Source organism: Trachypithecus francoisi, unplaced genomic scaffold (assembly GCF_009764315.1).
Source record: "Trachypithecus francoisi isolate TF-2019V2 unplaced genomic scaffold, Tfra_2.0 Lachesis_group5, whole genome shotgun sequence".
Taxonomy (NCBI): domain Eukaryota; kingdom Metazoa; phylum Chordata; class Mammalia; order Primates; family Cercopithecidae; genus Trachypithecus; species Trachypithecus francoisi.
Genome location: NW_022681470.1, coordinates 23,596,820 through 23,708,399, shown reverse-complemented (window position 1 = coordinate 23,708,399; position 111,580 = coordinate 23,596,820). Strand labels below are relative to the sequence as shown.

The 111,580-nt window shown below is 42.1% G+C and overlaps 1 protein-coding gene across 4 annotated transcripts; it reads left to right on the top strand.

Moving 5' to 3' along the window:
• The first annotated feature begins 13,520 nt into the window (after positions 1–13,520).
• On the top strand, positions 13,521–76,110 carry ILDR2 (immunoglobulin like domain containing receptor 2). 4 transcript variants are annotated; one of them, XM_033196908.1, is made up of 10 exons: positions 13,521–13,861; positions 30,839–31,171; positions 32,079–32,198; positions 48,799–48,855; positions 51,921–52,067; positions 53,178–53,354; positions 61,854–61,967; positions 66,143–66,359; positions 67,574–68,246; positions 69,889–76,110. In XM_033196908.1, exons 1-10 carry the CDS (start codon positions 13,816–13,818, stop codon positions 69,922–69,924), a joined length of 1,920 nt encoding a protein of 639 aa, XP_033052799.1. In that variant the 5' UTR covers positions 13,521–13,815; the 3' UTR covers positions 69,925–76,110. The 4 variants fall into 4 exon arrangements, with proteins under 4 accessions (XP_033052799.1, XP_033052798.1, XP_033052800.1 ...); XM_033196907.1 differs by lacking the exon at positions 69,889–76,110 and having other exon boundaries at positions 67,574–69,126; XM_033196909.1 differs by lacking the exons at positions 48,799–48,855; positions 69,889–76,110 and having other exon boundaries at positions 67,574–69,126.
• The last annotated feature ends 35,470 nt before the right edge of the window (positions 76,111–111,580 follow it).

Sequence of the window (111,580 nt, the reverse complement as noted above, 5' to 3'; positions counted from 1 at the left end):
GTGTTAGAAGGAAACACAGAGGAAGAGGTTGAGATTTAAAATATCCTTAAAGTTTTATAGATTTCCTCATAAAACTTTCTTTTTTGTCGGTTTTATTCCTAAGTAACAATATTTTGAGTTTTTGTGAAAAATTTCTTTTAAAAAATTATATTTCTTATTGGTTACTGCTGATGTCTAGAGAAGGTATTGATTTTAGTGTTGGTCCTGTGTATTTAGTCACACTACTGATCTCTTATATTAGTTTAAATCGTGCTAGTTGGTTCTCTTGGTTTTCTAATTCTGTTTCCCAGAGAAAATTCCTTTCTCGGGTCAGCTTTCTAAGTGTGTGTATATATGGGGTATGTATATGTTTTAAAATCAAGAATGGCAGTGGAAAATTTGCTAAATTTCTGGATCTTTTCAGGTAATCACACGGTTTTATCTCTTTTTTTTTTTTTGTAGACAGGGTCTCAGCCTGTCACCCAGGCTAGTGTGCAGTGGCATGATCTCAGCTCACTGCAGCCTAGACCTCCCGGGCTCAAACAGGACCTCCCATCTCAGCCTCCCGAGTAGTTGGGGCTACAGGTGCACACCACCAGGCCCTGGTAATTTTTCTGATTTTTGTGGAGATGAGATCTCCCTATGTTGCCCAGACTGGTCTTAAACTTCCAGGCTTAAGCGATCTGCCTGTCTAGGCCTCCCAGAGTGCTGGGATTACAGGCGTAAACCACTGAACCCGGCCTAATTTGTTAACATAAAGAATATTGCTAGACTTTTCTAATGTTGATGCATCCTACCATTCTTAGTATAAACTATTGTTGATCATGAGGCTTTGCTTATTTTTTAAAAAACATAATATAGAATTTTGGCTTCTTTGATTATAGTAATATTAAACTGTATAGATTTTGTGGTATTTTCTTTACCAAATATTGTTATCAGGGTTGTGTTCAGATTGAATAAGAGATGGGAATTATCTATTCCTTGACAGGTTGGTAGAGCTTATTAGTAAAACTGTCTGGTCTTTCATATCTTTGGAGGGTGAGTCAATCTTTAACTACCATTTCAATATCTTTTGTATGGTTATTAGTCTTCTCAGTTTTCTTAGTTTTCTTCACCTAATTTTTGTAATTATATTTTCCTAGAAAAAGTGTCTATCTCATTTAGATTTTTCTAGTGTATTGGTATAAAATATAGCAAGGATCTGAAGCAGCTGGAACTTTCATACATTATTGTTGGGACAACTACTTGACAGTTTCTTATACTTATCATAGGACCCAGCAATTCCATTCTTCTAGGAAAATGAAAATACATATGCACAAAGCCTTGTAGATGAATTTTGACAGTAGCACTATTCATAAGAGCTCCAAGCTGGGCAACCCAAATGTTCATCAACAGGTGAACTGATAAACTGTGGCACATTCATATAGTAGACTACTACTCAAGAATGACAAGGAATGAACTATTGATATTCGACATGGATGAATTTCAAAATTTTGTTGAGTGAAGGCATACATAAAAGTATACAGAGGATGTGATTCAATGTATACAAAACTTGAGAAAATGTAAAACTGTAGTTATAAAAATCAGATCAGCAGTTACCTGGAGCCAGGAGGTGGGGAGAGGAGATTGAGAACTGACACAGGGAACCTTCTGGGTTGTCAGAAATGTTCTCTACCTTCATTGTGGTGTTGGTGGCTATTAGTAGTATCTATTTGTCAAAATTCATCAAACTATGGACTTAAAATATGTGCATTTCATTTTAAAGTCAGTAAAGTTGACTTTAAAAAACATTGGCATAAAAACAAATGTAACAGTTGATTGTAATTTTAAACACACACACACACGTCCCCTTCCTTTTCATTCCTAATATTATTTATGCCTTTTGGGTTTTTTTCCTTAGTACTTATCAAATTTTGTTTATTTTGTTGATCTTTTAAAAAACACTTTTGGTTTTATTGATCCACTTTACAGTTTTTCTTTCCCTTTTCACACATTTCTGCCTTAAGTTTATTAATTCCTTCTTTCTACTTCAGGCTGTTTTATGTTTCTTTTTTTAGTTTCTTGAATAAAAAGCTTTGTTCAATTCATTTTCTTGCCTGTTTATTATATTTCTAATTTTTCCCTTCTCTGTGTTAGCTGGATTGATAAGTATTTTTTACTGTACTTTCTCTTCCACTGGTTTTAAAGTTATACATTCTATCTTTCTTCATTCTGTTGTTACCCATAAATTTTAGTGCACTTGTTTTAAAACTTACATTTTTATCACAACTTTTACAGCTAATAGGTATTCACATTCCCTCTTCCCAAATAGACAAAAAGCTTAGAAAATTATTACTTCTTCCCACTCCATGCATCACCATCCCAATTCTGTTTCCCACGTTGGTATCATCTGGGATTTTAATTTCACGTTGCTTTTCTTTATAACAACATTTAGATATGATTGAAGTATAATAAACACAATATATCTAAAGTGTACAATTTATTGAGTTTAAACTTATGTGTACACCTGTGAAACCATCACTGCCATCAAGGTAATGAACATATCTATCCCCTAAAGTTTCCTCACTACTCCTTTATGCTGCTTGAAGTTGCCCACGGTTTACTCATGTTCTGTTCATTTTTTCCTTCAGACTTTTTACTCTGTTTCATTTTGCAGTGTCCACTGGTGTCTTTGTGTTTACTAATACTTTCTTCTGTAATATCTAATCTGCATTAATCCCATCCAGTGTATTTTTCATATCAGATTATTTCTTTTCTTTTTTTTTTTTTTGAGACGGAGTCTCGCTCTCGCCCGGGCTGGAGTGCAGTGGCCGGATCTCAGCTCACTGCAAGCTCTGCCTCCCGGGTTTACGCCATTCTCCTGCCTCAGCCTCCGGAGTAGCTGGGACTACAGGCGCCCGCCACCTCGCCCGGCTAGTTTTTTTGTATTTTTTAGTAGAGACGGGGTTTCACCGTGTTAGCCAGGATGGTCTCGATCTCCTGACCTCGTGATCCGCCCGTCTCGGCCTCCCAAAGTGCTGGGATTACAGGCTTGAGCCACCGCGCCCGGCCCAGATTATTTATTTTCATCTCTAGAAGTTGATTGGGTCTTTTTAAAAATCTAAAAATCTTTAAGCATATCTCTACTTAATATAGTCTATCCTTCCTCTACGTTGTTTAACATGGAATACAGTTGCAACATGTAATATAATTATAATAACCATTAATTCTCATCTACTCATTGTATTATCTGTTTCATTTCTGGGTCTGTTTCTACTGATTCATTTTTCTTCTTATGGGTTATGTTGTCCTGCTTCTTTTGTATGCTTGGTAATATTTGATTGGATGCTGGTCATTGTAAATTTTACCCTGTTTAATGCTGCATATTTCTATATTCTTATAAACATTATTGGGCTTTGTTCTGGGACACAGTTCTGTTACTTGGAAACAGTTGAGGCTGTTTTTCACTCTTTTTAGGCTTGCTTTTCTGCCTTGTTATTTGAGATTAGAGCAATCTTTAAGGCTAATTTTCTCCTCTACTGATATAACATCTTTCTGAGTACTGTACTTGATATTCCATAAAATTTGGAGCGAAACTCCACCTTGGCTGATGGGAATACAAACTATTTCTAGTCCTATGTGAATTCCAAGGATGGTTACTTGTAATCCTTTCAGGTTGTTCTTTCTTTGGCTTTGTGTAGTTTCTTCCCACACATGCACTGATCAGTATTCAGCTCAGGCTTCAAGTGAGATCCTTACCACATCTCCAGAGCCTTTTTTTTTTTTTTGGTCATTTTGCTGTTCCCTTGTTTCTGGTAGTCTGCCCTGCAAACTCTACCCACTGCAAACTCTGGCGCACCTGGATACCCAACTCCATCTCCTCAACTCAAGGAGACTCCACTGGGCTCTGCCTAGGTAACCCATTTTGATACTGCATTCCGATACTCTCTCCAGGCAGCTACCTGTGACAATCACAGAGCTCACCTTGTTTGCTGCTGTTCTTTCAGGGGTTACTCATCTCTACTCCCCAATGTCTAGTGTTTGGAAACATTGTTTCATATATTTTGACCAGTTTTTTTATTAAGTTGGTGCAAAAGTAATTGCAGTTTTGTTTCAAGCTACTGGATACATTCATTTCTTGTTACTCCACCTTGGGCAAGATGGCTTTTTCATATTTTAACATTTTTAAAACCATATTTAGATTTAACTACCCAATTTTTAGATGGGTGATCAGGACAAACCTCTATGAGGAGCAGGTGACTTTTATGAGAAAGGATGGAAGGAATAGAGCTAGTCATGTGAAGAATTGAAAGAAGACAGTTCTAGACAGAGGGAACAGTATGTGTAAAAGCCTCAGGTGATAAAGAATTGGGTGTGTCTTCAGAACAGATGGAAGACTAGTTAGTGTTGCTGTACTGTATCTAGTCAGGTGAAGAATGGTGCCTGCTGAGGTTGGAGTGATCAACAGGGATTTGGGCTTGACCATGACCATTGTAAGGGGTTCAAATATTGCTCTAAGTACAATTGGTGTTCATTTAGGGGGGCTATTTTCTATTTATTTATTTATTTTTAATTGACAGATACAAATAGTATATATTGTGTGCAACATATTTTGAAATATGTATATGTTGTGGAATGGCTAAATTGAATGAATTAACATATGCAATACTTCACATACTTATACTGTTTTGTGGTGAGAACACTTGAGATCTACTCTATCTAAGGGTTTTTAAAAAACACGTCATGTTTTCTATTTGGAGAAGGGGTTCAAAGTGTTAAGAATGGGCATGGTGAGACCAGTTAGGAGGCTCCTTCAGGAGTCCATGTGAGCGATGATGGCAACCTCAACAGAAAAGAAAGACTGGGCTCAAATTGTATTTTGGGAAAAATAGAACTAGCTAATGGATTGGTTGTAGGAGTAAGAAAAAAGGAGGAGTCCTAGGATTTTGGCTTGAGTATCCTACTGGCACTTAGTGCTTTTACTAAGATAGAGAGGACTTTGGGGCAGAGGGAGACGGTGCTAATGCCAAGAAGGGTCCAAGGTCCAAAGCTCCCAATAATTTCTATTATCTGCTCCTCTCCTCACAGGTCCTTTTTTTTTTTTTTTTTGAGACAGGATCTCATTCTGTCAACCAGGTTCGAGTGCAGTGGCGCAATCACAGCTAACTGCAGCCTAAGTCCCATGGGCTCAAGTGATCCTCCCACCTCAGCCTCCTGAGTAGCTGGGACTACAGGTGTGTGCCACCATGCCCAGCTAATTTTTGTATTTTGTGTAGAGATGGGGTTTCGCCACGTTGCCCAGACTGTCCTCAAACTTCTGGGTTCAAGTGATCTGCCTGCCTCAGCCTCCCAAAGTGCTGGGATTACAGGTGTGAGCCACTGCTCCTCTCCTTCTTTGATAAAATTTATTTTTTTCTATTTTACTTAAGTCCTACATAAACAGAACAGCTTTCCGCACTTTCCAACCAGATTGATTTTTTTCTATTCAGAAATTCTAAAGGGTGGCAGGTTTGGGTTGAAATATGTGGAGGGGGTAGATCAAGAGTTCTATTATGGACATGTTCATTTTGAGATGCCTACTATATAAGTGGAGATGTCAAATAGGCAATTGACCTTGTAAGTCTGGAGTTCTGGGCTTGAGAAGGAATTCAGAAGTAAGCCACATAAAGATGGTATTTAAATTCATGAACTAGATGAGATCATCTAGAGTGAGTGAAGAGAGAGAAAAAAAGGATCCAGGATGGAGTCCTAAGGAAAACTAGCATTTAGAAGCCAGAGAAAGAAGACCCAGTAAAGATGACTGAGAAGAACATGTGAAAAAGTAGGAAGAAAGGCAGGAAAACCAAGAGAGGGGAGTGATTCCAGTAGCAAGTGGTTCATTTATTCAATAGGTATTTATTCAGAATCCACTGAATACCAGCCTCTATTTTAAGCACAAGAATAGGTTGAATAGAACAAAGCTTATAGTGAAAAAAAAAACAGGTAATAAAGAAATAAACTATTACCTATATAACAAGATGTCAGAACATCTTTTTGGACAATAAGTCCAATGAAGAAAAATAATGTAAGATATGGGAATAGCAACAGATAGAGGGTACAATTTTAGGGTAGTTAGTAAAGGCCCTATATGAAGAAATGAAATCTGAGCAAAGACTAGAAGGAAGAGAGCAAGTAAACCATGAAGATATCTGTAGAAGAGCATTCCAGGTAGAAAGAATAGCAAGTGCGAAGGCTCTGAGGTGGGAGCACATCAGGTATGTTTGAGGAACAGCAAAGTAAGTCACATGGCTGGAGTAAAGTGAGTGAGGGGGAAAGGAGAGAGAATATTAGACAGGGAGCTAGAGCCATATCATATAGGATTTATAGGGCCACCATAAGGACTTTAGATTTTGTCTAAATTGGGGGAAACCATTGGAGATTTGGATGACTATTACTTTTTTTAAAAATTAAGTATGAGGTGTGATTTTCAACCAAGTACATGTTATGCAAACCACTGAAGAGCACCACAAGTGTTCTTGAAAAATGTGGCTGAGTTTTTTCCTGATGGTAGTTTAGGTGAAGGCCCAACATCATTCAGTGTGCATCTTCCCTCCTGTGCTAATAATAGTAATAGTAGTAATAATAGGTGACATTCATTGCAAGCTACATCCGGCTTTCTGCTAAACACTCCACAAGGGTATCTTATCTCCCCTTCACAACAACCCTGTGAAATAGATTCCATGATTATCCCCATATTGCAGAAAAGGAAATTGAGACTTAGAGTGGTAAGGTGACTTCCGCATGCCACACAGCCTTTGAGTGACTCTGACATCTATGAGATCCCAGCTTAACACTCATTCCAATCTGTTTATCTTAGATATTCAAGGTTGTTTACCACCTGATGCTTTGCCAAAGTTAAGAGAGAAATTTCTGAGTACCATCTAGACATTGTTTGAATGTGCTCTCAGATTCTTTAGTAACTCAACGTGATGTCCGGTTGACTCCTCCTGCTTGCAATATACATGTGAATTCTACCTCTTGTGACTCCTTGCAATGTCTTTCTCAATTGGTGTTAGCATTCTCTTCGTGCTGCACCTTTTTAGGTGCTTGTTACTTCTTGAGCTCTTGTAATGAGCTCTCCCATGGAAGAGACCTCAATCTGTTGTCTCTGTCTCCATCAATTCATCCTACACCCTGTGGCCAGAATAACTTTGCTGAGAAACAGGTCTGATCTTGTTCTACTTAGAAATTCTCATGGATGGTATATTGCCTGTGGAATTACATCCAGATCTGGTAGCCTGGTTTCCCTTGGTTCAACCTCAGCCTACCTTTCCAGCCTTATTGCTGACTCTGCCCTTTGTAAACCCATGCTCTGGGCAGCAGTTCCTGTTCTCACTTCTGCCTGTTGCTTGTGCATCTGTACTACCTCCTGCTCCCTTTCTGCCCCTAGAAATTCTGTCCAGATGATGTTTAAAGCTTAGCTCAGGGGTCACCTTTTCATGAAGATATCTCTGATCAGGACTACTGATAAATAATTGACCCTCCCCCACTTAATTTTCCTACCATATTTGGTACATGTCCTAATACAGGCCCTGTCACACCATCATACTTAAAGACCACATATTTGCCTCCCTTCCTCCCTCTCTACACACATGGAGACAACTCAAATGTAAGCTCTTTGACATAGGGGGCTGTGATTCATTCATCTTTGAATTTGTAGTTTTTAATTTCTAGATAGCATAGTGTCTAGAATATAGTAAGTATTCAATAAATGTGTGTGGAATAAACGAATGAATTCAGGGAAAAGAAAAGGAGAGATGAGGAAAAGGGAAGATGAATACACTGGGGGCAGTTTGTAATTAATTAGACAAGTACACATTGATCATCTATCTCTATGTAAAAGGCACCTACTCAGAATTGGGGAAGGAGTACAGAATGAACACTTCTATGAGAGATCCTCACCCCACTACTTCAACACGAAGGTCAAGGCTGCTGTTTTCTAACCCTGGTCTTTAAAGCCCACATGCTACTTCTCTTGCTTGAGCAGTTTCTTTTCATGGTGCTCGATGTTCTGACCTTCTCATTCTAGCTCTCTTCCCTGCCCATTTTCTGGGGGTGAGGTCATCGGAAGACATATTTATTCTGGCTCATTTCCCTCTCTCAGATTCTGTCTTTGACCTGTGCCAGGAAGAAGGCCTTTAGGAGAATGCATAGGGCTGGGCTCCGAGAAACAGTCTTCTGGCTAAATCACCAAGACCCAGAGCCAAAGGCAGCTTCATCTTGTAAACTATAGGCAGCCAGTTACCCTTTCTTCCTATAACCTTTGGGCTGTAGGAAGCTGCTTGACCACTAGTATAAGAATTGCTCTGCTGTTCATCTGGGGGGCTGTCAATGCTGTTCTGGTCTCCAAAGGATGCTAATAATGAAATAAAAACAGAAACAAAAGCAAACACTGGAGACAGGGCTCCTAAAAGAGCAGTAACCTTCATCTCTGGCCCTGTAACTCACAAAGAAATTATAGGTTGCACTGTCAGTAAAAGCTCCCAGGGCTCAACTGCTCATAATTAACTTGATTAACTGCTCACGACTGAGACATAATGAGAACAGGTGTACATCTGGGAGCTTTGTATCTGGCTGAAGATACAGGCCTGACAAAACACCTGTCACTCCTTCTTCTTTTCTCCTTTCTGCAGGGATGTCCTAGAGACTGGAGGACAAATTTACAATAAGTAAATGTTGGCATGGGCACAGCTTTTGTCCAGCACCTTTTCCTATATTATAGAAATATTAGAGGGTATAGAAAGTTGTAGGCTGGGCACAGTGGCTCAAACTTGTAATCCCAGCACTTTGGGAGGCTGAGGTGGGAGGACTGCTTGAGCCCAGGAGTTTGAGACCAGACTGGGCAACATAGCAAGATGCAGTCTCTAAAAAAAAAAAAAAAAAATTAAAAATTAGCTGGGCATGGTGGCATGCACTTGCAGTCCCAGCTACTTGGGAAGCTGAGGCTGGAGGACAGCATTGAGCCTAGTAGTTTAAGGTTGCAGTGAGCTATGATAGCACCATTGCAGTCCAGTCTGGGTGACACAGAGTCTAAAAGAAAGAAAGAAAGAAAATTATAAAGAAAAAATATAAATGAATGATGATCTTCCCAGAGGTAACCATTATTACTCATTTGTTTCCTTTGTCCCTTTTAAATGTATGTTTTCATATTTGGTAGCAAGCTCTAAATATACTTTTATGTTTTTTTTCCTGCACATTATCCTTGGATGGACCTTTCTAGAGAACGCATTGGTAGAGAGCTAATTCAGGCAAGGGCTGCCCCCACTGTTCAGCAGGATCTAGCCTTTGGATGAGGCACACAAAGCATCACCTAATTCAGCACCCAGCACCACTGCAGTTGGATATGAAGCCTGAGACTGCAGGTTCTTGGATTAAATCTGCTGGAAGTACATGGAATTTTCAACACATTCTCCCAACCTTTTACCTTTTTAAATTTCTAGATAGCATAGTGTCTAGTGTCCACTGTTCTTGCCAGTTCAGATTTTTTTTCTTTTTTTTTTGGCATAATGCATTTGTATATTTGCATTTCCTTTCTTTAAAGCATTTTCTTAATGAAACAATTTATTCCTCAACATGAAAGGACTTCAAGATTGAAAATGTCTTTGGTTTTCAGTATAGGGTGCCTAGAGTCTCCAGTTTTTTTAGTTCCTTGGTTTTTTTAGTTCCAGTTTTTTTAGTTCCTTGGTTTAATTTAGTTTTTTAAACTTATAATTCATTGAGGGTGGTTTTGAAGGTATGGAGGATGGGAAAGATAACAAACCCAAAAGGTAGCAGGAGAAAAAAAAGATGGACCAAACTTACATGAGAAAAATGGTATCTGTTTCAGAGTCATACTTCATATATCCCTCTGGAATGCAGGATCAGAGAGGAGAAGTAGAAATAGGATTTTATCTGTGTGCTTTAAACAGACTCACGTTAAGCAGTATTCATGTGCATGCATGCCTGTGTGTCTGCAATGAAATCATGTTTTAAAGAGGATTCAGCTACATTATATTTATAACTATGTGGTTGCTACCAGCTACCAGCATGTCTCCTTGCGGTGGTTCACTTCTCTTTTCTCTGTGTCCTAATTCTGTTCTATAGTGTAGAGCTTTGCTGAAGCAGCCTGTTAGTCCCCCCACCACATACAATCCCAGCTGTGGCTTCCTGGGAATCTTATTCTGGTCCCATACAGTCCTTGTTCTGCTATGTTTGTCTCATTGCAGTAGAAAGTTTGAAGTATTGCAGCCTTCCTTGGCTGTGATGAATCAGTCTCTCTATTTGGGGTCCTGTCCTATTAGTTCAGAATGAATGGACAACTGGAGCTTAACTAGATCCAAGGTGCATTAGAAAACATCAGTTCAACAACTTCCCAGGAGAACAAGAAGATAGGTATTGCTTCTTAAACATTAATGTGCATTGGAAGCACCTGGGGAAAGTGGTTAAACCGCAGATTTATGGGCTCCACTTGGAGTTTCTGAGCTCATTATTTTTAGTAGAGCCTGGGAATCTGTGTTTAAACAAACACAGTAATATGATCCTGATACTGGAAGTTCAGAAACCACATTGAGACTCTGGGTGCCATATCCCATCACCCACCACCAATATGGAAAAATAACACCATTTTCCCATCCCCTTTTCACCTCCATCCCTTAGGCTACATGTTTTGAATCATTACATATACTTCAACATTTATATTAACCCTTCATCACCTTGGTAATAACATGTGCAAGGTGATGGAGGGGCACACACTGTGATTCACTCCAGTTTAGCATCCCCTTCAGGATGGCCTGGGCCCCACTCACTCAGGAAGATTCAGGATATACCATGTGTAACTCTGGCTATAAAGTAGACATGCAGGGCACTACATGGAAAACACATTTCTGGACAAGGCAACTGCATTCTATGATTCATTGTGGCACAAGTGTTTCTTCAAGTCTCCTGATTTCTTGTTCAACTACACATAGATACCTCCTCTGAGCAGACGTGAGTTCATTTCTGTGGGCATTCACGTTCCACTTCATGTACACATCCAGGCTCCCTTCACTCAGTCCATCTCCCATTTTTCACATGTAGAAACTTGCTCACATGTCCAAGTTTTGCATAAAATGCCATTATTTTTTGAGACAAGGTCTCACTCTTTCACCCAGGCTGGAGTCCAGTAGCATGGTCACAGCTCACTGCAGCCTCACCCTCGCAGATTCAAGTGGTCCTCCCACCTCAGTCTCCAGAGTAGCTGGGACTATAGGTATGCACAACCACGCCTGGCTAATTTTTGTATTTTTTGTAGAGATGGGGTTTCACCATGTTACTCAGGCTGGTCAAACTCCTGAGCTCAAGTGAGCCGCCCACCTCGGCTTCCCCAAGTGCTGAGATTACAGGTGTGAGCCACTGCACATGGCCAAAATGCCACTGTTATGTGCGCTTAGATAATAAACACTATTCTAGCTCTTTTGTGCACTGTGTGGCACACACACATACATGCAGTAAATGGCAGAGCATAATACAAACATTATAAGGTATTATTATGAGGTATAAATACACCTCAACCTTCTGGTGTAGATGTTCTTTTTATGGGGCAAACAGTATATGCTTTAGAGTCAGATTCAAATCTTAGCTCTGCCACTTACTAGTAACCTGATCTTAGAGGTTAGTTAAATGCTCTGGGCCTAAGTTCCCTCTTTAGGGTTAAATGAGAAGGCTTGTAAAACATGTAGAACTCTGCCTAGAACCTAATAGGAAACTCACAAATGTTAGGTACCTCCTATATTTTTATTTTTCTGTCTATGAAAGGAAATAGTCCTCAAATTTCTCTCATGCAGTACATAGCATGAAAAATCATCCTGGCCAAAATAAGCAAAGAAAGAGTTTATGAAAGGATATTGGGTGGCTCAAAGAATTGCCGGGGAAGTGAAGAGCCAAGTGTAGAAGAGAGGCTAGACCCCAGAGAGCCTGCAAGACCACAGCCAAAAATCACACCTTGGAGCATCCTGGTGGCTTGACCTCTGCCACAGCTGATCGTGTACACTGGATGCTGCTGCTGCTGCTGCTGCCTCAGTGACAAAATCAATTCTCCACTGTTCTTGTTCCTTATATCCACCACTTGCTCCAGAATCAAAAAGCTCTGAGAGAGAGGTCAACCTGGCTATGCCAGGGGCCCGGGCCTGCACTCCAGCTGGGATGGTCAGGAAGGTGGCTCTAGACTTTCTGGCTTCTGCAGTTGGAATTCCTCAGAATAAGAAGGGAATTGAGATGTCAGGCAGCCATAAAAGACAGCTGTCCAGGGTCTACTCTTACCATTTCTCATATGTTCACATACATATCCTCCCTGTCTGCATACACATTCACTCTCAGGTGCGGAGTCTGTCTGCTCCAGGAACTCCCCTCCAGCTTGGCACCACTCTGTTTTCAGATGCTACCTGAGACCTTTCTGCTTTGTCTCTTTTCTCTACCCAGAATGCCCTCGCCTGCCCCCTTTCCACCAAGGATCCTTGAATGGCTCAAATCTTGTGCTTTCTGCAAATGCCAACTCAGATATTACCTCTCCTTTATCGCGGTGCCCCCACCCTACCCACGACTTCCTCCTTCCTCTGTGTTCCCAAGGCACTTTCTCTATGTCACCATTATTGCACTTGCCCCGTTTTACTACGGATAAGTATCATGTCTTTAATGGTCTGACCTTCCTCCCTTTCCTGGACCCAAGATGAGGCTCCTAAGGGCAGGAAGTCTATCTCATTCCACTTTGTAACCTTAGTTCTTAGCACCTAGTAGAGGCTTCATATATATATTTCTTAAGAAAATCATACATTTCTCAGTTCTCTGTCAACACATAACATTTTGAGACACAAGACAAATCCGTCTGACAAATAGGAATAATTCATGTGAATGCGTGCTGGAATCTATAAAGTGTTGGATGGATTTAAGCCGTTATAATCATTTGTCTCATTCTGGTTTTACATATTTTCTGTTAAAGGGCCGGATGCCCTTATTCTACCTCATATTTTAACAGGACAAAGTAATGACGCGAGATTCCCGCCTACCTTTTTCAATTCTGCGGAGCCTCCTGCCTGGTTTCTTGCACTGTCAAAAAGGAAACCAGACGGAGGGGCGGCGGTACCGCAGAAACGAACATTCTAGCCTAGAGGACTTGCTAGTTAAGTCCCGCAAGAAGTTACGCCAAGTCCCCGCCGTCCCTCACCCTCGCCGCTATCGCTCTCTCCCTGTTCAGGTTGGCTGTGGCAGCCCGCAGCCACAGGCTCCCCCTGCTCGAGTCCCCAGCCCGCGTTCTCGCCGGGGTTCCCGAGCGCGGGCGTCCCTGGGAGAAGCCGCGATGGTCGCTCCCCGCTCGGCGCGGCCCGCGGGGCGGCCTCCCCCGCGCCTCTCGCTGCCTGCAGCCCAGCGGCCCCTTCTCCCTGCGTGGCCTCAATCACTCCACGCTGACCTCTGGGCCGCCGGGGGCCAGCACGTGACAGAGAAACTTTGGCAGTCGGGGCAGCGGGCGGCGGGGCGGAGGCGCGGGAGGCGGTGCGGCGGCCGAGCTCCCCCGCGCGGCGGGCTCTGCGGCGGGGAGACGCTAGCCCTGCGCCGCGCTGCCTGGGTGTGCGGATGCGCCGCCGAGCGCCGCGCGGACCCCGGAAGCCTGCGGCAGCGCGCGCTCCGCCGGCGGCGCGATCCAGCCCCCGGCCCCGCCTGCGCGGCCGGCCCGGCGGGCGCTGCGCCCGCGGACGCTTGGTGTCCGCCGCTCCGCCGCCGCCCGCTGCCGAGGGGTGACAGCAATCCTTCTGTTCCAGCCGTTTCCCACTTTCCTCACTCCGTAATTCGGATGGGAAGTTGGGGAAGATGGACAGGGTCTTGCTGAGGTGGATTTCTCTCTTCTGGCTAACAGGTAAGAGTCCTTTTCTGCAGAAACGAATAACTTTGTATATTCCTGTAGTGGTTCTGTTCTCACCGCGTCCCCACCCCCCATTTTCCTCCTTACCATGTTTAAAGCTGCTTAGCGGTCTGGTGGAAAGTGGGGGAGGGGGCAGCGTGTGTGTGTGTGTGTGTGTGTGTGTGTGTGTGTGAGAGAGAGAGAGAGAGAGAGAGAGAATGATGGGGGCGGCGGGGGAGAAGCCCAATGACAAGTGAGACGCATCTAGATGCAGGTGTTTGACTCATTGGCGCTGAGGTTGTTCTTTCGTATGTGCATTTCCCCTCCATAAAACGGTTCTCCTTCGGTCTTATCCTGAGTTTGTAATGCTGTGAGTCCTGGGAAAAGCCTGGCTGGAATCAAGGAAGCTCAGAGGGAGCTGATTAATTAAATGAACTGGTTTTCTGGAGGTGGGGGCTGGAGGACTGCCTCCTTAATTTTTTCCCTAGAGAAGGAGGGGGACCCAGGGCATTCTCTCTGTGGCTCTCTGGAGGGTGCAAGGAACTGGAGGTTGGGAAGGAGATGGGGATGGAACCTTCACTGGTTGTAGAGGTTGGGGCCTGTCTCTCTCTCACTTGGTATCATTGGGGAGTGGTCCCAAATGATAATTAGAAAGCAGAAGAGCCTTTCTAATAGGTGCACTTCCCACTCCCTAAAAGATAATTTGCAGAGAGATTTAGAGACATTGGGCTTCTCCCCAGCACCAGAATCACTGGTCTAGCTGGGTCCTCTGTGTCCTCCCCTTCTTTCTGATGAACTTTCTCCCCATTCTCTTGGGGTCAGGAGATGCTCTTATTCTTAACCCATTTCCCCACATGAGGATTCCAGTTCCCTTAGGGATACGGAACCTTGGGGGTGGCCATCCGTGAGAGATTCACAAAGCAGCCCTGCTGAAGGGAGTGGGATGGAGGTGAGGAAGGTCTGGATAGCTTGGACTGGGTCAGAGGCAACCATTCAAATCAAGGTGGAGGCAAAGTGATGGAAGAAACAGAACAAGGGGTCAGAAAGGTGAGGACAGGATGGGTATGGAAGGCAGAAGAGAAAAGGGAAAATAGCACCACATGAGAAGTTTTGTGCCCTCTAGGATCACCATCAAAATCAAGGCACTAGGCAAAGGGGAACAAGCTTAAGATAGCTAAAACAAGTCATGGAAAGAGGGTAAAATACATTTAGCAAGAAAAGGCAAATACCCCATTTCCCTTAGCTTCAGAATAAGATTCTTCGTTGCCTAAATATTTTTCCCATTTCAAATGAAATGCCCCTAACATTGCCCTTGCCCCACTGCTGGGTTTAGGCTGGGGGAGGCACCCTTAGCAGAGTTAGCCTCTTCTTTTGGCTGCTTTGAGTTCATCCCTCCCACGTTATTCAAATATGAATCATCTCTAATTTCAGGGTTTGGCTGATCCATGCCTCCCTGCTCCCCTAGCCTCCCGGTGCCTTCCACTCCCACCCTCACTGATTCTTCACATCCTTAATCTGCCTCTACTCTCAGTTGTCAATATTCTCAGGGCACTTAGTCCTTGAGCCTGTATCACAACAGCCCTGAAGTCAGCCAGGCATCTGGGGAGGGGTCCCTGAGTCAGAGATGCTCTTACAGACACACTGGGGTCTGCCTAAAAGAAGTACTCTGGGGGTTTGCAGGGAGTGACAGAAGGGAAACATAGAGCTCTCTTTAGATGGCTCACAGCTTTTTATGAAATGGAATCATGTCACTGGAGGGGACTACAGGAACTGTAGTTCAGCCCTCTCAGTTTATACAGATGGAGTCCTATAGAGGCAGTATGCACATAGCACGTTCATGATTGATTAGGGACTAGATCCCAGTTCTCCCGAACCCCAGACCAGTCCCATTTGCCCTTTCCTAAGCTGCCTCTCTGGGCTTTTTGCTGGAGGGCTTTTTGTTTTATTTTTGTTTTGAGGGAAGTGATGCTTTGTCTGTGCCTTCTGCCACCTGCACCTGGAGAGGCTGTTCTGCTTGGAATCAGGCAACAGGTTAGTTATCAGGACCAGCTCAGCTGTCAGATGGCTGGGGATTCTTTGCTCTGAAAATGAGACTGACTCCGGGGATCCCATTGATCATCCTCTGCTCCCTGCTCTTGCTTTCCCCTCATCCCATCACTGCTGTCAGAGGTGTGGACAGACAAGCTACCTCTCAGCCTCAGCAAAGTAAAGGAGCAAACAATGGCGGCTGGGGAGGGGAGGGAGGAGACAGAAGCAGACAAGGAGGAGATGAATTCAGACTCATTCTTCGCAGAGAACCATGAGAAGAAAGGTGAGAAATTTTAGTCCAGCCCAATCAATGAATTCTCTTTTGAGGGGGTGGTAGAAAGGAAGGGAGACAGGGAAGGACAGATTAAAAATGAGACAGAGAGCCAGGAAAAAAAACCACATTCATTCTTCCTCTCCCTCCCTTTCTCTCCCCATCATCTCTCTCCCACTCCCTCTCTATTTCTCCTCCGCTCCCCTCTCCTCCTGTTTCTCTTTTTTAATGCAGGCTGAGCAATTTCTAATCAACACTTCAGTTTTTTCCTCGAGGCTCTAGCAGCTCCTTCCTTGTCTTTCATTACTAAAATTCTGTGTTTCTTCCTGTTATATATTTAGCCTCATGATTCCTTATTGTCATTGTGATGTTACTTCCTGTAATATATTGGTTTTGTTATTGCTGCTGTTGTTGTTGTTATTTTGAACAAAACAAAATGCTTACCAGCTGCTATTTTAGCAACAGGTGCCATCTAGCAATAAGACTTGAAGGAGGGTTCACTGTCTTTGTTCCTGAATATGGGTGGCGTTTCATCCTTTCCTGGCAGCAGAGGCTGTGAGAAACGCTGGAGCTGTGTCGACACTCTGGGAACACACTCCTGGAGCAAGCGGTGTGTTTTCCTGGAGGCTTCTTTGGCTATCTCTATAATGAAGATTGCTTGGTGGATTAGCATTTCTTTTTCTTTTCTTTTTTTTTTTTTCCTTCTTTCTTTCTTTCTTTTTTTTTTTTTTGAGACTCAAGAGTCTCACTCTGTCACCCAGGCCATAGTGCTTTGGCACCATCTCGGCTCACTGCAACCTCCACCTCCTGGGTTTAAGCAATTCTCGAGCCTCAGCCTCCCAAGTTGCTGGGATTACAGGCACGTGCCACCACATCTGGCTAATTTTTGTGTTTTTAGTAGAGACAGAGTTTCACCATGTTGGCCACGTGGGCCTCAAACTCCCCACCCCAGGTAATATGCCTGTCTTGCCCTTCCAAAGTGCTGGGATTACAGATGTGAGCCACATGCCTGGCCCTGGCTTAGCATTTCTTTTGGTTTCACTTGTTTGTCTATTATATAAGCACATATTAAATTTGTGTGATTTCTAAGGATTATAATAAGTACTGAAAATGAGGCACTAAAAGACTTAGTCCTTGCCCTCAAAGAGTTGTCAGTCTAGTCAGTGATTCGACTAGGTTTTCATCCGGGTGCAGTTGTTCATGCCTATAATCGCAGCACTTTGGGAAGCTGAGGCAGGCGGATGGATCTCTTTGAGCCCAGGAGTTTGAGACCAGCCTGGACAACATGGTGAAACCTCATTTCTACAAAAAATACAAAAAAAATTAGCCGATTACAGGCTTGCACCTGTAGTCCCAGCTACCCAGGGGGCTGAGTGGGAGGATTGCTTGAGCCTGTGAAGTAGAGGCCACAGTGAGCTGAGATTGTGCCACTCTACTCCAGCCTGGGTAACAGAGTGAGACCTTATCTCAAAACAAAAACCAAAAACCAAGTTTTCCAGTCATTTTGTTATGGTCGTTAAAGGTCCTTTGGTGAGAGCCATACCCCTGCTGTGAGAGCATGGAGGAAGCACACTCAACCCAAACCAGGAGTGGTGCAGCAGCTCTGAAACAAATTCCCAGAAAACGTGATAGCTGAGTTAAGATATTTGTTCATGAATAGTCAGTGAGTGAGTTACTCCTATGTCCCAGAAATTATGCTGGGGTTAATAAGATGAATAAGTCATAGCCCTTGCCTTTGAGGTACTCAGTCTGGTGATGGAGACACCAGTTATGGAGTAGCATTGTGCGAAAGCTGGTGACTGAAGGATAGGCTTGGGTGTAGAGAGTTAAAATGTTGTTATTAGCCCTGGAGAAAGAAGAATCACTTTTAGAGACTGCTGACACCTCAACTTCCATTATCTCTTTTCCTGTCCTGTATACCTTCCAATTTCTCTTCCTCCTCTGTTCTACTTTTCTCCATGGAACTTACCTCGTTCATCTTCTTTCATCACTTTAGCACAGCTCTGCCAACTCGGCATCATCCCCCAGCCTGGATGCTTCTCTCTGGACTAGGAGAGGGAAGTTGTTTCAATATCCTCATCACTCTTTACATTTTAGACATAGGAATATTCTGGGTGGCTAGTTTATATAAACTTGAGTATCAGTGTGAGTAGTCCTGCACTACTCGCACCACAGTGCAAGTACCTAGTGCTTAGTTCAGTGTTAGTAGTGTTAGTATCAGGACACGGACAGTGGAAAGAGCCCTGACCCGGGAGCTGAGGATTAGGTTCTAGTCCCATCTCCTCCATAAATCACTGTATAACCGTGGGTTTGGATCTTGGTCTTAAATATTGAGCAAGTTGATTTTTAAAGTTAACTTCAGCTCTAAGATTCTAGGGTTCTGAAATTTTCCCCATTAAAATTTGATGAGTTATAAATGAGAGCTAAAGAGTAACAGGTACATAGTTCCTTTTATAATTTACCCAGGAAGAGCCATTAAGGGAGTCCCAGTTTTCTTTTTTTTCTTTTCAGACTTTCCCAGACCATTAATGATTGGAATGAAAAACACCAGGTAGAAAGGAAGAGCTCTTGCTCGAATTTTCAGAACAAATGGAGCTCTTGCTGTACAGGACAGGTTCTACTCTGAACAATTAAATGTGGTCATATTGGGAACTGGTAAAGTGAGGCAAGTACTTTGGACCAGATGGGATGAATCTTACTCCAGCCAACCTGGTCCTAGAATGTCCCTTCTAGTTCAAAATTTTTGTTCTAGGACTCACCTGTTCACCCCTTCCAACTATTTTAACTCTTATGCCTTCTTTTTCCCAATGTTGTTTTCACTTATTTACATGCTATGATGCTTTTCTATGTGTTAAATGGCTTTTATAGACATTATCCCATTTGATCTTGCTAAGTAAGTAAGGCTGTTGTTGCCTACCTATACTTATGAAGACCAAGGCTCAGAGGAAATAAATGACTTGTCCAAGTCCATGATACCTTACTGGTTAAAATGATAAGAAATAATGTAACTGCCTTAATATGACTTGGTTATTTGAAGAGCCTGAATTCAGGGAATACATTCTTTTCTGGTTAAGGTAGATCAAACTATAACTCCTGATTTAGGAGAACATACATGGTGTCTATTATGGGGCATTGGATATTGAGGTACAGAGTTCATAGAACTCAGGGAAATAGTGCAAGAAAAGTGAGAAACAATGGCAGTTAGTTTTTCGTAATGAAATCCTGAGATCTAGTGGGAAAGGAGCGAATGAAGAGGACTCCAGCAAGGCACATGAGAGCAGAGGATGTGCCCCAGTGACAGAGTAGAAACTGATGGCACATCAGAGCCCATCTGGGACTAGGGGCTGCTGCTGTGCTCTCAGGAGCCACACAGGATGTAGCTATAGCATATGCATGCTTAAAGTCTCAGTCTTCAAGATAGTTTTTGGCTCTCTGAAAGTGAAATAAGGTGTTTTGGATGACTAGAATTCTTTACAGGCCAAGGAACAAGGAAGAACTCAGAAGAATATGCTGCTTCCTCTGTTCTCCCTCAGCATGTGGAACCCTACAGAAGGTGGTGCTGAATTAGGAGTAGGGCCCTTGCATTCAGCTGAGGCCCTGTATCCTCACTCCTTCCATGCCCTTGGCTCACCAGGAGGCAGTGTGTAGCAGGGGTGGCAAGGCTCAAACTGACCTGGATTTGAATGCCAGCTAGGGTTTTATTTTTTATTTTTTTATTTTTATTTTTTGGCTTTAAAATGGAAAGCTAACCTACCTTATAGGATTGTTGTGATAATTAAAATGAAATTATATAAAACTTCTAGCACAATATTTGGCACTCAGTAGGCCCTCAATGCTTATTATGAACCCAAACTAGATGTATTTGTCAGTATTTTGATGCAGAAACAAGCAGCGCCCAAATCTCAATAGCTCACAATATATACTTAGTTCTTGCTCGTATTATATGAGACCTGCAGTCAGCTGTGGGTAGCTATGGATTGGCTAGATTTGGTGGACTTGGCTCAATTCCAATTCTCTTCTTACTCCAAGACCCAGGATGAAGGAGCAACCACTATCTGAGCATTTTGTTCTCACAGTGGAGAGCAAATGCTCAAGGGGGTCAGGGCAAGGGCAGAGCCAAACCATACAAATGCCTTTAAAGCTTCTGCTTGGCCATATCTATGGCACATCTGCTCACAACCCATTGACCCAACATGTCATGTGGCCAAGCTTATAGTCTACGGGGTGGTAAGTATACTCTGCCCACAGGGACCAACGCAAGGATGGGGAGGAAACAAATCACTGGGAATAAATACAACTGGGTTAAATTATTCAACACATGTATGGAGTACTTACCATGTATCAGTCTTTAGAAGTCTGCAGAGGGAGCTTGTTATTAGTCGGGGGGATAGATGGCTAAATAAGAAATTCTCAGGGAAAGTGATGTGATTCTTTGGGGTACTGTGACTGCTGTAAGAACAAGAAGAAGCTTGTAGAGGCAGTGATAGCTGAGCAAGTCCTGAAGGATAAGTAGGAGTTGGCTAGAGAAGAGTGGCATGGGGGAGGGGGAATCTGCAGAGGGAACAACGTGTGCAAAGGCCAAGAATCAAGGGACGGCATGATGTTTTCTGAAAACTCAAATGCTTTAGTATGGTTAGAATATTTAGTACTATAGGAAGAATGGAAGGTAGTGGCCCCATCTCAGAGGAGTTTTTGTGCTCCTGAAGGCTAGAGGGAATCTTTTAAGAATCAGAGCAAGAGAGTGGCACAATCAGATGTGCATTTTAGAAATATCATGTGGACCTCAGTGTGGAGAGTAGATTAGATGTGGACAAGGCTTGTAGCAGAAATCAACTAGGGGACACTTGCAGAAAGCATGGCAAGACACGATGAGATCCTCAACTCACATGGTACAGTGAGGATGAGAGAAGTGGACAGAGTGACCAGAGGTGGAGGACATAGGACTGGCTTGGATGGATGTGGTGGTTGAAGGGGAGAGAGTGTCAAAGTGCCTCCAAGTTTCTGGCTGGGGACTACTGGAGATGCCATTCATCAACATGAACTAACACAAGAGGAGAAATTTGTTTTGTTTTGAGACAGAGTCCCACTCTATTGCCCAGGCTGGAGTGCAGTGGCACCATCTCAGCTCACTGCAGCCTCTGCCTCCCAGGTCAAGCAGTCCTTGTACCTCATCCTCCCAAGAAGCTGGGACTATAGGCACACATCACCATGCCCGGCTAATTTTTGTATTTTTCGTAGAGACAGGGTTTCACCATGTTGGCCAGGCTGGTATTGAACTCCTGGCCTGAAATAATCTGCCTACCTCGGCCTCCCTAAGTGCTGGGATTTTAGGCACGAGCCACCGCATCCTGCCAGGAGAAATATGTTAAGGAAGGAAGATGAACGTTCTCCTCCCTCCCTTCCCCCTCTCTTTCTACCTTCCTACCTTCCTTCCTTCCCATTTAAAGTATAGCCTAAGCTGTTATAACTAAGAGATCCTAAAATATTGTAACCCACACAAAAGAGTGTATTTCTCCCTCCTGTAAGAGTCCAAATCTGTGGGGATAAGTCTACCATTTCCAACATGCAGCTTCCAAGACTGCTCATAGCCATTCCTCAGCAGGAAGGGGCAAGAAAAGCAGAGTTCCAGGGCAAGCCACTTGTTTTGAGAGAGGTGGCCCAGACGTTACACACATCACTTCTCCTAACATACCTTTGTCCTGAACCTAGTCACATGGCCACACTTAGCTAAAAGAGAGGCTAGGAAATATATACTACTTGGCTGGCCAAATTAAACCTGGGAATTTCTATTACTGAAAGGAAGAAGGAGATGGTTGGTGTCTCCATCTACAGATGGATGAGTTTGAGGTGCTTGCATAACATCCTGATGGACAGTGAAGTTGTATATTTGATTCTGGAGCTTAGGAAAGAGATCTACACAGGAGATATGGATAACAAGTTGGTAAAGGCTGATAAGAGCTTTGTTAGAGGAGTTTTTTCCTGTCTAAATGGCTGTTCCATCCCAGAAGTCTGACCCACTTGGAAACCAAGACAGTTTTCAAAGTACCTCCACATTGCAGGGTAAAGACTGACCTCTTTTAGCACTGCTTTGTCCCATTGGAACAGCATGTAAGCCAGCTAGACATCACCCATGAATTCATTTCAGATCTGTGGAAGATGAGGCAAATGAGACAGAAAGAAAATGTTTCTAGCTTTTACCTACACAGTGGTGGCAGAGAACAAGAAAGGATGGCACACTTGGAGAAAATATGCTTGATGAATAGCATGATTTGTGTAAACAGATGCCAGAGTTATTGGCAGCAAATAATAACTATGCTATGAGCAAAAATCCACCTGGGCAGTGGCAGCACTGGTATTTACCATGGCCCTTTGGAAAAGAGTGATCCATTGCTGCTTTTGAGACTCTTTGGGGGAAAACATATGACAACACTATCATGTTTTTAAAAATTTCAAGACGGTACATCTGGTTACCCTAATCCTAAAGTGGATTGGGCAATCAGGTATACCATGGTAACAAACGAGAAACTGATTCTGGCCAAATTAAGCAGGAAAGGACTTTATTGGAAAGAAGTTGATTAACTCACAGAATCAATGGGAAAGCTGGAGAATGAGACTCAGAAAATAGGCAGATTCCAAGGCAGTGTCTACTATTCTTGGTAAAGCCTTTTTATTTTAGTTTTTTAGGATTTTTTTAACACAAGTTTATCAAGGCGATGAATAGTTCCTATTTCGAGAAGAAAAAAAGATTCAAGCTGCATTTTCTTTGTCTTTATACTTTTAGCCTTGTCTTTAAATATTTCCCAAAATGTTTTATTCTCATCCTGACAGTGCTACTAAAGGCTGAACAAGCTTTCTTTCCTTGTCTGAATTATGACCAAACCCAGAGGAGGTGTTTACTCATCCCCCTATTCATCTCCTACACTTAAAAAAACCTGCCCATTAGTTGTTCCTAAAAAGTATTTTAGGAAATTGGGACAACGTGTTAAAACTGTAAAACAAAAGAGAAATTTCTTAAAGAATACCTAACTTGACCAGCTTGACCAACATGGTGAAACCCTGCCTCTACTAAAAAAACCAAAAAAACAAAAACATTATCTGGGTATGGTGGCACGTGCCTGTAATCCCAGCCACTCAGGAGGCTGAGGCAGGAGAATTGCTTGAACCCAGGAGACGGAGGTTGCAATGAGCCACAATGGTGCCACTGCGCTCCAGCCCGGGTGACAGAGAGAGACCCTGTCAAAAAAAAAAAAAAAAAAGAATACCTAACTTGAAGGCAGGCAAAGAAAGATTTGTACAGGTTGGGCATTGCTAATCTGAAAATTTGAAATCCAAAATGCTCCAAAATCTGAAACTTTATGAGTGCCTATGTAATGCCAAAAGTGGAAAATTCTATACCTGATACATTTGCTTTCTGGTTGTTCAATGTACACAAACTTTGTTTCATATACAAAATTATTAAAAATATTGTATAAAATTACCCTCAGGTTATGTGTATAAACTATATATGAAACATAATTGAATTTTGTGTTTAGATTTGGGTCCCATCCCCGAGATATCGCTTCATGTATATGCAAATATTGCAAAATCCAAAAAAACCTGAAATCTGAAACACTACTGGTCCCAAGCATTTCAGATAAGGGATACTCAAACTATATTGTCATACTGAACGAAGAAAGAATCTGAAGGCCAAGATACACTGAGGAATAGGCAATTCTGAGGTCAAATCCTGCTTTTGGTACTCAAAAGAGTTAAGGGGTGGTGAGCATTATACAGTATTTCTAAAGATGCCTGTCTCTAGTGATGATATTTTTCCATGACCTTTAGCAGCAATCTTTGTTTCTCTAAAATGGGGCTGTGCTTATAGGGCTGCATCCCAAAGATGCTGGCAGGAATAGCTTACAACTAGTGGGGGAAAGGAACTTACTTTGAAAAAACTGAAAGTGCTAAAAATAAGAATAGCATTGCCTTAGAGTCTGTGTTTGTTATTCTTGCAAGAACACAGTTCATCATATATAGAATCTTTTTCTTTACGTGAGAATTGGAGCAGGACCTTTTTTTGCACATGCAGCGAGACATTGTCTGCACTTGAAGCTGATCTTCCCTAGCCTGGTGACGAGGTACCTACACCTGGAGATTAGCTGAGATGGGGGCTGCTGCTCTGAGCTGTCACTCTTCACTCTACCTTTAGGCAACTTTTCTAATTATTGGCCAGAATCCATTCTCTGAGCTGGGGACCACCTGCTAAGAAAGGCCCCTCAGACTCACAGGTTTGGTTTTCATTTATTCATTGATGCATTCCACATTTTTTAGCTTCACCTATATTCTTTGCCTTTGCTGTATGCTAGGGATACAAAGTCAACCAAATCCTGGCCCCTGCCCTCAGAGACCTTATAGTTGGAAATGAACTTTACATTGAATTTCTCAAGATGAGGGACTGGTCTTTTAAATCTGTTTTACCAGAACTTAGAGTAGTGTTTCAAAATATGTTTTTGGTTGAATTAAAATTAGATAGTCAAGGGTGGTTTTCCTGGAGGTCAGGGCACCAAAACAGTTAAAAGAATAGTCTGGTGGTCTAAAAATGATGACTCCCTCCTCTGCAAAGCAGAAAACCACCCATGGTCTTCAATTCTAGTCCTTCTTTCAGTGAGGAATTCTTAATTTTTTTTTTTTTTTTTTTAGATTTAGAAGGTCTAATTTTTATAGATGTACTCTCTACAGTATAATTCTTTGCCTTGCTTCACTTCTTTTCCTCTCTTTTGCTGTCTCCCCTAAGGTGCCTCTCTCTAGTTTTCCACAATACCTGCTTTAGTTTATAGGATGAAGCACAGGTTCTTTCTGCACCTCTGTAAATTTCTTTATAGGAGTTTGAAACTCAAGTCCCATATGGTGTTACCAGTGCCTGGACTTGGAGGCCCAGCCTTCCCGTTGTGCCAGCGTGTGCTTGTTTATGTGTGGGCAAGACCCTTTTTCAGTGCTTCTCTGTGTCTGCCTCCCAGGAACTCCTTCAGTTACATGGCCTGATATTTGCCCAGGAGGATGGGATAACATACTTATGGTCAAAGGATGGAAAATATTTCAGTATGACTGGAGCATACTGGGGGCCATGTCAAGGAGAAAACCTTATATGCCATGTCAGGGTATTTCAATTTTGTCCTGGAGGGAATGGGGAATCGATGGAGGCCTTAAAGCAGGAACTGACATGATTGATGTGTGTTTTAAAAACAGTATTCTAGAAAAATATGGAGAGTGGATTGGGTTGAAAGTAGGAAGACCATTTAGTTGGCTATTGTCAAACCCAGGTGGTGGTGAGGACCTATGTAAAAGGATGGTGAAGATCTTTGGAGCCAGTCAGTCTAGGTTCAAACCCGAACTGCTGTCACCTGCTAACCTTGAGATGTTAGGCAAGATACATACATACAAGCATTCTCTGAGCATCACTCTCTTCATCTATAAAACAGTTGTAATAACAATGCCTACTTTATAGGATTTTGAGAGAATTCATTAGGATACTACATGAAAAGTGCTTAGCACAATCCCTGACACACAGTAAACATTTTACATCTATTATCTAGCAGCAGAAATAGAAACTTGATTTAAGGGAGTGACAGTGGGAAGAGAAAAGGATCAAATTTGAGAGATATTTAGACTTAGCGACCAACTGAATGTGGTCAGGGACAGAGAGGAAATTATCAAAACTAAGATTTCTATCTAGGGCAATAGGTTAAGTGGTATTTTGGCAAAAGAGCGAGGGATAGAGAAAGGATGAGTTTATAAAAAAGAGCTAGGGTGGGAAAAGAGGAGATGATGAATGAGGTTTAGACATGTTTAATTTAAAGTGTTTGTTAAATATGCAGATGAGGCTTAAGGGAGTTGGGGGTGTAAGACATAACTGGTAGTTGGAACCTTGGGAGCAAATGAGATTTCTTAGATCAAATGCACAGCTTATCACTACAAAGAGGCTGAAAATGTTTAATTTATCTGTAATTCAAACTTATAGTTACATATTCTTATTAGCCTGTATAGACTGCAGCATAAGAAGTACTTGTTCTTGGTACCTGGTTTTTGGCATCTGACAAGTAGGAAAATTGAAAAACAAAAACAAAAACTCTAAGAGATAGAACCCCAGCTCAGGATACTCCCCTACTCCAGGGCAGACCTCTTGGGAATGGGAGCCAGAGAGAGGGTATCTCCAGGTCAAATTTCAGTGTCCACAGGGGACTGGCAATCCTAGTCCCCACCCAAATTAGCTACCAGCTCTGAGAGGCCTGATCTGTGGGGGTCCCATGAGAGGTATTTTTTGAAGTTAGATGGATAGCAGCATCACAGTTTCAGATTTGGATCAGCCATGCATGAAGAGTATAGGAAACAATACCCGACCCTCAGGAGAAGGGGCTGGTATTAGGGTCCCAGGCAGGCAGGCCAGAGTTCAGGGCAAGGGTTCAGACCCAGTGGAGCAACTGGATTGCAAATCAGGATACCAAGGTGGGAAAACAGTCTCCAAATAAGGTAAACACAAGTTGAGAGAAAGAGATGCTGCCCAGTGGTTATAGGAAACCTAGGCACTCACCAGGGATCCAGGGTTAGGGCCAGAAGAGCATTTCTAGACCCTACCCTCCAGTGGAAATGGGGGTCCTGATAAACTTGGTCAGGGCAGTTTGGGGACTGGATGGCATTCATCTTACAGTTTGAAACCTGTGGTGCGGAAGGAGGAATTGGCATTTTTACTTTTATCTCCAGCACTTCACTCTGTGGTTCTCAAAGATCCAATAAACTGACATTTACTTGGAATTCTAGTCCTGTCTTCTCCAGATCTACCTTTAGCTTAGAGTCCCATTGTGCCTGTGCGTATACACATGTGTATATATGTGTGCACACACACACAGGGTTACTCTCTACTTCTGAGTTCCAGGAGGTGCATAAGTGATGTGCAGTGAGGAGCATACCCAGGCAACAGTTCACTGTTGAACCCTTGATGACATATTCCAGCATTCTTGTGCAGGTTTTGCCCTATATACACTCGACATCTCACACCTTGATCTCTGTGCTTGCGTAGCTCTAGGTTTGTAACTTCACGGAAGTCAGCAGACTGCTCTTGATAGCCTCAGCAACATTAGCAGCTACATTTATTGGATGCTCACTATATACCAGGTATTATTCTAAATACTTAGGACACAATCTCACTTAACCCTCAAACAACTCCATAAGGTAGTTACTATTATTCTGGTTTTGCCAGCAAGGAAACTGAAACTCATCAGAGTTGAGTAATTTGCTTGAGGTCATGTAGAGCCTGAATTCTTACTTAGGACTGGCTAGAAAATCCATGCCTTTAAGTATCATGCTATAAAAAGGCAGATGTTTCTGAGAATGTATTTTTTATTTTTGTTTGTTTGGAGCATGAGTTTATGTTTATGTAATAGAAGCTGAGAATTGACCAACCTCTATTAATAATTGATTAAGAGAGGCCAGTGGCTTGCTCAAATGGCTAATCTCGTTAACAGAGAACAGAGCTTGGAAAGTTATTCTTAGTAATTATCTAATGAACAAAACCCCAAACTTTCTCTCTAAAAAAATAAATAAATCTCACCACACTTTTGTACAGCACCCACATGGGTGACGAAATGGTCTGTACACCAAACCCCTGCAACACACAATTTACCCATGTAATGGACCTGCACATGTACTCCTTGAACCTAAAACAAAAGTCAGAAAGGAGAAAAAAGGAAAGGCTAGGAAATGTGATTTCCCAAGCAGTGCCAGAGTAGCAGTGGAGCAGAAAAGAAGTGTGGTCAAGCACACAGCTTTGTATGGGAATGGTGCCTGTGAGTGGTTATCCAGCCTCAACCACTGCTAATTGAAGTCATTTCACCTCACTTCTTCCCATTTTTATTACCTGAAAAATTGGGGTGTAACTAAGGATTTGAAGAATAATTACAAGGTTAAAAAATGCACTAGAATTTAAGGAGAAACTCTAAAGAAATTGATTTTCCTAATCTAGCTATGTAAGTGAGGGAGAAAGGAATTAGCCACATCAACATTTAGTGGTGGTGAAAGGAAGCATGGGAACTAGGGTCTTCAGTGGGCTTCCAGATGGAATCGTTTGCCTTTTGATGGGGCTGATCTACATAATCTGGATGTAATCAAGCCTGGTGGTGATGGATGGTTATCAAGATTCAGGATGGGAGGTGAGGGGAAAGGTTGGCAAGGTGAGGGAGAATTAGCATTTGAGACCTACTCTTTACCGGTCACAGTGCTCTTCTACTGAATCTACTCTCCAAAGGTGCCCAATGAAAGAACGTTTGTTAACAACTCAGAGAGTAAGTATTATGATGCTCGTTCTATAGGTGAGGAAAATGAGTCTCCGATTGCTTAAGAAACAATCACTAGTATATGATCAGATGAGATTCAAAGCCATTCCTATTTGATGCAACACTATTTTACTACACTTCTGACTCATTTAACTAATTTCCTCTGCAAAGTCCTAGAAATTCCCGTATTAATAGCCATTCACTTGCTCATACATTTCTTCATTTATTCTGTAGGTAGCTATTGAGCACAGGGTAGGTCCAAATGCTTTGAGATTTGATAAATCTCAAATACTCTGTTGTATTCACTTCCAAATGTTACAGAATGCAGAAACCCTTTTTCCCAACAGGAATCAGGACCTACTTTTTCATCGTTCCTTTCACTGAATAGAGACATTGGTCTGGATGTCAGAAGATATGAGTACAAATATGTATCTTTCCCTTGTCAAGAGTCCTTCAGTAAAGAGGCATATTCATAAATAAGTTTATGCTTTAGCTGTGGGAGTGAGTTGGCTTTGCAGGATGTCATTGTGAACACTGGCACTAATAAAGGACAGGACCCCATGGAAAGTAGTCCTTTATTGCATGTCTCTGCCCCAAGCTACTTGAAGCTGACTTAGCAGTCTCCTGGATTCAATTTGGAACTTCTTTATCATATCTTCATATTCGTTTTTTCTGCCTCTCATCATAATTCTATTTCTGCTTCTAACCTCACATCAAGCTAGAAACTCTTGACTCTCCCATTCAACTGAGAAAGTTATTTCTCAGTTGCTTGGAATTTCTGGATCTTATCATTGAGTTCATGTGGGACCTTTGCTTCTCAAACACTCCCCTGGTCTCTCATTCACTGAAATTTCTCATTCTTTCCTGGTCACCAAGCCTCAGGTTGGATCTTTTTACCACTTAAACTTCTCATCTGCTTTTTAGCCCCCTCCTTTTTCCTTCTTTTGATTACCCTTCAAAGCTTTTGAACTTAGTCTACTGCATTTGATCTGAAATCCTCCATTTCTCTCAAAGACTTATTTTCCTCTTCATCTATGTCCCCTTTGCTGGGTCACCAGCTGGAAGGGAAGTCACTTCCTCCTGAAGTGATACTTCCTGACTTCATTGTCATTATTTATCAAATATTTGTTGAGTACCTATGGACTTCACAAGCCAGGGCAGCAAGATAAGTCTGACAGGCCTGACAGGCATGAAAAGAAATACCTGGAAGACTGTGAGAGTAAATGTCTAGAAGAAAATGCTGGGTGTACTGATAGCACAAAGGAGGAAGTGATAAACTTATTGGTCAGAGAAGGCTTTACAAGAAGCCCTTGAACTGGGTTTTAAAAGATGCAAAAAAGTTGCCCAAGCAACTTTGTGAGGGAAAAGCATCCCAGAAACAGGAGACATCATGTGCAAAGACCTGGAGGCATGAAACAGGATATCCCACTGGGGAAGCTATTAGTTGTTTGATACTCTTGGAGCTTGGTGCTCAAAGAGAGGTGTTTCAAGAGGCAAGAGGTAAGGGTGAGGAGGTAAGAGGAACTAGATGATGGAGTACCTTGCCAAGGACTTTGGGTTTTATCCTGAGGGCTATGGAGGATGAGTGAAAGGTCTTAAGAAAGAGAGCCATAACAATCAGTTTAGAAAGATCATCTGAACTGTAGCAAGAAGAGTGTACTGGATGTTGACAGATTGAAGGCAGGGAAACCAAAAGATTATTGTAATATTACAAGGAGGAAATGAAGAGAGTCTAAGCAAAGGTAATAGTAATGGGGTTAAAGAGGAGGGATGAAATATTAAAGATGTTAAGAGATTAAGTTGATATGTCTTAATGCCTGACTGGATATAGGGAGTGAGGTTGTATTGGTCCACTCTCACACTGCTATAAAGAACTGTCTGAGGCTGGGTAATTTGTGAAGAAAGGATGTTTAATTGACTCACAGTTCCACAGGTTTAACAGGAACCATGACTGAGAAGACTCAGGAAACTTACAATCATGGTGGAAGGCAAAGGGGAAGCAAGCACCTTCTTCACATGGCAGCAGGAGAGAAAGAGAGTGAAGGTGGAAGTGCCACACACTTTTAAACCATCAGATCTCATGAGAACTCACTCACTATCATGAGAACAGCACAGGGGAAACCTGCCCTCCATAATCCAGTCACCTCCCACCAGGCCCCTTCTTCCAATTTGACATGAGATTTGGGCAGGGACACAAATCCAAACTATATTAGAGGGTGTATTTCTGCACAAGGCAACCAGATAGATATTAATGCCATTAATTGTAATTGTGAAAATGAGGTTGAGGGGACACAAGTTAGGGAAGTGAAGTGGAAAGGTATGACTGTGCGGTGGAAGGTGAGGTCCAGGATATGGACACTGTTTGGACATGTTTATTCTGTTTTGCAGCCATGGTCGAAGGCCTTCAGGTCACGGTGCCTGACAAGAAGAAGGTGGCCATGCTCTTCCAGCCCACTGTGCTTCGCTGCCACTTCTCAACATCCTCCCATCAGCCTGCAGTTGTGCAGTGGAAGTTCAAGTCCTACTGCCAGGATCGCATGGGAGAATCCTTGGGCATGTCCTCTACCCGGGCCCAATCTCTCAGCAAGAGAAACCTGGAATGGGACCCCTATTTGGATTGTTTAGACAGCAGGAGGACTGTTCGAGTAGTAGCTTCAAAACAGGGCTCGACTGTCACCCTGGGAGATTTCTACAGGGGCAGAGAGATCACAATTGTTCATGGTAATAATGCCCCTATTTTGAATCTAGGAATGGGAGGGAGGTTAGTTTCATTCTTCCCTTCCCTTATGTCAGTAAGGTGATATCCTAGCCTCTCACCCTTTCAGACCCTCAAGACTTTTATTGGAAATGAGAGCATCAAGAGACCTATCATTGCTTCAGCGGGATGGTGAGGGGGAAAAGGGTGAATCGTGTAAAATCTCTCGAAGACATACAGCTGAACTTTGGAAAGAGTCTTTCCAGAGCCCAGCATCAAGCCTCAGGAGCTTGTATTTAGAGCTGAATTCAAACGGGTTTTAGGGGAAAAACTTCTTCAGTCAAACATCCTATACCTTGACATTAGCCTTTAGGGTCCTTTCCCAAATGTGGAAAGCAGACTTTTCGCAGGGAAAAGGGATGTACGCATACAAATAACAGAGCCAGGTAGATGCTTGACCCAAGCCCCAGGTGGCTTTGCACCAATTCCACCCTTTCTCTTGCTCTCTAAAGCTCTGGACATCAAAAGGTCCCAAGAGTCTGATATGACCTATTTGACTATTTGAATTTTGAAGAACTCCTGTGATTTTAGCTGATTTCCAGGAGTTCAGAATAATTCTGGCATTTTCCTGGCTCTTAGGGGCCTCTGCAGGCCTGGTTCAAAGCCATCTCCTACTCCTGAAACTGGACTAGAACTAGATGGGTTTCTGGCAGGCTCTAACTGTCCTTCCTTAGAGGTGCTAGTTTTTGTTATGGTTCTGTTGGTCTTGTTTGTTTGTTTTAAGCAAAGCACACATCTTTCAACCACCATCCCGATAAAGAAAAAGGACTGCAGATACCTTAGAAGGGTTCTCCCCTCCCAACCCCCATTGTTCAATGTTTTTCTTTCAGAGGACAGAGTTTTAGGACTGAGTCCTTCTTTTTGTGATAACAGATGCAGATCTTCAAATTGGAAAGCTTATGTGGGGAGACAGTGGACTCTATTACTGTATTATCACCACCCCAGATGATCTGGAGGGGAAAAATGAGGACTCAGTGGAACTGCTGGTGTTGGGTAAGTGAAAACCACAGGTGACATTTTCATCTTAGACCGCTTGCACTTGCACCGTATCCTATCCCTCTTCTCACTTCTACCCCTGTGTGCACTAGCAGGTTGCATACACAGTTTTATCTTTCATGCACACTTCCTTTTAGAATATGCTGTTTATGAGCAGTAGCTGTACTTATTAGGTCTTACTTCTTGAAAGCTATGACCCGCCCCCCGCCCCCACCTTTTATCATTGTCCCGAATATTTCTTCTGCTTTCTTCGTTTTTTTTTTTTTTCCCTTTCCACTTTCACCTTTAACCTTGATTTCTCTGTCTTGTTATATGCCAATTTTGAAGAAAATGCTAGAGGCCTTTGAAGCAAGGTAGAGATTACACAGAGATAAGAATTCACTGATGTGTCAGAACCTTTGGAGACATCAGGAATCTTTTCCCACTGGGTTATCTCCACTTAAAACAATCATAAGAAAAGATAGCTGTAAACTGGAGAGTTCAGTAATAAAAGATGCCCAATAACAAGAGCTGCTTGGGAGATGTACTAGTGTTTAATTGGAAGCCAGATATCTTGAAACCTAAAAGTGTCCAAGTTATTCTCAAAGCAAATACATCTAATCCTTATTAATATTAATCTCCTCATAAATGAAAACTCATTACTTTTGGCTACTTTCCTTTTTTTGTGAATTGGAGGAATGTCAGTGGGAGCTGACCTCTTTGTATGAAACTGAAAATTGAGCACATATTTTGTGCTCTATTAATGTTGTTTGAACAAGAAAATTAGAACATACAGAAATAAGAAAGGAAACTGCATAGTTATAGGGAAAAAGGTAGTTCAGGAGATACACTTAAAGCCATTTTTCAAAAGAAATTCCATTTTTGTAGCTTCCAAGAAACCAGGTGATAGCAATTTGGAGGAATTTGTAAGGGTGCCTCCTATTAAAAGTAAATGAGGTTGAAGGTTGATTGGTACCCTATGCAAAAATTGTAGAGAAACTCAATCCCTAGGGAGAAAGTGGCAGTTGTTATTTAGGATTTTTAGTTTTAGTCTTTATCATGATTGTGTGACTTTGGCAAAATAACTATTCTGATGCCTTAACATGTTTTTTATTGTTTTACTTTACAAAATTATTTTATTTGATTTTATTTTTGAGACAGAGTCTCACTCTGTTGCCCAGGCTGAAGTGCAGTGGCTCAATCTCAGCTCATTGCAACCTCTGCCTCTCAGGTTCAAGTGATTCTCATGCCTCTGAGTAGCTGGGACTATAGGCGTGTGCCACCATGCCCTGCTAATTTTTTGTAGTTTTTAGTAGAGACAGGGTTTTGCTATGTTGGCCAGGCTGGTCTCAAACTCCTGTCCTCAAGTGATCTGCCCACCCTGGCCTCCCAAAAGTGCTAGGATTATAGGTGTGAGCCACCTCGGCCACCCAGCCTCATTATATTTTGTAAATTGGATTAAGGTAATAATGATCTGCCTTATTAGAAGGTTGACTTAATTCAAACAAAGTCTTCGGGTCCAATATATAAAGTGTAACTTGTGACTTGTAAAAGAATGGAAATATGACTGATATTCAGCAGGAAATGAAAAAGTAAAAGGCTTATATTGACATTGTAAAAGAACATAGGGAGATCAGATCTGGGATCTACTGTGACTGTAAATCAGAAAGGAATAAAAAGACACATTTTTGCTTAATCACAACTCTAATAGCCAAGTTTGAAGGAACAAGTGGCTCACTGAGCCCACAATTAGCTAATTGCAAACATAGTTATTTGGCCAGGGCAGCCATTTGCAGAGAAGTAATTGCCTGTGTAGGAAGACGAGGCCAGGTAAAAACCACTTTAAATAATTTGGTCCCAGTTGTTCTGCAAACATGGGGAAATGAATAGAGTGAAAGCTTTGTCATCTGAGGATGTGTTAAAGTGTATGAAGGGCAGTCCTCTGGATCAAAACATGCAAAGCAACTTGGGCAAATATGCTATTCTCAAGGAAAAAAAGGGCCAGCAGCGGAGAGGTGAGTAAAACAGAAGTTCAGATGACAGTGGTTGCCAATTATGGGAGGAAAGATGAAGAAAAAATATCAGTATTAACTCTAAAGGAATCATAAAGGAAAACTTACTGAGGCTGCAAATCCGAACTCGTTGCAGTAGAAGCAGCCTGTCCATGAAATAGAGACATGCTAGGGCTCTTGGTGGGAAAGAAACACATCATTCTGTTTTGTTTAACATTAGAGATGTTCAAAGCATGATAAATTTGTCATGGAAACTTTTTAGGGCAACACTAGCTGTGTACTTATTTAAAGGGGTTAGTTTGAAATCTACAAAAAAATTTTTGAGTCCATAAAGCACTGTATTTACTTTCCAAATACAAAATTCTGAGTCTTTTTTGTCTTCACACCTCTTTATACAGTATTTCAAAATGCTGTCACAGTTGTACAATTTCTTATTTTGGGATTATTTCATCCTGCTGGCCTAAGTATTCTTTTTATGTGAGACCAGAAGAGCAAGCTGATTTCTGAGTTCATTCCTAAGGAGATGAAGACCTCTGTGGGAAGATAACTGGGACCCACAGTTTGCTAATTATAATGTTCATGAACCTGGTTCAGTCATTGAATTTTATATGAGGGATGATTGGAGGATTTGGTCTAGCAAAAGTGGACTTGGAACAGTGAGCATGAGAAGTGTCTCCAAATATCTGAAGTGAAATTATATAGAAGACAGAATGGAAACATACTCTGTCTAGCTAGATAAAATGGAATCAGGAGTGGAAGTTGCAAAGGGAGGGAGTCTATCTCAGTGTAAAAGAAGAGCTGGAGACTTCTAACATTAACAACTGGAGACATCTAAAGATGGAATAAGTGTTCTCAGAAGTGAGTTCTCTGTCCCTGGAGGTACTTATGCACAGGAAAAGGTATTCAGTTAAGTTACTTTTGAGCTTTATTTCTATTCTAAAGTTCTTGGTTTAAAAAGCAGATGAACATGATTGATGTGACTCCCTTGATGAATAAGAAAATGATCTCCCAGGAAATCAATCCTCATGACAGAGATAAATGGAGAAACAGGTTGGTTATAAGAACATACAGGGTGATTGATGTTCATTCACAAGGAACCCGGAGGAATAAACTGTGGTCTTTTGCAGTAGGTCAGGGCTAAGAAGACTAATCTCTCAAGAGTGAAGAAAGAAACTATTGATGGTGGCTTGAAAGAGTCAACTGCTGTAGCTTTTCTTGGAGATGATCACAAAATGGGGAGCAGAAAATAGGTTGGAATTACAGAAGATTAATTAGTAAAGAAAGATGGGTTAAAGATATAAATTAGAGGCAAAGTTAAGAAGAATTTGGTTTCTTCATTATACTCAGAAATGTGAGGATGGAAAAGTTGACGGAGCAAGATTGTGAAGTATCTTATATGCAAGACTAAGAAGTTTGGACTAGATTCTGAAGACTTAGGGGAACCAGTGAAGAAATCTTAAGAGAGGAATCGGATTAGATCTTAGGGTCAGAACATTTATTAGCAAGCAGGGTAGGTGAAGTTTCTGTTGACCCAGTTTGGTCAGTTGTCCCTTGCTTAGCCTTTTGAGGCTGGGGCTCTTCGTGGTTACTTTATCAAGAAATAGAGAATAATTAATTCACCGAAGTGAATTAAGACACTGTTACGTAAAAGAAGAATAGATGTGGCATGCCAAAACAACAATGTGTGTCTACCAGAGGATGCCATTACTACATCTAGCACTAATACTAATGTACACTGAAAATAAGTTGTAGCTTATAAAATTGTTCTGTAATAATCTTGTAAGGTAGGAGGGCAAGTATTATTTTCCAAATGAAAAAATTGATGTCTGTGTTTTATGACTAATATCCCAGTTAAAAAAGTGTCATCGATCAAACTCAAGTGTTTTGATTCCTAGCCTTATCTCCTTCCGCAATACCACATGACCTGTCTGTATGAAGAAGCTATAGAATAAGCTATGTTAAAAAAAAATGTTACTGCTTGAGGCCATGGGTAATGATTGTTACTTGCTCCAGGTTTGCTTCAGTATTTCACTTTATTTCTTAGTCAAACTGCCCATAACCATTGACTGAAGCTCTGACTTCAAAGGCATAGTTGTTATTGTCTAGATTGCATTCCTTCCCACTGAGCATGACTCACCCCTCCTTCCACTCTATACATCTGAACCATCCACAAATCACTATGGATGGCTCTTTCAGTGGTTTCAGAAATATCCGAAAACATGTGATTCACAGAAATGGGAGGACAACCACTGATTCAACATTAAACACAAAAACTATACTGAACACCCTTTAATATCTTTTTAATGATTCAGAAGGTAAAGTCATTGCAAAGTTGGAAATGCATATAGTGTTTTGGTGCTTTAAGATGACAGTGACAGGTACCTTAGAAATATTTAGACAGTCATTTGGGATCATAGGGCCATACCAGCAGTCACAGAAGATGGGAGTGTCCAGAAATCTGTCATCCAAGATTAGAAATTTGTCTAGGATCAATGGTAAGGACAGGCTGTTTATAATCTGGAACCATGCCACTGTTTGGATAGGAATAAAGTTCCCTGGGGCATCTCCAGCTGGCAGGCAAAGGACTTCACCATTTCAGGAAGGCTCAAACAGGGAAGTTATTTTAAAATCTAAAAGCAGCTTTCCTTGTTCTTATGTCTTTCGATGTACAATCTGAGGGCTTGACCCCTTCTTTCTGATGTCCTATGTGGTAACTTGTTTTTTAAAGGCCTTTAATTAGAAAAAGGGGAAAAAGGCCTGGGAGGAAATGTGACTGGATGAACACCCCTGCCTGTGGGCCAAGAATAGAATAAGAGGATATGAGGGAAGGGGTATTTAGATTCACCCTAAGGAAGACGTTTGTAATGGGAAATAACAGTTTTTGGAAACTATGGATGGTTGAGGGAAATTATAAGAAACCCCTTCTCTGATGAACTTTTAATATGGAACAGGTTATCTTGTTGGTGATATGATAAACAAGATGGTTTTTCAGAATACTTTCTGTGATTTTGACTTTATTTAAAAGATCCACAGATGGCAGAATTAATTCTCTATTGAGGGTGATACCTCAAATACTGCTGTTTTGTGTTATTTTAATATTGTTTCTGTTTTAGAAAAAAAGATACATGCTTATTGTAAAAATTTTCAAACAAAACAGAAAAGTATAAAAGAAAGTATCTCCTAAAGATCTCACTATCCAAAGCTAACTGTTGTATTTTTCAGAACTCTTTTATTGTAAGGGATAGAGGCTCAAACTGGCTTAGGGGAACTCTGGTAACAGATAATTTGATTTAGGTAACAGATAAATCCAGGGGTATTCCTAGCTTCAAGCATGGCTGAGTCCTGAGTTTCAGATTATGTGTTAAAGAATCTCTGTCTCCTTATCTCCATCTCCTGGCTCTGCACTGTCTATGTTAGCATCATTTTCAGGCAGGATCTTTCTGCATCGGGCAGAGATGACGGCCCCCAGCAGATCCACCCTTCCATGGTCTTTAGCACCTTCTATCTCAAGAGGATAAAGTGCTTCTTTCCCCATAGTTTCAGTAAAAGTCCCGTTGTTGGGGGTGGCCTTTGTGTGAGAGGACTGTACTATACCACCAACCCCAACTGAACTCTATGAACTGAAGGGAAAAAGGAAAAAGAGTAACTTCCTAAAGAAAACTCTGGCAGTTTGTTTCCAAATGAAGAAAAGAATGTCAGGCAGGCAGATAACAAACATTAACATTTTGGGAAATTCATCCATTTGTGCTTCTTTATGGTCCAAATGCAATGCTAATCCAGGAGGCCAGAAATAGGTATGCTCCCAGCAGGTCCTTGTGAGTAGGCGCTCATTTGGGATTGATTCTTCCCCATGAATGTAAGGCCACAGAATTGCCTTTGTTTTCTTGTCACGCTCCTGTTTTTTCTTCTATCCCTTCCTGTGATTTAACCAGAAGTACAGTTATATTACGTAGACAAGTGGTAAAGGAATGGGCAGGTGTGTGTGTGTGTATATATATATGTATATATATATGATCAAATTACAGTACTGTGCCTGAAATTGTTATTCTGCTTTAAAATAAACTTCTCCGTCAACTAGTATTAAAAAGCCATTAATAACCTAATATAAAATCAGTCAATTCTTGGGAGGGGACGTCTCAGAATTCGCGATTGACTTTAGGGATGTTTGATGGGAGTGTGTGTCTTAAGGCTATGCAGAAATGTCCCCACACCCGCCCCTGTGTTACTGCTGCCTCAGTTTGAATCCTGTCCACCCCCACCCCTCTGACTTTAGTTCAGTCTCTTCAGAAAGGCTACTTGTTGCCAATGCTTCCCCTCCCTCCGTCTCCTCCTCTTTGCCAGCCCCAGCCTGGTGCTGCTAACCAAGGAGATTTGAAGATTAAAAGGGCCTCAGCTCCCAGAGTTCCCATGGCAACAGCCTCCTTGGAGGTCTTTGTTGCCTGCTAAAACTTTGATCTCTGAGAGTGGCTGCTGCTGTTTCTTTCTAAGATTTACAAACAGAGGAAGAGGGAAAAAGAATTGGGGGAGAAGGAAGAAAAAGTTTACTCCTGGCAGAAGGGAGAAAAGGAATTAATTACAGAGCCACACTTTCGCCATAAATTTGGAGGCTACTTCTTTGGAACATCTTTTGACTTGAGCTGTGCCTATATTTTCATTTGTAAACTCAATTATGCATCAGATATGCTTCAGATTATGCATCAGTAGGGTTGATTACCCCAAAGAAAGCAGAATCATCCTTTCTATCATCAGCAGACACCTGTGCCTTCAGGTGTCCAGAGCAGCTGAAATAACTCCATAGTTCCCCATGAGAGACAGAAAACAAATGAGTAGTGGTTTTTCAGGCCTCAGCCCCACTGCCTTTTCTCCCAGCATTCTCTCCTAGCTTTGGCCTGCTCTGCCCTGAGCTTACCTAGATGCCCCTGCTGGTCTTGTTTTTAAAAAGAACCAGAAAAAAAAAATGCATTGAAGGGATGGAGGAGAGGGAAGAGCCAGAAAAGTTAGCCAAATGTCAACTAGAATCTGATTCTGGTTAATGACTACCAATAACCTTGGTTCTATTGAATGAAGAGTGGCGTAGGGCTTGTGGTTCCTTCAAAGATGTGAGATCATGCCTTTCATTTTTTGCAAGAAGCTTCCTTTGGCCTTCAGATCTTTCTACTCCATAATCTCAACTTTGCTCTTTGATAGGCACCATGGAGTGGAGTCAGTTTTGCTTCAGTTATGATTTGTATTTAAATTATGATTTTTAAAAATGATTATTTTTTGCATATTATATCCCTAGCACAGTGAGGATACAAAATAAAGAAATGACAGTGTCTTGTCTCTATAAAAATTACTGTCTTCTGGTGAAGATAAAAGGTATATTTTTCAAGCAGTTAGAAAACAATACAAGAAAATATTAAAGCTGTATTTGGATATTAAATATGTGGGCCATTGATTCTCAAGAAGGGGCAATTTTGCCTTTCCAGGAGATGTTTGACAATGTTTGGAGACGATTTTTGGTTGTCACACCTTATGGGATGCTGTGGCATCTAGTGGGTGGAGACTAGGGAGGCTGCTAAGCATTCTACAAAATGCAGGACAGCTTTCCCATTCCCCAAAGGAATTATCTGGCTCCACATAGAAATAGTGCTGAGGCTGTGAAGATGATCTTGACCAAAGGTCTCTCTGGATGTTGGATAAAGTCCACTGTGAACAGCAGAAGGTTCGGGGACAGGCAGCCCTGGACTCAGTGCAGTAATATGAACTTGGACAAGTCAGTGTCTATGAGCATGGGTTTCCTTAGCGGAATAAATGGGGAGGGGTAATAAAATTTACACGAAAGACCTACTGTGAAGATTAAATGCACAAAGAACTTAGTAAATGTTAGCTCCCTTCTCCCACCCCTTACCACTCCCCACACCACATCACCAGCGTGTCATCCCTAATCTGAGGGAACCCTCTTTAGGGAATTCTACATTTGGGGACTCCTGCTAAAGAGCTGATTTTCCCTTAGCGCATTCCACGGGCAGAGGCTTTAATGGCTATCTGTGAATTGGCAATCCTGTTGCTAATAGATTCACATTTTCTTAATGACATCTGTACTGTGTTTTGCCAGTGGTGACTCTAATCAGCCCAGTGGAAATCTTCCTGCGAGTGGATTTGAAAGCATTCTGTCTCAGCATGCTATCTTTTGGTTGCTGTTGGAAGCCCCCATATCTCAGTGGATGACCCTTAGTTAATTGCAGGGTGTTTACTGCCTAATGTAAATACAAGGATTAGGTCACACAGCCCAGGCCATTTGATGAAGTCTGGAGGGGTCTGAAGAACACTGAACTTGGATTAGAATCTGGGTGGGCTTGGGAAGACTTTAGATAGGATGACTTTACAACTTATCATCCAAACTAGGATACTCTTGAGAATGAAAAGGGGGGACTTAATTTCTGGCAAGACAACAGGCATAAACCGGAACTGTCTAGGCAAACTGGTATGATGGTCGCGCATCTTTAGCTGCTGACCACCTTGAAGGGTCTCCCATAGATTGAAGAGAACAGAAGATCCGGAGGGCTGGAGGGGAAATTAGTGTCGGCTCACCTCCACCTGCGGAACCCTGCTGCTAGCTGGCATTTCGTTCCTGGGGACCTATGTATGTGCACATACATCTCCATTCATCTACATACTTGAATCGAGCAAAGGGGCCCAGCAAAGAGATGGGGGGTTGACGTAATAGTTGTTTTCTGAAAAATTTGCCCTAAGATTTTTGAACCGTAAATGACGTCGGTCGCGGCCGTTCACTGCCCTGTGTTAAGAGAACAAATGCGATCTTGCAGGCGCTATTTCCCCTTCCCTAAGCCCCCAGCCACCCCGGTCGCGCCCACCGCCCCATCCTCGCAGCCTTTATTCCGCCTCACTATTTTTGCTTCACTTGTTGCTCATCACTGTGGGAGGAAACTCGGCCTTCAATTAGCACGCATTCCTGGCGGCCCGCGGTTGCCGTGGTTACCCCGGGCAGGAGCCGGAGCAGCTGGGTCAGCTGCATTGTAGTCGGGTGGACCCGCGCAGGCCCGAGCGGGGGAGGAAACGGGGGCGGGGGGCAGGCGCGAGAGTGGGTGGCACCAAGAAATCGGCTCAGCCCCTGGAAAGAAAGAATGGCAGCTCTTGAAAGCCGGGCAGGAGACAGTCGTCCCATTTTTCTCCAAAGCCAGCTGCCGCTATTCAGGCGTGCAGGTTTGCGTTCACACGGGGGCTGTGCCTCCGACTTTGCTGAATTGGCTTCCCATGAGAGGATCTGGGAAAGGCCCCATGGCCAACCCCTTCACACTAAGGGGGCTGGCCACGGAGGAAAGGGCAGGAACTCTTGACAGTTTGAGACGTACCAAGTGTGTGCCCCTCTGTGTCTGCCTGAGACCGCCAGGGCCTTTTTTGGTTAAAGAAAGTGGCCATTCTTGCTATCTTTATATCTGTGGTAGTCTGATGGATGGAGCACAGTGACTTCAAGACACTATGCTGGGCTCCAAGAAACTCACTTTCCCCCTTCCATGACATCCCACACTCCTCCACGGTGTTTTAAAGTCAATCTAGCAGTCTTCTGCATTTCACCTCAGGCCAAGTCGACCATGTTATATTTCTAATAATCATTTGTATTTAGTCGGTCTCTGGGGGTGGAGGTTGAATCACTATAGCACTTTGTGAAGTCAGATTACTTTGCAATCATTTTTGTTGTTTATTTGTAGCAGCATGGTGAATGCCTTTTAATTAGCTCATATTGTGTTATGATGTGTTCAGTGATCATTTTTTCCGGTTGCAACTTTAAAAGGTGCTGAGAATTTCAGTTATCTCCAACATTTCCTACATCCAAAAATTATATTTTAATTACATAAGTAGAGCAGTAATGCCAAAAACATGAACAAATTTCGGGGTCATTCACTATAAATATTAGGAGACTAGAAAGCAGTTGGTGCACATTTCTAAATGAAGGATAAGTGAATGTTTTGGGGTGGTGAGATATTGGGAAAAACACTGGAATAGGGGTGAGTACACCTGGTTGTTTTCCTGGCTTGATCATTAATGAATTGTGTGACATGGAGTAAGATTCTTAACCTTTCAGAGCCTCAGGTCCCTGAAACATAGGGTAGAATATGGACTAGATGACCTCTAAGATCCTTTCTGGTCATAAAATCTGATTCTAGGATTCTGTGGGAATAGAAGTCAGCTCCTTAGGCCAAGCTTGTAACTACTGCCAAAAACAAAAAACAAAAAACAAAAAACCAACCCCAAAACATTTATTAACAGTTAATTGTAGATAGTCCAATACTAGTTATTTTATGGATAGAATTCAGTTTCAGAATTTTTCTCCTTTAAGACTATAATTTAAAGTGAACTAAAATGTAAAGGACACAGAAAAAGTAAACATATGAAATGCTTAAGAACATAGTTTATAAATATATATAAAAGAAAGGGAGGCTATATCCACATTTGTGATAGATAGTCATAAACTATATTTATTAAATGCATGGTTGCCATGGGAATATAGAATAAAAACTGGGATGTGTGTGCCCTTGGGATATTTCCAATCTATTTGGGATTCCAAATAGCCATAGAAACAACTTAACACTTAAAAGCATAGCCATAGAAACATCTTTACACTTAAAAGGGCCAGAGAAAGGCATCTGTTCTCCTCAAAGACATAGGAGTGAAACATTTTGGAGGGTTAGGAGCTGACAGAACAGGGGGTGGATACAGTACATCCCTGAAAATGGATCTAGGGCATCTGAGGAAAGCTTGAAAGTGGGATGAAGCTGGGATGTGCATTAAACATAGGGAGAAGAGGGGAACCACACGGAGCTGGGGAAGAAAGGCATTCCTCACTGTCCTGAACAGAAAGTTCATCTGTATAGTGTATTGACAAACCTTAGGAGGACTCCAGCTTAGTAAGTTTAAAGAAATGGAGATAACTCTGCTGTCAGCAGTGGTGTCATAAAGATAAAGGAAATGTTATACTTCCTTTTCCTAAGTTCCAATGCATTAAACAATGTGTTGTCAAGTGATTGAGTAAGCAGGTTCTGAAAACAAGTTTGTCCTAAATCCTGAACTTCTGTACCTTCCATTGCAACTTTGGAGGCTTGGAAATGATTAGACCTTGGATTTAAGTTTTAAGAGTAGAGACCAAAACAGTCTTTTTGGCTGAAATTTTTATGTGTATTGTATCTCTATAATGACTTCCTCAAAAATACACTAGGCTGGTGATTCTCAGCTCCTTGGTGTGGGGTAGGGTGGTGCTTCTGTCTCCTTAGATAGCAAGATGGCATTTGGGGATATTCCAGTGACTGGAGAATGCTCCTGGCATTCTTCCCTGAGTTCAGAAGTGCTAAACATTCTGCAGTATATAGAATAATGCTGCATGAAGAAATGAATAGTTCTTTCATATTTTCATTAAAAGCCTATTTCCACCCGAGGTTGATAAAGTCACTATAATGAGCAGCAAATCAGAAGTCCAGCTAGAAACCCTGCTTACTGAACAAGGGGATTTGCTACTGGAAACACTTCAAGTTCCTGATGGGTGGGTGAGGTGCCTCTTCATGCTGGGCTTCTGGAGATGCCAAGCATAGAGCATAGTCCCTGCTCTGGAGGGGTTTCCATCTTGCTAGTGGAGGCACATGTAAAAGTAAAGGCCCACTGCAGCCACGAGGTAAGTGCTTTAGTGCAGGCATGTGCAGTGGTCCTAGGGAGCATGGATGAGGAAGCACCTTCTTAGTGCAGCATTCTTACAGGACTCTGTCAGAACATATCTCAGTCTTGCGTACTCTATGTGGTAAGGAATTGAACAAAGCAGTTCAAATGCTTATCTGAGCAAAGAAAGTAAGTAAAGTTTGCTTTGAGGGGCTAACCTACCAAGAAAAAGGTGTAAAAAAACCTGGGGAAATGCCACTAGGACATGATTTGTTGTGAAATGTGCAAAGATCATGTTCTGAGTAGAAGTGGGAAACCAGGCAAGGACTAGGTCTCTAGGGAAAGGCCCCATGACCAGACAGAACCTGATGTCAAAAATGCAAAGAGGGCTGATGAAAATTAATTTGGTGGGAAGATTTAATAGGTCTTGCGGCACAGAAGCAGATAACTAAAGCTGAGTTCTGTCTGGGCTAGACTGTGAGCCTCTCAAGTGTCTCAAGGGAATACCTGTTGTCCCCTGTGTCTCCACCTAGCTAAATATAAATTTCACTGTTGAATGAATGAATGATGAATGAATAAATGAGGGACATTCCAACCGCGAGCTGGTTTGCAGGAATGTGTACAAAGAGTTCAGTTGAGGATAACTTCAGCAGTGGCAGTGGCAGAAAACAACTGAAATGGGGAATTTTATAGGTAAGTCATTTTATTCACAATGCATGTTTCTACCCTGATTATTTAATCCAAAGTGTGTGAATGTGATAGAGTTTGTGACAGTGTGATATGAAACTGGCACTTGTGTGTGTGCATGTACAAAGTATTAGTATGCCTGATTCGTTTGGTCTATTCATGTGGAAATTTCTTAAAAGTAATGGATTCTGCAAGGTTTGGGGAAAACTGTTGGAGTGCTTACATAAAAACTGTATATTCCACTGATAGTTTGAGCTGTGGTTTGAAAAGAGTAAATGTGGCCTTCTATTTGCAGGGCTTGCTTTCCATCCTTTCCTCAGACATTAAAGTGACTTGTAATTGCCACTCTTAAACTGAATCCTGGAAGAATGATAGTGATTCACAAGTGTTGGTAAAGTGCTGCTGAAATCTGGGATGTATTTACTGCAATTGTTTAGACTGTCTAAGATCAGGCCTTCATTGATTATGATAGAAGAAAAGATAAAGCATTTCTAACTAGCAATAGCATTTCTTAAGAACTGTTAGGGAAGAAGCTGGAAGTGGAATATTTTCAGAAATACAAGATTCCAGCATAAATCCACTTTTAAAAATGCCTTTAGCTCCAATAAAATATAAGTAATGGTGTAAAACTATAGAGCTTTTCACCGTCTCTGCTGTTGACATGATATATTGGTATTGTCTGCTCTCCCAAAATTCCTACTATGTTTTGAATTCTGAAGATATTTAATTTCGCCCACTTTACTGCACATATCACCTATACTACCCTGTGGCTAACACTACACAGGTGCATTATGGGAAGCCTTCACCTTCTGAAGCATTAGCTGTTGACTGTTGCTTCAGGGGGAATGAGAAGCTTGCTGTATGTCTTCCTGTTAGAGTGACAAGCTTTGTGAATCACCTGTCCATATGTCTGATACACCCTTTCCTTATTTTAATTTTTTCAATTATAAAAGTAAAAAAGTCTAAAGTAAAAAATAATGCAAGTTCCTTCATTGTTCTTCCATGATGTCCATTCTAGCTCCCTAGAAGTAAGAAGCGCTAGCGATTTGGTGTGTAATACTATTGTTTCCAGTTTTAATTTGAACATAGGTGACTAGATCTTGTATTTACTATCTTTCTGTGTGTGGAAGTAATGTTAGAATACCCTCAAGGTAACCTAAACAGCCTATGGGGAAATGCAGCTTTGTGTTTTACCATTCCATAAATTTATCTGTGTGTGTATACCCTTCAGAGGTTGCAAACTCATGATTTCTGGGCTCTATACAGCCTGCAGACATATTGTGTATGGCTCACCCAGTGTTTTAAAAATAATTGGTTGCCAACATTTGAAAATCAAGATATTTCACATAAAATCTGGGGCCTGGAAAATATTGAAAAATAGGATGATCTGAAACACTGAAGACACATTTCTGTGGGGCCACAAGTGGCTAGGGGTGACTAGTAGCAGCCTCCTAATAACATCTCTAGCTACTCCCTGTTGTATTACATCTGGCTGGCTGTACTCATTTGTATTACCTGCTGGTCCCCATAGACATTTGAGTTTTTAACTCCAATCACTGAGTATCAGATTTGGGAACTAAAAGTTATGTAAGTAGAATGACCATATAATTAATTGTCCAAACTAAAATGCTTTGAGAGTAAAAAGGGGTGCTATTAAAAATTACACCTGAACCACAGGCATAATCCACAACTGTCCTAGACAAACTAAGATAGATGATCTTTCTGTTTATAAACTACTCTATTCAACCCCTTCATTTTACTAATGAAAAAACTGAGACCCTGAAAGGGAAAGTAATTTGCCTGTAGTAATCACCAAGTGAGGTAATGATAAAGTTGCCCTAAGTACTCTGACTCCCAGTCCACTGCTTTGTCCAATATAACATGCCCTATATAATATGTATGAGCACCACATCCTCCTTGAATGTATGGATTTTTATAGTTAATTATCACAGTCAGTTTGCTATGAGAGCACACAAATTGGTAGCTTATATCATCAATGACATTTCTATCATGAATTTAAGTAATGATTTGGACCATAGCATATCCAGAGATGTTTAAAACATTGGTAGTCTTGAGAAGTGGAGAGTAAACACTTTAACAAAGTTTCTGATTTTACAAGATACACCAAGATATATATTTACAAGTGCTAATTATGCAGATTGAAAAAAACACAGAAACCCACCATCAAGTATGTATCTGATAACTGGATTTTTAAAAATCAGTATGTATTGACTTCTTGATCATTGATTATTGACTGGCCTTTAAGAAATCTCCAGGAGCCCAAATTCCCAAATCTTTGACTAGCTGTTTATTACCTTGTTGAGTTTCCAAGAGATATTTTTATAGAGAACACTCAGAGGAGACCAATGCATGCTGTCTCTTAATGACTTTCTCAAACTTTGGCCCCAAATCTGTGCTAGTTTCCTACCCTAGGGAACTGCGTAAGCCTTAGGGGCACCTCTTAGTCTCTTATGAAGGCTTAGGTCAAAGACTAAACTGAGAAGACACCTTTTTCCAATGTCCCACTTGACTCCTACTTGTCCTTCCAAGAGACCTTGCCAGCGGCGGAGCCATCTTACCATGTCAGCTGCATGAGATGGAGGACAGAAAAAAGGTAGCTGTATTTGCCCCAAAGCCAAAAGCAGAGTTGGCCTAAGTCACCCATCCCATACTTCCTTACCTTGGAATATACTCTGGTCCCCACTATTTTTTTAAACATGGGACCATCACCCACATAGACTAGGACACATGTTACCACGCTGGCCTTGTAGAGTTGAGGAGAGCCAAGAAAAAGTGAGCAAAGACCCCTCTACTCCACTCACTAAATCTTGCCCCAGCTCCAAAATACTCCCCTACTGTCCTGGAGGAGCCCCTTTTTCTTTGACCTTTGTCAGAGCTTCTTTTCTGTGGGTGGCTTGATAGAGGAAGGGACAAGTGACCAACCATGACTTTAGATTTAAAATATGAACCACACATATGAGTAACCTTTTCTCTAATGCACCTCAACAAACTTCAATATGAAGGAGTTGTTTTCTAAATGAGCCATATCTATATGCATGAAACAGATTGCCAGAGCCGTGCTGTCCAATAGCAACATGTGTCTACTATGTCCTTGAAATGGCAATATTTTGGTGATAGTCACATAAGCTAAAAATAGTATCACATTAGTTTCCTTTGTTTCTTTTTACTTTTTATTGTACTTCCTAGAAAAGCTAAAATTATCCACATTGCTTGCATTATATTTCTGTTGGATGGTGCTGTTCTAGAGGTATATGTCAGGTACCTGCATGTTTAGGTGCTACAGTGATATTTTACCATCATCACAAGTCTGAAAGGAGGGAAATTTGCTAGTTGTTTACAATACTACTAGTTTATTAGCAAGGCTTCAGTGTGGTAGAGATATAATGTCAGGGGAAGAAGTTCATAACAGGACTTCACCTTGATATGAGAACATGATGAAAGCATTCATCATGTCTTTCTGTAAATCAGTCTACTTTTAAAATGGACTAATCTGCTCCCTTACGTCTTCCAGCCTCTTGTTTCCTGCACAGCTCTTTGCTTCCCAGAGCCCCTGAGGGGCACCTGTTCCAACTCCAGCTTTTAAGTTTCTCTGCCATATTATGCAGAAGGCACTTGGGTCCATATAATGCCAGCTGTGGGTGCCATATGGAAAAGCCATACCATCTACATATGTACAGTGTATTTCAGAAGCCAGAAGGAGTGTAGAGGAATGTGTAACTGATCTAGTTTTATCTTTCCCTTGCCTATGAAAATTTTAATCATTGAAATATCTTTAGGCCACAAATAGAATCATGTAGTGAGATAATTCTGAGTTAAAACCAAATATGTACTTTTGTTTTTATATGGACATAGGACTGTGTATGGATGTATGAAAATGTAGATTGAACATTTGGATACAGACGGGCTTGACTTTCCAATGAAGTGTATGGAGACGGATGTATAAATGAATGGAGATAGTGTATGTCAGTCTGCTCAAGCAGAGATTTCCTCCTCCTATAAATAGTTGGAGAGAAAGTTCTGTCTCTGCTTCCGCTTAGTTTAGGTGCAGAGTTCACTTAGATGGCTGCCAAAGATTGAGAGAGAAAGTCATTCTCTTGTCTCAGCCTGGCTTTGGTGATGTGCTTCTCATACCACAAAGAGCGTGCACTAATGGCCCCACGTATGGATGGTACCAACTGGAACCAGGCGTTAGGCTATGTTTTCCTTTGGAATAACCACTTTCCTTCTTCTTTTCCTTCCACTTCTTCTAGGCAGGACAGGGCTGCTTGCTGATCTCTTGCCCAGTTTTGCTGTGGAGATTATGCCAGGTATTCGGTCATTTAACTCTTTATTTGCTTGATTTGCTGTTACTCCATCTGTTTTGCTTCTGCATTAGTCGCTAATTGCTTCTTTAATTTATTTCCACATTTGTCTGTATGTCTCTGATCTTTTCCAGGATTAACTAAACCCATTGGAAGGACTTTTAAATTGCATTTCTTCTGTTACTAGGCCTTAAAAGAATAATGATAGTTAAAAATAGGCTGAGCTGGCAACCCAGTCCTTCAGTGTCAGGCATGCAGGCTCTCTGGCAATCTCCATGCCCATTTCAGTATTTCAGCTGTACCCATATGCATAAAAGTATTTTTAATAGAATCAGTATTTATCTGCCTTCCTTATTTCCTAAGTTGTATGTTTACCGATTCATTATTGTACAGCCATGTTACTCTGAATTGCCTTTTATAACATCATCAGACTTTTTTTCAAACCTTAGGAAAGCTATGTACCCCTCCTCCCTTGAAAAATACACATTTGCAGACCTACATCACTTTGCACACAATTTCAGGGACTTACTAGTCCCTTTGAGTCCCTACAGGTCCACGGACCATATGTGAAGGACATCTGGGACAAATATGCATCTCTGTTTTTTATGTACCTTCAGTTGAATCCACCAGCCTAGACAAGCCAACATCAGTTTGGTGCACCTTTATGGTGGTTGCAGTTGAGGGAGGCACAGAGAGGAGCAAGAATGAACTGTGGGGAAGAACATATCTAAACTCAAACAGTAGGAAAAGAGATGATTTAGTCTTGTCTTGGAGGGTTTCTGCCAGAGTTTTAAGAGCTGCCTAACAGCAACAGAGATACAAAATATCCCTGAGTATTGGTTTTTAGCTTTTTTTTTTGTTTGTTTGTTTGAGACGGAGTCTCGCTCTCTCGCCCAGGCTAGAGTGCAGTGGCCGGATCTCAGCTCACTGCAAACTCTGCCTCCCAGGTTCACGCCATTCTCCTGCCTCAGCCTCCCGAGTAGCTGGGACTACAGGCGCCCGCCACCTGGCCTGGCTAGATTTTTGTATTTTTTAGTAGAGACAGGGTTTCACCGTGTTAGCCAGGATGCTCTCGATCTCCTGACCTCGTGATCCACCTGTCTCGGCCTCCCAAAGTGCTGAGATTACAGGCTTGAGCCACCGCACCCGGCCTGGTTTTTAGCTTAATTCAAATTTTTAAAAACATCCAGAGTCTTCACATTGAGCTTCACGAATTATTCTTCTATGAATTCTAGTCCCTTTCCATTAGGTGACCAACCCAAACACAGACATTCTTTTTACTGATGTTGCTCCCAAGGACACAAATGTATGACTCTTTGTAATCACCTTATCCAGAATTCCCTCCATTTGTAAGCATTTGTTCATCACATAAACAATGTTACATTGCAGTGCTTGAAACTAGCTGTTACATCTCCCAGGCTGTTACATCTCCCAGTCTCGAGAAAGAGTTACTGTGTTTTTCATAGCTGGCCCTATAGGACTAAATTTCCCTCCCTTTGATTCCAAGAATCCTTTCACAGATAATATTCTTTTGTTTCTCACATATAACTTTCCAGTCTTATCCTTGACTGCTTGACCCAAGTTGTAGCCACCACTTCATACAGCTCATCTAAACCTACGAGCTCATATCTATCTCAGGCTACATTACATTGTTGTGTTGTTACTAAGGCTTAGGCCAAAGCCTTCTGCTATCGATTGTCCTCGGCATGAATGCTCTCCAGGCCACTCCAGCCAGGCACGAGGCCTTCCCATTCAAATTAAGAATGTATTTCAGGAAGATTAGTGAGGAGGGACATTCAGGAAACATGTTGTTTGTTTCCTCTAAACAAAGTCATTTTGTTAACCATTATTATACAACCCATTATTTAATAAAAATAACATTCTCAAGCTCCCAGCTGAATGTCCATTTAATTGAAGGAATATTTAGTAATCAAAATCTAAGAAAAACAATGTGTGCTTGAGGTTCAATTGGAAAAGGATTTGGGATAGATGGCTTTTAACCAAAATGAATTGCTTTAGTCTTTTTGGCTTTTCAAGGAAAGCATGGCTCTCCCCAGTCTGTCCAGGCCTCCAGTGGGAAGTTGGGTCCTGTAGCCAAGTCTCTAAAGTATGATGCTGAGACAAGTCACCTGAGGGCCATAGTCATTTTTATCTAAGCCACTTGCAATTTGTTTCCTTTCTCTTAATCTTTTGGGTGGGCAAATGAAATGGAATTCACATTCAGCTTCTGGGAGAGCTGTGAAAGAGGCAGAGTTAAAAAACATACCCAGATACACATGTCAGCCTTGCTATTTATCCAAGCTCAGAGCCACTTGAGCCCTTGGCTAGGTTGGCTGCCTCGTATGGGTAGCTTGAGTGTGATCAAACCAAACTCATTATCTGTTCATGGGGACAGTGTCTTCTCTATGGAGACCATGTCTGTAGTTTTCTCTAGCCATGGATTATTGTCCTGGTATAAGCAAAAGGTTTGGATCTCAGCACTGGTGCTGAGTACAGGAAAGGTGTTCTGGGGCAATCAGCAGGGAAAGCAGGTGAATACATTACATAAGGGGCCTGGAACCACCTAACTATAAACTACATCTAGACCCCTAGACATAGAGACCATTTCCTTAGGACTTATATAAAGAGGATTCACTTGACAAAAATAAATAAATAAATAAGTATTCACAGAACCCACCACTTCATAGCCCAACAGACAATGTTCTCCCTCCCCCCAGTCAGGATTCTTTCAGCTCTGGTCCCATCCTGGTTCTGATGCTACAGTCAGTAGTGTAAATCCTTTCCCCAGTATAGGACTCTGAAATCCCCACCTTGTTTTGTGCTGGTTATTACATGTGCCCAATGTAACATAGAAAACCTTCTTCCCTCTTCTCCATTCCCCTGGACAGAGGGTCTGCTCTTCTCACTCTCAGAGTTCCTCTTGAGTGTTGGGTCTCTGTCTCCTGTTAAGAGATGCTTTCTTCCCTAGGTCCCTCCTCCTCTCCCCCTTTCACTGGGAGATGCCAATCAGAGTGCACCCTGCCCTGGAGGTGGGCTGCCTCGAGTGTGGATTTCTTTGTGCATCCTTCCAGAGTGGGTGTTTGTTGGCCTGGTGCTCCTGGGCATCTTCCTCTTCTTCGTCCTGGTGGGGATCTGCTGGTGCCAGTGCTGCCCTCACAGCTGCTGCTGCTATGTCCGCTGTCCATGCTGCCCAGAGTCCTGCTGCTGCCCTCAAGCCTGTGAGTACAGTGACTGGTGGGGAGACAGAGCAATCGAGAGAAATGTCTACCTGTGTCTGACAGCTATGTGCACTAGGTTCTTCCTCCACCTCCTGTCCTGCCACCCCCAAGATTAGTCATTCCAGACTCTTCTCCGCTGGATGCCCCTGGCCTCAGGGATGACCATTCTCATTTGCCTGTTCACCTACGTATACCTGTCCACACTTCTTATCCATACCTATCCCTCCCTGCATTTGGAATTCTCATGGACACTATTGGTAAAATGGAAGGACAGGTTTGGCGTGGTGCGGTTATGGGGGAAAGCTGTTCCCTCTCCCTGAGGCATTCAAACTAGAGGAAACTTCTCTGGTCATTCCTTTCTCATGCAGAGAACCTCCTTTTTATATAAGAAGAGTGTGCAAACTGTGGCCTTTGGGCACCCACCCTGCCACAGATTTGTTTTATTTACTCCCATGATGACATGGGCTACAATAGGGCCTAGTTCTCATTTGAGGAGTCACAATTTTTACCTTACTGGCCAAGCCCATATAGACATTAAGTTTGGTACCCCTCCATAAACCAAACACGTCTTGAAAGAGAGCGGTACACCAGGTATCTTTAGTATCTTCAGGAATAAAGCAGTTTCTAGGAAGAATCAGGTTATTTGCTCTGCTTTTGAAATCACAGAGCAGGGACAATGTGCAAGCCCATTACTTGCTTTCCTTCTCAAGAGAAGGTTCAGGATCCTCCTTGAAGCAGCCCTGGGCAGTCCCTGTGCTAGGCTGCCTCCAGAGGGGCCGAGGCAGCCTCCAGACAGTGTGGGGAAGAGTGGGCTGCTGCCGTCACTGGGGATGCTGCTGTGACAGCTCCCAGAACCACTTAATTACTTATTTGTCAGGTACTAAACACGGTAATTCCTTATGTCGTTGCCGTTTGGTGGAGCTGGAGGAGTCCAAGGGAGTGGGGGACAGTGATTCTGATTAATCAGTTCTGTTCTAGGAGAACAAACACTCACATGTGCACATACACACATCCAGGAGCTCCCTGAAGTGCATCCTCAGGGATTTTTGGTGTGAGGGTTGTGGAGGGTGGGACGACATAATCTCTCTTGCTCTTGATCTCCCTCCACAGTGTATGAAGCAGGGAAAGCAGCAAAGGCCGGGTACCCTCCCTCTGTCTCCGGTGTCCCCGGCCCTTACTCCATCCCCTCTGTCCCTTTGGGAGGAGCCCCCTCATCTGGCATGCTGATGGACAAGCCGCATCCACCTCCCTTGGCACCAAGTGACTCCACTGGAGGAAGCCACAGTGGTAAATGTAGTTCCAGACTGCCCTGCCCCATGCTTGTCTCGGGCCCCCATAGTGGTTCCTTGTTGTTAAGAACAGTCAGTTCAGTGATGTGTCTTTGGAAAATAGTTTTCTCCACTCCAGAAATGGGATCCTTCCAGCTATGTCAGATATCTTTTGGGGTACATGTCATGCTTTCCAAGGGCTACAGGACGTTGCTGACCCCTGCCTTCTCCCTAGGCTCCTCAATTACTAAAACTATAAGAAAAGAGACAAGGTATCCCTTGAATGTTGATTATTCAGTTAGCAAATAGTTGTTTCATCCCTACCTACAGGAGTCCACTAGTACTGTGAGGGCCTGCAAGAAGTGTAGGACATGGTTTCTCTGACAAGCAGCATGGCCTGGTCAAGGAGAGAATGGACCTTTATTAGGACAATCAGATGCTAAAGAGTATGCTAAAGACAATCAGTTCAGGCCGGGCGCGGTGGCTCAAGCCTGTAATCCCAGCACTTTGGGAGGCCGAGACGGGTGGATCACGAGGTCAGCAGATCGAGACCATCCTGGCTAACATGGTGAAACCCCGTCTCTACTAAAAAATACAAAAAACTAGCCGGGCGAGATGGCGGGCGCCTGTAGTCCCAGCTACTTGGGAGGCTGAGGCAGGAGAATGGCGTGAACCGGGAGGCGGAGCTTGCAGTGAGCTGAGATCCGGCCACTGCACTCCAGCCTGGGCGGCAGAGCGAGACTCCGCCTCAAAAAAAAAAAAAAAAAAAAAAAAAAAAAAAAAGACAATCAGTTCAAAGAAGAAAGAGCTGGACTGGTTACAAAAGCTTCAGGGAGGAGGTGAAATTTGAGCTGGGCCTAGAGGAATGAATAGGATTTAGGAAAGCACATTCAGGGGATACTGAACACCCCAACTGGGAAGGTCAGCGTGATGAAATCCCAGAGCTGCAAGAACATAGTGTGAGTATGTGACAGTGTCCAGTTTGTCAAATTGACTGGAAGAAGGTAGGATATGATGGAGCCAGATTGGAGAGGGCCTTGAAACTCCTCCAGAAGGTCTGGGACTTGGTGTGAGAGCCACTGTGGGCAGACTCCTGAGGGCAGAGGTGGCACCATGACAAAGGGAGTGGCAAGCAGGAGACAGTAGAGCCAGAGAACATGAGCTAAGGTGTGGTTGAAGTGGTTGAGATATGTGAGCATCTAGATTATGATAGAGACAATGGAAGTGAAATGTGTGGGTAAAGCTGAGAGACACTTTGAAAGAAATAATGAGATATTGGGGAATGAAGGAAAAGGAGGCTTTAGGATGACCTCAAGTTGTCTAGATCATAGATCATAGACGGAATTGAAATAAGTGGTAAGGAGAGCTGATTTAGTTGAAGGTTACCCCCATTTGAGGCACTATTAACTTGTGGTTATAGGCAGGGGTAAGTAGGAGGTATAGGTGGAGGGGCAGGGTAGGGTGGAGAGGTAGAGGGGCATTAAAATATAGCTTTTCTGGAGGCATTTGAACAGGATTACAGGGTAGTGAAGGTTAGTATTGTATGTGCTATACATTTAGAAGGTGATTTTTAAATCCCTAGATGTAGATGAGCCGCTAGGGTTGGTAAAACAGACATTTCTTCCCTGGAGTTATCTGGGCTGCCTCTATTGTGAAGTGAGGAAGGGTATCTAGCCCACCTAATGAGCTGCCAGTGCCTGATTGTAGAATGAGTGGATATCCTCAGCAAGTAATTGGGATTTGTATTTTTCTCTCCCAGGAGCTATTAGTAGAATTCTGACATCTGATACAGGATGAGTCACAGACTGAGAAGTAAAAGTTAATGATCAGTGACACACAGGGAATTAGATAAATAAAGACAATATAGTCCATTTCCATGAAAGATTAAGTGGGCAAAAGAGACATCGGTGGAACTTATACTCTTTATTTGCCTTTTTTCTAATCTTTCTTCCCACCAGAATCCTTTCCCCCTTATTTTTTATTTAATGGGTTATCTAACAAAACTGTTCGTATATTCACAGAATAGCAAGTACTTGCTCTTTCTCGTTTTCTATCTTTTCCCCAGTTTCTCTTCGTTGCAGTTCAACCATTTTGGTCGCATTCTGCCATACTAACCAATTGTAATTAGAAGTGGCAATAAAATAGGAAAATATATTATTTCACATAACAAGAAATGTCAAGGTAAGGTAGTTCCAGGATTGGTTAATAGAACAGTTCAGGTAGCAGCCCTGAAGGACCTAGTTTTTTCTGTCTTTTGTTCTGTTATCCTGAGCACATCCTCTGTCCTCCTCAGCTGGCTCACCTCATGATCTCTTGATGACTGCATAGTTCCAGGTAATTAAGCACATTCAGAGATTGAAAATGGTATTCTCTTCCTTGTACCACTTTTTTCAAGAGTGAGAAAAACTTTTCCAGCAGACTTTCCCTTTTAGTTTTATCGGCAAGAATTAGGCTCATGCCTATTCATAAACAAAATTGGCTTGAACTACTCAAGACTCACCTCTTAGGCCTAAACAACTGTTTACTTTGGAAGTGAACAAAATCAGGGTTCTGTTAGCAAGGAAAAAGAGGAAGGGTGGTGATCAGTGTCACCGCAGCTAGTCTGGCCCATGCTGTCATGGTCTGGCTGGTGGAGCCAGAACAGACTTCTTCATGATCCTCACCAGACACACTTCTGTACTCATGGTCCCATGAGGAGTGTTAGTGATGGTGTTTGGCTAGTCCTCCTTTAGCCAAGGTGACTTATGCCAGTGTTCCATGTAGATTATTCTTTAAAGAACATTACAAATGTTAAGAAATGTTAATTTACAAAAATGTCAATTTAGCCTATTTTATATTTATATGCTACTTAAATTTTAGGGTAATTATTTCACAACACTAATTTTTCAGATTACGTTTGTACACAATAGTCTTTTGAACACTGTGTGGTTGAAAAGGGCATCTTTGATGAACTATATATAGTATAGCCAGTTGGTTCCCGAATGGTAAGAGGCACTCTAGTTCCTTCTCACATTCTTCATGGCAGCTGCTTGAGACCTTGTTACCATACAAGAAGACTGCCTGCTTCTGTGCTGCTCTGGATCCATCCCTTGCAGCTTTGTCAAGGCTCTCTCTCTGTTGAATACCCACACTCCGCCCTGTTCCCACCTCACATCTCCATTCTTTTCTTCTTTAGTGACTCCTTCCTGTCAGCATTCAAAATATGCTAAAGTCTCTCCCGTTAAAATACAACAATTCACAAAAATCCTGTGGTCCTCGGATGTTGCTTTCCTGTCCGTTTACTCTTCTTCACAGCCAAACTCCTTGAAAGAGTTTTGAATATTAAATGTTTCCTTTCCCTCTGCTGTCACCAACTCCCCGGCTCCCTTCCATCTTGCTATTGCTTTTACCACTCCAGAAACCAGCTCTTGCTAAGATTGTCTGATTGCTAAATTTAATGGATGCTTTTCAATTCTTACTTCCCTTGACTTCTCAAAAGCATTGCCACTCTGAGGCGCTCATCTTTCTTTGCCTTTCTCAGCACTGTACTTTGTAATTTTTCTTACCTATCTCCATGTATGCTGGGTGTTCTTCCACTGTGCATCCTCCAGATGTTCCTGTTTTGTTTGAAGTCCTCTCCCTGGGAAACCTTATTCACTCCTGTGGCTTCAGTCATCATCTATATGCTGATGACTTCTAATCATTATCTCCAGCCTCTCTTTTGCTCCTCAATACTATATATCCAACTGTCTTCTGGATCTCTCCACCTGGGTGTTTTGTAGGCATTTCAACCTCAGCCCCTCGGAAATTGAATTAATCTGCTGCTTCTTCACTTTGAACCAGCTTCTACATATCTTATCTCAGTGGATGGCATTGTTGTCCACCTTTTAGCCCAAACCAGAAGCAGAGACTTCATCCTTATCCCTTCCTTCTCCCCCACTTCCCTCATCCAGTTGGTCACCAAGTCCTTTCGATTGTAACTCAAAATAACCTTGAGTTGGTTTCTTTTCCTCCGTCTCTACTGAAACTGTCCTAGTCCTTGCTGCCATTACCTCCCACCTTGCCTAACACAATTATCTCCCACCTGGTCCTTCCACAGCTACTCTGCTTTGCTCTAATCCATTTTGTTTCTACATCTACCTGTCCTCCACCCATTCTTCATGCAAAAGAATTGAGTAGGCAAGTAGGGTTTTGAAATGTCATTTTCAAAATTAATAAGGATGTGTATCTATATATATGCCTACTGTATGTACACAGAGAATATGCAAATTTTAAGAATCACTTCTCCCACAGCTGAGCTGCTGTCACCTTGGGGGTGGAATCTGGCAGCTGTTCCATCATCCATAAACAGCTTTACTTAGCTTATTAAGATAGGACAGGAAGAACAAGGCTATATCCATGAGTATCTGCCTCAGAGGCTTCTTTTGCAAGTTTTACAAGTTGGATTTTGGCTGTAATAGGGAAATTAGCTGAAAACTTCCTAAACCTTAATTGGGTCAAAAGTATCAGCGAAAATCCTTCAGCAATAAGAATTTTTAAAATTATAGTTTGGCATCAAAGTGAATATCCCAATATCCCCCTCTGGTAAAATTGAAGTTGGCAAGGCTAATAAATTAGAGGAGGTGAAGTATGAAGAGCCACAGCAACCAAAGGACTTGGGCCAGACTGAACTTGAAAACAGATAAATCATCCATCGATCTTAAACTGAAACATCACTGGGGAAAAAAAAAAGTCATTTTCCAAATATGTTGAACTTTGGCCAGTAGTCTAGGGCATTTCTTGTTAAATAGTCTAGGACATTTCTTGTTAAAACATCACCATATTTCCCAGAGAGTTCTCTGATCTTCAGACAAATTACAGATAAAAATCAATTTGACACCATGTTATTTGCTTTCAAATCAAGAAAAATTTAATGAATGCCTGCAAATTTTACCTGCCCGCAAGGAATTTACAGTCTATCAGGTGGTCGCTGGGGCTTGTAAGTGGAAATAAAAGAGTAAGTAATACAAGGCAGTATATTATAAGATTGATTCATGATGCCAGCTCAGAAAGGAAAATCTCATCCTTGGAGAGGAGAGACCAGGAAAGGTTTTCTGGTGTTTCATATGCTCCTCAGAATATATGTGACATAGAGCCAGATTCTACCAGGATCAGAGAATAGTTTAGTGTATTTCAACTTGTAGCTTATCATTTTTAAAAAGTCCAATAGCTTTTAAAAGGAGGGTTGCCCAGGTTTTTAACTACTGAAACTAAATGGATGATACTCCTAAAGTCAAAAGATCAATACTTTGCCTCCGTCTTTTTTGACAAATTAGAGGAATTTAGATTTCTGAAGTCATGGCTGCTGTGACTAAGAAGTCAAGGCCGAAAGTATCTGGTACAGTGGAGTTTCCTTATAATGCCAGTACTGAAGGCAAAACCATCATCTTCATTTGAGGCTATAAATGGTTACTGTAACTTTTCAGGGACATGATAACCTCTGCATACACAATCAAATCTGTATCCTAATGAGGAGTGTAATTTGTTATAATGACATAGAAAACTATGCTGTAGTCCAAGTGGCAATTAACTGAGGATCCTCCAGCTGCTTCTCAGGGTAGCAGCCATCTCTCACCGACTGTCTCTCTCCACCAGGGCACAGCTGGTACATTGTTCCATGTAGCAACAACTTTATGGGCCCCCTCCCCCATGACCTCTAGCTCAGTATCACTGAATGTTTACCATAACAGTGCTTCACAAATTAGAACACCTCGATAAAACCACAGCTGCAGGTAGGGTAGGCCCTTTTCATAGTGCCTACAGACCTGCTAGTTTTCCTTAAAAAATAATTAATAATCATCATCATCATGATACTTATCTAAACTTTTCTACGATCCAAGCCTTTCCCTTCCTGGTCAAAATTCTCCAATAAGCCAGCCATGTGGCCTCATCTGCTATATGTTATGATCTCTTATGGTTTCTATTCCCAGTTTCTCCTCATTCATTCACTCATTCCTTCATTCATTACAAACACACATATTTCAAATGTCTACAATGTGCCAGGCTCTATGCTAGGTGCTGGGGATGCAGAAGTGAACCTAGTCCTTGCTCTCAGGAAGTTTGCAGTCTAGAGAGGAAAACTCTACTGAAAATGCACTTTTCAAAGAAACCATTAACCCTGCCCCAATTCCCAGGCTGACAGCAGTGCAACGAACATTTTTTAAGTTCTCCACTATGTGTAAAGCATGGTTTTAGGCACATGGAGATCTAGAACCATAAGGATTTTTTTCCTTCAAGAATCTTTGAGAAAATTGGACATTTATACAGATAACTTGAAACAAACTAGAATATATTAAGGGCAATAGTAAAATCAAACTGAATAATTTGTAAGTTAGCGAGAGAGAACTTTTCAAGCTATGAGAATCAAAGAAAGCCCTTTGGCTGAGGCAGTATTTGAGCAGCTCCTGATAATGACAGAGAACCCAAAGTGCTCCACTGATTTGGTCTTAGTTGTCCTCTCATCATTAAGAGATTATTTAAAGGTTGGGAAGTATTCATTGCATTTTATAGACATGAAAACTGAGTCCTAGATAGGTCACCATTTCTTTGAGGTCCCTCAATAAATAGCACAGCATGCGTACATGATGTCCAGTTCCTCACTTCCCAGACCAGAGCCTCATCCATCAGACATAACTGCCTCCAGAACAAACATAGAAGTTCCGTGGGATAATTGCATTTTAATTGAACTGTCTGTACAACTCAGTAAATGCCTCTGTAGAGACAGAAGAATGTTTAGCTTGATAAATAAAAGTATTTCTGCTAATCATTGCTTCCACGCAAGGATTATGAATCTAACTTCTGAGAGGTAGTGCCACTAAAAAGTGTATACTGAGATTCATTACTTTTTTTTTCTAAGTAATTCCACAATGTGAGATGAATGTGGACTGCCCAGTATATTCTCATATAGAAAATCAGTGCACCTGCAAATGGGTGTGTGGGTGACTTCTGTTTTTAGTGCTTGGACTACAATTAGAGTGGTTTGGAATTTTATATTTTAATCTTCCATGTAAATAGCTTGTGTGGGAGGGCTTTGTCCGCAGCCAGGGTAACGTGGCCAGACACTAGACAGCAGGGTTTTCTCTGGATTTACATGCAGTCATATGGTTTCTTTATGGTGTTTGCCCCACTTTGGGAACAGGGAATGTTGGAGTTAGGTCACTAGCTTACATCCCATTGAAAAGTCCTAAATAGCTGGAAGATAGGACCATGCTGTGCAGACCATACAACCCATGGCATAGCTAAAGCATTTCTTACTCTGGGCTTTCCTTCCTTGTCTTTCTCACCTTTCTCTTCTTACTACCTCTCTTCCTAGACTCTAGAGAGGCAGGATGCCCAGATATGGTTAAGCTTCCATCAGACTGCATGGTTCCAGCCCTGGCACTGCTAAATTTTTCCTGGGCAAGTTATGAAACCCCTCTGACCCAAAATTTTCTCAAACATAAAATGTGGCTGATAATAGTACTGTTTCAGGTGGTTCTGAGGAACAAATGTCCATGTAAAGCATTTAGCACAGTACCTAGCACATTTTCAGTGCCCAGTAAGTACTGACTAATTACCATTATTTTTCAATACCCATCCCATCATTCCCTTCTCTCTTTCATTTTTTTCCTTTTCCTCTTATCTGCATTAGGCCCACTGGTATCTATCACTTTTGGGGCTGGTATTGGGCTAGACTGATACTTAAGTGATATGGGGCTTAAACAGCCTTTGTCTCTGACAATATGAGTGATAGGGATGTAGGAGATGTTCTCTCTCCTGCTTTAGTTTTGTTTTTTATTAAGCCCTGAACATAACAGCTGCTTGTAACCACATCACAGCAGGTCAAATTAATCATGTCTAAAATACAGTATTCGTTTTTCTGAAAGGAAAATGCTGAAGAAATAAAATGGAACCATAATTAAAAATCGACATAGTTTGAATTTTGTTTTGTACTACTATGTATATGGTTTAGAAATTAATACTAGTTCTTATATACAACTCAGTTTAAGGAATTTTTGCACTATCTTCTAGGCAACTCAAAGCTTTCAGGCCAACTTTGTCAAGGTCCTTGATGTTTGAGTATCTGTAAGTTACCTGTGCTACCACAAAGTGAAGTTGGGATCCTCAGACAGTAGAGTGACACATGTCCTCAATCTAGAAAGTGGTCTTTTTTTAGTGTGAATACACTCCTCCAATGGAACGCGAAAGCATTGAGGAGATGAGCGCTAAGTGGAGCTGTAGGAGGTCAACAGATAGGAAGCAGAGGTTAACAAATGACTAAAAATAGACTGTAATGGAATTTTGTTGTTGACTTTTAGGTCCTCCATTCCAGTGGCGCCATCTGATAAAGGGGATCACAGATATGGTCCCATATGTATAAATATAGATTGTTATTTCTGGGTGATTTCAACAAGAGTTGTTATAATTGGAAACCCTATTTTTTACTTGGTAAAATAAATGGAGGCCTCCTTCTCCTGATATTTTCCTTTTTCAGCTCACCTTCTTGTGCTTTTCTCAACAGTTCGCAAAGGTTACCGGATCCAGGCTGACAAAGAGAGAGACTCCATGAAGGTCCTGTACTATGTTGAGAAGGAGCTGGCTCAGTTTGATCCAGCCAGAAGGATGAGAGGCAGATGTGAGCATCTGTTAGTTTTCTATGATCTGTGCATTATGCAGGAGTTAGTATGTTAAGGGGATTTGGGGGTCACCAAACTTGGATAGCCCTGAGCTTACAGGCTTAGAATTAACAGGGGTACTGGTGACACTACTGAAGAAAGTAGCTCTCAGTACACAGAGGGGAAAAACAGGTCTTCTGGTATGAAGAATAGAGCAATTCGGTAGCATCTTGGTTTGTGTTGGTTCTCTCCATGGGGCAGTCAGTATTGCTGGGGCTGTGTTATCCTGGGGTTTGGAATGCTTTATTAAAATAGTCTTTCCCTTCTACTACCTTTAAAATATATTCAAAGTAATGTCTTAAGATGTGGAAGCTTAAGTATCAGTCTTTTTCCAATGTGAAGGGCCCTAACCTTGGACAATACAATCACCAACTTGCTGCAAGGAGGCCTCCTGAAAGTAAAAGAACAAGTCTGGCACATGAATCTGGAAAAAAGAGGTTGTCGCTTCTCAAAGATGCCCAACAACAAAGATTAAGGGGCAAGCAAAGAGGCTGCTCCTCTTATCAAAAGAACTTTTTGAATACTAAGTCTGAAGTGGCCGGGCCCCAACCCTTAACTCAGCCCCAGCCCTTGGATACTTGCAGCTGACACAGCTGATTCTTGGGGTGGATTCCAACTTATCATGTATCATGGGAGGTAACACAGGGCAGGTCCCACATGGACAAGCTCATTATCAGAGGGTGCTGGCGGGTGTGGAAGTGAGGTCATTACGCTGTCTCTTTACCCTCCTCTTCTTGGAACTAACGAGAGACTTGACGGAATTGTTGGGGAAACAGTCCCAGACTAGAGGAGCTTTATTCAGATTAAGGACAACATATTCCACCCAGTTTGCAATTCTAAATTCATCCTGTCTGCGTTGTATCCATTGCTGTATCCTCCCACCGCACTGACTATAAAAAGACCATTTCCAGATTGGAATGTCAGGAATGCAGATGTCACTGCACTTGACAAGCTAGTTGTAACAATGTTGTCATGGATCCCTGTAAGGGGCCAGAGACAGAGTGAGTCAGGGACCACAGAGGAGTCTGTGCAGGAAATCTGCGAACCTCACAGCTCAGAGAAAAAGTTAACCAGCTAAGGTTAAAACTAAAGGAAGAATTCTGGTTTAGGTGATGTCTCCTGTCTCTCTCTACTCGATTAAAATGGCCTCTAGGGGCTTACTGGTCATAAGGTACTCTTACAGTCGAAGGGGATCTTAGAGATGGCCTAGGTCAATCTTTGTAGTGTGCAGATGAGGAAAGAGAAACCTAGGGATGCAGTGACACAATTAGGACAAGATTCCAGCTCTTCTGATTCCCAGTCCTGTGCTCTTTCCACAAGAAACACTTGAGCTAACTGTGGATGGTTCCATGGCTATAATGTGGATGGCTCCATGGCTCCGTTCTATTCAGAGACCATAGCCTTCTAGCTAATAGGACTTTAGAATGCTAGAACTGGAAGGGATTCTGAGGTTGTTGAATCCATCCCCTTCACTAAGGCAGAGAGGGAAAGTAACAGGCGCCAGTACTCGGTGCCAGTGCCAGAACTGGAACCCTGATCTCCTGGAACCTGCAAGTTAATATTATAATAACTGCATAGAGATAAAATAGGAATACTGTTTACTTTGAGAAGTTCTATTCCTGAAGAACATAGTAAACCATGGGGTGAATCATGGAAGTGGACAATCTTGAAATCTCATTATAAAATGGATCTCATGGTTTCAGGTTGGGGCAGGAGAGTAATAGATTCTGTAAGAATTGAGTCTGAGGTCCAGGCTCATGAATTTGCTAGCCAGTATGGTCCTCATTTGCTTTGCCCTTCTAAATGTGGGGGTTGTTTGGGGGATGTTTTTAGTCTGGGGAGTTCTAGTACAGGGCTCAGCAAACTATATCTCCTGGGCCAAATATATTTCACTTCCTTTTTTTTTTTTTTTTTTTGACACAAGGTCTCGCTCTGTTATCCAGGCTGGAGTGCAGTGGCACAAACACAGCTCACTGCAGCCTCAACTTCCTGGGCTCAAGGGATCCTTCCACTTAAGCCTCCCCAGTAACTGGGACCACAGGCCACACGTGTGGCACCATGCACAACTAATTTTTTTATTTTTTATAAAGATGAAGATCTTGCCATGTTGCCCAGGCTGGTCTCAAACTCCTGGGCTCAAGCAGTCCTCCCTCACTGATCTCACAAAGCACAAAGTGCTGGGATTTTATGGGCATGAACCACCATGCCCAGCCCCACTTCCTATTTTTGTAAATAAAGGTTTATTGGAATACAGCCATGCCAATTCACTTATGTTGCATCTATGACTGCTTTCATGCTACAGTGGCAGAATTGAATAGTTGTGCCAATGTGGCTTGCAAAACCTAAAATATTTACTCTCTGGCCTTTAACAAAATGAACTTTGCTTACCCCTATCCTAGAGTTACATTATGGATGTCTGTGATATGGGGGCAGGTCGATGTTTGTGTTCAACTTGGCAGAAATTTTAGCACAACATACAACTTAGACAGTCCATCACTGTGAATAGTGAAACATAGATCGTCCTCACTATCTAGATAAATGAGAAAAATGAAGTATTCCCTGAAGTTTAAGGAAAGTTCTGAGCCAACAATGCTATTTTTCAGTAGGCTCATTTGGTGCATTTTAAAAGCCTCTTCTGTGTGATCCCTGGGATATTGGAATTCATGGGGATCATGAGAAAGGGAAAGTTCTAGATTTTAGTAATCAATAGTATCCGAGTTATTTTCCTTAAAATAGGCATAGTCCCTTCTTTTTACATGGAAGAAAATGTTAAACATTAAATTATAATTAAAAATCAACGGATTGCACGATTAAACTGAATGGCATTCATGGTAAATGCGTGTCCCTGGTGAAACAGAACTAGGAGGCTGTGTTGGGAGACCCTCCCTCATCTTTGTGCAAAAATCCCCTGTTCCTCCAAGGACTCCTGGGGATAGCGAGTGGGGGAAGTAGAGGGAATCTGAGACACATATTTCCACATCTTATTTTGGCCCACCTCTCACTCAACAGGTAGGCCTGAAATTTGGTAAATGTTGTTTCTGATAATATTTTGAAGTTCTAATTAAAGGATTTTAGAAAACAAACGGATTCAGTTACATGGCAAATAGATTCACTAGATTTATTTTTTAAGTACAGTGAAATTCAATACATTTCAAAGTTGTATAAATAAATAGTTGAGTTTTTGTTTATTTTTTCCTTTCCAGACTGTGATTCTGGTCCTTGTTCACAACTGCTTTTGCAAAAAGCTAATCAGGCCACTTTAGGAAATTAGAAAGCTGTGACTAGATACCCCCATTTATATTTTTGGGCTGGGGCCAGAGTATAAGTAGAGGCCCACAGGTATAAGTACAGCACAACCCCCTTTTCTTCCCATATTTCCAAAATGCTGGCCTAGCCACTCATGGACACATACCCCTGGAAAAATTTTTTGGGAGAGGGGAAGAGGTCTGCCCAAGTGCTGAAAGTAGGCTTGGTGCTACTTGAGCAGGATCTTCCAGGTTCCTAGATGAGCATGGGCTAAGGCAGTGGGTATATGGATACTAGGTACATGTTTCCCCTTGACTATTCAACTATTCTGTGGACTTCTTGCTGTCTGGGGAGGGGCACAGCCAAAGGAGGCCAGAATGCGGTGCCTCTACAGCATATGGCGGGACTGGCTCTGAAGGTCCACCTTAGGACTGAGCCAGCAGTAAGGAAGATGCTGCGATCTGTGGCTTCTGTCTCTCTTTTTCTCTTTCTGGCTTAACATGCCTAGGATCAACACAGCTCATCACAGAATTATAAAGGAAGAAGAAAACATTTGAACAAGGATGATGATGTTACTAGGAGGAGGCCAGCAACAGAGAGCCTGAGGAAAGCCTGCCTTAGGTGCAACAATAACAAACTTGTTCTCCTATTCCAAGAACAGAGCATGTAGGAACCTCCCTCTCTGTAAGCAAGTAGGCTTCAAACTGGAGCCAATTCCTGCTGAGCTAAGAATGCAAACACCACTAGTTCAGGTTTACAACCCACCCTGGACAGGAATGAGGCGGGAGTTTCCTGCAGCCTAGGGTCTCAGCCCCTAACAGGATTCCCTTCCTGTCGAACACAGAGTAACACATAGAACGTTCTATGATGCCTGGTTTTGTCCCTGCAGATAACAACACCATCTCAGAACTCAGTTCCCTACATGAGGAGGACAGCAATTTCCGCCAATCTTTCTGTCAGATGAGAAGCAAGCAGTTCCCTGTGTCTGGGGACTTGGAGAGCAATCCTGACTACTGGTCAGGTGTCATGGGAGGCAGCAGTGGGGCAAGCCGCGGGCCCTCAGCCATGGAGTATAACAAAGAGGATCGAGAGAGCTTCAGGCACAGGTGATGGCTGTGAGGGGCAGGTCTGGTCGGTGTGAGGGGCAGGAGCTGGAAAGCAGGGTAGATCAGAGGCAAGGAAGATACCATCCAGTAGTATCTCTGTCTCCCATTCCAGGTTATCCTAACACATCTGTCTTTCTACAGGATATTGAACATCTCACATTTGTCAAGACAGGACACACTTGTGACAACATGTGTAGAATTATTCAAAACCTTTGAAATGGGTCCCCTAGACCCTTTAATGAACATTAATATATCTCTGCCCTTCTCATATTTTGATCCTATAACCTTTAAAGAATCCCACCCGTCATCTCACATCTTTTTTTTTTTTTTTTCTCGGTAGAGACAGGTTTTTGCCATGTTGCCCAGACTGGTCTTGAACTCCTGAGCTCAAGCGATCCGCCCACCTCGGCCTCCCAAAGTGCTGGGATTACAGGCATGAGCCATCATGCCTGGCCATCTCCCTCATTTTTGATCATTTGGTATATGAAAGATAAAATGCCAAACACTTCTCTTGCATTTAATTCTCATAACTCTAAAAGGCAGCTACTATTAATGTCCCCAATTTTAAGCTCGAAAAATGGAAACTTCCAGGTGCTAAGGCACTTACCCAGGTGATGTGGTCTCCCACAACAATTGTGGGAGGTTAAGATTTGCTATTCCCCCTAAATAGCTCCTTCACCACTCATCTGTCCTTTACCTTAAAGGACAGTCGACCTTGCCTTTCCCTTACAAATTGCAAGGGGCCCTCTCCCCTCCTGCCCCAGTAGGTAAATTGGCCCTCGGCTCTGAGGGAAGAAAAGGCCTCTCTGTGTGTCACCACACATTACAGGGATTCCTGGGACCATAAGTGTGTGTACTGACGACACCTGCGCTGGCTTTGAGGTTGGAGACGTGTGGCTGTCAACGAGAGGTCACAACATAATGACCAGAAGGCAGCCCCACGGTGTGTTGGTATTCCATAGGACACAGAATATGTTCTATCCACACGACTCCATTTTGATGCGTGGCACACAAGTGGGATAGACTCGGTTGCCCCCACTTGACGTTCTGGGGTGTGAGAGGAACCTGGAATGCTTCATCCAGCTTGGAGCGGAGCTAAGGCTCAGGCCGAGGTCTCCTGAGCGTAGCCCCAGGACACGATTGGTGATCTTGGAGCTCTGCTTCGAGCTCGAGGGAGGGACTGACCGTCTGACCCCCTCCTCCTCTGCCCGCAGCCAGCCACGCTCCAAATCCGAGATGCTGTCACGGAAGAACTTTGCCACGGGGGTGCCGGCCGTTTCCATGGACGAGCTGGCGGCCTTCGCTGACTCCTACGGCCAGCGGCCCCGTCGGGCCGAAGGCAACAGCCACGAGGCGCGGGGCGGGAGCCGCTTCGAGCGCTCGGAGTCGCGGGCGCACGGCAGCTTCTACCAGGACGACTCCCTGGAGGAGTACTACGGCCAGCGCAGCCGCAGCCGCGAGCCCCTGACCGACACCGACCGCGGCTGGGCCTTCAGCCCCGCGCGCCGCAGACCCACCGAGGACGCGCACCTGCCGCGGCTCGTGAGCCGCACGCCGGGCACCGCGCCCAAATACGACCACTCGTACCTGGGCGGCGCACGGGAGCGGCAGCCGCGGCCCGAGGGCGCCAGCCGAGGCGGCAGCCTGGAGACGCCGTCCAAACGGAGCGCGCAGCTTGGCCCGCGCAGCGCCTCGTACTATGCGTGGTCGCCGCCTGGCACCTACAAGGCCGGCTCGTCGCAGGATGACCAGGAGGACGCATCCGACGACGCGCTGCCGCCCTACAGCGAGCTGGAGTTGACCCGCGGCCCATCCTACCGTGGCCGCGACCTGCCCTACCACAGCAACTCGGAGAAGAGGAGGAAAAAGGAGCCCGCCAAGAAAACCGTGAGACTGCATCTGCCTCCCCTCCTCCGAGGGGGCTGAGCGGGAGCCGCCAGGCAGGGCGGGCAGTGTCGCTGTCCCGGGGCCGGGGAGGTGGCGAGGCGGGAGGGCCCTGCCTGGAGAGGCCACAGGGGCCTGCCTGGGCGAGTTCATCCGCGGATGGTAGGCTGGGGGCTTTTTCAACCTCACTCTGTCCAGGGTCAGATGAAGGAAGGAAGCAAGGGCTGGGAGAGTTGAAAAAGAAGAAGAAAGTTGAAGGCGTGTAGATGGTTTTACAGGGAGCATTAGGTATTTAACCAACTCGGAAGGGTTTAGTATCAGGGATTCCAGGAGCCATCACCACCAACGGCCCTTAGTGGGCTTCTGAGGTCTGTGTGCAGAATCTTCAATGCATGCTTCTATGTGCATTCCTCCCCAGCCCTGCTTGGGGCGAGGGTTTGTAACTTGCATCAGATTTTCAAGAATCCACATCCCAGAGAAGGGTAAGAGCCACTGCTGTTTGCCAAGGACAACTCAAAGGACAACTCATGTCTCCTCCTTTGATGTTTTATGGAGTGTAAAGTGTATTGTGCTTGTATATGCGAAGGAAATCCTTTGGTCCCTACCCAGTTCATTGTCTCTTTTGTAAGTGGTCTTATATAGACTTCATTATTTTCAAAATGCCAAGAGCTGCCTACTCCATCCCACAGCCCCAAAATGGGAGCCCTCGACCTCAGAGAAAGGTTGGGGGACAGTCACAAATGTCCACTGTGGGGTACCAAGTGCCTCTGACCCCCATGCTTTGGAGATCACTCTCCAAGCACAACTGCTTCTCCCCTTTGCAATTACCCTGCCTCCTTCTGTTTTTTATGAATCCAAGCTGGACATTTTCTTTAGTGTTTAGTATGGGGAGAAGGAATATGAACAGAAAAAAGTTTTGATACAATTAACCCTTCCAAAGGAATGCAGTGTATTTTATTTTTCTTTAAATAAAAAAATACAATAACCAAAGTACTATGAGTAGGGAAGACGCTTTCAAGCGATTTCAGGTTTATGGAATACCAACCACACTTGCTGTTGTGGAGTTCTAAACATAGTAGTTATCTATCTGAACTATTTTTCAGATAGACTGAAAAATACAAAGAAAATAGCAGGCTACTGAATTAACCTTGGGAGTTGGAACCAGGTTGTCCTTTGTAGACATACATAAATCATTCAGACTTCCAGGCCTTCAGTAGAAAGAAAAGGCAGTTGTTTCTGGGTATATGGACAGGAGTTAAGGCTGAGTTGACAAATCAAAGCTTGCTGTCCTCAGCACCCCTGACTTTCCTCTATGTGTCCTTTTGTTTCTTCTCCCTTGAATAGTGTGTCCTGCATAGGAAATGGTTATATTTGTTAGCTTCTTTCCTAGGTTTTTTTGGGGTACAAAGTAAATCTTGTGTAAGACATAATTCTGTGACCATGGAACTAAGCCTATCAGATGTACACTGGCTTTAGCCTCTATGAGGCTTGGGATCAACCATCACAGGTCTAATGAAAGGTTCTGAGAGTCAGGGGTACCTGGCACTGAACAGGTTATGGACTCTGCCCAGAGAGCCATCTGTTATGGGTTGTTTTCTTTAACTAGCATGTGGCTTAATGTTGGGCTCTTTCTGCTCTCTCCTAGAATGATTTTCCAACCAGGATGTCCCTTGTGGTCTGATGTTGTCAACATTTCTCTGGATGACGAGAAATGGACTATGGGGACAAGACACAAATCCAAGAGCCAGCAGACCCGGGACCTTCTCTGGCCATCACCTTGGAAGATTTGCTGACCTCTGCTTTGGCAAGGGATGGGAGGCAGCCTTTAAGGGAGGCTGATTTCAAACCTCTGTGCCCATCTAACTAGTTTGAGAAACTTACCAAGAAAGCAAGAATGTGCAAGAATATTCCTACATACAGAGTTTCTCAACTATAGCGTTTATCCTGCCCAACCTCCTCCCTTAACAGAACCAGGACTCCATTTACAATTCTGAAAGAGAGTTCGCTCTGGACTGCTAATCTCCAGAAATTGCCTATGCCTACAGTATGCTTTTCTATACCTCCTGTGCTATACTTAGAGACAGAAGAATTTATTACTACTATTAGAAGAAGGCCTGCTGACAAGGGAAGATAGCTTCAAGTCAAGATATACCTTTTATCCCCATCACTTTTCAGTCACTAGTCAATGACTGTTGTTACACTAAAATCAAAAGGCCTTTGGTGAGCTCAGTGACAGTGACCTCTGGTACAATCACAGAAATGACTTCAATTTGCTGTTCTGAATGACAATTCTTAAGTGGTTAGGACAAAGCAAAAGCCAGTATACCTTTTTGAAAAGCTGTCTAAGTGGTATTTCCTTTTCCATTCTGAGAACGTAAACTGCTTTTTCCTTTTCTGCTGCACATGTCAACATCTGAGTCTTAGACATTAAGGGCTCTTCTCTTCCTCCCCTCTCCTGGACTTTCCACAGATTGGTGCCACACACAGAGCCCTGCCTCCCTCTGCACTCGGATTAGATTGTCATCGGGTGCCTTGTGATAAATGCTTAAAATACACGCATGAAAGAGAGCAGGGAGAAAAGAGGAGAAAGCAGTAATGCATATAGAAAAGAATGAGAAGGAATTTAAGAGGGAAATAACATCGTCTCGTTATATTTTGAATGTGGACCATTTCACCCACAAACTTCACTCAATCTTTTCTGGTTTTGTGCTTCACTTACCATTCATTGTTTCTGCCATCCCAGTTCTGCCATTCTAGGACATGGGGGATGTGGAACATACAGCATTTGGCCTGACTAGTCTGCCACTATGGCTGCTTTCAAGAGATTAGAGATACTGCTTTCTCAGGAAGGAGTACTTCCTATTCCCACCCTTGCCTAAATGATAGATTTTGCCTGAATTCCAAAACTGGATTTCTGGATTTTGTCATTTGTGTAGATAACAAAAATGGCCACAACTTCCTTCTCATCAAGAGGTGCCGTCTTTTTTTCCTACCCCTTGAATCTGGAGTTGGCTGTGTGATTTGATTTAGCCAGTAGCCCAACAAATGTGACACAAGCAGAGACTTGAAAAGTTCTTGTGCATGGGGCTTGTCCTCTTTTGCTGCCCTTGGGAACCTTGCAACTACCACCAGGTGAACAAGCCTGGACTATCCTGCTGCATGACAAAAGAAAAGGGCCCAGTTACCCCATCACCCTATCTGACAGCCCATCAACTTTCAGCTGATTGCAGATATATGAGTGAGTCCAGCTAATACCAACAGAACTGCCTAGCTGAACCCAGCCCAAATTTCTGATTCCTACTCAAGGCATGAGAAGTTGATGCATTCTTTATGTTAATTTCTCTTCAAGAACAAACCTGACTCGTTCTTGTCTGAATGTTCATCCATGAACCCCTTACTCCATCCAAACTTGTGTTTCTCATAGCCTCCACTTTTGTTGACAGATTTTTATCAAAACTTTTCACCGTGCACTCTTGTGGAGTACATGTTTGGGTCAAATCAATGGAGGATAATGCTTGACTTTGCTATCCCTTAATCCAGCAGTGGTTTCTTCCCTGTCTGTGGATCTGTGGACAACCTCTGAAGAAGGTCTGTTCTTTAACATCTTTTTGGTCTTCTCCAGAGCCACCTTACTTGAGCTAGACCCTATTCTCAGAGTACCGTTCCTCTAGTATCCATTTGTACTTCATGACATTTCCAGAAAACGTCCTATGTTTGCAATGAAATAAAAAAGTGGCTGGGTGAGGGTCGGAGGGATGAGCTGGTATGTGTCATTGCTTGGAGAATTGACCTACGAAAGAATTTCCCTGTTGCTTTGGCCAGTCCCAGAGAAATCAGGAAAACAGTTGAACCCAGTGCTGGTACTTCCAAGGGCTGGAAGACACAAGCCATAACCCTGGTGCTGAGTTTTAGACTTGCTGGTGTCCCTGGCCTCTGAAAGCCTAGGTCTAGCCTGTCTGTGTGGACCCCAGTTCAGATGGAAAAGATGATAAAAAAACATTTCTTAGTCACCAGCTTTGGATTTCAACTTGCTCAGGCAAATTTGGAGAATATTGGGTAGCTGTGGTAGCTATTATTGCTTTATACTGAGCACTGTGTCAGGCTTTTCACCACCAAAGAGCCTCATAGCACCAGCTGCAGAGACCAAAAATAATGTTTTTTTTAAAAGCTAAAGACGTATGATTTTGGTGAAGGTTGAGGGTAGCAATGGGAAAGAATTAAAGAATTATTAAAATTGGAAACCTGCAATTCCAAAGACAACAAAACTATGGATAGACTGAAAAATACAAAGAAAATAGCAGGCTACTGAATTAACCTTGGGAGTTGGAACCAGGTTGTCCTTTGTAGAAATGCATAAATCATTCAGACTTCCAGGCCTTCAGTAGAAAGAAAAGGCAGTTGTTTCTGGGTATATGGACAGGAGTTAAGGCTGAGTTGACAAATCAAAGCTTGCTGTCCTCAGCACCCCTGACTTTCCTCTATGTGTCCTTTTGTTTCTTCTCCCTTGAATAGTGTGTCCTGCATAGGAAATGGTTATATTTGTTAGCTTCTTTCCTAGGTTTTTTTGGGGTACAAAGTAAATCTTGTGTAAGACATAATCTCAGTCCACTAGGACCCTGTAATTTAATAGGGGAAATAAGACATGCTCAAGAAAGGAGATTTTATACATAGAGTATGAAATAGTGCTATGGATAAATTATAATAAACCCAGAGATTTAGTTTTTTAAAAAACTTAAATGGGAATACTTTGATATTAAAGTGTTGTATGTGTTTGTCCATCATCCTATTTAAATATATGCTCGGTGATCTGAAAAGCCAGTATTCAAAAGTCTGAACTGGAAAGAGGTGAATTAGGATCAGGAAAGGGTGAGCAGCAGGGGTCCCAGAGGGATGACGCATAAGCTGCTGTACTTGCCTGTGAGTCACCACTGAGTCAGGAACATGCTGGAAGAGGGAGTGTGGATGCAGGTGGCAAGGAGGTGTCCCCTGGTAGATGAGCTGCTTCTCTAGGCCATGCATGGATTCATTAGGAAGTTGGAGACAATGGCCATGGACTTGGTGCATGTCAGCTATTCCATCCGAGCATGCTCACAGGGGAGCTCAGCATCAGCTGCTCCTGGAGCTCAGGTCCCATCTTTGCCAACACAGGGCAGGTCTCACGGAGATGCTAGGTCTCTCATCCCCCGTCTCATGATCCTCACTGTGCACTTGACATAGGATTAGGCATACTGGAGATGGGAAAAGGCTGCCACCCAAACCCAAGGCACCCGACCACATCTGTAAATATTTCGGAATAGTCCACAAAATTTCTCCATAGGTAATCTGATTAGATCTTGCCTTTGAGGGAAGCTGAAGTCACAGATATTGTTGTGATTTACCCCCCCACACACACCCAATTTTTTTTTAATAGGTGAAGAAACCATCACTGCCATTAATGAAGTCACAAACCGATTAGGTCTTTAGACTCCCAACCTCTGGATCTTTTCTGCTGATCAGTGTTTCCCAAAATTGCCTAACCATAAGAATTAACTTGATTGCTGCTGTTAAAAAGGTATTGTTGGACCCTGCCTTGGAGATTGATTGGGTGGGTCTAGAGCCAGACTTCACATTTTTCATATGCATTCCAGGAGACTCCTGAGATCAGATGCATTTGGAAATTGTTGCACTAAGTCATACCTCTGGTGTACTCCAAACAGCTAGTCCTGAGGCTTCCTTGGGCCTTAGAATTTTTTTCTTCAGATGTCCTGGTGAGGTCCCTCTCACTCCTTTGGGGCTGGCTGTGGTGAGTCTCTCAGAAGTCTGGCTGTGACGTGGATGGGCTCACCAGAGTATGGTAGTGGTAGTGGGAAAACAGGCAGAGAGAAAGGAGTGTCAGGAGCACTCCCAGGGAGCCTGTTGTAGATATTTCCATTCCCAGAATAGTGATCTATTGTGACAGTCTCAGAACAGACAACAAGAATTACAGGTAATTTTCTCATTCCCTTGATATATTTTTAGCAAAACTTAAATCATGAATAGAAGGAAAAGATGCCATTGGGGAAATGGAAAAACTCAATCATTTTATAAAGCATACAAATTATAAGGATGACTGGCCAATAGCACTTCCACGTTGGTCTTACCCAAAGTTGGGTGGACAAGAATAATAAAAGTCCTCATTATATATCCTTCCAAAATCAGATTTAAATGCCTCCAGCATGTTAATGGAAGTCTGAAATTGATTGATAGGATGTAGAAATCCAAATTCACTAAAATAGGGGGCCCCTACTTAGAGTCGTAGAAGGAAAAAGTGCCTGGCTTTTTTCTGCCAGTATCCTACCTCCTAGTCATCTGGTAAACTGATCTATGAAGCTTGAAGAAGGGGCTTTTAACATCAGAGTGGCACAAGGGCAATGTTGAGCTGCTTTAAGCAGCAGCCTGAGCTTTAGCACTATTTGAAGGGGAGAAGGTTAATACTAATAATATTTGTGTTATTTTTATGGCATATTACTGTTTACAGAACACTTTCTTTTCATCCCAGCATCAACTCCTGTGATAGAGGCAAGGCAGATGTTGTGGTCTTGTTACATAGAATGTAAAACTGAGGTTGAAAAATACTAAGTGACTTGTCGTAGTCAAATGGTTTTTAAAATTGTAAAGCCAGGCCTTCTGACTGTCTTGTCTAGGGATCTTTCCAATTCCTTAAATACCCATGGGACTGGAATCTGGATATTCTGATTCCAGTTTCTCTTCACAGCCAGACATCAGGTGAGAAGAGCCGTAGACTTGATGCTTGTTCATATGTCATGGATGTGGTGAAGCTCTATGAAGACAGACACTGTTGCTGCTTCATCTAGCTAAGCACCATTCATTCCTCAAGTGCTAATCTAAGAGGGAGTTGTGGCTTCACTCAAGGAGAGTTTCATTTTCTTTTTCTTCTTTTTTCTTTTTTTTTGAGACAGGGTCTTGCTCTGTAGCCCATGCTACAGTGCAGTGCAGTGGTGGTATCAGCTCACTGCAGTCTCAAAGTCCTGGGCTCAAGCAATCCTCCTCCCTCAACCTCCCAAGTAGGTAGGACTACAGGTATGTGCCACCATGTCCAGCTAATTTTTTTGTATGTTTGTTTGTAGAGATGGAGTCTAGCTATGTTTCCCAGGCTTGTCTCAAACTCCTGGCCTCAAGTGATCCTCCCACCTTGGCTGCCTAAAGTGCTGGTATTGCAGACATGAGCCACTGAACCCAGCTGAGAGCCTCATTTTCATTAGCTGTGCTATGAGGGGCAATATGTGCTTTAGGTTTTCTGGGGAATCCTTGCAGAGAAGTTTCTAAGCGAAACTACAGATTCATCTGGATTCAGAATTCCGGGCAGAAGCTGCTTAACAGCAAAAATCTGGCATCTTCACTACATTTTAAGATTTTAGGTAGAACTAAGAGGGATTAGATATAGAGAGACAAGGAATGTGAGAAGGAAAAAGATATAGTAGTTTAGCTAAATTTTTCTTAGAGTTTCTTGGTAGGGCTGGACATGAAGTAACTAGTCTGACTCATTTCTTCTGGGAAGGCCAAAAGAGACACAAATAGCTTCTCTTTTACCTTGACTTTAAGGAAACGCCGTTTTATTAACAAAAGTATTAGACACCACTGCATAAAAAATTTGCTTTGTGAGAATAAAGAACAAGGGAATAGAAGAGTGGGAAAGAGAAGGGTGAGAAATTAGCTTCGTGAGGGCCACCTGTCCGTTGTTTTTGTGCCTGTCCGTTGTTTTGTGCCTTGTGACATCAAAACTGAAATGTTTGTGTTACTGTCGTCCGTGACCTTTTTTTTCTGTGTCAGACATACAAATTGAATTTGGTTTTAATGTTTTAAACTAAATAAAGAATTCTTACCTACATTTGTTACCAAGAACTCATAATTAACACAACTATAGTTAATCATGATCTGACATTCAATGGCCTCAGCAAGAGAAAGAATCATGATACATGTCCTCCTCTGATTGTTGTAAGTACAGTAATAGAGGAATACATATTGCGGGGTTACAGAGGGGGCTGGTACTGACAGAGCAAAAGGTATGTTTTTATAGATTGTAATAAGCTAGATAAATTCTGTTGTCACTCTTACTGCTCTCCACAGACTGTGTAACATTCAGAAGGAGATGAGGGGTAGGAAAGGTGGTTGGATAACCAAGGTGATGGTACCTAGCTCATTTCCAAGACGGGCACAAGCATGTGCCTGCTAGAAATTACACTTGAGGAAGGCAGGAAGGAAGCTATTCATGGGAGGACATTTTAAGTTCTGTAAAGATTTGAGAAATTCCACAGCACCATACTTAAGAGGAGGTAATTAAAAACCTTTGTTAGCAAAAGAATTGATAAATATCTCAGAGGACTATTAATCCTGTTTTGGATGGCTAAGCCCTCTCAAGGGAATTCCAAATTTTAGGGGCCTTGTCAAGCAGAAAATCTGTTTTTCCTTGAAGCATCTGGGCTCAATTTTTTTCTTTAAGTAGTTAACTTAAAAATGTTAACATGTAGATTTAAAGACAGACTCTAAAACAGTTTAAGTCTGATTACCTCCTCTGGATTTTGTATTATTTTGTCTTATGTTTTAATTCCATCTTGGTTTTTCAGCTTTATAAAATATTTTTGTTTTTATTTATAAAGTATTTTTTAGAATCACCCACGTTTTTTCTGCACATCTTTTTTTTCTGTATTTCAGATCTTCCTTTTGAAATATTTTCTTTTTGAAGGAAGTTTACTTCAGTAATGATTTGTTGGTAGGATACTCATCAGTCTTTGTTGATTTAAAAGTCTTTATTTCATTCTTGTTCTTGAAAGATAATTTCACTGGTTATGATTCTAGATTGATAGTTATTTTCTTTCAGGATATTGAAGTTATTATTATACTCCCTTCTGACTTTTATTTTTGCTTTTGAGAAGTCAATTAATTACCAGTTTAATTATCCTTCCTATTAGTCTTATCTCTCTGGCTGTTTTAAAGATTTTTTTTTGTCTCTAGTGTTCTTTGGTTTAATTAACATGTGACCAGGTGTGGATTTCTTTTTATTTATCCAGATTAGGATTTGTGGTGTTTCTTAAATCCGTGGATTGGATTTCCCATTAAATATGGAAAACTCTCAGCTATTAACACATCAAATATTTCCTCTTCTTTTTAAACTCTCTCTTGAGAATTCCAATTAAGCGTTAGATTTTTTTTCATTCTATGCCCCATATTGTTTAATCTGTATTTTGTATTTCCTTTCTTTGTGTCTTCTGTTCTCTATTCAGGTAAATTTCTTCAGGTTTATCTTCCAGCTCACTAATTTTCTTTTCAGCTACCTCTAATCTCCTTTCTTTGAGTTTTAATTTTAATTAATATATATTTCATTTCTAGGAGTTTAGTTCTTTTTCAAATCTGCATAGTCCCTGTTGATAGTGTCTGTGGCTTACTCTTTTTTTTTTTTTTACAGTGCCCCTTATTTATCTGAATATCTTAAAGATACTAACTTAAAATTTTACATCCAGTAATTCCAATATCTACAGTCTTTACGAGTCTAATTTTAGAGTTTGTTACTTGTGCTAACTTTCATTCACAGTGTTTTGTTTCTTTAGGGGTTTTATAGTTTTTTATTGTAAGCTCATGTGTGGTGCAATGCCATATTACATTGTGCCGTCAAGAAAAACCTTTCCTGCTTCTTATCTGCCTTCCGTTTCTCCATGATGACTCTATAGATACACAGCAACCCTGGGGGACCTAGGAAGAATGAATGATTGAGTAAAGGAGAAATAAGTGTGCTAAATGGGAAAAAATGAAAAACGCACACATACATGCATTTCTTTCTAATGCAACCTCTAGACTGCAAACAAAAACTTAAGATGGGGAGGACAAGAGGCTTTAACTTTACATATTCTTTAGAGTTTGATAATATAAGAGAATAGCTGTCTTAATTATAGACATAGACTATTTTAGGGTTTAAAAGTGAACAGAAGACTCTTAATTGTTGTTAAGAGTGGCCAAATAAATTATAGATATAGATTTCATTCAAGAGGCAAGGAAGGCTGGGCACTGTGGCTCACACCTGAAATCCCAACAGTTAGGGAGACAAAGGTGGGAGGATAGCTTGAGCCAGGAGTTCAAGACCTGCCTGGGCAGTATAGCAAGACCCCATCCTCCACAAAAAGGTAAAAATTAAGACAAAAAAAAAAAAAAAGCAAGGAAGGACTAGACTCATAGGATGGATTAAAATTAGGCAAAACAAATAATTCATTTTTCCTTATGATTATCTAATTCTAATCCAATTTTTATAGGTTTTCATTTCAAGAAATAAGAAGTAGGCTAATTTCAGGTTCTCTTAGAAAATCTTGGCAGAGACATCCTAATCACATTCATCACACCACTTAGGTGAAAATTATATTTTCTGCTGAATTGGTTATAAGCATTTCCTGAATGCTTATCAGGTGGCCTAAGATGACTCACCAAAAACGGCATGAGGTGTAGAAGTAGCTAGGAAGTCGCTCAGAGGTGAGTGAGTTAGTCTGACACGCCATCTAGTGGCACACGTCCAAGAGAATGACTATTGCTAACCTTCCAGTATTGGGTGGAGGTGTGCCTGACATTAGTTAAGGGATGTGTTTTTGAAAAGCTACTTATGAATTTATATAGCTTATTTTAATGCTATATATGAATTTTTATATATGAATTTGTTTTTTGAAAAACAAATTAAGTGCATTAGGAGTTCTTTCTTTAAAAGTGATATGTTTTTCTTACACTTTGCAAGTTTAGAACTTGCCATATTATGTTTTTGAGGCAGGCTTCTGTGGGTATAATGTGGGGAAAACCATGAGGTTTTTGCTTGGGATCAAGTGAGATTCAGGTACATGCCTTTTGTAATTTAAAGCTATTTTAAAGTGTGCTTTTAACACCATTGAATTACAATTGCTTTCTGAAGTCAGGTCAAGACGCTGATTCTGCAGAATTATGGTGAAGTCAGTTTCTCTTTAACAAGCAAAAACTATGTCATCAAACTGTACAACCAAAGGACCTAAATAGTCCATTCCCCAGTCTTCAGCTGTACAAAGATGAATCAATCTCTCTGTCTCTTGTTCTCTCACTGTCTCTAAAAAACAAGCAGAGGAGAAAATTCCAGAGTCTTATGTTAAAACACTTTACTTAAAAAAAAAAAACAATCCTTGCTCTCTGGAGATATTTTCTCATGTTTTGTTACAAATTTTGTGTAGAAGCATAGCTACAATGGACTTTTTCTGGCTCTTTTTCTTTCCCTGAGATGTTAATGTCCAGTAGAGCAAAGCTAGAGGAATACACACACACACACACACACACACACACACACACATGTATACACACACATATATATGTCACTTTCTATTAACATTGTTTTTTAGAAAAACCCTTTGTTCAACTGAATGTAGTTAAATTATAATGGACATTAATACCCAACCCCACCCTCCCAGCCTCTTCGTGTTGCTGGTATGACTTAGGCACCTAAAATGTTTGGTTGCAAATGATAGGAAGATGACTCAGACTAGCTTAAGAACAAGAAAAGGAGAAATGGAGCTCATCTATTAGGGAGATCCTGGAGTAGCTCACAGGCTGGAAGAAGAGCTGTAGGAACTGAGAACAAACCTGGGTCTCAATGTAGTAAGATTCCCTGTCCATCATCCACACCTACTTGTATTTTTACATCAATACATTTTCTCAGTGAGGATAGACTTAACTCCAAAAGGCACGAATATAAGCCACTAGCAGTCTGAGAGTCACAACTTTCCAGCTCATTTGACCAAGCAGGCAAAAGGCTTATACTCATGAGAACAATCCTGGAGAAAGACTGTGGTCAACTCATATTGAGTCATGTGCCAATATCTGAGCTAATCATGTGGCCAGAGATGTGGCAAGTCTGTTTATGACCAGGAAGGTGAGACTGCGATGGACTGGATAGTGGGATAGGAAGATCTCTCCAAACAGAGAAGAGAGGTGTTATTAACAGAGGAAGTGGGAATATCAATGCTGGGTAGACAAAACACACAACACCAACAGCTATCTGCTACTGCATCCAGAAAGATTCTTTATCTGCAGCCACAGAGCCCTGGACAACCAGCCTTTCTGACTTCCTTTTGTTGCCAGTTCCCTCACACATATTATTCCTACTCAAGGCTTCAGGGAGGCTGTTTTTACCGCAGTTCAGTGACAAATCCTACCAGAGCCTTCCACACACCAGTGAATATCCTTGGTTATACTTGTCTCATTCTGAATTTAGAAAGCCATCTCTGTGTCACTGCCTTCATTAGAACCTTTCATCTCCCTGTATTCTTCTGGTACCCTCATTTCTTCTCTCCTACTTCCTGTTGTCTCCTAATTATTCACCTTCTACTTTTTTTTGTTAGAGGTTCTAGACAGTTTCAAGAAAAATACTTGATGCTGGGCAAGGTGCTTCTGCCTTCCTCTCTAAGTTCCATAGAACAGGGGACATGTTGCTTCTCTGTTGCTATGGACTGAGTGTTTGTGTCTTCCCCAAATTTTTATGTCAAAACCCTAATCCCGAATGTGATGGTATTTGGGTATGAGGCCTTTGGGAGGTGATTAAGTCAGGAGGGTGGAGCTCTTATGATGGAATTAGTGTCCTTATAAGAAGAGACAGGAGAGAGAATATTTCCTCTCTTTCTCTGCCATGTGAAGATAAAGCAAGACATCTGTCTGCAAACCAGGAAAAAGACCTTCACCAGGAACTGAATGTATTGGTGCATTGAGCTTGGACTTCCCAGATTCTAGAACTGTGAGAAATAAATTTCTGATGTTTAAGCCACCTAGTCTATGGTATTTTTGTTACAGCAGCCTAAAGTGACTAAAGACAACTATCCACCTCTTCATTCTTTTCTGTATAAGCAGGAAAGGAGAATACATGGATTCCTTGAGTGTCTGAAGTTCATCATGCCACATTTCACAGTGTAAAGTAAGTGTTGGCCGGGCGCAGTGGCTCAAGCCTGTAATCCCAGCACTTTGGGAGGCCGAGACGGGCGGATCACGAGTTCAGGAGATTGAGACCATCCTGGCGAACACGGTGAAACCCCGTCTCTACTAAAAAAATACAAAAAAAAAAAAACTAGCCGGGCAAGGTGGCGGGCGCCTGTAGTCCCAGCTACTGGGGAGGCTGAGGCAGGAGAATGGCATGAATCCGGGAGGCGGAGCTTGCAGTGAGCTGAGATCCGGCCACTGTACTCCAGCCTGGGCGACAGAGCGAGACTCTGTCTCAAAAAAAAAAGAAAAAAGAAAAAAAAAGTGAGTGTTTACGCACCCCACATTCTCTTTTCTGGTCCTACACCTTTTACTTCCTGTTCTCAGGGATGGCCAGGATGTTTGTGCTTCCGTCTCTCATGTGAAGGAGAACATGTGACTTGGGCAGAGTCCTTTCTTTGCATCTCAGCTTCAGACCAAAGCAGCCTTCTCTAACATGGTTAGCAGAAACCCTGCATTTTGGGAGGTGGTTGTTCTTTGGTGAGCTCCCATTTAACTCGTAGCCTTTATGTATGTACAGCATTGGTCATGGAAGAATAGGACTGTGTCACTCAAAATATAATTTTTACATTAGATTATATGACTTTTAAAATACATTTTCTTAAAAAAACTTACTAATTGCTTCCAAACAACCAATATCTCACATTCCTCTGATTACTGATTACCCATGATATTAAACTTTCTTTCCATTCCAGAATTTAATACAGGAATTCGACAAAATATTGAAAATGTTTTAGCATATTTACAGCAGCAGATTCCGGAGTGGGGAGACTCCATTTATTAAGAGATGTTCCCTCAAAAGAAATGAACAACAGGCCTCCATGAAGAGAACTTGGAGAGTGCTCATTGTTCCGTGGTGATTCTTGAGATATAAATAACTCTATCACATGAAGGTGGATTTTCACAGTGATCCAAACTCAGGTTACTCACAATAGGCCGTGGGGAATTTTCTAAAGGAAACCTCTTCTCCAGACACTTGAGGGCTCTTGTGTACATTTTCAGTGCTTCAGAGAGAAACGTCTTCAAGAACTGGCAAACAGCTGTTCATCACAGCAAATATATTTCTCATTCCAAGGAACTCATCAACACATTTTTTTCCTCTCTCTCTCTCTCTCAAGGAAGTTCGGAACTAAATAGAATGATTTAAATTCTTGACTTAAGGAGACCAGCAGCTTTGATAATGCTGCCAAATTATCCTCACAGTATCAGAAAGAAAAAAATTGACCTAAAGACTTGCGCTGTAAGAATTGTAAATGGTGAAAGGGAGCTACTTAACCCTGGTTTTTGGTAGAGGGCAGTCTGGCAGTGGGCAGTGCTGACCTGCACAGAGGACAGGAGAAATGGGGCACTGGGCTGCATGCCATGGAGGCCCTGAACTGATGGGTGGCTGGGCCCCCTAGGTCCAGGCAAAACACTAGCGCATCACACAGTTCATTCGTGAGGGTGAGCCTGAGGGTACACCTGAACTCTCACATACAGCCACGTCATATCTTGATAAGGACTCTCAGTCATGAAATTCCAGACCTCCAAATGTTTCCCAAGCAGAAAACTCAAATAGCAAGTGGTTCAGTTGAAATTAAGATACCTGGCAAGACTGATTGTGCCACTTTCTGCTTAAAACCCTTCTGGCTCTCCATAGTCTTTTTCACGTAGTGTCAGGTGCCTTAGAACACGCAAAGCTCTTTATGATCCCACCCCTTTCTGCCATCACAGTTTCATTGCCAGTCTCTACCTCTACTTCTCTTCTTTTCTACTTCTTTGCTGTGCTGTAATATGCAGAAACATTTGTAGAGCTTGACTACACTGTGTTGTTCTGTGCCTCTGTTCCTTTATTGCAGAATACCTTCCTCCCCCTCTCTGAGCACTTTCTTACATACATTTTAAGATTCAGGTTGGATGTTGCATCTTTTAGGAAGCCCCACTCCCACCAGGCTGAGCTAAGAGCCCCAGATCCATGCTTCCTCTGCAGTGTTCGCCCTGTCACCATGTTCAATGCATGAACACAAAATGATCTGTTTTTGCGTCTGGTTACCCACTGGAATGCAAGTTCTTTGAAAGTATTCTTTTTTCTTTTTTTTTTGGTATCTTTCATACCACTGTGGTATGTGGCACGCAGTAGGTCTTTTAGTGTGAGCTTAACTAAACCAAAATGAGATCATTTAATGATATCCTGAGAGCTCTGACCTCAGGAAGGCTGCAGAGCAGGCACTCCCATGCAGGTTGAATAAGTGCAAACACTTTTACATCCAGGTCACATCTTGGCCAGTACAAATGATCTCAGTCACTTTAAGGCTTTCAGCTTAGCCATCCCCTAGAACAGAGGTTTGAAAACTTTTCAAAGGGACTTGCCAAAAAACTGATTCCTTTCACTTGTAAGCCATGGGCAACAGAGATTCTGAGATAGTACGGCCACAGATTTTGGAAGTAGAAATACCAGAGGCCCTCTATCAGTTTCCAGCCTTGGCTGCTCACTCCAACTGATGATCTATTTGTAGCTCTAGAGGTTCTAAATGATGCTGTGGCTGGGACATGAAGGAGGCAACCAGTTCAAAAGCTGTCTGTGTGTGTTTTTATCAGCACACACAATTACTATTCCCAAGCTCTAGAGAACCACAAAAAAGTATAAGCTATGTGTATAAGTTAGAGACATCAGGGTTGGACAACTCAGGGGGGCCTGGAAAACATCCTGTCGAGGTAGAGGGGAGGGTAAGTCACTGAACTACTAGAGAAAGCTACTTAATATCGGGTAGACCCTGGGTCTGCTTCCTCTCCACCATATCTGAGCCTCAGTTTCATTTAGTTTAAAAGGTAACAAATCAGTGTGATAGGTAGAAAATGTAAATGTTATGAGCACTCCTCAAACTCTTTCTTCTTCAGTGCACATCAAATGCTGAACAGCTGGCTCAGCTTCTGCGATTTTGTGGTATTAAACGATATAATGGGTTCACAAGGAAAGAATCCAGTGGAACCTGGCTCAGCTCAATTGAGTTACATGGAACCAGCTGACCATGGGAGAGAAGAGGATAAAAGAGATCATGGCCAGGATGGGCTAGGAGAGTTTGGAGAGGAAAAAAAAGTAGATTTTGAGTATAGCCAGTATTTATGTGAGATTTTAAGAGAGAGATAAAAAGAAGCTTTTAAAGTTTTTAAATTTTTATTACGAATACAATCCCCTTTGGGATTTTTGAGAGACTTTAGTATGTGCAATATAGGGCCATAGGTTAAAGTGGTTATAACAATATTTAAAAGTCTCCCCTCTGAGTAAGGCCTTTATCTTGTTACCTAGCACAAAAGGATTTTTTCTCTTGCAGTGTTTTTGAGGAGGTGTCTCCGTGCTTGGCATGAAAACCAGGGGAAGAAAATACAAGATGCCCTACTGTGTACAATGAAGTGGGGTTTTGGAAGATGTGCTCCAGAGAACGGCCTCTGGACCCCCACAATCTCCCCATGTTACACAGACTCTCTCTGACTCCTGTGATCTGGCCCTGGCTGTCCTGGAATACTACCCTCTACTCCAACAGAATTTTAAATTGTTCCACAGCGTATTTATGTACATTGTTATCTGATCCTCTGAGTAAAGCAAAACAGGCATGATTTTCTCTGTTTTACAAAGGGAATAGTCAAGACCACAGAGAGAAGAATGACTTCTCAAGGTGGTTTAGAAAACAACAACAAACAGCAAGTGGAATGGGAGCTAGCATCCAGATCTCCTGAATCCTTGTTCATTATTCCCCATGGCAGTCAGTTCTTGCTTTGTAAACAACTATGGAGATTGTAGAAGCTCATATGAAAAGGGGGTGCAATGAACAGGAAGTATGGATTAAAAAAGTTTGGGACTCTGAGTGTCAATTGATACAGTGCAAGCAATGTGGCTGCCTGCTTACTAACATGCAGTGGTGAGAAGGGCCTGCAGATCCACTGGCAGAGGGCAGGTTCAGAGTCACACCCAAGAGAGATCTGTAGACCAGGGCAATGGGCCAGATCTAACAAGATGAAATGAGAAGGGATAAATGCAAAATCTCACATTTGGATCTGAAAGATAATTGCACAAGGACAAGATGGGGAGACATTGCTTAGGATACTCTTATCCTTTTATTCAACTTATTTTTAAAAGTATTTCTTGGGCGCTAATCATGTCTATACAATGGTTTGGCACTGAGCTTACAGCAGTGAATAAGATTAAGACAAATAAGACCGCCTACCCTTATGGAGCTCAAACTCCAGCGAGGGAGACAGGCAATACACAAATAATCAAATGATTTCATAAAATGATCAGTGTTGAAAATAACTCAGGATCATGGACATTGACTGTTAAGAGGAGGAAAATATTAGAAGGGTGGTCAGAGAAGGCCTCTCAAAGGATGGGACATTTTCAAACTGTTACTTGAAGGATAAGAAAAAAACCGAGATTGAGAGGACCATCGGACAGAGTTCCAAGGAAAGGGAGAACGAGTGAACAGTGCTTGAGGTAGGCATGATTTCAGAATGTTTGAGGAACAGAAGGGAAGCCATCGTGGTTCAAAATCAGTGAACAAGGAAGGATGTAGGAGCTGATGTGTGAGAGGCTACAGGGGCCCCCAACATCATCTAGATCATTTAGGCTGAGAAGGCCATTATAAAGATGCCAGACTGCTAGGCATCCTCCCCAAATCTCTTCTCTTTTTCATCCTTGGAAAAAGACTCTTATCTGGATAGCTAACCAGAGACTAAATTTCCCTGCCTTCCTTATTGTGAATTGTGGCCATGTGACTAGAGTTATTGCCAAAGGAATGTGAACAGAAGAGATATGTGCAACACCCACCTTACTTGACTGCAGAGAAATTACTTGCCTTTAACTTCCTTCCCTTGAGTGACCAACCATGCGAATAAGGACAAAGTACTGGCCTTAGGCATGGTGGAGCAACAAGATGGGAGGAACCTGGCTCCCAGATGAGCTCATGGAGAACTGGCCTGCCTGGTTGGACTAAGTGAAAGAGAAATATACTTCTCTCTTATTTAAGCCACTCTATTTTGAGGTCTTTATTATAGTGATATAGTCTTTACTGTAATTAAATCAGTGAGAAATGTGGACTTTTTTCTAAGTTGGAAACCATTAGAAAGTTTCAAACAGATGAATGACGTGACCTATGTTCGAAAAAGATCATTCTGACTTCTGTGTGGAGAACAGATTACAGGAAGACGAGAGTGGAAGAAATGAGAACTGTTGGAGGGTGAATGCAGATTTTATGTGAGGGACAGTGGAATAAGATGATGGCAGTGGAGAAGGATATACAGGATAGATTATGAATGTATTTTGGAGGTAGAGCAAATAGGCTAGTTGATTTATTCAATTTTGGAGACAGTGAAGGAAAAGGAAAAAAAATATGATTCCTAGGTCTCTGACTTGAATAACTAATGAAACAGCAGTGGAATTTCTTGAGGTGGACAAAACTGAAGTGCAGGCTAGGATAGGATGGTTTGACTACAAAACAAACCTCAGAAAACTTGACATAAACTGGCAAAAACAATAAGGACATTTATTAGCCTACAAAATGTAGAAGAGGCTACAATAATTGGTTGTTCCAAAATTTAAATATGTTACCAACGTCATCGTTTTAACTCTACTCTTTGCCATCCAAGTTTAAGCTTCATTCTAAAGCTGGTTCCTCTTGTGGTCGGTGACCGAGACAATGTGTTTCCTCACTCACCTCCAACAAGGAAGAGAGAAGTCATTTCTCTAATTATATAATACAAGTCTTGGTAGCCTGAACTTTCTGACTTAGCTTGTTGTGTTCTGATTGGCTTAGATGAATAGGGAATAGACTTGGAGTTACTGCTCTCTGAGTCATAGCTGATGCATAGAGGACAGTATATGACACCCAGGCAAATTCAGGTTCTGTTGGGAAGGACTGGAAAAAGGATTGATTCGGAGTTTATATTATGCACTTTAATTCTTTGTTTCTTCTTCCTAATCTGTAAAGTGGGGAGAGAGATATGTGCAGCCTTGGCAGACAGAGGAGGTCCAGGATCTCACAGAAAAAGAGGGATTTTTGCATCTGTCAAAAGAAAGAAACTGGCTGGGCCTGGTGGCTCATGCCTGTAATCCCAGCATTTTGGGAAGCCGAGGCAGGTGAATCACCTGAGGTCGGGAGTTTGAGACCGGCCTAACGAACATGGAGAAACTTCATATCTACTAAAAATAAAAAATTGGCTGGGTGTGGTGGCACATGCCTGTAATCCCTGCTACTTGGGAGGCTGAGGCGGGAGAATGGCCTGAACCCGGGAGGCGGAGGTTGCAGTGAGCTGAGATCACGCCACTGCACTCCCACTAAAATCTCTCTGGCACCAAGGGGGAAGGTCACTCCCATAATATCAAAGGGATCCATATGACAAAAGTGCTGCATGGATGAGGTAATGTGAATGTCAGTGGCTGTATTTTGTTAACACAGATAACTGTCTGCAACCAATGAGTCTAAGCAGCCCTGTGGGGAACTAGGGAAGAAGGCAGCAAAATAAAACCCTGCTGGCCCTGGTTTTTGTGTTTTAGAAATCCAGTCTTTTGGCCTGTGACAGAGTGATCACAGAGGATTCTAAAACTGTCTCCCTTTTAAAAGTCACATCTATAACATTTGAGAAATCAGGCCTTGAATCTAAAAAATCAAATTGGGACAGTGCCATCGAGGGCAAAAGGAGCCTTGGTTCAGGATGAGGGAGGGAAGAGGAGAGGACCAGCAAGAATAATGTCTTGGTGTCAAAGCCTCACCTGCTCTCCAGGCAGACAGATTCTCTGGTTGGGGGGCTTTCTTGGTTGTCATTCTATGAATAAGAAACTTGTTCAAAAGCTGTTCATAGTTGGCCATGGAGACGAGCTGTAGAAGTTCTTAGTTAACGTTTGTAATAACCCTGAGGCACCCAGTGATCCTAAGGTTGATGTGGATCCGGCCATCTGTTTTCCCCCAAGAGGAAGGGAGCAGAGTTTATTTTCAATCATCGGTATTGCTGCCAAGAACCCGAGAAACTCGGGGAATGTGGAGCATTTGGGGCACTGCTCAATTAGTTTGCGTTAGATATACAGAGTGTGAGCCCCTTGTAGCCCCGGACTGTACTTCCAGGCCACCAACTGATTGCTAAAAATGGAAGGTGACCAAAGAGACCAGACAAAGCTATAAAGCTATTGGGGCTCTGCTTCTGCTTTTGAGTGTGCTTTTGGTGTGCTCCACCAATCATCTCGTATTCTTTCAGGAAGAGCTTGGTCTAGGGATTTTAAACATCACAGTAAATAGTTACAAAAGTAGAATGAAGAAGGTGGGAAAATCCAAAGCAAACAATTTTTCATTTAACCTTAGAAATAAACTGGAGTTTTAACCTAAAACTAACAGTAACTTAGAACTACCCTTACCACCCCACCAAACAAAAGGTCCACCCTTTCATCTATTGTTTTCTACCTCTGTTGGTGGCCTCATCAACTGCAGTTAATTAATACAAGTCTTAGGAATCATCACAGACTTCGCTTACTTTCTCACCCCAGTACAGGAGTCAAATGTCCCGGTCCCAGGGTCAGACTGCCTGAATTCAAATCCCATCTTTGCCACTTTCCGGGTCTGTGAATTAAACAAGTTACGTATCCTTTCTGAGCTGTAGTTTACCCATCTTTGAATATGGATAACAACCCTATCTGCTTCATAGAAAGAAACAAATATTAGAGAATATTATAATTATCCAAGCACTTACTGAGTCCTGTTGATTTTACCTTTTCAATATCTGTTGTATTTGTTATCTATGGCAATCTCAAAGTGTGTGCAATGAGATGAAAGGTTTTATTTGTGGGGGCAGGATGCTTGGAGAAAAGAAATCAGAGAGCAAAAGAATAGTGGGAAATGGAAAAGGGGCAGACATAAACAACTCAAGAGTTTTTGAAGAGGATTATGGGTGAGGCAGCCCTGGGGTGAAGGGCATGAAAGATGGCAATAGAGAGAAGGAGGCTGCCATGGTGGGCATGAAAGGGTAGCAATAGAGAGAAGGAGCCTGCCGTGGAGTGCACGAAAAGAGAGCAATAGAGAGAAGGAGGCTGCCATGGGCAGCATGAAAGGGTAGCAATAGAGAGAAGAGAGGCTGGGAGGCTGACCTGAGTGTGGAACTTTGGAGAGAGATATATACTGACATTCGAATGACCTGGGTGTCTTACTGAAAATGCAAATTAGGATTCAGCACAATTTGGGTGGGGCCTGAGATTCTGCATTTCTAGCAGCCTCCCAGATGATGTCAATTGTACTGGATTTTAAATGATTCAAAGTATGAAGAGAGTAGAGCCAATCCTTGCATTGTCCTTTGACCTATGTAGCCATCTTTGGAACTCTCACAGATCTGTTTGCATTCTGCTCTCATGGAGCTTGTCCCAGAATAATTCTTCATCTTCCCCTACCCTCTTGTGGATATTCATATAAGTACCAGAGCAAGGAGAAGAGGGGTGGTATTGAAAAAAGCTAATATATACATATTTTGAAATGATTTTAAAAGCAAATCTAAATGCTTGAATGTTTGATGTCAACTTAGCCGTAAAATATGAAGAAATATTTGATTTTCTGAAATCCAGCTTTTTCTATGAACAAGTTCTTGAGAGGACGGCAAAAAGGTCCATGGCTCATCTTGAATCTGCTAACTCCTGTCAGCTTGTAAAGTGAAATAGGTTAGCTCCTCAATTACAGCTTACACAATCACCTAATCAAAAGAATTTGGTTAGCATGTGCATGTTCAAATTCCCCCAGACTGTAAACTCCTTGAGGATAGCAATCATGTCTTTTTCTTTTTCTTTTCTTTCTTTCTTTTTTTTTGAGATGGAGTCTCATTCTGTCACCCAGGCTGGAGTACAGTGGCATGATCTTGGCTCACTGCAACCTCTGCCTCCCAGGTTCAAGCAATTCTCCTGTCTCAGCCTCCTGAGTAGCTGGGACTACAGGTGCCCGCCACCCAGCCAATTTTTGTATTTTTAGTAGAGATGGGGTTTCACCATATTGGTCAGACTGGTCTCGAACTCCTACACCTCAGGTGATCTGCCTGCCTTGGCCTCCCAAAGTGCTGGGATTACAGGTGTGAGCCATTGCACCCAGGCAATCATGTCTTTTTCATCTTTTTGTTATTATCATAATTATTGGTTTTTTGAGACAGGGTCTTGCTCTGTCACCCAGGCTGAAATGCAGTGGGGCAATCATGGCTTACTGCAGACTTGACCTCCCAGGCTCAAGGGATTCTCCCACCTCAGCCTCCCAAGTTGTTGGGACTACAGGTATGTGCCCCCATGTCTGGCTAATTTTTTTTTTTTTTAATGGGATCTCCCTGTGTTGTACAGGCTGGTCTTTGAGCTCCTGGCTTCAAGCAATCTACCTGCCTTGGCCTCCCAAAGTGCTGAGATTACAGGTGTCAGCTACTGCATCTGGCCTCCTTTTTGTCTTTGTATCCTTAACACTAAGTACATACTAGGGACCCAAATATTTGTTAGGAAAAAAGAAATGAATGTCTTTGGCATTAAGAAAAGTAAATGATCTCATCATGTTATATCATGTACACATGATAAGAGAAATAGCATGCAAAGTTTCAGAGTGTGCCCTCCTCATCCAGAAGAGGTGGAAAGATTGTCAGATGAAAAACTGGTGAGAGCGGAAGATACATTACACACCAGGTAGGGAGGGTGTGCTTTGAGTCACCTGGTTATCCAGCCATTCTGGACCTTTGGCTGGATACAGGCTGGAAGAGTTCTGGGAGCTACTTTGGGCCAGGGTAGGAAGACCATGAAGAGAAAAGAATAGCTTTGGGGTGGAGTTTTGGTAGAAAAGACAAAGACATAGAATGATCTGCAGAGTCGGAGGAAAGTGGATGTGGGGAGCAAGGGGCTTTAGGGAACCCTGAGGCAGAAATATTTCTATTTCAACATCCTGTATATGGAACACTTCTAAATCTTTGTCTCCAGCCTGGACTCTCTCCTGAATTCCACCTGCACTGCTTTCTAGACATCTCAATCCTGAAGACAATAGACTCTTCAAAATCAACAGGCATAACACCAAATTCGTGCCCCAACTAGACTTCATGTCCTATAGGTGTCTTATGCTGTTTAATCTAGAAACTATGGAGTCATTGTCAACTTGTTTTCTTTCATTGTGCAGTGCAACCCTGATGCTAGCTACCCAGAATGAGTTCAAATGTCACAGGTTAAGGGCACATTCCACCACAAGACTGCCCTTACTTCAGATGCCAGCTGCAAGCTTAAGGGTTCCCAGGCCACCTGCACTTTTGACCAACTGGCTACAAATTTTGGAGTTTCCCATGATGACTTCAGGTTTGATACTTTACTAGAACAACTTATGGAACTCAGGAAAACATTATGCTTCCAATTACAATTTTATTATCAAGGTACAAATCAGGGCTAGCCCAAAGAAAGATGCATAGAACAAAGTCTGAGGAGGTCCCAAATGTGAAGTTTCTCTGTCCTCAGAATGTGTCACTCTCTCAGGACATTGATGTATATTACCAATGAGGAGGTTCACCTGAACACTGTTTTCCAGAGTTTTTATTGGGGTGTCATTAAATAGGCGTGATTGATTGAACCATTGTCCATGTGATTGAACTTGATCTCCAAGTCCCCACTCCTCCCCTCCTAAGGTTGGGAGGTCCAGTCGGTTTCACTTGGCTCAAAACTCCAACCTTTCAATCACATAGTTAATCTTTCTGGCATGGTCAGCCCCCATCCTGAAATCATCTAGTGGCACACCATGAATCACCTTATTAGCATAAATTAGGGGTGGTCCAGGAAGCCCAGAATAAATAATAAAGACACTCCTGTTACTCAAGAAATCCCAAAGTTTAGAGGTTACCTCCCAGGAACCAGAGATAAAGACCAGCCAAATTCTTTAATATATAACACACACCCACAGCCAACCCATTACCAAACCATGCCAACTTCCCCTCCTAAATATCTTTTAAATACAGCTCCTCTGTTCTATCCCTACTGCCACTGTGTAGGTCTATATTAGCTCTAATGTGGACTACAGAAATAGCCTCTTAACTGGTCACGTTACTGCTAGTTGTACCTTCCCACCAAGTCATCCTTTACTCTGCTTTCAGAGTTGTTATTCTAAAGCCCCAATGTGATCATATTCTTGTCCTGCACAAAAACTCTCAATGGTTCCCAAATGCCTATAGCAGCAATGTCCAATAGAAACATAATGTAAGCTGCATACGTAATTTCAAAGTTTCTTGTAGCCTAATTTTTTTAAAGTGAAAAAAGTAGGCTGGGCATGGTGGCTCACGCCTGTTATCCCAGCACTTTGGGAGGCTGAGGCGGGTGGACAGCCTGAGGTCAGGAGTTCAAGACCAGCCTGGCCAACATAGTGAAACCCCATCTCTACTAAAAATAAAAAGTTAGCTGGGTGTGGTGGCATGTGCCTGTAATCCCAGCTACTCAGGAGGCTGAGACAGGAGGACCACTTGAACCCGGACGGCAGAGGTTGCAGTGAGCTAAGATCGTGCCATTGCACTCCAGCCTGGGCAACAAGAGTGAGACTCCATCTCAAAAAAAAAAAAATTTAAAAAAGTAGATGAAGTTAATTTTAGTAATATAATTTATTTGATCCAAAATTTCTAAAATATTTCAACATTATATATACATATATTTCCATTTTTAACTTTACATGAATAGAATTAAATAAAATTAAAATTCCTCCACTTAGTTGTAGAAGTCACATTTTACCTACTTGAGAGCCACTGACTATCTTGTTCAACAGCACAAGCCTACGGTACAAAGAAAACTTCCAGCTTGTGGCATCCAACTCCTTCACATGCTGACTCCTGTCCACTTGTGTCCCATCTCCTGCCATCCCATCCCTCCTGCCAAGAGCAGCAGCACCAGCACCTTCTTCTCTGGCCACACTAAACCATCTGCTCTTCCTCAAAACAGACCATTCTATTTCCCACTTCTGCACCTTTGTCCATGCTGACTTGTCTGCCTTAAAAGTTCTTTCTCTCAGTAACAGAGCCAGAAAAAGTGACATACATTGTTGAACATTGATGGAGTTCAGGACATGCTACCTTAAAATATGGCACCTTGGCATTTCAGAAAACAGCAGAAGCAGAAGCTACCCTCACCTCCCCATCACTCTTCTGCCTGAAGCAGGACATAAGACCCTCATTCTAGAGGTGCCCTTCCTTATCTCTGAAGACATGGGAACATCGAGAAGAATGGAGTATGCTTATCTATGAAGACATGGGAACACCGAGAGAAATGGAGTATGCTTATCTCTGAAGACATGGGAACACAGAGAAGAATCTGAACAAACAGGGCTTGCTAAGTTCCCTGCAGTTTATTGGCATTAGATTATACTCTTTTGCCCTCCCATTGTATTTTTCTGTGACTGTCCATGATTTATCAAACCTAAACATAATAATATACAAGTCTACCTGTTTCTTTGGGTCTTCATTTCCAAAGCCTCCCACGTCCCTAAATATATTAAATAAATGTATATGCTTTTCTCTTGTAAACCTGTCTTTCATTATAGGAGCCGTGGCCATAAACCTAAGATGTGAAGAAAATATATTCTTTCATCCCCTACAGTGTTAAGCCCTGATTTTGCCTCCTCAGTGAAGATATGTCAGGCACTCCGGACTCAGGTTCCTCTAAGCCTCTGCACTTCTGTGGTGCTTTAATACCTCTTTTGGAGTAAACTATGTTTTCTGCATCAAAGATTGCAACACATGATTTGACACCTCTACTGACAACTAGGTAGACTATTGAAAAGAAAGGAAAAATGGTTTTTGCAATTATAGTACTTATCATATGATATTGAAATTGTGTTTGTACATGCCTGAGTGGCGAGCTTCTCAAGGGCACAGTTTCTCACCTCGGTATCCCTAGTTCTAGTTCAATGCCTGGTGGCTGTTAGCTCCTTCCCCACTAATTAGATTAAACGAGACAAATCTCTCCCCCTGCATACAGCAAATACTCCTGGGACAGGAAGTTCATAGATCAACTGTGTACGCTGCTGCTGCTTTCCCTTAACCTTCACTGCATTTTGCTTTATTAAAACATTCCTAGAATGTTTGTTCCTATTCAAGGTACACATAATCGATGACAATAAAAACTGTTACCAATTGTATAGGGGTTTACATTCGGACTTAGACTAAGAAGGACTTATAAAGGACAGAGGGAGAGGCATCTTACAACTAGAAGGAAGGACCTGGCCAGCAGGGAGGTTTTTGTTGGAGTTGCTGAAAGCATACCTGGTGTATACCCAGGTACTGCTGGGTACAAGATTAAGTCATTTCAGAAAGAGACCATAGTACAGCTACTTTGGAGGCAGTTCGGTGGTTTCCTATAAGACTAAGCATACTCTTACCATATGATCTAGCAATCACATTCTTTGGCATTTACCCAAATGAGTTGAAAATGTGTCCACACAAAAATCTGCACATGAATGTTTATAGAAACCTTATTGCCAAAATTTGGAAGTAAAAAACGTCCCTTCAGTAGGTAAATGGATAAATTGTGGGATATCCAGACAATGGAATATTACTCAATGCTAAAAACAAATTAGTTATCAAGTCGTGGAAAGATGTGCAGGAAATTTAAATGCATATTACTAAGTGAAAGAAGCCAATCTGAAAAGGGCTATATACTATAGGTTCCCAACTATTTGACGTTCTGGAAAAGGTAAAACTATGGAGACAGGAAAAAGATCAGTGGTTGCCAGGGGTTAGTGGGGAGGAAGGGGTGATAGGTGGAACACAGAGGAGGTTTAGGGCAGTGAAAGTATTCTGTATTATACTTTAATGGTGAATACATGTCATTATACATTTGTCAAAACTCATAGAACGAACATCAAGAGGGAAGCCTAATGTAAACTGTGAACTTTGGGTGATAATGATACATCAGCGTAGGTTCACTGTGACAAGGAACCACTCTGACAGGGGATGTTGATAGGGAGCTTATCAAGGGGGAAGGGGATAAGTGTGAAATCTCTATACTTTCTGCTCAATTTTGCTGTGAACCCCAAATTGTTCTAAAAATAAATTGTATTTAAAAAATCAACACCATCGAATGAGGAAACATCTGTTCATGAGCTTCTGTGGTGCTTGAGGTAAAAGTAGTTTCCTACACTCTCTGTGGCTCAGAAGCCTCCCTGAATCCCAAGATGGGTGAGGTAGGTACTCCCGGCACCTGCCAACCCCCAATTCACACATTTGCTCATTCATCTTCTCTGCTAGACTGTGAGCCCCCTGAGGGCAAGGACTGTGTTTGGTTTCAGTGCTGCACCTTCATTGTCTGGTACAAGGCCTGGCACCTGTTCATGCACATGTGCTCAAACAGTGAATCAGGGTGTGAACAGCTAGTTAGCTGTCCTAAAGCATGCTGACTCCACCCATACCTCTGGACACCTCATAGTACAGTTCTGCAGGAAATCAGTGGTGCCTGGTGTTGCAATTGGCATTTTCTCCAGGGAAGAGGGGGCAATTTCTTCCTGTAGTATGTTGGACTCTGCTTGAAAGCTCATCTGAAAAGGACAGTTTCTGTTTCTGTAAATAGCATAAAAATGGAGAAAGTAAAAACGCTCGGAGGGAGTTCTTGATGGAAAGAAATCTCTCTAGATGAGGAAAATAACACATCAGCCAAGGAGAAACCAATGGAGATTTGGGCGGATCTTATTTCAGGCCCAACTCCTTTCCTTACCTACTGCGTGAAAGTGCACAAGTCACCGATTTCTGCAAGCCTGTTTTTGATGAACAGAACGAAAAGGACTTGGGTTGGATGATCTCAATGCTCTCTTTTACTTTTGTTATTTAACATAGCCCCTCAGCAAATGAGTTATTTTTAGCCTTGGTTTTCTAGGTGAAGCAATTCAGCAGTTGTTTCTGGTATGCTTTCATTTATTACCTTGTTTAAAATAGTTATTGTTTACAATAATTTTTATTTCATTATGGTGCTGGGATTCTCAGTTGCTCCTCTCTAGATCTACTGCATGCTGTGCTCTGCAGACTGCCTCTTTTGTGCTCTCTTGCCATTTCAGTTTGGCCAGTGGAAAGCACTAGAAGGAGATCAGTGGGCAGGGGGAGAAAGAGGCCAGGTATTTCTTCTCCATACCTTCCCTGCTGTACTGCTTTCTTAGGGCTGTCATAACAAATTGCCACAAACTGGGTAGCTCAAAGTAACTGAAATGTATTGTCTCACACAGTTTTGAAGACCAGTAGTCCAAAATCAAGGTGCCAACAAGGCTGGCTCCTCTTGAAGGCTCTTAGAGACCATCCCTTCCACGCCTCTCCCCTAGCTTCTCATGACTGCTGGCGATCCTTGGCATTCCTTAGTTTGTAGGCATATCACCCCAATCTCTGCCTTTATGTTCACATGACGTTTTACCTTATATCTTTCTGTGTCTCAAATCTCCTCCTTTCTCTTATAAGGACACCAGTAGTTGGTGTCCACCTTAAATGCAGGATGACCCGTTCAGCCCATCCTAAATCCAGGACGATCTCATCTTGAGATGCTTAAATACATTTGCAAAGACCCTATTTCCAAATAAGGTCAAATTTACAGGTACCAAGGGTAAGGACTTGGACATATCTTTTGGGGGCCACAATTTAACCCACTACATCTGTCCTGATGCCATATCTCTGATAAAAGCAGAGACACCTAGAGGAGTGATACCTCTTCCATTATTCAATTCTCATGAGTAACACTTCTCTCTTTGTCCCTTTTGCCCTAGGAATAGGAATAGTTTCCCTTTATTAGCTAGACTCTGAGTGTCACAGAGATCCTGTGACAAGGGATTAAATTGTTAAGTATGCTTCTAGTCAAAAATAATAGGTGGGGCGCAGTGGCTCCTGCCTGTAATCCCAGCAATTTGGGAGGCCAAGGCGATGGATCACGAGGTCAGGAGTTCGAGACCAGCCTGACCAACATGGTGAAACCCCATCTCTACTAAAAATACAAAAATTAGCTAGGCATGGTGGCGCATGCCTGGAATCCCAGCTCCTCAGGAGCCTGAGGCAGGAGAATCACTTGAACCTGGGAGGCAGAGGTTGCAGTGAGCCGAGATCGCACCATTGCACTCCAGCCTGGGTGACAGAGCGAGACTCCATCTCAGAAATAATAACAATAACAATAATAGCATAAGAATAAATTTGTGTTCCTGGAAAATAACTGACAAGAAGTGAAAGTGAGCCTGGACATGGAGTTCATAAAGATGCAAGCTAGGCAGGAAGATAGAGTGATTTTTATATTTTTCTTTGAAGAAGAATCATCTTATATTTGATTCACTTTTTCTGAGCATTTCTCAGAGTTCACTTGTTAGAATTTAGTGGGAAAATAAGAAGTAACAGTCATTGTGAGGTAAAGACTCTGAATTTAATGTCATATCAAAAAAGAGCTAGATCAAATATATAAGAATTATCTAGGATTTTTTAAAAAGCTATTGATTTTGTACTTTAATGTTGATATACTAAATTAGAATCCATAGATATGTTCTACATATCTTTACACCAAACTCTCAACACACAAAGGATTAATTTATGAATATTTGGAGTAAGACAGTCTTGGTTTGGGTTCCTCAAAAGGCATACCCTGAACTAAGGATTTGAGGAAAGTAGTTTATTGGAGAGGGCTGGTCCTGGGAAAGTGAGACGGGGAAAGAAAGGACGTCAATAGGCCGGGCCCAGTGGCTCACGCCTGTAATCCCAGCACTTTGGGAGGCCGAGGCGGGCAGATCACAAGGTCAGGAGATCGAGACCACGGTGAAACCCCGTCTCTACTAAAAATACCAAAAAAAAAAATTAGCCAGGCGCTGTGGCGGGCGCCTGTAGTCCCAGCTACTCAGGAGGCTGAGGCAGGAGAATGGCGTGAACCCGGGAGGCGGAGCTTGCAGTGAGCCGAGATCGCACCACTGCACTCCAGCCTGGGCGACAGAGCGAGACTCCGTCTCAAAAAAAAAAAAAAAGAAAGGACGTCAATAAAGAATACATCGTTAAGGCAGTTATCATTTCCTGCAACTGGAGCTCACTCCAGATGGGTGAATATGGGAGGCTATATAGGAATGCCTCCTTCACCTGAGTTGAGAAGTGAGGAGTCTGGACTAGTTATTCCTCAACTCCTTGCCCATCTTCGGTTGAGAACTGCTTCTGAGGGCATGACTCTCCAGAACTTCTGGCTTATCGTTTTTGCCAGGCTGAAGAAAAGTCCTCAGGCAGAAGTTTTGGATATTCATCGTGACAGCATTGGCTTGCAGAGGTGAATGTGAGGGGGATATAAGTGGGACATTGGCAGCATCTGCTCAAGAAATTAATGTCATTAAAGAAAAAGACAAAACCAAAAATACACATATCCTGGCAATATGGCAAACTTTATTATATATCCCCAAATCTTCCTTCTGTCTCTGTCCTTGCTGTTGCTACATTGTGGGCAGAGTGTAATTCACCACCTACGTGACTCGTGTTGTCCAATGGAAGGTTAAGAGACATGATAATAGCAGAGATGTTAAATGACCTGCATGCAGGAGGTTTCTTGTGACCTCCTGTGCTTCAGTCATCTCTGTTTTTACTTAGAATTCCACTTTAGGGAATCAGTCCTACAAAAATACATGCATACAAAAATTAATTATGTAAAATTATGGTCATCGCAGAATTAATTGAAAGATCACAAAAAAAGAAAGAACATTATAATATAAGAATGGGTAAATAAGTTACAGCATATTCTTACTGTAGAATTTTATGCAGTATATCCTTAAATGGAAAGATGTGAATAATATAAAAATTTGGAAAAGCAAATTTCAGAACTATATATAATCCCCATTTTTTAACAACAAAGATGATAATTATGCATATTCAAAGATACATATTTGCATCTCTCTTATATACATATAGAAAAAACTGAATGTAAAATATATCTTTGGGCATTGCAGTTGAGGGAAGTAAAGGAGACCCCTGGTGACAGTTCTTTTAAATGTCATATATGAAACATGTATCAGATGAAAAATAAATTTTTTATTTCAATAGGTTTTTGGGGAACAGGTGGTGTTTGGTTACATGAATAAGTTCTTTAGTGGGATTTTCTGAGATTTTGCTGCACCCATCACCCTAACAGTATACACTGTACCCAAAGTGTGATCTTTTATCCCTCACCCACCTCCCTACTTCCCAACCCCAAGTCCCCAAAGTCCATTGTATCATTCTTATGTGTTTCCATCCTCATAGCTTGGCTCCCTGTAAGATGAAAAATTTAATGAGCAAAAGATACAAAATGAAAGTAAAAGGTTTTTTCCTTATCTTCATACCAGTCTCCATACCACAGATAACTAATTCTGTAATTTATTCTAAAAACTCTTAATGCATATGTTCACACCATATATGCATCTGTCTGTTCTTATAAAAATGTTACATGTTGTACTACAACTTGTTCTTTTGACTCTTGAGGTCACAGAACTACCTCAGTCTTTTCACAGAAGCATCCTTATTCCATCATACAGGTTTACTGTTATTTAGTTAACTTGTCCCCACTTATGAATACTGAGTGTTTCCAGTCTTTTGCTGTTGCAAAACAATTAGCAATAAATATTCTTGTACATATATTTTGCTAAACATTTGCAACTATATCTATTGTGTAAATTTCTGGCAGAGGGATTACCAGTGAAAGGAGATGTGCATTTTAAATTCTGAAAGATATTGTCAAATTGTCCTCCGGAAAGAACGCACCAATGCACATTTCCACCAATGACTTAGGAAAGTGTTCATTTTCCCTTTAGGTTTGCAGCGCTAGGTGTCATTAAACATCTATATTTGCCAGAGAGGTGAAAAAAAAATCTTATTTATTCATTGTTGTTTATTTGTATTTATTTAATTATGAGACATTAATTTGTTATTTGTTTTCTGACCAGTTGTATTCCTTTTTCTGCAAACATTAGTAACCTTTGACCATTTTCCTCCTGGGTTGGTCATCTTTTTCATACTGACTTGTAAAAGTTCTTTGGTAATTGAGGAAGTTTAACTTTTTACCATTTGTTCTGCAAACACATTTTTCCAGTTTGTTATTAATCTTTTGACTGTTTATGGCATTTTTTTCTCATACAGCGTTTTGAAATGTTTATATGGTTGAACATGTTAATTTTGTTTCTTTTTGGCTTCCGGATTTTGTTCTTATTTAAAGCAGCCTTTCTCACCACAGATTATAAATTCTTTTGGAACTTTTATCATTTTTTTTTTTTTTATGCTTAAATCATTGATCCAGCTGGAATTTATTTTGGTGGAGAGGAATGTTTACTTTTAACTTTGTAGGTATCTAAAATTGTTTGAATTTTCTAAAATGAGCAAGTGTTCCTTCTGTAAAAGTGCCAGTAAATGAAAACAGATGAATGAAATGAAATGAAGAGATAAGGCATAATAACCCACAGGATGAAGACTAGAGACGGAAAGACGAGGTAAGACGTATTTTAATTATTTCGGTTGGGCTATTCATTCAATACATTGACCACACATTATTTGTCAGGCCCAGTGCTAGATCCCAAAGACATAATAAAGGCCTGGATTGAGAAACTGACAATGGTAATGAGAATGAGGGGAAGAACTGATGGAAGTGTTTTAGCCCATAGATGATCACCATGGCAACAGGAGCCTGAATCATCACTATGGAGACACAGTGCTTCAGATTATGACTAGAGGGATAGTGTGATTTTGTCAGTGAAAATTTTGAAAAAGGTAAACAGGTATGTTACAGATGTTTCAAAATGACACTATTATTTGCCAAATCGAGGTTAGTGTCTTGCTTTTTCCCACTGTTCTGTTTGGGGAGACTAGAGACAAAATAATTCATAAATAACATGGATTAAGACAAGCACAAGCTTTATTTGGTCATTTCTGCTCATGACTGTACCAGATAGGGAACAGCCTTTCAATGAAAGATGTCAGCATCCAATATAACAGATATTACATATATGGCCCAGTGTCCTGGACCTCTGATCCCCAGGCTGCTTGGTTGTTTGGAGAGACTGCTCGTACATTTCTTCCCTGCAGCAACCATGAAGACCTCTGTCCAACACGGCTCAAGAGAAACACATGTATTTGGGAGTGAGACTTGGTTGTAATGGGGAATTTGATTAGGGATTGAATTATTTGATTACTGACAATATGTGGCAAACGTGACTTACTTATGAGTACAGCTAAGGCCACATTCATCATCATGTCCAAATAATAATGTCTCTTCGCCCCTCCCTCTGCACACAGAACTTCCAGCCTCACTTTCAGGGGCACTGGGAACTTCGGCAGTCGTGGCAGCTGAAGGGGTTCACACAGGCTTTCAGTCAGTCTGTAACAGCACTGTGTTTCTGCCACTGCCTGGCTCTGGTCACTGCTCACGCCACTGCCAACCCCGTCCTGCAGTGTCCAGCCACCATGTAGGCCTAGGCTTAAACAAGGTGACTGCTTCTCTTCTGTCTGTTCACCTTTAGACTCTTCCCTAATCCCCCACGCACAGCTCAAAGTAGACTGTCACATTAGGTGTGAATTTTCTTTTTCTTTTTCCTTTTTTTTTTTTTTTTTGAGACGGAGTCTCACTGTGTCACCCAAGCTAGAGTGCAGTGGCGCGATCTTGGCTCACTGCAACCTCTGCCTCCCTGGTTCAAGCAATTCACCTGACTCAGCCTCCTGAGTAGGTGTGATTACAGGTGTGTGCCACCACGCCTGGCTAATTTTTGTATTTTTCTTTTTTTTTTTAGTAGAGATGGGATTTCACCATGTTGGTCAGGTTGGTCTCGAACACTTGACCTCATGATCCACCCGACTCGGCCTCCCAAAGTGCTGGGATTACAGGCGAGAGCCACCACGCCCAGCCAGGTGTGAATTTTCTTAAAGCTTCGGGATAGCCAAAGGGAAACTTATAGCTGGTTACCAGATGAGACTGCTTTGGGGAACAAGGCCCAGGCTCAACCACCTCCATGTGACTGAGGCCAGTTTACCTCCATCCTGGAATGCCCTCAACAAGAATCTATAACTTTTTATAAAATGATTCTGTAAAATTGGTTTCTGCTTTGAGCCATAGCAAACATCTCGGAATTTGCCTGCTTTAACTCAGTGTACTTAACGTTTAGGCTCTCCAGGAATGTTTGGGGTTCCCAGCCCACAGGGGTCCTCTGCCCTGGCTGATGTGGTAGGTGCCCTGCACCTATTAGCCTATCACATAGGTGCCCTATCCCTTATTAAATAGGGTTTAGGGGGAAAACTATGAGGAATGGTTGTGCATTGGAATCTCTGGAGGGCTTTGAAAAATACTGATACATGGGTTCCATTCCCCCAGACATTCTAATTTAATCTTTCTGGGGAATAGCCAGGGTATGGAGTTTCTAAAAATTCTCCCAAGTGATTCTAACACCAAAGTCGAGAACCACTGCTCTTATGAAAGCTATTGTAGGGTGAATTAAATAGAAATAATCTGTTCAAGCAAGCAAAGTCCAGTAATCTCCTTTGGTTATATCAGGCTCCAGAAATTATGGGTGACACTGCATGTTTTCTGTAGTCCCCGTTGGGCTCTCCATAGCAACCAGATGGAATGGATTCCATTGTCCTGGCCTGGTTGGTTCCACGCTATCCCCTACATGACATGAAATTGTTGGAATAGACTAGACATTAATTTATGTGGACATGTTAAATATTTCATGAATGTTTCCTAACGTTATTATCGGGTCAGAAGCTGGCTGTGCTGGGCATTAGAACATACACAGACAGTTCCTTCTTTCCGGTGTCCTCTTTTCTGCACATAGTGGGAAAGGTTGAGGCTCCTATTATTGGCATTCTACAAAAACCTGTCATGCAGGCCTAAAGTAATACAACTACTTTGAGGTTTGAGGCTACCCAGCAGTCCATTATATCTAGTAGTGACCACTATTTACTGTTTAGTATTGGCTAGGCATCCCTCAGATTGAAATCACTGCCATGGAAGCAGCCAAATTTCAAGATCCTGGTTTACACCAGCCATCACCCTCTTCACAGGCAAATGGAACATCACAGGCTTCCAACAGATTCTAATAATGCAGAAGTAGCAAAGGGCACACTTCTGGGATTTTTTGTTTGAAGTTGCAAGCCCCCCAAATCCTACTAGGAAACAGAGCAAAGCCATCTGGGTTAGGATCTATCATAAAGGTACAGTTCCACAAAGTCCATTTTAAATAACATATGGAAATTGCAGTAGTCCTAGTTTCATGTGGAAGAAGCCTGGGTGAGACCTGTCTCATCTTCCTGAACTGGGGTCAACCATTCAGATACTATTTTCTAGGTTTGTACTCTACAAAACAATTGGTAACTTGGGGAAAGCAATAAACTCAGGTGACATATATTTGTAATTTAAAAAGAAAGGGCTGGGCACAGTGGCTTACACCCATAATCCCAGCGCTTTGGGAGGCTGAGGTTGGCCAATTGCTTGAGCCTAGGAGTTCAAGACTATCCTGGGCAACAAAGAAAGTCCCCTCATCTCTACAAAAAAAAAAAAAAAAAAAAAAAAAAAAAAAAAAAGAACCGGGCATGGTGGTACACACCTGTAGTCTCAGCTGCTTGGGAGGCTGAGGTGAGAGGATCACTTGAGTCTGGGAGGTGGACGGATGCAATGAGCCATGATTGTTCCATTGTACTCCAGCCTGGGCAACAGAGCAAGACCCTGTCTCCAAAAAAAAAAATTCATCTCTATAAAAAATAAAATTAACCAGGTGACAGAGCAAGGAGAGGAGGAGGAGGGGAAGGAGAGGGAGGAAGAGAAAGAAAACAAAAAAGATTATTCTGCCTAAATCTCTTACCTATCTGATGTGCATCTAATGAGGACAGTGCAGCCTGTAGAGGGGAGGGTCTCTCAAAATGTGGGTGCAGGGCATGCATGAGCTTCATCCTCACAGTGTGCAGAAATCATGGAGCTGCAGGGAGGTGTAGTAGAATGTGGATGGTTGAAAGGATGGCATCAGCTACATTGGTTGGAGGGCATCAAGGAGTTTTCAGACCATTCCAGCTTGTCTCAGATGAAATTTCTGGGAAGAAATGGACAGGGGCACTTAAGCAGTAGAACATGGTAGCTAGTGTGTGAGTTCTGGAATGGGGCTTTCTGGGCTTATGTCCAGTTCTACTAGATGTTACTAGATGTGTAACTGTGAGCAAGCTTCTTAACTCTCTCTGACTTAGTTTATCTTCCTGTAAAATGGGAATAACAATAATAGTACCTACCTTGTGAGGGATGTGGTGAGGATTTTAAAGCACTACCAGAAAACATATTCAGTACAATGCTTGGCAGATAGTAAGTGCTCACTGGAGTTAACATATTTTTGTGATTATTGTGGCAAAATGGACTCTGGTGTCAGTGAGATCTAGGTTCCCGTCTTAACTCTGCCACTTCCTGTGTCACCTAGGGCAATTGAACTTTCCTGAGTCTCAGCTCCCTCACTTATGGCCTGGGGATAGCAGCAATTCAAACCTCATTGGATTATGGTTTGGGCTAAAGGAGGTAATGTAGTAGACCCACTTCCTAGCAGGTAGTTCGTACATTTCAGCTGTTGTTATTTCCTAGAGCCTGATGAGAAAGAGCTCACAATGGGTTACACTCCACTCTCTTCCTCATTCAGGACCCAAGGTCGGGGGTGGGGCAGGGGAGAGGGTAAACTCTACAGGTGGCCTCTGTAAGTCCTGCCTTTACACTCAACTACTCTCAGGCCCCTTTGGTCCTCAGCTCCCAGGCTGTCCCCAAATGTGACAATTCGTCAATTTCTTCCTGTAGGTAACAACCCTGACTGTGATATGGCAATGATTTTGAGTCCATCCCTGCCATTATTGGAGGGTCTGAAAGTCGCACCTTTGGACAACCAAGATGTTTTATGAGTCCAAGGGGGCAGGACTTCCCAGGGTCCGTAGAAGGAATGCGCAAGCGTCAGGTGGCCACCAGAGACCTGCTGCTGGTGGCCAAGGGTATCATCCTGGGCCGAGGCTCCAGGCTGGGACGTGGAGACCCACTGCCCTCCTTGGCATCCCCGGCATCCTGAAGGAAAGGTGAGGGCGCATCACCCCCTGGTGGCAGCCGGGCAGACTCCAACGGCCGAGGTGGTGCTGCGCGCCAGGTTGTCTCTTCTTCCTCTAGCGAAGGCAAGCGGTGCTGCTGCAGGGACGTTTCGCTCGCGACGGGAGACCAGCTCTGCATTCTCGCTTCATTTCTCGGCCAACAGCCGCTTTAGTGCTCAGCGCAGCACCGTGCCGCCCGCTTGGACAGGGGCACTTACACTAGAGTAAGCGTAAAGCCAACTAACCCTCCTACACCCGCTTTCTACAGGAGGCAGGGTTTTCAAGCGGAGAGGCCGTGAGCGCCTAGAGGTGGGTGACTGCAAGTAAAGTCCTTCCTGAGGGACAAGGGCCGCCCGCGCCGCCAGAGCAGGTGAGTTCTTGAACTTGAGAGAGCCTAGGACGCACCTGGGCAGGTGCCTGGGTGATAGCCCTTGAGAGTCAGCTTAAGTCAACGAGGCCACGACCGAACCAGCCGGCCTGAAAGTGCGCGATGTCCTTTCTGTCCAGTGTGAGTGCGCATTATCCAATCTGTTGAGGGCTTGAATAAAACAAAAAGAAAGAGGAAAGGCCAATTCTCTCTCTTGAGCTGAGACATTGTCTGCTTCTGCCCACTGCCCATGGTTTGGGGCTTCCTGCTCCTTAGCCTTAGGAGTGCAGAACTTACATCGGTGTCTTCACCTCCCCGCAATCTCCTCCATTCCTCGGGCCTTTGGACTAGGACTGAATTATACCACCAGCTTTCCTGGTTCTCTAGCTTGCAGATGGCAGATGGTGGGACTTCTTAGTTTCCATAATCACATGAGCGATAATAAACACACACACACACATACATTTTTTTCTCTTGGTTCTGTTTCTTGGCAAACTGGGAATAAAGGGTGTCTTTCCAAATGTAACAACAAATATCATACTTCCTGGTGAAATGTGAGAAAGAGTGCCATGAAAGCCAGGTGCTCCGCGAAGAGGCCCACCTTGAGTACCAATGCTCTGCACTGCAATGGAAATTCTAGTCTTGAGCTGTTTAATACTGTTGCCACTAGCCACAGGTGGTTATTTAAATTTAAATTTAATTAAAAATTCACTTCCTGAGTCTCACTAACTGTATCTCAAGTGCTAAATAGCCATACATGGCTGCTGTATTGGAGAAGCCAGCTATATGACATTTCTATCATTGTAGAAAGTTCTATTGGACAAAGCTGGTCTAGCCAACACAAAAACCAAAAAATGAAAAAAGAGACCTAAGGGTTGGAAAGAAAAAAGCAAAGTTTTCCTAATCTGTAGACAATATGATTATCCACATCAATATCTAAAAAAATCTGCAGGTAAACTATTAGAAATAATAAAGGAGTTTAGCAATGTCAGTATACACAAGATAGGCATAATCATAGCTATGATATATTGACTGTTACTACACATCTGGCACTATGCCAAGGCTTTCATGTACTCTTACATGTTATAATAATTTAATTTTTACAAGAACCCTGAAGTAAGTAGCATTACTGTTCCTACATTGCAGATGTGGAAACTGAGGCAGAGTGATTAAGTAACTTGCTCAGAGTCACACAGCTAAATTAGAAGAAGCCAGGATTCTAGCTCTGTAGTTTGCACTTTAACACTATGCTATTTTGCCTCCATTGCATTCCGAAGTCCCAACAAACTAAATTAGACAGCATAATAGGAGGCTGGGCATTGTGGCTTATGCCTGTAATCCCACCACTTGGGGAGTCCGAGGTGGGAGGATCTTTTGAGCCCAGGAGTTCAAGACTATCCTGGGCAGTATAGGGAAACCTCATCTCAACAAAATAATTTAAAAATTGGCTAAGCACGCTGGTGCGCACCTGTAGTCCCAGCGACGCTGGATGGAAGCTGAAGTGGGAGGATCACTCGAGCCTGGGAGAAGGAGGTTGCAGTGAGCTGAGACTGCGCTACTGCATTCCAATCTGGATGACAGAGCTAAACCTTGTCTTTAAAAAAAAAAAAAAAGTCTTCATGAGAACAACATTTGTAAAAGAAATTAGGCGTAAAGCTCACAAAAGATGCAAGACTGAACGCGTTACTTTGGGGAAAGTCCTGGCTCTCAAGGATGGAGAACGCTGTTTGGTACAATTGTGACTGTAATTCCAGACAATGAACCACCTCCTACATTTCCACCAACAAACCTGGCCAAATCTTCTGAAATTCATGTATCAACTTCCTTCCCTGGGGTCAGACTTTTCAGGGCAACGCCAGACAGCAATTCATCTTTCTGGATCAGCATTTGTGGCTTTTCCTCCTTCCGGTGGGTGATGTCAGTAGCCTATTCTTCATCAAGCATAGTCTTGCTATGTTAGTAGCAACTTCAGTGACAGTGCATCAGTTTAGAATCTCTACCTGCCCAGAGTGCCAAAGATCTCTCCAATGCTTTACCTTCATCACTATACAAACATATTTTTTAGCACTGTGGAGAAGCTCTTATCCACAGTCTGAGTAGTGGTCAAAGGCTTCAAAATTTCCAAATTTTATTTGGCTACGTAGTTACAGAAGTCTGAAGGGGTTCTTTTCCAAACCTTTCCAAACATGAAACTTCTAGCCTCCACAACTGTGAGATAATGTTTCAATTGTTTAAGCCACCTAGACCATGGTATTTTGTTGTAGATGTCTGAATGGATTAAGACAAGTGCCTGTAAAACTTAAGAGTGTCTTAAGCTGGGGCCTATGGGCCCCAAAAAGGCCCATGATAGAACTGTGTTCAATAAAATTGTTTTAAATGTAATGCTATGTTATTTACGCATTAAAACATTATTCTTAGAAGGACTCCAAAGGCATCACCGGACTGGCAGTGAGATTCCATGGCATTGAAAGAAAAAGAATTGAGAACCTCTTTACCGCCTTCCATCAGGCATAAAATAAATAGATGTGGTATCAAGACAAGATGACTCTCAACTTATTTTCAATCATAAATTTTACTAGGGCCTAATATGTCCCATGTTTATAACCTTTAACTATATTAAAATCTGTAGACTGATGCAGATATAGAGGAGGAAAACATTACACAGAATTTTCTAAAATATTAATTCCAACAAACATTTATGTTGAGTTTGAGCCACCATGTACCATAGTATAACCATATGTATGGGTACCATATGTATAGTTTCCATATGCATGTACCTTATGTACCACAGCATAGCATACATATAAGTATTACAAACTACAGCAAATGTTATAAGTTCAACAAGAAAATTGAATATATGATTAATAATATTTTAAAGCTGAACTGTAAGAGTCCTTCTAGGAAAGCAGAGCTGCTGATGTCTGAAATGGAAATAACTCACATTTGCTGACAGTGCTTACAGAAGGCTAATGAGTCAATGGTAATGGGTAAGTGGAGTAAGAAAGTCAATCAAATATTTTTGCTATGCTAGGCCCTGGCCATGTAAAGAAGGAGTCTATGATTTATTTAAAAAGCTAAATAAACTAAATCTAAATATCATATATTGGGTAAAGACAGAATAATAACTATATAATCTCCAGAGCTGGAACATCTCAGCACTCCTTCAACATCAAATTCTAATGTCAATCCAAAAGACAAGTGTTGGCGACAATGGAGAGAAATTGAAATCCTTGTACACTGTTGGCAGAAATGCGAAATGGTGCAGCCACTATGGAAAACAATGTAGAGGTTCCTCAAAAAATTAAAAATAGAATTACCATCTGACCTAGCAATCCCACCTCTAGACATTTATCAAAAAGTATTAAAATGAGGATCTCAAAGAAATATTAGCATTCCTATGGTCATTGCAGCACTATTCATGATAGCCAAGATGTGGAAATAACCAAAATGTTCATCGACAGATGAATGGATAAAGAAAATGTGGTGTGTGTGTGTGTGTGTGTGTGTACACAATGGAATACTATTAGCCTTAAAAAGGAAGGAAATTCTGCAATATGTGACAACATGGATGAACCTTGAGAACATTATGTTAAATGAAATAAGCTAGTCACAGAAAGACAAATACTGCTGCATGACTCCACTTATATGGGTATCTAAAATAGTCGAATTTATAGACTCAAAGAGTGGGATGGTGGTTACCAGAGACTGTTGAGAGGGGAAATGAGAAGTCACTAATCATAAACTTTTAGTCAAGCAACATGAATAGACTCTAGAGATCTGCTGTGCAACACAGTACCTGTAGTCAATAATAATGTATTGTGCACTTAAAAATTTGTTAAAAGGGGGGCTTATCATGGGGGCTCATGCCTGTAATCCTAGCACTTTGGGAGGCTGAGGTGGGCAGCTCATGAGGTCAACAGATCAAGACCATCCTGGCTAATACGATGAAACCCCGTCTCTACTGAAAATACAAAAAAAAATTAGCTGGGCATGGTGACATGCGCCTGCAATCTCAGCTACTCGGGGGGCTGAGGCAGGAGAATCTCTTGAACCCAGGAGGCAGAGGTTATAGTGAGCCGAGATTGCGCCATTGCACTCCAGCTTGGGTGACAGAGCAAGATTCTGTCTCAAAAAAAAAAAAAAATTGTGAAAAGGGAAGATCATGTATTATGTGTTCTCACCACAATAAAAAAAAGAAATCCTAATGTTAAAAGACCAGTGCTTAATAAAATACAGAATAAGAATGGGAAAAATTAAGGAGGTACAGGCCAGGCTCTCATAAATATGTAAGTAAACTATCTATGAGAATACACCGTTTAGAGGGTTTTCCTTTGTTTGTACACAATTATATTTATGAAGGAAAAAAGTTGTATAGAAACAGGCAGCATATATGAATAATACCACCAACCTTCAATTATCTATCTAATGAAATGGAAAAAAGATATGGATAAGATAAAGGAAATTTTGTTTTATGTAAGTGGAGAATACATATATAAATATTTATACACATAATCCATATACTTGGAGAAATATTCATAAATACTTAGATGTTAGGTAAGGTTGGACCCTCAGATGTCTGTTCTCAGCAACCTATTGAGTTAACTCTACTAGTTACTCTCAAACCAGCTTGTAACCAGTTGGATGATCCAAGAAATAAAAGGAAAAAGAAAACTAGACTAAACATTTGTCAAGTTCCTTGCTCTTTATAAAGCATTTTAACACACATTCTCTGAAGCTATTAGTTGCACTATGCATTGTACAAATATTGCTATAAGTAAAAGGTTTAGAATTAGTTTCTTTAAAGTAACCTTCCAAATTACAAGTGGTTTTAATATTCATTTCCTTTCAAAAGAATTTGTTTTTTAAAGTCAAGGTCTCACTCTGTTGCCTAAGCTGGAGTGCAGTGGTGCTCTCACAGCTCACTGCAGACTTGAACTCCTGGGCCCAAGCAATCCTCTCACTTCAGCCTCCCCAGTAGGTGGGACTACAGGCATGTGCTTGGTATTCATTTATAATATTGTGTCCAGAATTGGTTCCTTCCGGCGGGTTCTTGGTCTTGCTGACTTCAAGAATGAAGCCGCGGACCCTCGCAGGGAGTGTTACAGTTCTTAAAGATGGTGTGTCCAGAGTTTGTTCCTTCAGATGTGACCTGAGTTTCTTCCTTCTGGTGGGTTTGTGGTCTCGCTGACTTCAGAAGTGAAGCCGCAGACCTTCTCAGTGAGTGTTACAGCTCATAAAGGCAGTGCAGACCCAAAGAGTGAGCAGCAGCAAGATTTATTGTGAAGAGCAAAAGAACAAAGCATCCACGGTGTGGAAGAGGACCAGAGCTGGTTGCTGCTGCTGGCTCAGGTGGCCAGCTTTTATTCCCTTATTTGGCCCTGACCACATCTTGCTGATTGGTCCATTTTACAGAGTGCTGATTCGTCCATTTTTACAGCGTGCTGACTGGTGCATTTACAAACCTTTAGCTAGACACAGAGCACTGATTGGTGCGTTTTTACAGAGTGCTGATTGGTGCATTTATAAACCTTTAGCTAGACACAGAGTGCTGATTGGTCCATTTCTACCGAGTGCTGATTGGTGCGTTTACAAACCTTTAGCTAGACACAGAGTGCTAATTGGTGCGTTTACAATCCTTTAGTTAGAAAAGTTCTCCAAGTCCCCACCTGACCCAGAAGCCCAGCTGGCTTCACCTCTCAATATTACATTGTTTGGTCAGATGTCCATTTATGTATATTATATTGTCTAACATTACAGTTTAAATGGACATTTAACTGAGTAACTGTAGTAAAATTGTGCTAATAGGTGTGTAAGTGCTGAGAGAGAAAGGAATATTTAATTGAGCTAGATGTATGAGTATTGTTAAGCACGGGTTCAAAAAGTAAATCTTGGAGGCCTATCTTCCTTCGTGGCTATAGACAAATGAGAAACAGGGACTCTT

What these genes read in the sequence shown, in the direction of transcription:
- ILDR2 (XM_033196907.1), top strand. Translation starts at nt 13,816, where the DNA reads ATGGACAGGGTCTTGCTGAGGTGGATTTCTCTCTTCTGGCTAACAG. An exon ending in CACTGGAGGAAGCCACAGTG is followed by an intron (nt 53,355 to 61,853) that starts GTAAATGTAGTT and finishes TTTTCTCAACAG; the next exon opens with TTCGCAAAGGTTACCGGATC. An exon ending in CGAGAGAGCTTCAGGCACAG is followed by an intron (nt 66,360 to 67,573) that starts GTGATGGCTGTG and finishes CTCTGCCCGCAG; the next exon opens with CCAGCCACGCTCCAAATCCG.